The sequence below is a fragment of the Leptosomus discolor genome, chromosome 8, assembly GCF_034619465.1.
Source record: "Leptosomus discolor isolate bLepDis1 chromosome 8, bLepDis1.hap2, whole genome shotgun sequence".
Taxonomy (NCBI): Eukaryota; Metazoa; Chordata; class Aves; order Leptosomiformes; family Leptosomidae; genus Leptosomus; species Leptosomus discolor.
Window position 1 is genome coordinate 10,140,778 of NC_141398.1, and position 143,833 is coordinate 10,284,610.

A 143,833-nucleotide genomic window follows, 5' to 3' on the forward strand; every position below is an offset into this window, starting at 1 on the left:
CCTGATATTTTGCTGAAGTTTCTTCCAGACTTTCAGAGGAGCATAACCATGCATAACAATATGAAAAAAGAAATTATAGTTGTAACCAGAGGACGGCAAACCAAACCCAAAAAAGGAGCCACTTTGGCGAACATGGGGAATGAAAGGTCATTCCTTTGTTCCTCCATCAACCCGTAGATACCACGGCACGGCGAGAGTGCAAACCTATTCTTAACACCCAGCTGCAAGTCCAGCATCAGTTCTAGGAGCCCAAGAAAAGTTTGGGGGCACAAGCTGGGCTTGCTTTCAGTTCTGCCAGGTTTTCGGTATACTTGTTTCGCTGCAGTTATGTCACACGCAACAGAAAGCAAGAACACGCAACCAGATAGCGAACGCTCAGCAGCGCTGGGTTTTACCTGAAACGAATGTTACGTCGCGCTGTGCCTTCAGTCCCATCTCAGAAGTCATTAGAAAGAAAGAAATAAGAGATATGTTCGCCCAGCAGTTACGGAGCAGGGTTTATCACGTCCTCTTGCAGCACATGCCGAGAGGTTTTGGTGAATCGAGGCCACGGGGGCGGCCTGGCTCTGCCCCCCGAGAGCTGTGCTCCGGCCTGCGGGAGAAGGTGTCCCAGCGGCGCGGTTGCTGCCGGCTGGGGCGGGCTGTGGGGTGCTCCCGGCGTGGGGCCGGGGCTGGCGAGCGGGGAAGAGCACCGTGCACCCCTTCGGCTGCGGTCCCAGCGGGAGGGCTCAGGGCTTGGCCCGGGACGGGGCTGGGGGCGACCCGCACCGCCCACGCACACGCCGCCCCTCCACCTTTTCCCCCAAACGCCCTCCCACACCGTCCCCCCACCCACCCCCGCAGTCCCTCCGGCACCGCCCGGCCCCGGGGCCGGCTCCCCCCTCGCCGCCTCCCCCGCTCCGCCGCCGGCGCAGGAGCCCGCGGGCGGTCGCGCAGGAGGCGCGCTCGGGCGCCGCCGCCGTCGCCTCCCCGCCCCGCCGCCGCCGCCATGGCGGTGCGGAGCCGCGGCGCTTGGCGGCGGCGGCTGCTGCTGCTGCTGCTCCTGGCCGGCTCCGCCGCCAGCCCGGCGGAGGAGGGCGGCGGGCGGCGGGAGGCGGGCGGCGGGGAGCACGGCGAGGAGCCTCACCACGAATCCTCGTACGGCACCTTCGCCAGCGAGTTCTACGACCTGCGCTACCTCTCCGAGGAGGGTGCGGCGGCCGGGGGGGCAGGCGGCGGGGCCAGGCGGGGCGCGGCGGGCGGCGGGGCGAGCCCGGCGCGGGGGCGGGAGGGTCGGGCCGGGCCGGGCCGGGCCGGGCGGCTGGTGGCGGCCCGGCGGCGGGCGGCGGCGTTCAGCACGAAGGCCAGCGCCCGCCGCCATCTTCCGCCCGCCCGCCGCCGCCGCCGCCCGGGCGGCCTCCAGCCCTGGCGCTCGGGGGCCGGGAGCGGGAGCGGAGGAGAGCCCCGGGTGCCCTGCCCGACGGCCGGGCCCTCCGCAGGGCTGGCGCCTCGCTCCCCGCCGGGCAGCGGCGCAGCGGCATCCCCGGGCCCGGGCGTCTCCCCCCAGGCCGGGGGCCGGGACAGCTCACGCCGGGCGGCAGAGCTGGGGGCGGCGGGGCCGCGGCAGGAGCCCGGGAGGGGACCGGGGCGGGGGGGAGTTCCCGTCCCGCTGAGCGGGGCCGGCTGGCGGTAGCTCGCCTGCCCAGGTGCAAACCCCCCGTGAAGAGCTTTCCGGGCTGCTAACTCGAAAAGGAGTCCTGGTTTTTGTGGTTTTTGAAATGCTGTGTGATGTCCTAAGGGGTAAGAAAAATAGCAGTCGTGGATTTGGGGGCGTTTTTTTGAATTTACGAATGGCAGAATGTTAAAACTCCGGTTTTGTGGCTAGGCTGCATTGAAAACCAGTTGTTCGATGCATTTGAAGAGGAAGAAGTGAGAAGCTAGGATGTCTGCAACCAGTCTTTCAGTCATGCTCCGCTGCAAGCTGCTGTGAAATTTTACCAACTTCATAGGTTTATGCTGGGTAATTTACCCAGGCCCCTGATACAGTTAACGGAGGCCGTAATTTGCAGTTTGCAGCATCCTTTCTCTCTCCGTTGGCATTGTCAGAAATCTGGAAAAGAGAATCGGGGCTCCCAAATGCCTAAAGTTGTGTAGGTTAAACATTTGTTGGCAGATGCTGTAACTAACTGCAGTGTTTATTTCCTATTCAATGAAGCACTTGCAGAGGACTTTCTAGTTTCACAACTAGCACTTTAGTTTTCAGTTGGCTAGGTTAAAATATCTCTGTTCATGCAACAGACACAAACATCTACAAGCCAAGACAGAAAAGGTCTGTTTGCAAATGTTTGCACTTTCTCTTTGGTGTGCTATCGTACAGCAGACAGGGGACTGCTTGGCGTCGTAACTGTTGTTGTCCGGCTCTTATGGGTCTTCCTTCACAAGTGATTGCAGGTCACAACTGCAGGCAGTTCCCTGTTTTGGGACTCTCTTACCTTTTATTGCAATGCATATTGTATTTTACTTCCTAATGGAGGATGTATTATAAGATCCTTTTGGTATCCATTCCTACAGCGCTGTATCTCATGCCCTTCGTTTATACTTCATACTGTCATTTATGGATAAGGAGTTAGATTTAGTTCGCTTACGGATTTTCTGAGGGGACTAAGGGTGCACAGAGATAGCTGAGTGGAGATCCCAAACTCTTAGTTGACGGCACTACTGCCTTATGTTCCTGCTGCCTTGTGTTAATATCTGCCCTTGGTAGCAAACCCATGCCCCGGCATCCTTCTTCCTTCTTGATGAATGTAGGAAACCTGAGAAAATTTTTGTTTTCAGTTATCAGTGTCACTTTGGTACCTGGATCCAGGACCACCTGAGCTACAGATTGTGTATGTGACAAAGTGGTCCCTCATCTGAACAGCTCAGTTAGCAGCAGACAAAGTAAATGCTATTGGGACCCTTTCTCTGTAGTATTACTGCTTTTTATTGCTTGTATTTCATTTAGTAACGATTTATTCTGATTATATAGGTTACCCTTTCCCTACTGCTCCTCCTGTGGATCCGTTTGCAAAAATCAAAGTGGATGACTGTGGAAAAACAAAGGGATGCTTCAGGTCAGTCTGAGATAAGAGTGCAGATACCTTTATGCTTGCAAATGCCGACTGATTGCATTGGAGACTTTGGTAAATGTTTCATATTCATTTTAATAAATGTTTATTATTTAAGAGTATACTTTGTAGTTATAGACTATATTATTTGAGGGAACTAGATTATTTAAGGATATACGTTTGAGTTACGGAGCTATAGTTATTTCATGTTTCTTGTATTTTCATGAAGCACTTAATAAAACCACGGCTAGGAAGGTCAACAGAGTAATATGTGTGTAATTAGTTGCTTGCCATACTATTTAAATACTATACATTCTTGCACTAAAAAAGTAATAATTGCAAACACTATTAATGGTACTTTGTATATAGCATAATATAGTATGTTTTACTGCCACTATACCAAATGCAGTCTTCAAGTTTTTTCTTGCAGAAACATAGTAAGTTCCATAGCAGGAAACTGCGAGGAAAAGTTACATCTATTTCCAATTCCACTTAGGTATGGTAAGCCTGGATGCAACGCAGAGACTTGTGACTACTTTCTAAGTTACCGTAGAATAGGAGCTGATGTTGAATTTGAGTTGAGTGCCGATACCGATGGCTGGGTGGCCGTGGGATTTTCCTCAGACAAGAAAATGGTAAGACACGTACAGTTCTTCATGTTGACAAGTGTGCACACTTTTATGTGCTAGGATATAAGTGATTTATATTTGAACTGTCAGAGCATATAAGGAAAAACTGACTTGCTGAAAACAAAGCACCATTTGGTAGCCACCTGGGGAGCAGAAGCCAAGCCTACTGCCTCCCAGAAAACTGCCTCGTCCTTCCTAACGTGTCCTTTCCCTTCTTCTCTGAGAATTACAACAGTATTTCGGTTCAGCTCTGAATATCTGAATGTTATTTGGTTTTTGCCTTTTTATTAGAAAAGCCCTCAGGGATAAGCCAATTCACGTGGAAATGTCCTGTTGCACTTGATGTCAGTGTTACTTGGACAAAAGGCACATCAGAAACTAAATAGCAAATAAATTTATTCTTCAGCAAATCATCTGACTTTCAGTGATATAAACATGGCTTTCACCCTTGGAATTCTTTTTGTTTCTTTCATACCTGTGTGTTGTTCCAGGGAAGCCACAAATGTGTGACAAAATGACTCCCCCTAATTTAAACATACATACTCTAGGAAGCAGGCTTGTTAAAATTTCTTCTCCCGTCTCTCCTGGATTTTATTTGGTTTGGTTTTATGCTTATTCCTGTACTTAGTTTTTTCATTCAAAAGCTTCACTTTTCATTGTGTTTCGATGGGCAAAACAGGAGCATGTGCTGTGCAAACTTAAAAAAAACCTGAGCCATAGACGACTTATGCAAAGACGTTTTGTCTGTGATCCTTGGTAAAATGTTTGGAAATATAATGCAGTTCATAATGTAGGTGTTTGTATACAGAAACACTCCTGAGTATATAAAACAGTTCTGAGCCCATGTCCTAAATCAGTCAGGGGACGGGGCTGTTTCTTGTACAGTTGTAAGCAGCAGCCTGAAAAAAAAACAGAAATTAGACCTCCTGGTCTAGGGCCCACCAAAGTGAATGGGAAGGAAAATAGAAAGAAAATGTGAGGGCAGGTGCTTTTCAGTCATTACTGTTTATGTTTTGATATGACACTGTAAGTAAACACAATAAAGGTAGAAGTATTTTGTGTCATAAAGAACAGTTCACATCACAAGGAACACTTTGTGGTTTTAATGTTGTGAGGAACGGTTTTACAGCCAAATTCTGGGAGGGGTTTAGATACCTGGAAATGCAAGTACTCAACAGGGTTTTCAAAGCAGCTCAGCACCTTTAAGTATTTGGCCCCAAGCTATCAGACAGCAGGTTACCAATTTGTAGCTCTGATAGACCTGCAGTGGGTGCCTGGGTCTCACTGCCTGCATCTCATCTGCCCCTCGGAAGGCAAGCATTACCTTTCGTCCCAGGCACACCAAGCAGCATGTTCAGTCTCAGCTTCTGGTAAGAAGAATAAATTTAGTCAGTATAAAGTAAAAGGTTTTGCTTCCAAATTTGCTGCATATGTGATCTGATGCCCATCAGTCCGCTGGACTAAACCAGCTAGCATCCATCTTCCTCTCTTGTTCCCCTGCTGCCTTCATCCTTTTCCATAACTTCCAGGAAGTTTTTGTGTCCTGGGACATGCAGGCTGTAATGGTGAAATGACTCTGGGTCAGAACAGCTTTGCTGTGAGAAGTGGACTGTGCTTTGGAGGCACTAATCGAAATGATGTGGCCTGCATAGCTACAGGAGTTCAGGGAAAAAAACCCTATTTTGTGTCCTCAATAGATTTTTTTAAAGTCCTGTGACCTATTTCTTTGTCTGAAATAACATTATGCTTTTCCACTTGCAGGCCAAGGCAGGATTTTGTAATGTCATTCTGTTAATTGATATTCAGAATGCTCTTTGCCTTTTTATTTTTTTCTTTATTTTTGCCTCCTTGTGCTTAAGAATGAGGGATTTGTGCTCAGATGTGTAAAAATTAAACTTGGAAAATAAGTTATGGCGAGCAAGGATAGGCTTGGAAAGGTTGCCTGCAGCAGCACCAAGGTGCAGAAACTGTTGAAGCGTGTGTTTTACCTAGTTGTCACCTTTTTCCCTCACATTTGGCACATCTTTTACAAATACTCATAGCAATATTCCCAGGGAGCTGAAATGCACCCTTTTTCTCTCCTTTCCCTGTGACAAAGAACTGAGATGATCACGCTAGCGAGCATCGTGTCTATCATCAGCACGACACATCAGAAAGATGAGTATTGGAGAAGCAGGACCTGTATTTCATATGGCACCGATACCTGTGGCACTGGTGTCCCGTAAAATGCCGTTCATCCAACTTGTCTTAATGGTTCTTGATGCTAAGGCCTCTATGAGATAGTACTCCTAAAATTAATGGTAATCCCTGAGCGATCCAGTGCTCTACCTCTTTGGCAGTGACCTCGAGGAACTGTTACAGCAACTGGCTTAACATTTCTACGAATGACCTCTACAAACAGTTGTCTCACACTTCCTTCTGTCCGTTGTTTCTTTGCTTGATTGTAGTGCCTGGTGGCTGTTTATGCTGTGTGAAGAAGCACATGTTGATTACTTTTTTCTTTTGTCTTATGGTGTTCTGTTACTACATGCTGAACATTTTTCATTTTAAGAGATATAACAAGTGATGTTCCCTTAATTGACTGTGAGAAGAGATTAGAAAAGACAGACTAATTTATGCTATTATTTTCCCATGTTTAGTAGATTCACCTCCTCTATTTTACTAAATTATGTCAGTTTTCTGTCCATGATCTGATGCAGTGGATTTTGTACACATCAAGGATTGAAGGCTGCCAGTTTTTATGAAGCAGGATGCCAGAACTTCACAAATTACGAAAGAAAACAGCCTTCCACTGATCAGTTACTTATGTGATGTCAGGGTGATATCATGTCTTACAAGTATGCTATTATATATGTTAGGTAAAATAACTCTCAGGAAGATCCAAAAGAGAATTCAGAGATAATAAGGGTAAGTAAATATTACTATCCATGTTGTGCTTTTCAGTCTGATTGAAGACACAAGGTTAGGGAAACAAATATTTGTGTATATGTAACTTAGAAAGAAGGAATGAGACCCCCAGGGCTTGATTGGTTTTTAATAATTAAAATCATATACGTAAATGAAGGAAATGCTTTGTGACACTTTTGTTTTCCTTCTACCAATATTTTTTTGCCGTGAAGGGAGGAGATGATGTCATGGCTTGTGTTCACGATGATAATGGAAGAGTCCGAATACAGCACTTCTATAATGTCGGTCAGTGGGCCAAAGAAATCCAGCGAAATCCTGCGAGAGATGAAGAAGGAGTTTTTGAAAACAATCGTGTAACGTGTCGATTCAAGCGTCCTGTGTATGTTCCCCGAGAGGAAACCATCGTAGATCTGCACTTGAGTTGGTACTATCTGTTTGCTTGGGGTCCAGCAATTCAGGGTAAGTGGATTTCTGTGTTGCTGACAGAAATGAGAAATGAGCCAAAATTGGTAAATGTCTTTCAATTACGTTATTCTTACTAGACACACCTTTTTTTTTTTTTTTTTTTTTAATGAACTAAAATTCTGGCAGAATGAGGCTTAAAAACAGATAAAAAGGAAGATAAACATGTTGTGTTTTCTTGGCTATATAGTCATTACCCCCACTGCCCAAAGCTAGATTTAGAAGAACTTCATAACTGGAAGTTCTGAATTCCTTTGAAGGATGCTTATAGTTTACCTAAATTTCATTTGTTTCATTCAGAAGTTTAATTTCAGAAAGCAAAGAAATGACCCCGCTCCCTGACAGTGTAATATGGCATGCTCCTGTAGATTGGAAAGTTACTGGGCTGTCTCCCTGTTTCTTAGGTGGAGTTATAGAAAGAATGCATCTGACCTTGTTTCTTTCTGCCCTTACCCGTTAAAGGTTCTATAACTCGTCATGATATAGACTCACCGCCCGTATCAGAGAGTGTTGTCAGTATTTACAAGTATGAAGATATTTTCATGCCATCAGCTGCCTATCAGACCTTCTCTTCTCCATTCTGCTTGCTCCTCATCGTTGCACTGACCTTCTATTTATTAATGGGAACCCCGTGACTGGTGGAAGACGGCAAGAATTTGTCAGTGGAAGTTTCTCAGGATGGACGGCTATACGGCTGGACGATGCATTTTTCTATTGGAATTTATATCACACCACCATCCTCATCTAGCTGCTTTTGAACATAGTTAGCTTCTCAGGAGAACGAAATAACCATCTCCTTTGAGTGGCAGAGTGGTGACAAATCATTTAAGAGTAATCAGTGAACACATACAAGAATATTTTCAGTGTTGTGACTACTTGCTTAAAGAAAAGGAGACTTTTGTAAAATCAATGTGTGTGTGTGTGTGTGTGTGTGTGTTTGGGAGGGGTGTCTGTATGTGTGCTTAGGTGAATTTAGTGATGGACATCTTATCAAATACAAAATTGCCTTCCAAATTGCTCCCAAAAAGCAGATTTGGGAAAACATTATAATGCTGTGTGGTACTTCTGGAGCAGACAGCACAACGCTTAGTGCAGTTTCTGAACTTAAGATCCAGATACCGACACAGCAATATAAGACTTGCCCTTCAGTAGTGGACAGTTCTCCCAATTATTTTTTTTTGTGTATTTATCAAGGTTTACTTGCTCTGACACTTTCCAAAACTAAACTTGTATAATCAAGCATTAACATGATTTTTTTCAATGGAAAAGAGGTGATAAATGTCTTTATTATAAGTGTTTCGACAGCCTTCTTGAAAGAAATGGTTACTTCTTTTATGAGTGAGATATAGTTATTCAAACAAGGGGAAAGGAGACCACAGTAAAGTAAATTCTCCATACACAGGAAAAACAGGTGTAAAGCATACGGAATACAGAAGTTCCCAACAAGCCATAGGACATCTTCCCAACAGATTAAATGAATTTTTCTCTTTTTATGAAAAAAACAGTAATTTTGCTGACATGTAAATACGTTTTTAAGCAGTTGTGTAGTAGTATGAAGTAATCTGGTTTTCTGTGTTTTATGCCTGTATATCCTATTCATGTTAAAGATGAATATGGGCAGCTGGTGTTAACGTACAAAGAAATGGAAATATAATTGAGCTTGTTTGTAAGGAAAGAGGGATTAATAAGAAGAGCAGTCTTTAGTTTCATCAAACCATTGCTAAAATGTAGTCACTGTGGAAAAAGATGAGCTAAAGAGGAAATATATTGGATTTTTTTATCACCAGTAAGTATTACAAAGATGAATGCTAAATATTACAGAAATGGAAAGTGTCATAATGTATTTATGAGCCGCAGAATATTATGAAAAACTTTGATTTCTGGTGAAGAATTTATGTTCTTCACATAATAGGAAGAATATGACAGATGTCTACATGTAGCAGTCACATGTGTGTAGATAAGGTTGCTTATTCACTTCACAACTTGCATTAAAATTCTATTTAAATAGAATTCGAATCTAAATGGTGCCGAAGTTCTATCTGATGTGGTACACTTGAGGACTCTGTAACATAAGATCTGGTAAAGTATGTGATGGATTTCCTTTCTGTTCTCATTGCTGCATGGAGTTGGAAAAGATTAACTAGCTTTGCTGGGTTTGCATCGTTATTCACAGACTGAAGTTTGTAGACTAATTTATTTTAGGCTCAGCGTTCTTCAAACCTGTGCTTAAAGTATATGAATTAGATTGAAAATGAGTTTATCTCCATCACAAACACTTTATCCCTATTTCAGAAGAAAGATTGCTTAATAATATACATTTTCATTGATGTTTTTAAGGATTTGTTCACTTAAAGTTACTGGACTAGAGTTCAGGAGGGGGAAGAGAAGCTCAGAGCTTTAAAAGTGCATGTAGTAGCTTAATTTATTATAAATTACTTCTCTCAAGTTGGATAACCTACTCATCACCTGATGAAACAGATAGCGGAGACCACCTAATAAGGAAGGTCTGCTTTGATCCACAGTGGCTGTAAAATTTAGCCTTAAGATTGGCTGAAGCAGATAGCTGAAGCCTGGGTAATGCGTTTTATATTCAGCAGCCAGGTGAAGTGAAGAAATCATTACGGCAAATTCTTTCTCGGTTGTGCTAATCCGTAGGCAGCTGAGATCGTGCGGCTCCTTCTCAGAGATCCCAGCTGTTTCAAGTAGCCTCAGGGTTGCTTTAGTTTATGGCCTTGTATTTACTATGTTAGTTGCAGGCTTTTACCTGATTACCAACTAAAGGACTAATCTAATAATTGAAGGTGCTGAAGTAGGATAGAAACCCATTTTGGCTCCTCTTTTCTTCTTTAATACAGTGCTGGATTTAGGATAGCCTGGCTGGACCCGAGCACAGAGGTATGTTCAAGATGACCATGATAATACCAAAGTAAACGTGCAGCACCCGTAGAGCTGCTTTCCACTTAGACGGAGTCAGGCGTGTTTAAAGTGCAGGCTCTAAAGCAACAGCAAATCCAGAGCAGAGGCAGAGCTGCTTAAGGATACGTCTGCTGCCAGTTACAAACTGCTTCAGTCTTCAGCTGTGCCCATGTTCTCAGTTAGGGTAAAAATCACTTCCCCCTCCCCTTTTTCAGTTTCCTTGTCAGTGTGCTGTCTGGTGTTTCTGTCTGTTTCTTATTTTTCCCTTGTTGAAGTACTAGCAGAAATGTGCATTTCTAGAAAAACTTTCATCTGAGCTTCAAAGTACTTAATCAGTGCTAATTAAGTATTTCTAATCAAATGGGAGGAAATAAGAGGCCACAAAAAGCAGCAAAGCAATCTATTCTTTGTCATTTCAACTGATGGTTGAGGTTAGCACTGAGTTTGTCTGAGAGTTGCTCTTCAGAGCGGGAAAAGCAGGAATATGAGATTCACAATGATAGTCAAAGAATGTACAAGTTTTGGGAAGAAATGAGAAGAAAACAGCCATAAGAAAAATCAAAAGGCTTTAACAGTGGTATTTAACTTTATGTGTTACTTGGTAAGTCTTAACTTTTGAGTGGGCATAGTAACTTATAATGGAAGGTATTTTAGTTTTCATGTGTTTTGTGGTTTTTTTCTTTTTCCTTTTTAATACTGAAAGGCAGGATTGATCCCTGTTAACAAAGTTACTACAAAGTAACTTTCTTCAAAGTATTTTTTATGTGATTATAGCATTTCAAACAGGTTTTTGGATTTTTCTGATTAACAGGTACCAGCACAAACTAGAGGAAAAGGTCTCCTTTGGAAAAGGAGGCAGATATTTTCTTCTCCAAATCAAATTTTAGTTTCTTTATGGTGACTACTAGCAAGCAGCTGTTAAAGTTTCCAAAGTGCTTTTATTTTGAGAATTATTGCTGCAGGGTGACCTAATGCAGAGACATAGAGCTTAGAAAGTGCATGTTTAGGGTGCGGTGTCCTTTGGAAATTTAACTCAGATTATTAATTAGAAAGATAGGACTGTCAAAGACCATAAGACATTCATTAACGTATTTGAGTATGTTCTTTCCATGCAGAACAAAATCCGGTTGTGACCATTGCTTGTTACACTAACCATATTATCACCCTCTGCTCATTCTGTCCATCTTGCCTGGAATGCTTTATATGTAAAGTTTGTGAGTTAGTTTGAAGAGAAATCAGCTGCTTTTGTTTGGAACAGTGCCTACTGCAAAGGGATCTTGTTTTTTGACTGGTGTGTCTGGTACCCTGCTACAAATAATAAGCTAGGCCTGAAATGACATTAATAATTAGTAGGACAGGAAAGAGAGAAAAGTAAGTGCAGAGGACAGACTTCTAGAAAGTTGTTTTTTTTTTTTTTCATTGCTGGAATCCTATAACTATGTATATTTTTATGTGTAGGTGAGAGAGTCCTAGATGTTTGATTCCACCCCCCTCTGAAACAGACTAGCTGATTTGACAGCGTCACTGGATACAGCGTGATGCTTTCTTCAAAAATCTATTGTAAGGGAAATACTCTGGGTTTGAAAGAGAACATATTAATGGGAAGAGTTTGAAATCCCTCTGTGGTCTTCATGTCCTTCTTGGTTGGTTTTGCAATACTTCGATAGCAAGAAATAAACACTTGTGGTGTCCCTGATCTGAGGAAACCTCCAGATTGGGTTAAAAGCTGTCAAAGCTGTGTTTGGCACTGACTTTTCCAGTCTTCAACGCAGGGATTAGAGAATGACTGGAGCATGGTGTACATCAGCAAGCCACACAGGCAGTGGTCTTGAAGGTGGCTTGGGGCACCATATCCTGGGTCTGAACCGAGAAGAGCGCTGCAACTGCCTCCCTGTACTCAATGGCTACTGCAAAGTGGAAATAACAGTATGACCTGTCCTACGCCAGATCTCTTAAATATGTGTATCTTCTTTCACCAAACTGCAGATGGTGTTCTTGCTGTGAGTGTTCGTGTCTAGTCTTCCTCAGAGAAATACCGTGCTCCTTGTCACTAGCCTACGTCCTGGCCCCACTTCCACAGATGCCTTATGCTATTTAGCAAGGTCATCCTTAGAGATCTTAGCCTAGCTGTGAAGAGGAGCCAGTGGGTGAGGAGGACTGACAGACAGCTGTCTTCATGATCATCCAGGTCACAATTAGAAATCTGTGTCGTTGATGATACTCCAGTTGTCTGTAAGTAAATGACTGCTGTAAGTAAATGACTGCTGAAAGTTTAAGGGAAGATGCAGGTCTCCCTATTTTTTGTCCGTCTTCTGCTTACTTCCCCATCCTGCCAATGCATCAGACATTTACAAAGAAGCAAATTATTCTCCTTTTAGAGAACAGACCCTCTGTCTGGTTGATCTGATCTCTTCTGGGTCCGCTGGAAGTTTGCACCATGCCGTACACTAAAGGCAGAGTTAAAGCTTCTATGCAAACTTCATAACTTTTATTAGCATTTAAACTGCATTTTGTTACTCTGTGGTTTCATTGGTTTGCCATGCTGATGGGTAGCAAGTGTACTTCTCCACACTTTTTTTTTTTTTTTTTAAATGTCTGCAAATAGTTTCCCCAAAGAAAAGTGTTGGGTAATAGCTTTAGGAGAAGGAAACATGTATTTCACAGAATTACAAAAGGTCTAATACAACTTATTTTCAGAGACAACTACTGTGAGAGTGCTAATATTTTATACAAAGTATAACTTTGTATAGAGCCTTAGATGTATGACAGAAGTGGAAACACATTTAAATATGAGTTGTTTCAGTACTTCACGGAGCTGTGTATGTGCATAACCTGCATGAATTGGCACCCTCCATTTCAACCCTGACCCCACAGTGTGTAACGAACGAGTGAAGAAGTCCGCTTGACTGCGTTGACAGCGTTAGTGACCTCAAATAGTTTGGGGTAGAAGAGTGGAGAGACTGGTAGTAAGGCTGAATGACAAGGAGGGTCTAATGGATTTGGCATAATTTTGCATGAGTTCACGTGGCAGAGCACGTCTGGCACTCATAATAACAAGCAAATATTGCTTCATGTGAATAGAATAGAGTCTGACTTCAATGAGAATATAGCCGTTATGCAGGCCCTAGCTGTGCAAGGGCTGATGTGGGCACAAGGTCAGACTATGCCGCAAGGTGTGTCCTCCCGTCAGACTCCGAGGGAAGAGCTAGAGGCTTGATCTTGCCTTCGGAGGTACAAAAACCTGTCAAGACCCTGTCGGCAGCAGTGGCAGTCGGCTGCTGCAGGAAGTACCTGCTCACTGGCTGGTTTACAAACTACTTGCGGCCCTTTGAGTATCAAAAGATGGGGGCTCTAAATCTTTTCTTAGCAGCTTTGATTGTACATTATGTGTTCCCTCTAATTCAAGTTTCATTATCAGTATTTCTGTAGCAGTGTGTTAGTGCCTAATGCAGCTCTCCCATAACCTTCCCAGCACAGATATGGATCTAACTGGAAGGTTTTAAAGAAAATCTCCATTTCCCAAGTACAAAAATTAATTAAAAGAAAATAATTTTTTTACCGTATGTCAACTTTTCACTTTTTAAAAATCTGATTATTTTTGTGCAATTTGTATGTTGAGGTATCTGATTTTTACAGATACAGAGTAAGATCTAGATAAACCTTCCTTTTCTAAACCTGTTTTATTAGCATGAAAAATAATCACTTTGGTAACTTCCTTTTTTTTTTTTTTTTTTTTACAGAGGGTTTGGTAAAATTATATGTGCTTGAACTTGGTTATTTAACTTGTCTAATTTGGGCTCAGATAGTGAGGGAAAAAACAGTGTAATTTCGAAATGTCAAGGAGGAGTGTGCAGCTTGTGGAGTTGGTAGGTGTGAAAAAGCAGACTTTAAGACATTACTTGCTTTGGAAAAAAAAAAATCTGTGATTTGACTTGGCAATAGCAATGAATCTGCTGTAAGGAAAGGGGCACTTTTTTTTTTTTTTTCCCTTGGATTGTTAAGTGGTTTGAATTGCACTCATAGAGTATCTCCAGTTGGAAGAGACCCGTAAGGATCATAAGTCCACCTCCCTGCTCCGTGCAGGACTACCTAAAACTAAACCAGGTGACTAAGAGCGTCGCCCAGACGCTCCTTGAACTCTGGCAGGCTTGGTGCCCTGACCACTTCCCTGGGTGACTGACCACCCTCTTGGTGAAGAACCTTTTCCTAATGTCCCGTCTGAACTTCCCCGATGCAGTTCCATAGTCATTCACAATTTGCTTTTACCCTACTTCTGTGTTTCTTCTCGAAGTAGGAATGCTCTTTCAAACTGATGTGAGGTTGGAATACATGCAGGCCTTCACAGGCCATATTTTGGAACAGCTGCTGCTCCCTTTAGGCTCGTTTTGATCTGCAAACAGAGGCTGTTTAGGAATGTCCTTACAAGGTGAACTTTTATGTGGTGCTCTTAAACTTCCTGTAAAGGTGATGTGCTCTTTGTGGACTAGAGCATTACAGAATTACCTGGTAGCAGTACTTTTCTGAGCCGTTTCTAAATGATACTTGCTCAAATTCATGTTTACATTTTTAAAGAAATAATTGGATTTTTCAAAGTGCTGAGCAGCTGCAAATCCTTTATGGCTCCAATGCCTACTCAGGGCAGTGAACGTTTTATGGCAACTAGTGATTGTAACATATTGCCTAATTTAGTTTCCCATCTCTCTCTCAAGCTTGACGTCATTCAGTTCAATTTCATAAGATGGTATTAGAGAAGACTAAGTAAAGGAACAGTTCACTTGGGTTGTGTGCCAAGGAATAAAAATATTCTTGCTGATTTTTCACAACAGCATTCTGCAAAGTTTAGATAAATAAAAAAATATTCTTCCCAGAATTAATATTTAGGCAATGTAATTTTGTTGAAGGTATTTGTGTGTGCATAAGTCTGAGAATTATACAAAAGCCTAGACTCTGCTTTGGAGACAAAAGACGACAAAACACAGAATCCTACAACTTCCCTGACTCCTAGCTGATTTTGGGGAGGCAGAATGATCCATGAGAATATATAGAAACCTGAGACATTACCTGCTAAGGTATTACGTTTGCAGTTTTTATATACTAACCCGTCAACTTCTTCAGTATAAAAATTAGCCTCACGTTAGTCTTTTTACGGTATTATTTTTATTTTTTTCCAAACAAGATGAAACAATAAGTTCAAAAATCAAGAAAATACTGTCATATAGAGTATTAGGATAATAGGAAAGGAAGCACGGATGCTAATTTTAAACCCAGGGGGAAAATATCTTATTATTTAAGCTCAAATATGATACCTGCTTCTGAAATACTGGACTGCTTCCACATAAAGCAATGATTTCTTTTTCGGTTTTTCACTGTTGGTGATAGGAAACCAGTGATAAACATTGAAATAGAAAAAAAAAAACACCAACCTACAACAGATTTTCTTTAAAGCTGGAAGTATCATTCAAGTCTTGATACGGAGAGTCAAAGATGAAATTCCAAACCTATTAACTCATTCGAAAAATGAAATGGTGGGACCCTGATACTTCTGTGTGATGTTCCCAGGTTTTATTTAGGCGGATATATTTTGTTAACATATTTGAAGCATCATGCATTGTGTTTAGGTTAAAAGAGGTGCCTGGTATGCCTTGGTACTTCTGTTTAATACATCCTGAGGTCTGGTTTGCTTTAGCCTCTTTGCAAGAAAGCGGGCTGTCGTAACTCTGTTAAATCTTGCCACTTGTTTTGTATTACGTGAAGTGCAATGGTTGAACCTGAAATGTCATCTCTACCTTTTGACTTTGTTCAGCATTCTCAAGACTAATACGTAGATAAAATGTACAGATAAGCAACTTGTAACTATAGCGTTGAGTCGCGTTCCGCATTCTTTATGCTAGGCTCTGTTCTGTATGCCGACAGCCAGCATCCGTGTGAAGCCAATGGGCGTTTGCTTGGGTAGGAGCGCAGAACCGGGGTTTTGTAGTCCAGAAGTAATCATCAAACTTCTTTGTATTTATGCACTAGACTTTTCAGAAACATAACGCTGAATGAATGCGTAATGAGATTATGGTGACCTACGGGATTACTTTACAATCAGTGCATGCCCTAAAATATTGCTTTGTAACATCTGTTTTGTACTAAACGTTGATGTTCAAGTGAGCCTTGTTAGCTGTTTGACAGTGACAGACAACAATATTTATAAACCTGTTATAATAAATGCCTTTTTAGTCTAATAAAATGTGTGATATACCATTTATAAAAGGGGAAAAAAAGTCTCTGTGAGGCTAAAGGGGTCTCTGCTGCTGCCCTGTGTCAACAATTCCTTCCTGTGCCATGGGTTTGCATTTATTACCCTGAGTAATTCCATTTATTAGAGTAATTCCATTTAAGTCAGTGAGGCTGCTCATGGTAGCCACAGATGTGAGGGATGACATTTTTTTCTTTCATCATCAGAATCACAGTGAAGCTGTAAATAAGTGCAATCATCTGTATTTTAACAAAGCATTAACCCAATTGTCACTTACTATAAGTAAGTAGAATGTAGAGGTTCCCGTGGTGACCCCTGTGCTGTGCTTTTGTAACCTATTTGATGTAACTATAATCAAGTTGCCAGTATTACAAATTTGGGTGCTCTTTATCTACTGCCATTGCTGCCCTATTGCTGCATCAGACAGAGCAGCTCCTGAAGCAGCCAGAACAGGCTTTTGCAGAAAAGAAGAAAATTAAATTATGTTAGAGGTTGGCAACAGAGAGGAGGAAGTTGCATGATACTCGGCAAGCAAAAGCAGAAGTCTCTCAGACAGGGATGCTTCAGTTTCTGAGATCTCTCATGTTTGAGCGGGTATTCTAGCTCCTTGCTGGTGGGCTGAGAAGAAGAGTTGGCTCAAGGCACCAAGAAATGTATTAATTTTACACTGTGCACTCTGTTGTGTCTGTAGTACTGCTACAGCTGCAGGCTGCGAGAAAGGATGGATCTCATGTCAGCTACTTGTGCACTCTCCTACTGATCGTGATCAATACAGGCCTTAAATATTCAACAGAGGGTCTTAATTATGTTCTGTTTGTCTTGTGGTATGTAAGATTTGACTGATTGGTAAGGCATTTTGTCACAAACCTGACCAGGCCAAAATGTTCTTCTGTTACTCGGATTTCTGTATATCCAGCTCTCGTTCCATGCATGCAGCTACTGTGTGGGCTAACCCTGCAAGATAGTGCTGTGGATTTTGTTCATCTCATTGGTGCTGTTTGGACTGTGCTGGTCCACTGAGTGAACTTCTTTGTGCTGGTGCTATTAACTGCTCTGCCTCACAACCATGCTTTTCATTCCCCTGGTTAACTGAGCAAGATTCGTAGTCTTCTACTTGGGTCATCAAAGCATAGCACTGCTGATAATACTATATGCTTTAACTGAGATACTGAACAAAGTTCTGCAATAAAGTCAGTCACTGCTATAATCACTGGGTACAACCAGAGCTGGTGTTCCCAAGAGCTGGTTTTCATTTTCTTTTTACAACTGTTTTGTAAATGACATTTAATTTGGAGTCATTTCAGCAGCTGAGCTGCATAAAAGAGTATTTTTTTTTTTTCCTTTGGTATGTGCTGCTGACCTGAAGATACAAAGTATATGTTTATGATGCACTTCAAAGTTTACATATTTTTTTTCCTTTGGTCCTTCTACTATTGAAACTATAGTAGTTTACATTGAGTATTTTTTTCTTTATTCTGAAGAGGATATTACTTTGTCATCAAACTGAGGTGAATTAAAGAAGTGAGATTAACTTCAGCTGAACATTCACAAATGTTCAGTAACACAGGTTAAACAAAAAGCCTCTCAAGCAGGGGTAGAGTTATTGTGTAAATACACGGGCCAGTGCTGACACCTTGTGGCTTCGCTATCGAGTTATTTCATAGTTTCGTGTGGTTGTTTCGGGTATAAATCATTATTAACTTGCTGTTAACGGTGTTGGTGTTCTCCTCTGCTCCATGGCCACCTCAGTGCCCAGTATTGTGGTATCACGTGCAAGACGTGTGTAAGCTTGTAACTTCGGGCTGTGTTGACTGCATATCAAGTGAGAAAGGGCTGGGGTGGTTGGATCTTTTAAGGGGTTCTTGGAAAGCTTCAGTTCAGTGCACAAAACCATGGGTGCTAGCGCAGCCGCAGACAGAAGTGACAAGCTTCTCTCTTACTGGTTAATTCCTCATTTTATATTTCCCTCTACACAGGAGAGCACCAAGGAATATCAATACTTACCACGTGTGTACTTTTAGGCACATATGTGTTTTCTACACTGACACAAAAGCATTAATTTTCTGCCCTCCTCACCCTTAAAAAACTACTAATAGCAGAAATACATCCAAAGGGACTGTTCAAGAATCTCTGGTCATATAGGACCCTGAGGTGCACTACTTACCTATGGCCAAAAAAATGCCTAAACCACAAAGTATCTGCGCAATTTATACCTAAATGGGCATCTAATCTAAAATCACCTAACATTTTGAGTCTTAAACAAAACCAGCTGTTGAGGCTGCAGTTGCTGTTTGAAATCTGTTGTGGAACTCAGTTTACAGAGCTTGAGGTATGATTTCATGAAGATCACACACCCTCCCTCAGCTGTTACCTCAGAGATTGTTTTCTGATGTTTATGGTCATGTCCCCATTCTTAAGTGTTAATGTTGTGGTAATGTATGAGTTAGAAATCTTTATTGTATTGTGGGCTGGTTGTTTGTTTAAAATTTCATTTCTAATATGTTTAGTTGTTTCTAATGAAGAGTGAAACACAGAGCTGGAAAGGTTTTCTACAGTAAGAGACCAAATCCTCAGCTTATGTAAATCAATATTTATAGCTACATGCAAGTCAAAGAGGTGATACTAATTTCTATTCCTGAAGAACATGACTGCCTGTTAAGAAGAAGAATCAAAGGAATAAGGATGAAGATTTGATCATTTGCTGGCATCTCTGTTTATCTAACAGAAGGATTTGTAGTCTCGACACACACCCCACCCCCCCACCCCCCACCCCCCCCCCCCCGTAAATCTTAATTGACGACACTTGCTAATTGAACTTTAATGTAACAAATGTGCTACAATGAGCCATTAGAGTCTCTTTTTGGCATGCTTCCCCAGCTCTGCAGGAGCTGAAAAGGTTCAGGTAGCGATGCATACTTGGTACCTATTTCAGCACCCTGCTAGGAAGCAGATCTGTCTCATCAAAGAGCGGTGAGTGACGGTATCGTTTTAAGGTGCAGTAAAAGCTTCTCATACGGACAACTGCTTGTAATGCCTCATCAGGATCAAACGAGGTACCTGTAGGTCTGCAAATGCCTCCACTGCACGGGATTAAAGCACTTTGTCAAACCTACACGTGATCTGTTGAGCAAAGGAAAACACGGAGCTGCAGGAGCCAAGAGGGACCTCTGTAAGCACCAGCGTGTAACTGGAAGGAAAGGCTCTGCGGTGTGGACACATCAGGCCTCCAGCGCAGCCGTCTAGGAAACGGGCTGGGCCCAGCCCCACCTACAGCTGCAGGATGCAACACGGCTACAGGCAGTGTGTGGAGAAACCTCTGCCTTTCCTCCTTGGGATGATGACAGGGACAGGTCCCAGCTATAGTCTGCTGCCTTTGTATTGCTCTGCCTTTGAAAGCTAGGCTATGAACAGTTGTATTCCTGTTTTACAAGTTAAACTCAATTGTGCTCAGGGTAATTTCAGCTTTTAGATAGCTGCATCATGCAAGAAACGTGCCACCAAAGTCCTGGTGGACATAGATCTATGCTGACGTTACATAATGCTGAACTTGCAGGTAAATCCTAAAAAGGAAAAAAAAAAAAAGGAAAAAAAAAATCAAGTTCCCATGTCTACACACTTTTAAATGTTTAAAAATACACAACCTCTGGAATAGGTTGTAGAGGATATGCTGCGTTACTCATTCAGGAGAAAGAAGATCCCTCTGGGGATTTTATGGTAGCATTACCAATAGCTTTAGTACCCGCTGAATGGTCCTGTTCAGCTGTGAAAGGAAAACTGTTCTGAGTAGTACAGTGACAGCAGTGAGCCAGCTCAAATGTTGTGGATTCCAGCCCTCACAAAACTTGCTCAGACCAAGCATGTTTATTGCAGAAGCATTTAGACCACCTGTAAAATGTTAGCTGTCACCTTCATGCACGGACACAGAGGTCTGGTGTATGCCAGATGCAGGAAATTAGCTCCTCCTTACATTATTTGCAGAAAACATTCGATGTAACATAACGTCACAAATGTCAGGTCTAAAAAACCAGACAGAACAACCACTTTTTCAATGGGCCTAATTCCTGGTAAAAGCGCAGATGCTTCCTTGCTCAATAATTCGATGTCAGAACATGATCAGACAAGACAAAATTCTCCATCTGGTCTAACCAGTGTTGCTCTCCACCTTGCAATGACGCTGCAAATTTCCAAATATGTTCCGCTTCCAGGGAGTAAAGCAGCAGCAGGAACGGGAGAGCCTGGAACGGAGCTGCACAGGGCAGCGCTGCCGGGATGGGGAGGAGGACGTGAAGCAACCTGCTGGGCTCTCCCAAGCTCCATCCCTTGGAGGACTTCTTCACCAAAAGTAACGACGGCGCCGGGCAGCCTCGGCCAGCGGTCGGCGGTAACCGAGGCGGGAAGGACGGGACAAGGCACCTCCGCGACACCCCCTCCCCGCTCCGGCGGGCCCTGCCGCGGGGCTGGGGCGGGGTAGCGCGGCCGCCGGCTCTCCCGGAGCAGAACTACATTTCCCAGCACCCTTTCCCGCCGGCAACTCCCCTTCCCCGCCGGGCTGGGCGCAGGCCCGTGGCCGGAGCCGTGGGGCGGCACTACAGCCCCCGGCAGCCCCGGCCGCTTCTCCGCGCCCTCGCCTGTGGCGGCGGCAGCTGCGCGTCCTCCCGCCCGGCAGTGGCGGCCGGAGCCGCGGCCGTGCCCGGCGCTGCGCGGGAAGGGGCGGGCGCCATGGCTGACAGCGGAGAGTCCCCGGCGGCTCCCGCCGCGGCGCCTCCGGGCTCGCCGGCGCAGAAGCGGCGGCCGGGCGGCTCCCCCAGCGCGGGTGCCGCCGGGGCGGAGGGGGCGGCGGCGGCCATGCCGCGGCTGCCGCTGGGCGGCCCGGGCGGGGCGGCGGGGATGTCGCTGCCGCGGCTGGAGAAGCCGATCAAGCAGGCCTTTTACAACACCGGGGCGCTGCTGTTCGCGGGGCTGTGCTGCGGCGCCGCCGTCCTGGTCTACTTCATCCTGGAGGCCTTCCTGCGGCCGCTGCTCTGGGCCGTGCTCTGCGGTACCTTCCTGCACCCCTTCAAGAGCTCCCTGACGGCGCTGGGCCGCCGCTGGCTCGGCCGCCTGCACCGCTCCCGCACGCCCGTCCTGCTGGCCGCCCTCCTCCTCCCCATCTGCTTCGCCAACTACGGGGTGGAGGCGCTGGGCGAGCAGGTGCTGCGGCGGCGGAGGCTCCTGCTGCTGCTGGGCGCCGGGGGGCCGCTGCTCTACGGGCTCTACTGCCTGGGCAGCTCCCTGGGCGTGCAGGTGCTGCTGGCCCAAGCCGCCCGCCTCATCTGCCAGGGGCTGGACTACTTCAGCAGCCAGTGGGTGAGTGCTCGCCTCGGGCGGGAAGGGGCTTCGGGGGTGGCCGGGTTCCCCTGCTCTCCCCCTCCCCGCCTCGGAGGAGAGCGGCCCACCGGGGAGGGGTGGGATGTGGCCCTCGCCCCCCCTCGCTCCCGCGGGCCCCGGTGCTCCCCCCGCTTGCCGGACGGCGGCCGTCGGGCTGCCCCGGGGGTCGGGCGGGCAGGGGCGCGGCGCCATCTCACTTGTTGCGCGGCGGCGGCGGGAGGGGGTTTGCGGAGGCAGGCGTTTAAAATCGTGAAGGTGCCCGCTGGAAGTCGCCGTAGCCTTTTTAGGTGGTAGGGTTTGAGGGTTTGTTTTTTTTTTTATTACGCTAAAGGACGCGGGAACTCTGCCCGCAGCGTGAGGGGGGGACTTTCGGGGGGCAGCAGCGGTGGGCGCCGGGGCGAACCGCCGGCTCTCACGGCGGGGCGGGGGTGTGGGGCAAACCCAGCCTTCGCTGTAAACCCGTGTGTGCAGTGGCTTTATGGAAGTCCCCGAGTTGCAGCCCGCGGCGCGGAGGGGTGTTTGCCCTGGAGCGGGAGCAGCAGCAGCAGCAGATGGGCTTTCTCGGTCGGTGTTCCGTGCCCCCGGTTTAGTCGTGCCCCAGTTTTGAGATGCTGTTGAGTCAAAGGTAATTCAAGTGAGGTCTTGAGCAAACATCGAGTCTGTTGAGCTGTAAAGTGTGTCTGCAGTGTTGTGAAATAGCAGTTCGGCTCTGCAAGTGACTTGGTGGGGGGGAGGCATCTTAAGCCTTGTTTCTCAGTGTAATGATTTTTTTTTTCCCCTTAAAGTATCACGTGGTGCAAACTCAGTTTGAACCTTAAGAAGTAAAGCTGTTTATTTAACTTATAAATTTTACTTATGATAATAAAGTTTCCTACTTTTTCATATCTTGTCTTCAATAGGTAGACTAGTTAAAAGCCTCTGGCAGAACTCTTTTTTTCACTTAGTTACAACTGAAAATGCAAAAAAACCTACATATTTGAAGTAAATGGTTATGTGAAAGCACAGAAGATCAGTAAGTTGTACTTTTATTAAATACTGATGTATGATTGGCATGCTTAGGTTGCTTAGCGTCAAAGACTTTTTAAGCTGCTCTATTTTTTAAAAACAAACACACCCCCCCCCCCCCATTGGATGGAAAGTGACATACACAGTTGGTTTAATGGGCATATACATGGAGCTAAAACTGAAGAACTACCTAAAACTGGTTGTCTTAGGTGGGCAAGAGAAACTGTCAAAGAAAAGAAAATAACAAGCTTGTCTAGGCTTCTGATTTTGAATTACACATGTTCTTTGAATACTAGTTTTATTCCTTTGGTGGAGCCAGTGCACGCTGGTATCTCAGACACAGCTCTGGAGGTGCATACCAGGAACAAAAAAGTAATAGTTCTCCTGAATGTACTGATGAAGGATGTTTTGAGCTGTTTCTAGTCTGGCTAGGATGGACTGGAGAATGTGTTTTGTCTCTTGAAGGTAAACATTGGAAGAAGAGATTTTCTTGGGTTTCTATTCTGAAGTGGTGTCATGTCCTGGAAAATGTCAGAGGCTTGTTTCTGGTCTGTTTTGTCCTCAGAGGCGTAACTAAGACTGAGTAGATAGGCAGAGGCTCTCTGTTGTTATAAGGAGGCAAGATATAACCATCTTTACCTTCAGCTGAGTGATGGAAGAATGTAAGTGTGGCTTGGTACTGATGGGAAGCTTTGATTAGTTGCCACACAATTTACTTGCTAAGCTTAAGGCTTTGTTTGCGTTGGCCTACCCGTGTTATTTTTAATGAATCAGCGATATTGCTATGCTAACTGACTTGGCTAAGTCCAGTCCTTTAGTGAAACTTGGTTCATTAAGCCTCATAACTATGATTTAACCTGATAACTATGGTTGTAATGTGCTGCTGGATGTCTGTGCATGCTGAGTGCAGTTTTGTTTAGTGCTGCCTGATACTTCTGTTTTGCATTAGTGTTTCTGATATGATACTTCTGTTCGTTGAAGTGCTGTAAGATTTTAACTGGGCAAAATATAGGAATCTCCCAGAACTCTTCTGACTTGGTTTCCATGGGATGATTTTGGGTTCATGTCAAAATAACTGACCATGGACTTCCTTAAGCAAACCAGTTGCCATAGCTTTCTAAGCAAGCTGCTCATGTCTTTTTCTGGGGCCCTGTATGAGGAAGAAACTGTGGGGTTTCTCTTTGTAAATAACTTCAACTCAGCCTGGTATCATCTATACACTTTATGGTGTTCTCCTGTTCCAGTTTCTTGAATTTTGCCATTATCTGATCTGTATTGTCTTAGAGGTGTAGCAGGGCAACTTAATTCATAGAATAGAATCATACAACAGTTTTGGTTGGAAGAGACCTCCAAGATCATGGAGTCCAACCTTTGTCCTAGCTCTACCAACACCACTAAACCATGTCCCTAAGCACCGCACCTACCCGTCTCTTAAACACCTTCAGGGATGGTGACTCCACCACCTCCCTGGGCAGGCTGTTCCAGTGCCTGACAACCCTTTCAGTAAAGAAATTCTTCCTAATGTCCAGCCTGAACCTCCCCTGATGCAGCTTAAGGCCATTCTGTCCATGCTGCTGAGGAGCTGTGAGCTGGATCAGTTAATAGTATCTGCTTTAACTTCACTTAAGCATTTTAAAGCCATGTAGTTGCCATGTTATATTGCAGGAGGCTGTTTGCACGTGCACAGTTTGCTTGTCAGCTGCACAGAAATTTTGGATATTACTGGTCAGTTTGCTTCGTTGTGCTGTTCTTCTCTGGGATCTGAATCCTGCATGGTTTTCTGTATGTTATCTTGCATGAAGACAACAACTATTTTTGTTAGTAGGTACTGTATGTGATAACAAAAAATAATGGTAATTTCACTTCTTGCACTGTTTCTTTTAGCAGCCCACTAAGCCAGTCCAGGTTTCTGTATTTTGAAATATTTTGATAGAGAATAATTTAATTAAGTAAAATTTCCGCTTAGACAGCAAGGAATTTTCTTGCCAAGAATATGATATATAGAAATCATTTATTAAAAGCATAAAGCAGACAAGCAGGGAGGGCTTGTTTGAAGTGTGAGACCAGTATCTGACCAGCATAGCACATTTGTTCATGGTACTTTTTGCAAACTATGAATGTCTGTGCTCCAGCCACCAACAATCCTGCCTTGGGCTGCAAAGCCATACAGTGTATTTATTCTTGCTTGGAGCTTTGCCCCCCCCGGATGGTGCTGCTGCTTACAGAGGGGAAGAACAGGCATGGTTGTCTTCTCCCTTTCTGATTCCCTCTGCTGCACTAGAGAAGTGAGAGGATGCTGGTCGTTACAATTTGACTGAGAACAATTATGGGTTTTTAGGATGCCAGTTTGGTGTTCTCTAACTAAAGGTATTTTTGTAGTATCTACTAGGCCATGATACAGAGAGAGAAGTTCTCTTTGGTTCCAGAAAAAAAATGTTCTCCCAATGCAGCAATTGCATGTGATAATGACATGGTAAACTGTATCTTGGCACCAGCATGTTACAGAGCTATGTTACGCTGTTGTCTTCAAATCTGGAAAAGCCGTTCGTGGTGCTGGTAAGTGAAGATTTGGAACTGGTTGTATTCCTGTCTGTAGCTCTTGAGTCACACCTGCAATTTAGGAATTCTAGATACCTCCATGACAGGACTGTTTGATAGGTGGTTGGAAAACGCTGCATTTGAAGAACAAATCCAAGATCTTGGGCTGGTCTACAAGCATCTTGTTCCTGCCGCCTCCTTTTCTTTGCTTCATGCTTCACAGTTCCTGTGTCATATTTAAGAAGTTTGCTCAAGAAATGTAGTAGGCTCCTGGGCCTTGAAGCCAGGAGCTGGTTATAAATTCTGGATGAGTTTCTTGTTCTGACTCCAGCCTTCTGTATGGGTTGTTGCAGAAGTCTTACATAGAGAATGTGCACTCTACATGAACTTCAGTTACATATAATCGGGAAGGGGAATGTTTTTCTGTATCCTCCTTGTTGAAAAGGAGGGGAGTTTGTCCCATAGCGGACTGAATATACCCTTAACATGTCTATATGCTGTGGCAGTTTCAGCGTGGTTACCCTTGCAGTTAGCATTCCTTCTGAAGACTAATCTAGGACTGCCTTGTCATCCTAGTTTTGTAGGAAGTATGCTTGTATCCAGCACCGTATCAAAGGTACGGGAAATTCTTCTGCTTCATGGCAAGAGTTCAAGCTACTTCAGCCTGACGTTTTACACTAGCAGTAATGCACAGGGAATGCCAGCTGTTGGCTGTATTTTTTTTTTTTCCAGCAGAGTTCATATGCTCATATTTGTATAGAAAATGATTTGTAGATCCCAGCAGATGAATTATATGGCTTCTCTACATTGTCTCTGAAGTTCATCTTAGTAAATTAAATCTGATATAATCATAATTGGCAGGATTCTCTGGAATGAACTTGGATACAGGGCTGTCAAAATCTTTCACTGATGGCCAGTTTTTCTTTGTTGGTTTGGCACGAGTTATTGGTCAGAGTCAGAACTGTGTAGTCATACGTGCCAGTGTATTTTTATATCTCTGACTGTACTAGGTACAACTCATGTTGTTCTAGTGGTTAGCATGCAGTTAGAGGACCTAATCAGTCCTTTCCTCACTGCAGTGCTGGGCAAATCTGGAAACACTGCTTGCCGTGACCACTACATAGGAATATTGTCAGAGTAGGTGTTGTCTGGTTTGGCCGGTCAACTGTTGCTCCCTGTCCGGGAAGCTATCAAAGACATCCAGCAGAGAAACCTCTGTGTTGGCACTAGATGTCAGCAGCCCCTAAAGTAACCCTTGGAGACTCTCAAAACATGCTTCTTGGCAAACGTTTTGGGTCCCAGGCTCCAAGGTGCTTGGCTTTCACAGTGCTACTGAGTATCACCTGTGGAGGCAAAAAAGCATCTGCATTTTGTCGAGTTCACCTGATGGGGCAATTTCTCTTCTAGCAAAGGAAGGGGTGAAGTTTGGCTGTAATGTGGGGATAATTACAAATGAGAAAAACACAGTTCTGATTTTTGAGGTGCATATAATTTCTATTTTTTGAGTGTTTGAGGTAAGCTTTTTGGTTTTCTTCCTTTTCTTCTTAGAGCAGGCTTGCAGGTTTCTAAAACTTGCCCAGCATAAAAAAAAAAAACAAAAAAAACCCCAAAACACGTGAAAAAGCCCTTAATTATAAACAGCCTGTCTGCTGTTTATAATAATCCTTTCATTATTTGGTGTCGTGGCCTATAAATCATTCAGCCAGGTACTGACTGTAAACACATCGTCTCAAAACCACAGTTTTCAGTTTGTTTTCATAACTCAGTAGAGATCAACTGTGTAGAGACCACATGTGGCCTATTTAAAAACAGGATGAGGAACGGCAGGGAAAGACTGAGATGTTGATAGCGTTTTCTTTTCCACCTTTGTTTTTCCCTTCCACATCCACCCTCGGTTTTGTGAGAACCTGCTGCGAGATACCTTTCTTGAAAAGACTTGTGAGCTTGTTTAGATTTATAAGCATGAACTGCAGCCCGAGGCACTAAGCTGATGCTAGCCTTCAGCCTGATGATGCGTACTACATAAAGTAAGGGTTTTTTTGGTATTTATATGTATTATTTGAACACGATGATATTTCTTTTTTCTGACATCTCTGAAAGAAAAGCTTGTTATAGAATTGTCCAGCAAAATTTTAACTGTAATCTCTGTAATAAACCAATAAAGTGAAGAAGTTTCATATGTTGAGGATCCATCTTCTGTGAAAGTGTCATCATGAAGCATGTCAGAGGAGTGGTGGCCTGTCTGCAGAGAGTTTGTTGTGCTCTGAAAAACCTCTTTTCAGAAGTGAATTTTGAAAATTTGATTCCTGAATAGCGTTTTTATTAACGGAGTTTCTCATAAATAACTTTTATATTAGGACAGGAGAAGTGAACTAGAGGAGGAGTGTTTTCAACCTCCATAGCTGCAGTCTTCTGGGTAACTTGGATGTAATGGATTTCCTTAAATTCACAGTATAGGAAATGTTGCAGAACACATTGAAAGTACTTTGAACCTGGCAGCAGTTCCCACCTGCCCCAGGATTCTAGTGAGAAGTTCATGCTTATGTCCCTTCAAAAAGGGCTGGTCTCACTAAACACCAGCTTTCTGTTCGACATGGTTTGGCAGTCTGTGCGTGTTAACGTATGCCAAACATACCTACATGGAGATATGTCACAGTTTGAGGTTCTAGAAGAGACAGAACTGGGTGCTGTTTGAGTCCTTTGGGTTTAGGACGAGGAACATTCCAGTCTGTCAGGTTTCTGCTTACTTGTGTTCACTTAGGGGGAAAAAAAATCAGGATGTTGTTTACCTGCTTAGGTAAGTGGCGGCTTCCTTAGTGAAGGGAAGATGTTGAGTTTGTTTTGAGATGGGTAGTAGTATTGTGTGTGTGATTAGTTGTTTGGGGGTAGGTTTTTTTGGTTTTGTATCTGTCTGACAAAGACTGTCTCCATGCCAAATGAAGGGCAGTTACAGTTTCTTCGTTCTGCCAAACTCTGCACGCTGTGGGAGATTTTCTCTTGTGTACTGTGGAATATGCAGTAAAGCCGCATGGAATTAATTTTGCTTCTGAAAACTGGGATCAAAATGACATTTTCATAATTCCTCACCTGCCTCCTTATTATCTTTTTATTGTTGAGAAAACCATTTTCAAATGGACAGATAACAAAACCCCACTGTGATGTTCCCGGGGGCAAATACAGTTTGGCTTTTAGTGATGCATTTAGTACCTTGTGTTGCTTGATTTTTCAAGTCCAACACAATTCTGCTCAGCTTTTGTGATAGGTTCTTTTTCCTTCACCAATCTGCATTGCCACTGAAGAGGAGGAGGTAGAAATAATGAACTGCTGTTAAAAGATCTCTTCTCCAACCAGCTTCACTCAGTGAAGCACTGTTTTAAAAGTTTGCAAAAGTGCCACGTGAATGGTTGGTCAGTGGGTTTAAGGATTTCCTTTTTTAAGAAAAACTAATGAAAGACTATTTCCAAGTGAAAATTTTATTTTTAAATATTGAAGGGAACTTGTGAGATAGTTAGGATTCCTTTTTTTTTGGTCATAACCCTGAAACAAACTGGAAAATAGGAAACTGTTTCAATTGGATCCATAGTTTCATCAAACAGGTTTAAGTATCTCTAAAAAACCCAAACCAAACCCTAAAAAAACTTTGCTATATGAATTGTGAGTGGGAACACTTTGAAATGGCAAAGGGTAAGGGTAGAGCTGCAACTAGAAAAATGAAAGAGTTGAAACGCACCATTTGGTAGCTCCTGACTTGTTAAAAACTGACAACCTCTGTAAGGTTGGCAGGGCACGTGTCAAAAGAAGTAACTGTTGGTTGCTCTACTCGGTCTTCGCTTGCCATGGGGTGGTTTACATGAAGCATGTAGGAAGTGTGTTCCCTGCTGGATGTGGAGTTGTTGGGGCAGCATTCCAAGGAAGGCTGAGCTGTTGGGACAGCTTTGCTGCCAGTGAGGAGCTGTTCCTGCGTCTCCCACTTCTGACACAGGCTTCAGTTGCCCTGATGTCGGTGCCTGGCTTGTCTCTGTGAGCCTGTTCAGCTGTAACTGCGTTAGATTATAAACTCTTGGGGTTTTTTCCAGATAGTTTTTTATCAGGTTAGAAAGCTTGAGCTGGCTGGCTGAAGGTTGAAGATGGTGTGCTGAAGAGGTGGGACTGCCTGACTGGAAGTGGAAGAGAATGAACTGGCACTTTCAGTAGCAGTGAGCTATTAAATGAGCTCATCTGTAAAACCTCTCTCTCTCTCCCCCTCTTGCTTAGAGATTAACTTGCTGATAGGAAAAAAAAGGGAGTGAACTGGGTAACTAAGTAATTTTACGCTTCAATATAAATCGGTAGAAATGTTGTCAAGATTTGAGTAGTAAGAAGGAGTCCGTTCTTAAAAAATTATGCCAAAGCCAAAAGACTGTCTCAGATTTTCAAATTCTGTCAACTTTAACTGGAACTGGAAACAGACTTTCAGTAACATTGGTGATACAGTCATGCTGATAAATACTAGACTTTCCAACACTGAAATTTGAAAGAAAAATCAAAACACTGAATCAGATGCTTGAGCTTAAAGTAAAAGCTGCATCTTTCTGTGGTGTAGTTTTGCCTCTTAATTGGCAATTTAAAGAGAAATGAAGCCCATCGGACTTGCCTAGACGTGTCTGAATCTGGCCTTTTAAATTTACCACTGTAAGCCAGAAGTGGGTGCTGAAATCCAAGGAGTTATGCTGCAGTCTTACAGCTATTTATTTAGGGAAGCAGGCAATTTTACTTTATATGTTTAAAGGCAAAACAACGTTTTGTTCAGTTTGTGAGGGGTGCTACAAAATGCAAAGGAGATGTGAGAAATGAGGTCTTTGCTCTCTGTTCAGACAACAAAGATAACTGAAGGAAGGAAGAAGAAGGAAACCTTACGAGATTAAACCATGCTAAAATTGTGATATATGGGAGTTGCGTGTGTCTCTAAATATTGTGATTGAATAGGCATTTAAAATGTCACAGTACATGGTGAAAGTCAGGCATCTGCAACTGACTTCAGCTTGATAAATAAATGGTAGCTAGTGCATTCTGCAATAGCTGAAGTGGATGTATTAGTTACCTGGTTAGCTGTATATGCTTATAAATCAAATTCATAGGCATTTTGGTTTAGCATGGAATTTGTATCCATTCTAGTTTCAGTGCAGTAATTACAGTAGCTTAATTTTAGTGAAAGTAGACAGTGTCTTTTAATTTTTATTGCCATTATGTCAGTTGTTGAGATGGACATGTAATAGTAAAGAAGCTATTCATTATCTCTTGCACTTGTAGTTAAAACCTTTGGGGAACATTCAGGAAAACAGTGGGAGAGGTTATATAACATGCACTTAAAGGGTTAAGGGGAAAAAAAATAAGTAGGCTGTTGCCAAGTTAGAAGAGGATGAAATCCTAGGCCATGTCAATTTAAGTTAATTTGCTTTGTCAGTTGCTTTCAGCTATGAATGGTTGGAAGTAGGCTACCCAAGTTAGAGAAGGAGGCTACCCAAGTTCCTGTGCAGTTTATTTCTTGCAGCATGGGGCAGTGCTTGGCCGTAACATTAAGGGGTAAAGAACTGATCACTCATGGGGTCACTGAAATGAAACCTCTTGCACTAGTTGGTTGGCTGCATAGGTTTTTCACAGGGCTTCAAGGATGTTACTGTTTGATCTCTGAAACAGGACGACTTGTTTATTTTAAAATAAACTATTTCTCTCTGTTCAGTAGAAATGAGAAATACTTTCACTGTTTGCTGAGCTTTTAGAAATGAGAATTGAAGAATCGTTATAACTTACAACAGACAAAATTATTGGATACCTAGACCCTGAAATGCTGGCTTTTAGTTCAGCTACATGCATGGCTAAAAGCAGTGCAAAGTGTTTTGCTTTGTTGGATGTTAACATAGGCTTATGCCCTGTTAGTATCCTACTTTTGGCATGTTTTTAATCAGAATGTTTAATTTATTGAACTTACTGATTCTACTGTTTGTAATTTCTCAATAAATTTAAAAGCTAAAGAGAAAAACTGGCTTGATGATGGAACACTGATCATACAAAGATGCTGTGTGGCTGATGTTAGGGGGTAGGATAAGCATCTTCATGCTGAGTTATCTCTTGCAATTACAATTGTGCTGTAAATATGCCTTGTGAGAGAATTTATGTTACAAACCTATGCTGTTAAAGGAGTGATGCCATGCATTTCAGATCAATTTTTTTTTCTTTATGACTTTAGTCTTACTGTCTAAGGGTTGTGTTAGTTTTAGACATTTGTTTTGAGTCCACATTTGGCCATAAGCGTTACGCGGCTCTGTTGGTGCGACACCAGAGATAGATAGCAGTGAAAAGTTGGACTGATCAGTTTTGATGAGAAAGATTAGTAGGAAAAGGGCGTACATTTGTTCACATTTCTTAAGCGATTTTAGATTACCTTGTGTGTATGAGTGTTCCTGCTGACGTTGACAGGGTCCATCACTGCTTGTCTGCTGAATTTGGTACAGTTAAGATTTCCACTAGGTACATGCGAGTAGTCACACAAACCTGCTTTTCACAGCGACTGTTGCCTCTTCAGTGTGAGTCATACTGTGCAGAGTAAAAAGTGAAAGCTCTTTTGGTGTGTTCTGCCTAATTGCTTGTTCTGTGTCTCTGCCAGTGCATTCTTACTTCTTACCGTAACGTCCCATTCAGCAGATGCTGTTAGTAGGAGTTCCGTTTAAAATTAGTTGAGATTTATGGATTTGTAAGTGCAAATGTGAAGGTGTCCGTAACTGGTTATGGATAGGGAATGTTTGTTCAACTTGGGAAAATATCTGTTGGTTTTTGTGTTTGTTTTTTTTTTTTTTTTTAATTTTTTGTTAAAGAATGCAACACTGAGTTTTTATTTTTACAAGTTTTCATAACTCTTGTATTTCATATCATCTGCCTGGTAGCAGCTTTTTACCTCCTGTTGCCTCTTGTGGTTTCTGCTTTCTTCCTTTTAGCGTTTTCAAGCTCAAATTCTTCATTTCAGGATTCTTAATTAGAATTCTGTGTTCTGATTTATCTGATGAGCAGAGTTGTAGAAGGCAGTTAGAAGCAGCAAAACCAAAATGACCACGTCTCCCTCCTGATATGTTGTCACAGACATTTGTCTGTCTCTCTAGTGTTTTTAGTTAAATATTTGACAAAATTACGTGTCACAAGTCATTTAAAGGCGTGGCTGTTTTGTGGACCAGCATTGCTGAGGAACAGTGGTTTTTGTGTTGCTTCCTAATGGCTCTCTTTGGCTTAAACCCCCCGTTGTCTCGTTGGACTGGAACCCAAGAGCTGGCAAGCTGCTCTGTACTGGAATGAGTGGTGCTTGGCTGGCGCTGTCTCCCTGTAGCCCCACTGCTGGCCCTGTTTCATTTAGTTCTCACCTTTCAATAGTAGTTCCAGAGCAATTGCTTGGCCTCAGGTGCAAAACCATCTTCCCTCAAGGGTTGTGTCCAGCAAGGCGTGTATACCCCCTCACATCCCAGCCATACCAAAGGCATGTCTGGCCTCCCCTTACGCTTCACACAATCTTTACATTTGTCTTACATTGAGCAAAAAACCTGTAATTAATGGACAGTTCCGAAATGGAAGCTTTTTAAAGAATGAGAGCTTGACTTTGGTTCTCTTGATAGGGCAGCTAGGGGTGGGTGCCTGCGTGTGTGTGTGTGTACACATGCATCAAAATACGGCTCTACTGTACTCGTGCTTGTATACATGCCTGTGTGTGTCTTTTTCTTAAAGATCTGGACGTTGGTAGTTGGTTACCTGCTGATGGTTTCATTCAAGTGGAATACAGGCACTGAACGTTACTTGAAAGCAATCTCTGTCCCTGTCTGGATTATGCTGCTCTTTCACTTAGGTGAGTAACAAGAAGTTGTTATTCTAATGCACCCACTGGGATTCTGCTGTCTTGCAAACAAAGCTACTTTGGGCTCTTCCCTAAATCTTTATGCTGGAGTCTTAGCTGAGAGGCAGGTGGTTTCCTCTGCTCAGTGATCCTGGCTGCATGTGGCCAGTGAAGAGCATTGGAGTAGAGGGTGGGAAGGCATCAAGATGCTGAGCAGCGTGTGTCTTCCACTCCTCCTGCCCAGTTTGTGCTTCCTATGGGTTTCTCTTGTTTGGCTCACAGACCTGGTGCTTATTCCCTGACAGTGAGGAAGGGCTGGGGTCACATGTGGGTGGATTTAGACTTCCAGTTGTGATGCTTTTTAATATTATTATTTTCTTGAGAGCCTGCTGTTAGCCAAGACTGAAGCTGTAAAATGCATTTAATAGTAGTAATAGAAGAGAAAAAAAATAAATCTGTTGGTAGTCAACAAGCATGTCGACATGATATCAACAATATCAGATAAATTTGCCAGTAATCCATATAATCTGTTAATACAAGATTATAGCAATAGTCTTAGATTTATTCTACATATTTAATAATATAGATTATCAGATTATATTATGGTGGGATGGTTTATAGTGGAAGTATCATGCAAATAATAAAAGACTATCATGATGGAAGGTTTCACAGCATACTTCATAATTTACTTTGCTTTAGCAGCAGGTTTCAAGGGTTGTTCTAACCATATGGGGACACTTCCCTGAGGTTTTGAGCTACATGTAACGGCTTTGCATTTGTTTACATTTCGACAGTCTTGTATTTGCTGGAAGTACTAGCTGAAAAGCCAAAACCCAGGAAGGCACTGCTTGATGCCACTCTGGGGAGATCTAACATAAATACAGATTTTTTGGGGAGGAACTTCATTTGCCTCTAATAGCTAAAATGTTTTTATTTTGTGTATATTTTAATGTAATTTTGCATGTTGTTTTTAAAATTGTTTTCTATGTCAGTGTAATTTAAAGTCACTGAAATTTGGAACAGTAACAACTTGGTTTATTAATTGAGAAACTTGTTCACCTGTGTTTTCTGGTATTCCTTTGCATGAAAGTAGAAAACTTCTTTGCTTTATGACACTTCTTAGTTTCTGCCCAGACTGTTCTTGGTTGATGTGGTGCCTTTCTTGGTTTTGCTAAATGTGGAGTTTATTAATGGCATAATTTTTCCTGTTTAAAAAAAAAAAAAAAGCCGAAACAAACAGCCCCTGTATCTTTCAGCTTCTGTGGCAGGTTCCTGGAGAATTCCTGTGTTTCTGGTTATAGTTGTTCTGATGACTGTAGGCATGTTGCACGAACAGCAGAATGGAAAGGAGTCTTCTGGTAAGGAATGCATCATTGTTTTATTGTTGGAGGCCAAAGTTCTGTAAAGTCAAGTGAAAGAATCTGGGCTGTATTAGTGTAAATTTGGTGTCATACAGATTGCAAGAATTTACTATAAGATTTTTAGTATGCTTGTTTCAACGTGGTTTACTCGTGCTGAAGTGAGTCTTTGATTCCTTACAGAAAATCATTGCAATGTACCGATGGTTCCTTTCCATGGCAAAGTAGTAACTCTCATTATCAAGCCCAATTGCTTATGTTTTACAGAGTCCTATATGTAACTTGAAGCGTAAAGAAAGCCCAGGAAATCCGAAATTGGAGGCTAATTTTGAAAGAAATGGTCAATATGGCTTTAGTAGCTCCTATGATATTGAGTATAAGAGAAACTGAGACAACCATCCAGCAGGTTTCTTACATCCGGTCATTTGTTTTTAAAATACCAGTTTCTTAAAGCTATGGTTTGTGTTTAGACTTGGAGAAAAATAGGGTTTGCCTGTTGTGAGTCAATTTTGCATAAAAGCAAATGTCAGGTGTTCCTTTTTGGTACTAGCTGTGTGATTACTTTGGTAAACCTTTTTCCTGTCTTGCTGGTTTAGTTTTCTTGAAAGTCATCATAATTTTGGTCAGTAAAACGGATTATCTGATGTAAAGATCTTTAGATTTATCAGACTGCCAGCAGCTGCGAATGACTTGGTTGGTAGCAGTTCATTAGCAAGGAAACTGCTAAGCAAGTAACTGGTTCTGTGTTTTGGCTCCAGGTGTATTGTAATACTAAAATTAACAGCCCTCATTCCTGTTTGATTGTCTTGACTTCATACAATACGTTTTAAAAACTAACAGTGTCTATCCATATAATTTCTGTTGCTTGACACCTTTGGTGGGTATCAAGCAACAAAGAAAACATTTTAAGACTTAAGCTTTTCTTTATTTACATCCACATGTATATTTTACAGGGGCAGAGCTTCCTGGTCAGATGATTTCCATTGCTGCTTCAACAATTGCCATGGCAATTTCAATGACAGAAGATGAGTCCAATAATGAACGTTCCTCACAACCCTCAGGTGACTGAATACTCTGTAAGAAACATTTGAATTTGCTCTAAAGGCATGAAATTGGAGGGAATTAAAAACAAGTTTCAAAATAGTCCCTGTCCTCTTCATCCTGTCCAAAATCGCACATTTATATTTATTTTGTGAAACAGACTTACCTGGTTTTAAAAATGTTGAGAAGACAAGAGTATAAAAGCTGTCTTGCAAATGATAGTTTGTATGGCTGGCTGGCTGTACATTTAGAAGGTCTGGCTAGGAGGATTTATTTATTTAGAATGAGGGCACGTTTTTTCCTATTCTTTATTATTAACTTCTTTTACTTTTCCCTAGCTGCCTTTTGATTTGTCGGCAGTTATGAGTTATAACTGGATTTCTGGATCCCAGGTACAGACAGGCTGGGATAACTTTTGTGTACATCACAGAGACAAAAACCCCTTTTTTCCCCTGTTTAACTATGGCATGCTTAAAGCCTTACCTGAGGTGAGTGTACTTGGTGGTGTAGCTTGAGTCATGGTACTTCCACTTGGAATAACGCAACTAGAAATCTGTAAGAAATGTCTTGAAAGAGTTGCAAAGAAGGTGTTCAGATGTCCATCGCTGGTTTTGAACCTTACCGTCATTTTTCTGGTGAGGCCTCTGATGGAAAGCAATACTAGAAAAATAAGCTATTTTGGAGATCTCTGGAAATTGAAATATTTCATCTGTTTCCTGCAAGCAGACAAAACAGGTGATTCAACTTGACAGAATGTGAACTTAACAGAACTTCAGTTTGAAATTGACTGTGCCTGAGAGGCATCTGCTTCAAGACAGTATGTTCTTAATATTGTCTGTAATGTGTAAATCGTGCTCCGGTGGAGGAAGCACAGTGATTGTGCAGGAGAGAATTCTTTGAGTGTGTGGCTTTAAAAGCGTCTGTCTAAAGGCTGCCATTTGTGATACTAAAAAGTTACTGCAGCCACCAGGTGAAATGGTATAGAACGAGGTCTTCAGAAATCTTTTGGTGAAATGTAAACTTCCTGGGTTTAAATATGTCAGTGTAAGCTGTACTTGAAAACACGCTTCATTTTTAAATATGAAAAGGGCAGCTTTAGGCAAGTTGTTTTTTCTTATCTTTGTCTCTACATTTTACATGACTATTATCGTGATAAATATGGAACCCTATGGACATGTGTCCTGAAATTTGGAATGGAGCATCATGGTGACAGTTTGCTTATATTGCTGCCTCTAATCTTTTAATTTTGGAAGTGAGATTATTTTTTTTTAAGCTGGATTTTGAACATCTGGTCAGGCAACACTGTGGCACCAGTATGCTACGTAAGTGGTTGTGTTCTTGTTTGTTGCTGCTTTTTTTTTTCTAACTTACCCACCAATTTTAATTTTTTTTTTCTTTAAGACAGCTTTTTTCTGTTTTCAAGGTGTAACCTCTCTTGGCCAAGAGAAAACAACAGTGGTTTTACAAAGTTGTCTTTTATAGTGAACGTTTTTTGAGTTATTTTCTTGAGACAGTTAGCCAGATGGTTTTTGTTTTGTAAATTCTATTGTTTTCCTTCACAGCAGGAAAAGAACAAATATGGAGTTTCCTGTTTACTTCTAACGATAGTTCAAATAATTTTCCAACAATCTGTTGGGAATTAGCATTCTATTCTGTGGTATGTGTTAAGCATCCTTTTGGTCATCTTTGGATCTTCTGTGTGAATGGTGATGAAACACAATTCTTGTACAGGAAAAGGTTTTATCTGCAGGGTTAGGAAACTGCAACTCTTGCTTTTCCTCTGCGGTGATTTTTGGATGTTTTGTTGTCTTGCTTTGGAACTTGTAATGTAATACACTGTGTTTTATCAGAAGCATGAGACTTTGGAAGTTTTCACATCTTCAGCCAGCTGGAGAGCAGACTTCAGGAGGAAATCTTCCTTATATCTATTTTAAGTATGTCAGTGCTTGTCAAGGTTGATTAATTATCAGTAGCAATAACAGTGCTTAATACTGTATTAAATTAGAACAATTATTAATACTGTATTAAAACAGAACAATTAACGCTTCATGTTTTTGCGATTCTCCTTATACTTAAATTTGTTCATCAGAAAAACAGGGAGGGAAATAAGCTGCATTGATTTTTATAGTTTTTTCCGAACACTCATGTTTTTCCTTATTTTATTGTTGAATATTGGTATTTAGTGTTGGGGGCGAGGAATTTAATGATACCAGTGCAAGCAGTCTAACTTGTCCTTCCTGGTGTCCCAAGAATTTCCAGAGCATACAGCAAATGAGAAGTCCGTAGCTTAAGAAGCAGATACCGCTGTGGTATTTTGATAGCTGCCTTATAGGCAAGAGTCTGTTGTCTTGTTGGCTTTGAATATGATAGATACTGAAATCTGTATATGTAGTCATGACTCTTACTCTCCCCCCCCCCCCCCCCCCTTCTTCTAAAAAAAAATTTAAAAATATTTTTCTCTTGAAATTACAGAAAGATGTGGTTATTCATGAAGGGGTACCTTCATCCTGGTGTTCTGAAAGACTTTTTCATTCCTAATAATAAAAACAGCTCTTTCATCTAACTGAAGATTTTATTCTGATACCCTGCTCCATGGAGATACACGCACTTGCCTTCCTGTTTATGCTGCCATTCCTTTTCCTTTTATTTAAGGAAGGGAAGGAGAATAATTCAAAATGCTATGCCACTGAGGAGTTGACTTGACAGAGAACATACTGTGTAAAGAAAAGAGTGTCTTAAGAGAGCCTGGAAAATTGACTTTTTTGTTGGTTTTATTGTATTCAAATAAATACCATACGTTCTGGTTTTGCTAGAATTCTTTACTGAGTATTATGTTAGCCATTTGGGAAAGACTGTCATACTTTCATTAGTTGGAAGACAGAAAGGTGTTTTTTCAGGTTTCGTCTCTAAAAATACCATGAAGCACACTAAATGGGGTTTTACAGAGCCTGAAGTTAGTCTAAATCAGTATTCTGGTAGTTCTTTTTTTCCTATTTGTGTTGACCAGGCACTCATGCCTTGATTTGCAGAGCATATATTGCCAACAAAATGTGACCTTTTTCGTTTGCAGAGTTTGGTGGGTTTTTTGGGTGGATCAGCTTTGTGAACTGACTTAAGATACGGTCATCTGAATGGCAGTTCTGATGCTCAGGAGTCTGGGTTTGTCACAGGGAGAATACTGGGTCGTTGGCAGTGCCAGCTTAGTTTTGCTTAAAGTGCTGCAGAAGTGCATTCTGAAAAAGCTTGCTTGTCTTGGGATCCCCTGGGAGGTGTTAGTAGGGTTTTTTTTCCTTTTTTAACTTTTTTTTTTTCCCCCCATCAGCTCTTTCCCATCTGTGTTTTGCATTCTGTGTACACTCTGCGTAAGTTAGTAGGGAAACTGTAAGAGAATGAGGCTGTTTAATTGGTACTGCTCTTGACATTACTGTTGCTGTTATTTAATTAAGGTTTTCTTCATTGCAAAAATATGTTGATCAGATTTTTCATTATCAAAAGAGGGAATATTCTTTTTACTTTCATAAAAGTGACTGTACTAAGGGCTTTGGGGGCAAAAAGTGATGGAGAACTTTAATCTTGAGGCATAGACTTCAGCATACTAAGTTCCTTTGTTTTTTCTATTTTGGCTCTTAGCACTTCCTTCCCTTTGATAAATATTTGAGTTTCTGCTTGTTGTCATGTTACTACTTAGGTTTGTTGCATTAATTTTGGAGCAAAAACTTAAGAAGAAAAATGTTGAGTAAGTTGACTTGATAGGGGAGAATTCTCAATTATGGGTATACTGCTTTCAAATTCGTGTTACTTCAGTGCACTGTAAGCTGGATCCATTTGTTTCTTTTAGAACCCTTGTGCTTCATTAAAAATAGACTGAGAAGTAGAGGGGAACGATAAACCCTCTATTTCTTATGACAAAAACACTTTGTCTTTTTAGGAAAACTTCTCTTTACAGGTAATTTTCTCTCCCCTTATGAAAAATTAACTCATGTCTTTTCCTCTGAAGTGTAGTTTGTGTGATAGGGCTGGCCTTCATCCCTTTGAGGCATGAACTGATTTGCCAAGAAGCACTCCACCTGAAGCTTCTGCTGTGTTTAGCTGCTTGCAGGGTTCCTTCTTTCAGGTTGCATGCCGTTAATTCCTTTGGGAATATTCTGAATGTCCAGCAAATATGTTAGCAGCAACCATCTGACGTTTCTGTCATCCATCGCAGTGTCTATCAATTAGGTGAACCAAAAGATCTGCATTACTGTATTAGTGTGGTGGGGAAGTGTTTATAAGCTCTAAAAATGGTTCCCCTTACTTGTAGAACACCTGTGCAGATTCCTACAGCAAAAGAGTGTTCATCCAGTATGTGAGGCTGCAGAATTTGTCACTTACCACTACTGTACATGTATGACAAATCTGTCTTGTCTTTTTGTCCATTCTAGCTGTCATGCTTTAGGCTAGGAATGGCTGGAGTGACACATTGCAGCTAAAACCTCATGTGTGGAAGACGAGTTGTTTGACTGATATGCATGGAGTATGTCGTAATAGTTTTTACAGCAGTTTTTCTTGGTGGGAGGAAAGTGGTTCGTGTTGACGTGACACGAGTCCAGCGAAAGAGTTTTCTTCAGCATAGAGGAACTTTTCGGGTTTTCCTGTGCGTGTGTTCTTCCAACGTGGCTGCAGATTTTTCTCAAGTAATGGTGTGTGGAAGCGTGTGCATTTCGCCACCAGCGTGGGGCCTCAGTACAAGTTAATGCTGGTGTTCTCAGGGAGAGGTTCTGCGTACAGCGACTGAAGGGGGATTTGGTGGCGCCCGCAGTAGGCAGATGTACCAACTAAAAAGTTAAATAAATAGATAAGGTACTGTGTTCTCTAGACAAGAATTTTATTTTGGATGTAATATTTTTGCCTGAATGACTATTTACTGTTTATTTGTGAGTTTAACACACCAGATCACACTTTTAAATTTCATGTTTACTAACTTATGAGAGAATGACAACATTTGTTGCCCACAGATTTATGCTTGCCATTGTTACTAAAATACGTTACACAAGCAAGTAGTTTAGGATCGCAGTGCGAGTGCTGTGTTTGTAATGTGCGTTCAAGAAAAGGAAAAGCATAGTAAGAAATTGGTAAGATGCAAGCTTTCTCTTCAGTGTATGCTTTATTTCTTTGTTTTGTTTAAAGGAGCTTTGAGCAAATCTTAAGATTTCTTTTTGAGTACTTGAAGTAAAGAGGGATCAAAGATTTCTTTTAAGGCTTTAGATTTCTTTTAGAAGTGAATTACGTTTCATGTTTTTCAGGGTTTTATGGTTCTTTGGTAAAATATATTTGGCTTGTAATTTACCTGCAGTGACAGGTGGAGGTCTCTTAGAGGCTGTAGCACCCTTTCTTCTCTCTTCCTCCCAGCACTACTTGACATGGTGTTGCATGATGTAGGAGAGCTTACACAGCCTTGTTCTAGCTTTTCAAAGTTCAGATCAGTGCCAAGGCTGTCTCTGGTTTTCAGAGAAATTACAAAAAAAACCCAACCAACCCATCCAAAATGAAATGTTAATTGGGGGCTAGGGAGCATATTCTGTTGTTGTGAACATTAATGTGATAATTTCCACTTTGTTTGCATTTGTTTGTTTTAGGAGCAACAGAAGGTGATCAGCCTCCACATGCTTCATCGTCTTTCTCCTCCTCTTCATCCTCTTCTGGGAGCAGGCAAAGAGCTGAGATTGGATCTTTCCTTAGAAGAAAGAAAACTAGTGATATTTACTTCGTTACACTTGTGTGGGCCATTGTCATTGTCCAGATCTGGCTGAATTTCTGGATTGTGCAGCTATTGCCGGTGCCTTTTGCAGGTAATAATCCCATTATTAGAAATGTGTGTTAAATGATGACATTGGATAGCCTTAGGCTTTGTGTTAAATAAGATAGATGGAAAGGCTTGTAGGCTTGTGTGAGTTTTAATTCAAAGCTTTTTCAAGACACTTTGTTAAGATGAATTGTAGCTTCAAATAGGAAGATTGATGTGCACTGTTTGTTACCATGTGGTGGACAGCTCTGTAAAATCGCTTTGTCTGTTGACTGTTGTAGTTACTTGGAATAATTCAGTGCCGTACCTTACATTGTAAGAATACGTCGGTTTGAGAGTACTTTCTTTTTCTTCCACTTGATGTCATGTCTTTCATGTTTTTGCACCTACAGATAAAGAATATTTTACCTGTTATTTGGTAGTGAAGTACAGCTCATGTTAACTTGTAATTTCCATTAAAAATGAGTTGCTAGGCTTTATGGACAAGTCACGAGAGAAATTAGATTCTAATTCTAGCTCTGAGGTTAATTAGCTTTGTTGCTTCATATCTACATGCATCTATTCTCTTACATATTGAGCAAGAATGGAGTAGTTATGATCGCTATCTAAAGAGGTTATTTTAAAAATGAGTGCCACTTTTTCTAATACTCTTTTGGGGGGTGAATAGGGAGGATGGGAACTCTGGAAATACACGTGAGCTGCAATGAATCTGAAGGCATTTCCTCCCATCCCCCTACTGTAAACAAAGTGAGTTTCCTAATTTGCTTTGGTTTTTCTCTCAACTTCAATTAAAATGCTAATTTCCAGCATTTTAAAAATGCATTTAACACTTAAATGTAGCTGCTTTTACCAAAGGTGGGTTGGCCCCAGCTAGCAGCCAAGTACCTACAGAGCAAATCACTCTTTTCCTGTCTTCTCACCCATGAGCTACAGTCCCTTTGGGGAGGTACCACCCTGGGTGTCTCCTCATCCCTAGTCCCTTCAAGAGGCATACCTGCGTCGGCATGGGTCCTCCGTAGGACCCGGTCCCTCTGAGAGGTGTGCCTGCTCCACCATGGAGCACTTCTACTGCCCTGGCCTTTTTATTCCCCCTGTTCATCCCTCTGTCTCTTCTTTGCTGGTTCTCTCTGTGTTCCCTCCTCTTCTCCATCTCTCGTGTTTTCTGCCCTTTCTTAAATACATTTTCCCAGGGACACCACACCTATGCCTCATGGCCTCCACTTTGGCCTGTGGTGGGTCCATTGTGGAGCCACCTGGAACTGACCTTGTCTGGCACAAGGAAGCTCCTGGTCTTTCCCCACAGAGGCCACCCCAGTGGCCACCCTGCTACCAAAACGTTGCTATTTATACCCAATACACAAAACCATTATAAACTGTTGTGCATCTGGAAATCATGACTGTGGGGCTATGCCTGTAGGTTCGAGGGGCTGTGAGCTCTGAGCGGCATGGTGGAAAGAACAGCTGCATGTTTGGCTGTGGCAGTGTAGCAGCAGCTAAAGGGTAATGGGATGGTTAGGCATATAAATAGCTGAATACAGGGTAAGAGGAGAGAGAGATTTGATCTCTGTTTCATTCCAGTGTGGTTGCGACAAGAAACTGCCCAGTTTTGGTGTCTGGGCGTCATGGGAAATGGCGATGGCAGGTTGGATGTAGCTCACAAATAAATCATTAAAATGATTTTAGACTCACTGGAAGCAGAGCTTACATGGCTTAATTTATTGAAGAGAAAAGTCAAGGAGTGACTTAAGCACTGTTTAGAAATACTTGGGTGGGAGGAAAAATGGATGCAATAGTTTTGCAGTTAGGCAGACAACAATGAATGGTTTTAAGCTTGAGCCAGACAAATTTTGATTAAAATGTACATCTATAGCTGAAATGGATGAATAGTGCTGCTACCAGTCATTAGGTCTAAAGTAGCTAGCTGAACAATAAACTCATGCCAAAACAGAAATAAATTTTGAGAATATTTGTGCCTTTGTTGCCTTAGCGGTGACACTGGGCTTTTTCTTGGCGTGTAGCTGAATATAACTACATCACCACAAAAAATACAAAAAAGCAGTATAATGATGAACAGAGCCAAATTTAGAACAGTGGATCACATTAAGTGTCAGAAAGTGAATGATGATAACCTGGGTTGTTAAAAGAGAGGTGGTATTAAAAATATTTAGTAGTGGAAAATAGGAAGACTTATAAAGCCAGTTTCCTTGCAACTGTTCAAGTTTAAAGAGGCTAAGAACTTTAAGCCCTTCTGAGACTTTAAGGAGAATGCTTCTAGTATATAAAAAATGAAAATAAAATAACCCCCCAAATCTGTACATGGAAAGGTGTTAATTTCACCAGAGTTCTTTATATTGGTAGGCAGGACTTGCATGAAGTAGCATTTAGATTTCTAGAAATAGCTTGGTACTGTTAACGTTTTTCCTTGAATGCGTTTGTACTTAGGTAGAACAAGATGCTCTTTTAAAATTGCTTGATGTAGAGGGTGGAAAAATTATACTGTAATTATACCACGAAATGAAAAGGTGAAAAACGACTTTTGAATTCAAAAGCTCAGTAATAAACCAGGTTGTGGAACACTTGTAGCATTGTGTTCAGTGATGTGAGCCTGAGATTCCTGGTATTCTCATTTTAAGATCTTTCATTTACTTCCTTGCTTCTTCTGTTGCATCACTTTTTTAATTGTATTTTTGTCTTCAGGTCATTTTCTGCTTCCTGGAGGTGTTTGGAATTTCTTACTATTCAGCCTTTCTCTTCTTTTGCTTACAACTTTCTTAATAATAGTCCTCCTTTAGCTTTTTCTCTCTTGCCTCTTTTTGACCTAATATAGTTACAGCTGTGTGCTTGACTGTAGCACCTCCTGACATCACCTTTGCAACGAATGTACACTCAGTTATTTTAGAAGATACTATTTAAACACTTATTTTTAAATAACAGCAGAAGGTTAGAATGCCATTTCAGGTATGTTGCTCACCTTGTAAAATGCAAGCTTGCCCTGTTTTGCTGGGCAGCGGTTTGTGTACTTACCATGAGTTCAAAACTCATACAAAACTTCAACCTGTAAGTTAGATGCTGGCACTCGTACTGTATTTTCTCTCTTTTTTTTTTTTTTTTTTTTTCACATGTTTGTCATACGATCTTTAGTAGAAAGACTTTTAGACTAGTCTTTACTTCTTCAAGAGACTAAGTCCCGTATTTGCCACATGGTGGTGCCAGAGGGTAAGTAAACCAAATGTCAGCAAATTGTTGAAAGCTGTCCATGGACGAGAACCTAAACTATTACTCAGGTGGTTTACAGGTAATAGGCTCTTGTGGAACTTTGCTAAATGCCCTGTGGATATTAAAAGTTAAGGTTTTCGGCTATGTATGTCATTTTACGCATCTCCAAATGGAAGCATGATGGGAATTTTTGAGGATGAGGGAATTACTGTAGTGTTGATGAATGGCAGTAAGTGATGAACCTAGTTTGGAGAATAGTCTTACATAATTAAAAAAGCTTTATTAAAAGTACGCTTGAATGTAACGATGGGGAGTTCAGTATGAAACGTTGCTGTAGTAGGATATAGTTGGAGGAGTACTGCTAGCGCTTTCACAGGAAATTATTTTACTGTGTAAAATTTTTAACATTGACTGTAATTTTTGATCTACATGTGATGTTCACTGTTAATAAATTCTACTTTTAAAACAGTTAAGGAGAAATTAGGGGAATTACATGATTCTGTTGCTAATAGTTTTACTTTGTTTTCCTTTAGACCCGTAGTTTTTAATATTTGGGGATGCAGCATAATTTTTTTTAGTTTGTGTATCAGTAGTTTGGGGCAGGACTGGGTTGTGAGATCTTCCAGTCTATTAATGCTACATATAATAATTATAATTCTTTAAGTTGATGTATTTTGTAATGGTGGTTTTGTGACTGGTATGTTTGCATCAAAACTCCAGTAGAATCAGTTGCAATGCAGATCTTAGTTTGTAATGTGAATTAATCAGCTCCTCTGTTCTGCTGTTAAATTTTCTGGTGGCTTTGGGAGATTACTTGCTTTTCTTCTTTTCAGTGACAAGAAGGTAGATAAATTGAGTGGTGTAACATTTTGTGGGAAAAAAAAAAAAAAGATTATGGCAAATATTTAATGATTATTAAAGGTCAATTAGCTTCCAAAGAAAGTTTCATATGTATCATGCTTTTTTTGCTTTTACATTCCTGATTGTGATGGTTCACAAAATCTGCACATATACTCGGTAAGCGAGGGAGAGCAGTGCCATCGCAGAATTGGGACCATAGGCCTTATGCAAAAGTCTCTGGGCTTTATTTCATGGCGAGTAAACAGACGTGAGCTTTTATTTCCTTAACTGTAATGCTCGCCATTTCTAGTGTTGTTGAGAAGCTCTTTATTTTACAGTGGGTATATGTTAGGAGTGTTGGAGGAAGGCTGTTTGTGATAGCAAAATGCTTGGGTTTTGGGGGAAAACAGGTTGTAAGTATTTTTTCTGTGGGCTGGTTTTGAGGAGCAGTCTGGATTTTTCTAAGCTTAGTGTGGTCGTCCTCAAGCCAAGATAAGAAAACTGATCTCAAAATAATGTTTTTGAAGTTTAAAAGCAAAATTAATCGGTAGTTGTATTCCAGTTGAAAGTTTAAATGAACACTTCTTTACTGTGAAATTTCACGTGACCTGCTGTCAGTTCTTAAAGGAAAGATACAGCTTTAACAGTATAGAAGACCCAAAAACCTAAAAGAAAATTTCGAGCCCTAATTCTTATGTGTAACATACTGTTAAATTCTGAATGTGATGTTTTATGTGTAGTGTGGCAGGGAGTATGTGTGAAGATGTGATAAATCCACTGTACCGGAATCACGGAACGGCACCGGCTTATCCCAGGCCTTGCTCAGGACTGTTAGGTGCCTGCACACTACCCGATTGTGCAGCTTTCTTCTATTGCCATCTAAATTCCATGTGGATAAGCGTGGCTGTAAAGCAAGTGAGGAGATTAGTACTAAAACCATTTGAAAATTCTGGAAGTGGTTTCTAATGGGAAATAAAACTCAAGAATCTTTTCCTTTCTTTTTCATAGGTCTTCCAGAACGGAACAGATGTGTAGTCTTGTGGTGCTCCTCTGAAATATCTAACACTTAATTTTCTTCTTGTGGTTACAGTTTGGGCACTTAAAAAACTCGTGGTTCACTTTGGAGTTTTGAACTTCATGGCAAACCACTGCAAAAGTTGGTGGCAACTTGTGGAAAATTTTGTGAAGGAACGTCAGGAAGCTCTTGCTCCACGGCCCATCAGAGGGCTCGGAAGAGTCATGCTAAAGCTTGACAGTAAGGTATTTCTACTTATTTCCTTAAGCAACCTGAAAGTTTGTTTTATTCTCTGTTCACTGTATGCTGAGACGCTTTAATTCTAAAATAAATGTCTGTCACTAATGGACGTGTCTCATGTAAAAATATATCTGTTTTATGGTGTATTTTAAATCATGTCTCTTCTGTCACTATTCACACTTAAATATACATTTAAACTTTGTTAAATGACTACATGCAAAGCTTGACAGAAGTCATGTTTTAACTGTTGAGTTACCTTTAGAAGATTCTTTACCTGAGTAAGGCAAACTTCTCATGGTTCAGTCACCTTACATGATTATAAAGATTTTGAATTTAAACTTAATGAGCTTTAATCTGAATGGTGAGATGTTCCTACTTCTGTTGTGAAAACTTAACTTAAAAAGCAACCCATTTTATTCTGTAAGTAGGGCCTGAGCTAGTTTGAACGCTCTTACTTATACTATCTGTATAATTACAAGTACAGTTGTTGAACACAGCGGCACAGTGGTACAGAAGGGAGGCTTCCCTCTGTAAGAGAAGAAATATATGGGATGAGGTATTTGGGAAGTGCCATAGAATAAGGCTTCTGTGCTTCCCTCCCTTCTCCCCGACTCAAAATGCACCCACGTTTGCATTGGAAATTGCAGAGTTGGAAAGCTCCGTAAAGTTTGTGAAGGCTTCTTCATTCAGAATTGTCAGTTTTGACGTAACCTGGTAGATTATTTTGTTTGTAATGGCTATGCTAGTGTGTAAGAATGTGCTTTTTGTAACTGTGTTGTTGAAGTATTCTCTGCTTTAGAAAAAGCCATTACCTCGGTTTCTATAACTGAAGAGCTGAACCCTGTAAGTACCTTTGTCAGAGCATCTGTACCTCGGCACATTTATCTGCGGTTTATAGCTCTGAATTCCTATAGGAAAAGGAAGAGCTTAAGCTCAGATCTAATGGGTAAATCGATGTCAAAAGGTCAACGAAAGCATTAAAATGACTGTAGGAAATAAGTAACCATTTCACAGAGTTCATTGAGGAAGAATTTGAAAAAGGAAAAACCTTTCAGAATGCAGCTATGAACAATTTAAAGGGGGTTTCTGAAAGAATTAGAAACTATTAACATGTTACACAAAGCTTTTCATTAAGAGCTTTTGTTTTTTTAAGTAAGAAGACTCTAGACGCAATATTGTACGTGTTGTATTCATGAGTTGTCAAGTTTAGTATCCTTTTATTGCATAACTGTGTGATATAGTACCCTTCCTAATTCCGCTAAGTCTTTTCTCCTTAAAGAAGGTAGGGCTTTTGTCGTAATGTGCAGCAGAACTTCCCACTCTTCGGCTTAAATGTATTTAAGGTCAGTTTATATTCATGTTGTTCTTGTCTAAGCAAAAGGACAGTGTTGGCATAACGCATTTCTCCATCTCCCCTCTTCCTCCCATTTTTTAGATGACGGTCATATTCTTTCTGAGTCTGTGCTGTGTGTATTAAAGCAATTCAAGCTCTTCTGGCTGTTATAAGAAGGACACTTGATATTCTGCATGATTCTGTTGTCCTCGTTTGTGTCTTTTCTAATTACAGTTCACCTGGATATGCTTATTCTGTGCATTGTAGGATCATGGATGCATCTTGCCTCTGAGAATGTGGGAAGCAGTGCTACAGGCACAGAATTGGCAATTCTGATTTTGGGAGGGGGGTTGGGAGAGGAGAGGAATGAAAATGACATCCTTGCAAGTTTTTTAGAAAGGATGGATGAGCTGTATTTAAGTTGGATTACCAAACATTCTGGCTTCAATAGGCACTCTTGAAGAGGAAGTAAAAGTACACAAACATCGAATAGAAATTCACAGAGTAAATTGTTACAGCTTACCTTTTGTGTGTGTGTGTGAGAAACCAAGATTGAACGATCGTTTCCTTTGCAATTAGGTGTTTAACTTCTTAATGTTTTGTTTATACTTTCTTTTCCTGGGAACTGAATCTGCTTAGTAATTCTTTTTGCTTGTGGGGTTGTTTTTTTGTTCGTTTTTTTTGTTTTTGCACACTGAGTTAATTGGGAGGCTGAATCTCAGTATCAGGATGTATTTGGAGTCTTAGCTGAGTATAACAAGCCATTGACAAGATCTGTTTCACACAAGTATCTAGTGGTACTACTTGATCTTTCTAAAGTGATACGCCCGATTAGGAAATAGTTCCAGTTTTGAGTAAAACGTAGTGAGGACATGGAAGACATCTTCGAGTGGCGTGTCATCTTCTCCCAAACAACGTTTAGGAGGCTAGTGTAGATGGTCTGGAAAGTAACCCATTATGAGAAATTATGTGAGAGTACTGCTCATGCATGCAAGTCTTTGAGCTTTCCTGATTATGTCTGTTTCTTAAATAAAAGCAGTAAGAAAAGAACGGCTTATCTTCTTTTCCCACTGCTCATCAACCTCTGGTTATCTTGGAAATGCAGACAAACATGAACTGAAGTGAAGTTCTGATCAAGAGGAAAGAAAGTAGGGCATCGCTTTTCATTTTCTTCATAAACAGTAGGTCAGGCTGTGCCTGTATGTGCAGGTCTGCTTTAAATATGGAAATAGGCTGTTCTTAACCGTGTTCTTTAGACCCTGGTTGTGCGTTTGCCCCCCGGAGCCAGCAGATGCAACGGTTCAGATAGGAGAGACTTCCTGCAGGAAAGAGTAGGGAGGTTTCTGTTGTCTCCATTAAGTCATCTTAAAACTTAGTAGCTATGGTATTGTGCATGTTCTTATCAGCAGTCAAGAACTAATAATTTGCTTCACTGATAATTTTTTTTTTTTCCCAAGGAAAAGGAAGACTTACCTTTTAATGTGGTGACTGCAGTTTTATTTTGATTAGAGTTTGCAACCGAGTTCAGCAGCATAGGCAGTTGCTCAACTGCATGCACTGGACTTTTGTTAATTAGAATGTGCTGGTATCTTGCATGCATGCTTCCTGATAGAATTCAGTGAATCATGTAGTTAACATGCTTTCTGTAGGTATAGCGTTCTAGAATTTTATATATGGAGGACTGTAACAGATTGCTTTGGACTTTACCCAAAGTCAAGGTTTGATTCTTCTGGTACCAAGTTTGGCATGTAGATATAGCAACCACAGAAAATGGGCAAAACCTCTACCAGTGCATATATTATTCTAGGAAATAATTCCATAGACATGTAAAATCTTATATAATAGTTTTCCAATAAAATACTGGAAAAGTGGCTGTAGCCTTATTAATTTTGGATGACTTGAAGATTAGGATTAAGCTGTAGCCTGTTTTTAAATGTAGATAGATTGCCTTTGTAGAACTACTTAAATATCAGTATTGGTGAGATAGTAGGCAGGTGGAGCCTCTATACTCATTGTGAGCTAATACAATTTCTGGCAGCTGGTGAAAACACTAGATTTGTTGAGCATTGAATGATCTTGTTTTCAGGAACAAACTTCACTTACTTGATCTTAACCTCTTACACAGATGAGCAATAATGTTAAAGCTTTTCACTGTGGTGATAATGCTGCTAACTGATTACTAACAGCTAGAATTAAGAGTATAATCCTGCATAAACTAGGTCCTAAAATGAGTGTGCTTGAGCAGTATGGATGAGAATTAGTAAGGAAACAACTGTAGTACAAAAGGAGAAACTCACTGTTGAGAAATGCAAAGAGCCCTCTGCACAACCAATAAAATTATATGAAATCCATACATTTACTTGATCTACAATTTGCTGTGGTGTGTGTATCGGATTTAATTACATATTTGATGTTGTGACGTTGAATGTGGATGTTGTAGTATGAACGTGGTACTAAAAAAAAGTATAAAATTTGTTTAACAGTAGTTGACATAATAGTGTTTTGAAATACATAGGAATCTGCCTGAATGGGAGTATTAATGCAATAAACAAGTATCTCACATTAAGTTTTGGTGTTTCAGTAAAGTGCCCTTCTCAGGATACTCTTACAATTCCTGCTCTGAAATCTGAACTGTTAGCTGCCAGTATAGTTAAACCAGAATTGCCTGGATTATGCTGATAGCTATGTTAATAATATTAAAGTTGTTTGTATTTGTTATATCCCTCTTTGTTTCAAAAAGTGCATGTTAATAGTAAAATCTAGATTCTTGCATTAGACGTTGTTATGATCTTCCTATTGCAATTTACCTTTGTGTCTGAAACAATTTCATTTTCATTCTGTGGATGACTTTGCCTGCCTCTCATTGCTTTTTTTCCCTCTCTATTACTGCATTTTTCAATAATTTTCCACTGTGTTCTTGTCTTTTTTCCCCTTTTCTTCCATCTCCCCCTGCCACTGACAAGCTGTGGCACTGGCTTAATAAGAAGGTAAATAAACAGAAAAATTGTGATTCCAACTAATGGATTCTGTGGTTTTGGGAAGGTGTCTTTTTGGTTTCTTTTTTTTGCAGCATGATCACTCCTTAACATGCCTTGCTTCCTAGTTTTTTCTCCCAAATGTTTCTTTTCCAGCTCTTGATATAAGCTACTGAAGGTCATATAATGCTACCTGATCTCTGTGCATTCATTTTAGTACAAGACAATAGTTAAATGTTTTGTACAGCAGAATTAACCTTTCAAGTGGTAGTTTGATTTAGTGGCACTTCTATTTAAGAACTCCACCTGATCCCCACTTGTGTGCATAACAAAACCAGTTTTCTCCCGGAGTGGGGAGCTGTTCTCTGCTCACAGAAGGCATCAGTTAACTGAATTAAGGTGGGAGTGGTGAGGGTGAAGCACAGGTGTGAAGCTGTGGATATAAGTGCTTGCAAATAGCGCATTGACTGGCTTCGATCAGGGCTGTCAGTCTCTTACTTCTGAAGTGTCAAACTCGCCTGTGTAGTCAGTGGTGTTCAGTGTAGCAGGAGTGAAGTGTGAATACTTATGGTCTCAGAACTGAGTCTTAAGAGAAATAAGGGCTGGTAAAAAAAAAATAATTAAAAATACAGTTAAAGCAGTTGGTATAGCTGAAATATTTTTTTCTTCTGTATGGCTTTTAAGTATGCGGTGTGTTTTATAGGAAACGCACTCTTCAGTTCCCATGGTTCACCTTAGTCAACTAGGGTTAACTGTTGTTCTTTGGGGAAGTGTCATCCCAAGAGAAGGCAAAACTGATCCAGTCCGTGTTTGGCCTCATGTGACTGAAATCTGGGCAACTCCTCAGTGCAGTGATACCTCTGTGTCATTGCTTCAGACAAGCATGGAGCTGGAGAGGGAAGCCTCTAGCATGTGTATCTGCAGGACCTCAGAGTTTTAAAGGTGAAAATCTAGTACGTGGTAAAATACATGAAAACCAAGTAGTAAAGGGAAAGAGCAAATATCACACACTGTATCTGGAAATGGGTTATGATTCCTGCAGCGACTTTTATCCTCACTTACCACTTCAGTATTAGTGGGACAGTCAGAATGGTTACTGTGGTTTTATAAACCACAACCCATCCTTTCCCTTCAGTAGCTGCTAAAATAGAAACCATAGATCTGGCTTGCATCTTGTGAGACACCTGAAGTACTGTCATCCGGAATGCTGTGGCCATGGGGACACTGGCACAACTCTCTGGAAGGTTCTTATAAACAGTGAAATGGGGCTGCACAGATGGTATCTGCTGTGGGTGGCAGGTGGGGAATGACGCTGTGTGTAGTGTCCTGGCTGAGCAGCTAGAATGAATTTAGAAAGTTTGATCTTCAGTATCAAATCAGGGAACTCATGGTTATGTGATGGGGGGCTTTCTGTGTTGCTGAACAAGAGGGTAGAGTTGCTTGCTGTGTGATATAGTTATAAATGTCCACTAAGGGGGCTTTTTTGAATGTTCTTTTGCCCTTGAATATAGTTTGGTTGTCTTAAAATTACGTTTTTATTTCCTGACTTTGAAATGCTTGTGTTTTGTGAGTGACTTACAGTTAGTCTATATGTGCGATCAAAACCCTGCATAAAAGTTTTTTGGATTTGGTCTTGGTTTGTTAGCACAGTTTAGGTGAAGAGCTGAGTTCCCTGAGCTACAGGTGAAAGATTAGTCTTCAACTACTTTTTTTTTTTTCTGACTCTTGAGTTTGTCATTTGCTGGTTTGAAAATTCATGTACGTAGATCAATTTTTTCCTTAATATTGATAATTGCAAAAATAATTTCACTGTAATTGTTTTGAACTCTGGAACGTCTGGATTTTATTTTTAGTTTAGAGATTTGCCTTATTAGGCAAAACCCCGTGGATTTAGTTTGTTAACAGAGGGGTTTTTTTAGTTCCTAGGAGCTGTTTTTGAAACCTACTGTTTCACTTTACAGTTTCGTGGAAGAGATCCTGAAAGTCTTATAGTCTTACATGCAGTGCTGACTCCTGTGCATGAGCAAGAAGTAATAATATTATAATCAAGATTGGAAAAAAAGAGGCAAAAAAATACTGTGGAAGCTGTATCAGGTTCTTGTGGGTTTGTTTTGTTGGGTTGGTTTCTTTGGTGTTTTTTGGGGGTTTTGTTTGTTTGTTTTTTGTTTTTGTTTTGTTTGTAATAATTACATTTAAAAAAAAAAAATCATACTCTGCCAGAGACAAAGAAAGTAGCAGGTTTATCATACAGAACACTGGATGCAGTTAAACGGTTCATTCCTTTGCACCTTTCTTGTTTTTGCCTGTCCCTGAAGGCAAGTACTTGTGAGAACACCAAGATAAATTTCTGATAATGCACCAGGAAGCACCACCTAGAGATGGCAGAGTTTGAAGTGATGGTTGATTATGGCTGCTCGTGATAAATCTTTTTTTTTTTCATCCTGTTTAAGAGTTTCTGTCAAAGAGCTGCTTGAAACTTTTTTTTTTGATAAACAAGAACGGTGTGTAATCACATAGTTTAACATGGTGTATGTAGCCCAAAATCTAGAATAAGTTCAATTGGGTTAACGATTTGTTCTTTATAATGTTGTCTATGGCAAGAGTCTTTAGAAAGAATTGCTAAATTCTGTAGTTGCTGTTGGAGGGACACTGGTGTAAGCAGACTTGAAACCTCATCTGGACTGTTCTTTATGTTTTCTACCTTAACTGCTCATCTGAGTCATTTCAACATAAACCTCAGATGTGTCCTGATTACAGGCGTCCCCTTGTTCTCATCAGATTATATTAATAAAACGATAGCCACGTGTATTAACTGAACTAAAGGGGAATGTCAACAAGTCTAAGAAGTGTCTTGGAAAAAATCCTGATAGATAGTGAAGCTGTTTAAAGAAAAAAAAAATGTACTTTTTGGTAATTTTATGTAGATTTAATTGAAAATGAAATAAATGTCCAGGTATGCTTCAGTGTGTGGGTAATGCAGTAAATAAAACATAACAGGAAAACTAGTGTTCTGATGGCTATGCAGTGTGAAACATCAAAATATGGTTTGTAGATGATGTATCGTACTGCATAACAGGAGAACCTGTCTAGATAGTAGGATTCCTGACTGTTACACGTGAACTTTAGTTCTGTTACAGCTCAGTGTAGTATGGTTTGTATTATCGCCCGAAAGTGGAAAGCAGGGAGTACTTGCAAACTATTGAGAAGCCCTTTAACAGAATGCAGCTCATCTTAAAAACATTTTTACAGTGAGCTAAAAAAGATATTAATTAAAAAGTTGGTACCTTTCCCGTCAAAACTGTGACAATTAAGGATAGTTTTTTGTGGACAGTCTATCACAGATCAGTAACATTTCAGTTTGGTTTTACAAGTGTGACCTTCTGTAGCTTAGGAGCCTGGCTCTCCTGTACCTTTGCATAATTTTGGATGTTGTGGCAGCATCAGCTTCCTGCTGTTGACTAACCTTTAGATTAGAAGCTTGGAACTGAATTTAAAACTTTACGATCTCTGGCTGATGACTAGTGTTTAGTCAGTGTATGTTTGTCTTTGTGTGCATGCCCGTGGTTTACAGGAAGGATGAAAGGGAGGTCTGACAGGGTTGGGGTAAGAACGAAGTCTGGACCTGACGCAGTGGTAAGTACAAGCACACAGGGCTGTACCAGTCTAGCTTACCTGCAGTAACATAGCACCTCGGCATTACCTGGCACAAGCGTGCAAAGGTGAGTGCTTCCTAAGGAGGTATTGTGGGTAAATGTAGAGGAAGGAAGGGAGGGAGGTCGAATAGCAAGCAAGTTGAACGAGAAGGAGTAAATACAGCCCTAAATGAACGTTATGCATCTGCTTTTACTTCTACGATACCCAGTCCAGTTCAGTCTTCTCCTGTGATGTGTCTGTACCAGTTGTATAATTCGGATCTTTGTAAGACTGTGGTGAGAGATGTGATTGCTGTACCTTTAGGCATGCCAGAGCTGGCTTTCATCGGGCTGCCTGCCCAAGTGAATAAACACAAGGTGAGCCTGCGTGGCTGAGGCTGCTGCCTGTACTGGTACATCGGTGCTGCCATTACTGTACTAACTAGGTTAGAGGGCATTCGGCTTTGTGTGTGCTGCAGCTGCACCTCGATGGCAGTGTAGGTGTACTCCAGCCCACAGTAAGGAGAGTCAAGAAAAGCTCCCTGTTCATCATGTTCCAGTTCAGAGAGAGTCCTCATCCTGGTCTTCTGGAGCTTGATCTTCCAGTAGTTGCCACCGTGGTAAAACATCTGAAGCATCCAGCTTCAGCTGCACTGAGGCTTCCTGTACCGAGTACCACTCACACAGGCACGGAGGCATTTTTGGAAATCTCTGACAGTACCTCCAGTTTCTTGGATTCGGTGTGTCTGATCAAGGTGCTAGCTCGTGGATTTCTTTTATCTCTAACTTAGAAAGTAAATAGCAATTAGTTTAAACTCTGTTAACTAAGAAATAACAAGGGCAGCTTTAATTTTTATCAACTTCATTTTGAAGGCCATGCTATAAAATTTTCATCCCCTGGCTGTCCAGTGTTTTTCAGTGATATTTTTGATTTCTGACCTTTAAACCAGGGACTTTATCTCTTACTTCTCTTGCATAATTCTTAGATGTATGTGAGGCTTGGAAGGGCACAGCAAATCTTATTTTCAGCCTTATTTCCAAAGAGGTAACAGCCCCATGTAGAGGCTACTCGGAGCTTTTCAGAAAGCTGCAGTACTGCTGCAGGCAGGTAACCTCCCTCTAGCACTGGCAAGGCATTTCTGATGGCTGAAACATTTCAGCAATGCTGGAAAACGTTACAAATGTGTAAGACAAAAGATTTTGCAGATTCCTTCAGGTTCTCTGAATTCCTTTCTGCAGGTCATGATACAGTGCAGATTTTGTTACAAAAAGTTGCTTGCTCAACACCTTGCTTCTTTTAAAGGGTTTTTACTTTCTTTGCTTTTTCTTTATCATTTTGAACAGCAGTTCTAAAATGCTGAATATAATCCTTATATTAATGTAGGTCAAACGAGCTGGTTGTAAAAGAACTTGATTAAAAATAATTGCTTAATGTACATTAACTGCTCAGATGCTACAGGATGAGCACCAAAAAAAAAATCCTTACTTTTTTTTTTTTCAAATAGGAGCTATAACTTCAGTGTTAATCAATTTGATCGTCACACAGCCGTCTGTAGAAGTTAAGTTGCTCCAGGGTCAATTTCCTGTGTAGGGATGGGATAAATAATGAAGAAAGAACTAATGTAAACCATCAGCAAGCGTATTAGTAGTTTTCTAAGATCTCTAACTAAAAAGTTATCAGCCTAATCGCTGAATATGTAACTTGTTCTCACTTGGAAATGCTTTCATCTGCTGCACATTGGCTTTGACCTCTTAAAGCACAAATTTTACAGCTGTCCTGCTGCTGCTGCGTTTTCCTGTGGTGTTGTCAGATGGGGTAGAAATAGCCTTGATATCTGAGCAACAGAAGCTAGAAAAATGTATTTGGTCATACTTGCATGGGCTGTCACAGCTTTTTATGTAAACAGTTGATTTGTGTATGAGACGGAGCTCAGCTTGCACTATTGTAGAGCACTCTGCATAGTCGCGTGGCTGAGCAGTTTTATTGTTTTGAATGACACTGTCAGAATTTCTCTACTCAAGTGATATCACTGTTTGTGGACACGTATAGAATGGGCCTTTCCATAGACCGACAGAACAACATACATGCCTGTTTCCTGTGGCAGTAGGTTCAGCTGATGCATGTTTAATGCTGAGCATCCTTTTGAGATTGCAAGTGGATTGAAATAGTCAGTGCTGAATAATTGGCCTGGTGTTCAATAATGTAGAAAATCTCCAGCCCCATTTCAATTCAGAAGGTGATGAGCAGCTTTAAAAATTCGGTTACTTGCAGAAATACCTCATTTGTTGTTTAGATGGCTGTTAGCTGTTCCAATTTGAAAGTCGTGGTTGTACTCTACAGTATACCCTGATAGCTTCCAAGTCCTGTGCCGATAGGATCTTGAAGTTTCCAAGTTGCTGAAGGACAAGAAACAAAGACAAATTTCGGGGTTCACAGCTGACATGAATGCTAGCTTCTTTAGGTCTAGAAAGTAAATGTTGAATTATTGCTTGCTTTGCAGAGAGCTTGCTGTGTCTTGTGGTAATGTGTAAATGTCGTTTGCAAAATCACATGTCATACCATGACCTTAATCATGCTAACATCGCTTGTTAATTGTTCATTTCCAAGCTTGGGCATAAATGCTGTTCGATTAGAGCCTGATTTTGCACTGTGATTGTAAATAAAGATAACAATACTGTCATATAGCACATAGCATTGCTTTCAGTAAAGATTGATTTATATGGTATGATTTGTTTTTTCTTTTTTTTTTTCTGCACAGATCATCGTGTGGTTGGAGAAAATGCTAGATAAAATAATCAGCATTTTCATAATATTTTTGCTAGTGATAGGAACCCTTCTGCTAGCCCTGCTCCTTACTGCAAAGGTACAGTGCGCTAAGGAATGTAATCACAGAGCTCATTTTAAATGCTGAATGAAAGTTACTGACGTTTATTGAAAATTGTATAGCTTGAAGAATTTTTTGAAAAGAATAGCAACTAAATGCTCTGGAGTTGATGAACTTGTTACCATTCCAAGACTACTTATATAAATACATAGATTTTCATATGTTTATTTGTATGTATATGTTTATTTACATACATGACAAAACTAATACATAGGCATTTGGAAATACAAAATTTATTCTAGTGAAAGAATTACTAGCTTATATATTACAGGAACAGATTTGTTTTGCATCCTGTTTCACTTTTCTTGTCAACAGAACCACTTAGAATATTTTCTTTTTAATTTACCTTACATCAGAAACATATTTACAAATTGCTTAAGATAATTCCCTGTAATGACCTCATGGTATCCTGTTCTGAGTATAGATGTGCTGAGATTCACGTTCAAAAGTTTTCTGAAAGTGATTTGTGGTTCAGGTTTTTTTTGTTCACCAGAAGAGGTCACTCATGTACTTCCCCCCCCCCCCCCCCCCCCCTTTTTTTTTTTTGTGGGTTTTGTTTGTGTTTTTTAAATGGAGCTGTGTTCTTACTTGAAACAGTCAATGGAGATTGAATGTTTGACTTGAATACAGTTACGGGACAAAAATCAATGGGTTCTGATGTCAGTCTCCTTTTTCCAAAATATTGAGTACTTGAAATTGAAAGCTTTGAAAGTTGTGTAAATGTTCCTGCCTAACTATTCCTTATATTCATAAAGGGAACATGAAGATATTTATAAAAGGTGACTTTTATCATTTTATTGAAGAATTAATTTGATAAGGCACTTCATAGCATGGCTGGTCGTGTTAGAGCTCAGCATTCATTAATTTTTACAATTCTTTGATCCATGGCTTAAAAAGGTATATCTGAAACTGTGCTTTGTATTTTAGTACTTCCCTTGACAGCACGGCTATATTGTGAACTTTTTTCTCAGTGATGAAATAAGATTTAAATTTCCATTTGCTATTACTAGTCACACAGTGTGCCACCAAAATTGTCAGAACAGACTGATGATTATTGTATTGACTGCTTTTTTGGGTTAATGGTGCTTCATTCTTCATAGTGAGTTGTCTGTGTTGGAAGAATTATTCTTTAAAGAAAAAAAAAAAGCCTCTCTGAATGTGAGAAGAGTTCTAGTTTGCATTACATAACATTTCTCCTCTCTGTATTTAATTTAGGTACATCAAGAGAGTGTTCACATGATTCAAGTCACAAGCAGCTTGATCAATGAGACAGTAGCCAGTCATCCAGAATGGGCAAAGTAAGAATGCTGAAGTTAAGCGAATAGTATAGGTTGGATGAACAAGCTTCCAGGTGCTCTTATGCATAGTTTTTAATTTAAAAAAATCCCCTAGGTGAACAGAAATGAGAGTGACTGTTGCAGCAGGTGTGAAAGCTAAACTCTCAGGCACCAGTAGTGTTCATGCATTACTCTGGAGGACTGTCAGTGCAGTGTCTCATTTGAGGACTGTTTGGACTTTGGTGGAGAAGGACAACTGTATGAACTTCTCTAGTTACAGTTTTGGAGGAGAAACTTGCATAGTGCAGAGAATAAAAGGTCAATATTCTTTTCTCTTTTACCTGCAAAAGAAAAATAATGGCAAAGAATGCTCTGTGTAGAAGGTTGCAAGATGAGCTGAATTATTTTTTCAGTGTGGAGAGCTGACTGCAGAATGCCTTTGAGGGAATAGAGGTGGAAGAAAATGTTTTTGGAGTGAACTGAAGAAGAGTTCGAGGGTGGAAAGAATGGTGGATAGGGAGAGTTAGGTATAAATGAGTTGGGAAGGGCTGTTACAGTTAAAAGTAGATGTGTATAGCATACACAGTGGGAAGTTTGTAAGATAGTCTACGTAAAGATTAAAGCAAACACCAAGGCAAATATTAAAAGGAGAGGGGTTTTGAGAGAGATACATGTAGGAAAAAACAGGGCACACTGGTGAGCAAAGAAGTGATTGCATGAACAGCAGAGGGGGAATAGGTAAGACTGAAGAGTGTGATTTTGAGGGGGCGTGGTCTGATTTGCTTTCATTCTGCTTCAGCTAAACAGACATTGAGTAAAGGTGAGTGCAGGCACTTACCAGGAAAAAAGAATTGTTTCCTGGACAAGAATGGGTGACTTTTTTAAGGGCACTTTACAAACAAAAGCGATGATGGTTTAATAGAATTGAAAGAACGTACATGCTGTATTATGAGAACAAGAGAACTTTTCAAAAATAGGACTGATGAAAATGGAAGTTTGACTGTCAGAAGCTTATTCATATAATGAAAATACTGGAGTGCTAGTTGAGTAATTAGCAGAATTTTAGCTAAAATTTTTACTTCTAGTCTTTACATCCAAATTTGAAGCATCCAGAACACTCTATTCTAATTCATTAGGAGTAAGTGTACCAAATCCATCAAGCTTTACCAACTTTCAGAGCTTGATGCTCACATTATGTTTAGAGGTGAGTGACTGAAACGTCTTGGAATTCCAATGCAGAACATTTCTGAAGGATTTACAGACAGAAAATCTTCCATGTTGATCTTGAGTCAGGTGAACAAATACAGCAGTTTTATTTGCTGAATGCTTTCTTGTTTGGAAGGGCTCCAATGTGTGCCATTGAATCAAGATTTAGAAAAAAAGTCAAAGCAGAGAATGTGTGCCCTGTATTCACAAGTGCTGAAATTCTGGCACCTCAGTAGGTCCATTGCTTGAAAGTGATGTGAATCCCTGAAGAAATTAATGAGCAAATAGTTTGACAGGGACTTAGAAATAACTGGTGCCCAAACCTGTTGGTTTGTCTGGTCACTTTTTCAGGGAAACTACATTAACAATTTACATTCAGCTCATAAATCAGAAGGTTTTCTAGCAGCTAGACAAGACTGCTTCATGTAATAGTTTCAGAAAACCAGAATACTAAGAAAATTTATAAGAATGTAGTGTGAATAGCACGCACATAGATTGAAGAGCATATCTCTCTTGAAAAAGTTGACATACCAGTTTAACTAAGGTTTCAAGAACTTTGGAGAATTCCAAGTACAATGATGTGTCCTAGATTTAATTGTGCTTGGCTTATGAGAAAGTCAGTTACTTGATACGTAGAAGGAATATTCTGGTTGTAGTAAGTTTGTGTGTATTTAACCTTAATTGTTTGTTGTTGTTTCAAAATGTTAATTTATAATGTGTTTTGGATGTAATGAAATGGATAAAATATGTAGTAGTTAACTTTGTTTTCCTTCTTTAAAAAAAAAAAACTAGCTGGCTTCCAGAAGCCCAGGTTATTCAGAAGGCACTCAATTCAGCAGCTAATAACGTATACCAGTATGGCCGAGAATGGATTACACATAAGGTAAGAATGAGCTCCCTCACCTTTTAAAATGTTTTTATTTCTTACATTTCGTAAAAGTAAAAAGAAATAAAAAGATTATTGTCAGTGATTCTTTTCTTGTTTTGTTGACAGATCTATTCCTTCCACTCTCTAGCTTGTGAGTTGAAGAAAGGGTGGGAGTGATTTCAGTAGTCTCTTCTGCTCAGGGGAGTGTTTATTTTTAAGAGCTGAAAAGTCTGTCATCATTTTAATAAGATTGCCAGGGAAAATGCATCAAATAAAGATGAGTAATTTTTTTCATCTGGCTTTAGCTGTCCAATTGTAGACACTGTAGACTTCCCCTGCCCCCAAGCAGTATTCTAGTTTTGTGTGGCTGGGTGTGGTAGATTGGATTTTTTTTTTTTAAATTATGATTTATTTATTTAAGTTAACTTTCTTCAGGAGAGTTTGCTAAGATTCCTATTTATACATTGTGATATCTAGCACACATCTCAAATTATTTGAAGTATTTACTCTAAAGATGATCCAGGATTTCTAGTTAAATATTTTAGAGATAACATTGGGGTTTTGTTGCAGAAAGAAGTCCGCAGCTTAGTGCAGCAGAATGTTGTTTTTACAGACAAAATTTTCGTGTTGTGAACCATGTTGTCTGAAGTGTCTATTCCATACTGACACTCAGCTTTTCTAATGATTTGGGTTTGAGCCATGCCTTTACTGACAGTCTTGTGTGATTCATCCAGCTTGGAGTTTGTCAGTAGATGCCAGCTTCATTGTGACCTATTTATTAAAAGATCTCTGTATGTTTTAGCTCCATAAGATTTTAGGAGAAAAAGTGAATAACACTGCTGTGATTGAAAAACAAGTGCTAGAGCTCTGGGACAGGCTTTATCACTCTTGGTTTGTGAAGGTGAGTAACTTATTTAAATGGTATTAATATAAACTATCACTTAGTGCTTTGAGATAATTATGTTAAGTGTGCATCTCTAAGGGAGAGATTAGCAAAACGTTGGTATGCTGAGTAAAGGTTATAATAATAAAAAGTTGGTAAAAATTTCAATTGTATAAGATCATTCTATAGTCGTTTGAGCACAGGCAGAGCGATGTCCTTCGCTTAAGTAGTTACATGTGGTTTTATGTATGCCATTTAATTTACCCTGTCCTCACCTTTATATTTAGTGTTTCATAGTTTAGTCCTTTCTGTTGGATTTTCATTATCTTGAGGGGTTAGGGAAAGGAGACTGGTATTCTGAATGATTTGTGTAACTTTAATTTGAAATTTTGAGTGAATTTGTCCTTTCACTAAGTTTCTTAAAATGCATTTTTGCCAGTTGTGCTAGCTTTCCTGTAATGAGTTCTGCACGCAGTCTTGAAAAGTTTGTAAGCGTCAAATCATTTTCATGCTGCCAATGCTGTTTGCCTTTTAAAGGAAAAAGCAATTCATTAACCATGGTGCGATGGAAATATCAAAATCCAAAAGTCGTATCCCTGAAATACTTCTGTATATTTAAATAAGTGCAATTATAGTATATTAACACTTTTCTTCAGAGGTACTTTAAAAATTACTCTATAAAGTTCCAAGAAGATGTCTGTGGTAAAAAAAGTAAGAGTTTCAGTATAGTAGTCAAAATAGAAGGGGAAAGAATCATTTCTTTTTTTTTTCTGACAAGATAATACTGTAGAGGATCCTGTGGAGGGAGAACGTGATGATGTTGAGGAATATGGGACCACTGAGGAGAAATTAAAGCTGTATCTGCAATAGATTTTGCTGGCCTTAAGCACTTGGGAGTATTCAGTGTTGACCAAGAAGAGCACCTACTTTTGATAGTTACATTGATAAACCTGTTGATTTACTAATACAACCCATGTGTCAGCTGGTTCGTAGCGCTGTATCGCCCCGTAGGGCTGTGTGCCACTGCGTGTGCTGGGGGAGTGCTGCTGCTGCTGCAGTGTGCAGCACAGATTGTGTCCGTGTTCCTTGCGTTACGTGATTTCTTTACTGCGGCTGTTACTTGAGGGAATACTATGAGGCATCTTTCTTGTAGATGCTCTTCTAGTAGGGTAGGAAAGATACAGCTTTCCCAGCAGTTGAAATGGCAGAAAGAGCTTCAGGGCCGCACTGGTGCTCACTGTCTACAGTCCTGAAGTCTGTTCCCCTGGCTGCTGTTTGCATTTTACACACCCTGTGTTACCATTGGCGTGCTGGGCTCCAGCCGATTATCTGTGGGCTGCAGGTAGCTCTTCCAGAATCTATTTCTGATCTTGCCCCTTCTGTTGCGCTCCATATCCACGTAAATGTCCCACCTCAGTGCGTTCCACCTGGCTATTTTCTTCTGTAATATTACTACAGCCTTGCGTGGTCCTTCTGTGTATCTGAAAACTGGTAAACCAGCTGATAGTGCTGTGTGAAGGACATCTGTACCATCTCTGATTCTCTCAGTACAACTTTCAAGCTCCCCACTATTTCAGTTGTACGAGCATAATAATTACACTTCATTTTGAGGCCTGCGTAGTATTGCTCTAGTCTCTAGGTGACTGAAGAACCCACACTCAGGTGATATTCTTCCGTTCCTGTAGAATTGAGGAAGAATTGCTGATGAAATGTGGATTCAACCATTAACTGCTGCTTTCTGAGAAGAAAATGGTGTATATTTTAAAAGGTTCTAGGAATGTTGCGATAGATCAGTTACCATTGCGTCTGTGTACCCAATGAACTAAAACAGTAACAGAATCATAAAACAGTTGGAAGGTGATGGCATAACTCTGCAATCAAGGTGTCTCTTTCAAGGACAAGAATCTCTTCTTCCTAGTCCATTCAGGTGTGGGGTTTGGTTTTGTTTTCAAGAGCCAGTGAATTTGTCGAAGAGGAACCAGTTGACAATGTCTTCAGTTCCCTTATTTATCAACACCTGAGGCCTTAAGTGCTATGACAGTACAGGTGCTGAATAACAATGAACTTGAAATGGATATGATTAACAATGTTACAAACTTTGCAAATGATCCCAAATTCTGATAGTTAACGGGGAGATCTATCTTTGAAAATAGAACTAGATGAACAGAACGTAGGGTCTTGATACAAATGCAAAGGAGACAAAAGTTTGCAAATACAGAAGGCCTATTGGAGGGAGATTTTTGACTACTCATAAGTTTCTGCTCTAAATAAACTGCCAGGTCAGAAGAAAGATCTGTCTTGCTGTGGATTGTTGAAGAACATGGCTAATTGTGCATCATGAAGTGTAACAATGCATCTAGGGAGACTTGGTAATAAGCAGAAAATGTACTGCTCTTGGATAAATCAGTGCAGGGGTTTCACTTGGAATGCAACTTGCCATGTATGCCAAAAAGGAATTGGCTGTTGCGGTTATGGCCATGTCCTGTTGTGTTCTAGTTACAAAGCTGTGTCGTCAGAAATCCTCCACGCTTTCAGTTTAGCTTTTAGCTTTTGCATGACTGAACATTGCCAGTGGAGAAGTAGACACTAATTGTGAGAAAACCACTTGTTCTGGCTTCTGCTTGTATTTTCTTTTGTGAGTTGTACTGGGAAAAGTTGTGTGTTACAAACAGTAAATTATGTAGGCAGTAACTGAAATCATTACTTCTTTCTTCTGTGCTTTCAGAAAGAGCAAGACAGATACCATTATCAGTCAGGCAGTAAAGCTAATGTTTAACTGAGGTGAATCAGTACAATAAGAGAGCTGTAATTATAAGGGATAATTAACTATGGTTTTCTTTGGATTTTTAATTTTTCCAGTGTACAGAGTACTTCCAGGTATTTCTGAGGATGCCAATTAAAGCTGCTCTAAGTATTTAGATGCATGTTGGATCTGTTCCTCATTAAGAAAACATTAGTCTTGGGCTTTCTCGTATCTGTACGTTATTCAAATGTATGTTTTCTTTACGTCTTTGTCTCTCTTTAAGAATGTAACGCATTCTGGAAGACACAAAGGACACAAATGGCACATAAACCGTCAAAACAGCTGGCTTGGTGATATTCTGGACTGGCAAGATGTTGCATCATTTGTTCATGATAACATTGAAACATTTCTTTCGGTATGTATTTTTTGCCCTTATTAACAAGTTGGTCTCATTTTTAACTGATAACAATTCCTCCTTGAACTATCACTGAGGTTATGGATTCAAGTACATGGAAAGTTATGGAAACACTGTTACTTACAATTACCTAAACAATTATTGTAAGCCTACTGAGGGTACAACCATACTACAAACAGAACTGGTTGTGATGAAGAAGCCCTCCTGATTTCAGCATCTTCATTAACACTAGTTTCCCAGACTTCTTCCTGAGAGATTGTTGATGTAGGATTACCTGTGTCAGCTGCAAGCTGTTTTTAAATGCTTTATATTATGTAGTCTTTTCTTTTTAAGAAAAAAAGACCTATTTGTCTAGGTTATTGTTGAGGAAACTATTGACCAAGAAGTAGTAAAAACAAACTATTTTTTTTAGTAGTCTTACTTTTTTTTTCCTCTCAAATTATTATTCATTGAGTTGAAAGCAGCTTATTTCTCTCTTCTTTTATGAAAAGTTCTGTGGAGAATGGAATTAATATTTTACACTGTGTGAGTTCCTGAATTAATGCACTGGACCTTTCACCTCCTGAGGAGTAAAAGAAAAAGCTTTGAAAGCGATCAAAACTGAAGCAACTACAGTTCTCTAAAAAAATGTTGAGTCTGAGTCAATCCCTGATGCCATTCATCTTTGACTTGAGCTGTTGTCATAAACTACAAGTATCTTCAGGTTATTATTTATCCATTTTGGAAGAATATTATTTGTACCTAACTCACAACATAGTGTATCTGTGGATGTAATTAAAGCTGATATTTGCCTCGAGGCAGTTCTTGGTTTAGACGGGCATGCGTGCTTTTTCTGTCCTGCCTCAACTGCTGCTTAAGTGGTTATAGTTTATATCATAGAAGAAGATATGAGTCAAGAAAAAGTTGAAAGAAACTTTTTATTGCAGTGAACCTTTTTTCAGTTAATTGTGCAATTTGCTTAATACTTTCTCAAAGTTGACAATGCATGCTTGAGGCAGAGTTACAAAAATGCACAGCACATCATCATGTAAAATCAATACGGAGTTTCCTTCTACGCAAGAGGGAGAGAAGGAGGAGAAACTACATGATAGGTGCTAGCCGTGTCATTTACAGCATTGTTGCACAGTGCTCAGAAACCATGGTGATGAGTGTGCTTCAGTAATCGAAGTAGGCTAGACTAATGCAGGAAATAGTGTAAAGAAAACGAATATTTAAGACTGAAATACATTAATATTAAAATTTTGATCTAGCAAGCATGCTTCACTTCTAAAAACTTGTTTAGAAGTTCAGGAAAAAAAGTGCCAGCAGTTGACTTGCTTTCCTGTTTATTTCCATGAACTCATTACTCATCAACTGGGGGAAACACCTGTCCTTTTCCTCTGTGCACTCGTGTCCTTAACAACAGACTGTAAAGAGTCAGCCCAGTATATAGCTCTATATCCTGATTTCACATCCTTACTGGGCAGCATCTGCTTTGCTAGCTTGTGCATCCACAATGCATTGCATAAATGTGACTCACGCTCATAGTTCAAATTTAAATTGATGAAAATCTGATTTCTGTAATTGCTTAGGTCACTGAAACTTGGAGATGATGAAAATAAGAGTAATTTTGATTTAAGCCTGGTGTTTCTAAGCAAATTGCTTCCCTACTCTAGGATGCAATGGAAGCTTACTGTATTTGGGATTTCTGTTTTTATCAGAGTATGAAAATCTTTCTCTTGGTACTTTGAAGAGGAACAATGAGTTATTAGAGTGGCATGCTAAGTTGGGAAGGATCAATCTTTTAAGTTACGTAGTTGCCTTTGAGGGGGGTTGTTTTGGGGGTTTCTTTTGTCTTTTGGGTGGATTTTGTTTGTGTTTGGTTTGGGGGGTTTTAGGCTTTTTTGTTTGCTCTTTTGTGTTTTGGGGAACTTTGGGTAGGATTTTTTTTTTTTTTTCGTTGAGTGTGTTGTGTATGGTGGGGATTGGGCGGGGGGGGTTGTTGGTGGAGGGGTTTAAATAGGTTAGCTGTAATTCAAACTGTAGGATGTTTCTGCATTTGGACGCTTGAAATCAATGCTAAGCTGCAATTCTTAAGAATATAGCAAGACACAGTACAGTCCTAAAACTGTTTTGGCAGGTTTTATAAGACACAAACCATTTAAAGACAATGAGGTAACTGTCAAGAAGTGTGTGTGGATATGCAGCTATAGTGAGATTTCCTCTGCCTTTGGAAAAGAATAAACCAAGATTGCACTACTTGCATAGATTGAGGCTAGAGTTTACCATATAGTAACTGTCTTGCTAGCCCCTTGGCTTTCTGAAATGTTTTGAAATAGTACAGATGACTCTGTATTCTCTGAAAATACAGATATTTGACAGTGTCCTTTTGCAATCACAAGCAGATAAGCTGTTTTCCATTGATGGAAATTATAGGGAGTGTTCATCCTTTGTAGTAAGAGAAGGAGCATTTGCTGTAAGGAAAATGTTAAAAGAAGACAGATGCAAGTGTTTCACTTCAGGCTTTTCCTGTAGTGGAAGAAACTTTCATATTAGAGTTGAAAGCATATAATTAAATCACTGGTATAGCTGTGCTGGGGAATTACTGGCATTCACTTAATTTGTAACAATATGCATTGATTCAGTACTTTAATTATGAGTGTCAGATAAAGCACGGAAGACTTCTGTACCCCCGTCAGAATGTGCTGTTCATTATAGCAGTTATACTTAGCTCTAGTTTGATGTAGACAGACCTTAATTATTTTGAAGTAATTCACTATATAAACATGTAAATTGCTTGAAGATTTAATATGAAGATAAGCTTTTCCAAATCATCAGTTTGCTTTTCTCTAAAAGCTTTGATGTTAGCAGCAGTGCTGCCTTTCAGCTTCAGATTTTTTCAGTACTCTTTAGAAGCAGTAGTGTTATAAACCAGTTTATCCAGTGATGTGTTTCTCAAGAGGGGTTTATTTCATCTTATTCTTAGTTTGGGGAGAGAACTAGAGTGGATCCTCACTTACACCTTGAGTTTTGCACCCATGCTCTATTCTAAGGTAGTTTTTCAGGTGAATGAAATATGCAATACGTAGCTGGACTGTTAAGATTTAATATCTGAAAAATAAAAAAACCTCATTGCTTCCCCACTCACCTGCTTTTCCATTCATACCCCTCCATTTCTTGAAGGCTTGAAACCTTGAAAAAGTAAATAGCTGCTTGCCAAATCTATGAATGATCACTCAGAACTCCCTTGATTGTATATGAGACGTTGCTAATGTCTCCTTAAATTCATCTTTTTGCTTCTTTCACAAGAATATTCATGATTCCATCAGTAGCCGGTATCTCATTCAGAGATTTCCCAGACAGGAAGATGGAAGACCTTTCATTAAGAAGTACACAGTGAGCCTCAGCTCAGTTAGGTTTCTCTATCTTTGCCTTTGGCATGACTGATCTGTGTGTTCTCAAATAGTTCACTGAGTTACCACATTTCGTAATGTTTTCTCTGGCCCTGAGAATTTCTTCAAGTACTCTACAGAGTTTATAGCTAATACAGTCCATTCTTCAGTAATAATTCAACTACCATGCCTTTTTTTTTTCTAGTAAGGCAAACGCTCAGAGGTTTGGTATATTCTTCTCCATAACCTGTTTTGGATTTTTTTTTCAGGGTAGGTGAAATTCAGCCTGGTGCATATTTTTAGAGGAGTTGTTGATTTCTTTACAATAGGAAAGTCAGACATGATGCTGGAGGATAGTCCTTTTTCTGTTTCTGTTCTGTCTCTGTTTCATGTAAAGGTCAAGCAAAGATGTTTTTTCAAAAACAAGCTGTTGAGCCCTGAGGGGTTGTCCCAGAACTCTGCGGGTAAACATTGATTTGGAAATCGGCTTTTAATTGGAGCAGGCAGCCTTTGATCTTGTGCATTCTTCACAAAGTCCATTGCTTGTCCTTTACCTTAAAGGCTTGCTGACTTGTTCTGCTGCCGTCATTTTTGAGTTGTCAGGATGATACATTTTTCTGAACAGAAAAAAAAAAAATATGCAGAAGGGCAAGGTTTTTTTGGTAGTACCTCTTTGTGTCCGCTTTTATTCCCTTTGCAAATCTGTTAGTGATCTCTACAGTCAAATCAGGTACTTGAACTTACATGGCTTCCAGAAGTTTGTTGACTTGAAGTTCTCAGCAAATAACTTGGTTTTGGTCAAGTGCCTTTTAAACCTTGCTTTCAGGTACTGGCCAGGTCAAGTGGCCAATAGCACACCTTAGATGGCTAAGAACATTAAGTGCAATTTTGATTCTTGCCTGTTACAGACTGGAAAGGCACAGCAACTGATGCTGACGGTGACATATCACAGTGTGATGTATAAGGGGGTCTTGAATTCTATACAACTTCGTAGCTCTTTTAGACACTGATCTCTTAAGGCTACTTACAAAGCAGTGTTTTGGGGAAAGAGGTGTGTTTTTCACTTAATAACAGTAGTATTAAAAGTAGAATTATGCATAAATAGATAAATAGGCATATTATTATTTATATAAATATATAAAAACATGTGTATTTATATAAAGCTGCATAAGTATAAAGACCTGGGCAGGCTGGAGAGCTGGACAGAGAGGAGCCTAATGAGGTTGAAGTGTAGGGTCCTGCACCTGGGCAGGAATAACCCCATGCACCAGTACAGGCTGGGGGTCGACCTGCTGGTAGACAACAAGTGAACCATGAGCCAGCAATATGCCCTTGTGGCCAAGAAGGCCAGTGGTATCCTGGGATCATCAAGAAGAGTGTGGCTAGCCCTGATGAGGCCACATCTGGAGTGCTGTGTCCAGTTCTGGGCTCCCCAGTTCAAGAAGGACAGGGAACTACTGGAAAGAGTCCAGCAGAGGGCTACGAAGATGTTGAGGGGACTGGAGCATCTCTCCTACGACAAAAGGCTGAGAGATCTGGGGCTCTCTAGCCTGGAGAAGAGAAGGCTGAGAGGGGACCTCATCAACACTTACCAATATCTAAAGGGCGGGTGTTAAGAGGATGGGGCCAGGCTCTTTTCAGTGGTGCCCAGCGACAGGACAAGGGACAATGGGCACAAACTGGAACATGGGAAGTTCCACCTGAATGTGAGGAAAAACTTCTTTACTCTGGGGGTGACAGAGCCCTGGAACAGGCTGCCCAGGGAGGTTGTGGAGTCTCCTTCTCTGGAGATATTCAAAACCTACTTGGATGCAGTCCTGTGTGACCTGCTGTAGGTGACCCTGCTTTAGCAGGGGTGTTGGACTACATGATCTGCTGAGGTCCCTTCCAACCCCCACCATTCTGTGATTCACAGTTAGTTGTGTTTTGAAGAACTGATCTCAGCTGGCAAGGTGTTAGAAATTGTTTGTGCATAGTAACTGAACTCTGAGAGCAGCAGTATGCTCTGGGAATCAAAGGGCGTTATGGACTCTTAGGTGCAGGTGCAAGTATTTTGAGTTTGTGACTGTTAGTGAGGTGTTTGAGCCCTTTCTCATACTATACTCAGTAATGGTTAATGTCTACTATGTCAGTTTTCTCATCCTAGGGTTGACAAGCGTCTGTCTTGAAATATTAATGGTACGTATGCAGAAATAGGAACTTACTCTATAGCTGGAGATGACTCCTAAAAGATGCACCTGCTTTCCTGAGACATACTGAAGCTGAATGAAAGGAACTGTTCACACTTAACTCTAACGCAAATGCTAGTGATAACTAATTCAGCACTTCCGATCAATGGCTCTACCCAACAAGGATGTTCTTCTAGGAGAACCATTCCCGATGTTGATTGAACCACCCAATAACTGCATTCAAGCTAACTGTAGTTGTATCTCCTGGTTATCAGCTCCTTAGGCTAAAGCTTCTAGAGAAAGTGTTAAACAAATAACAGCCTATACTGGAGGAACACCCTATGTTGAAGGAAACTTTCCCAGCCCCCACCAGATGTATGCTCTCTTGTAGCAGGTGGAACAAGCCCCTCTCCTTGTGAATCAGTATCAGCTCAGCTGATGTGTTGCAAGTGATGGTGGAAGAGGGAGGGAATTAATGATTGTTGTGATTAGTACTTAGAAGACTGATAAATCAGGCTAGTTTTAATCTTTAAAACAAAACTTTACTAGACCAGCTTTCGTTAACAACATGCTTCATGCTAATGACTTGTTTTACAGTCTACTAATTGTTATTGTTATATATACAAAGTGGTCAGTCCTTATAACAGTCATACCCTACATGAGCTGTGAGGATAAAGTACCGTTGTGGTGGTGCTATGTAGTTGGCACCAACAGCCACTCTCCGTCATGGTGTGAGTCACAAAAGTCAAAGTGAACAGGCTCAAGAGCTCTTAAATACAGAAAGCTGCAACTGAAATGGACATCATCTTCCCTCAGATGAAGGAGTTTGTCCTTTTATGAAGTGTTTTTGTTTCTGGATGGCTCCCACCCCTTGACCTCTGCCCTGGACTATGTGCTGTGTGGTACTTGGAGAGGCATTACTTTTCCAGGTCCTGGCAGGTGCCTGCTTGTTTCTTTTTTTTCCCTTACTTAGTTGATACTGCATTTTCTTAAAGCAAAAGCAGTCTTTTCCCAGCTCTTAAGGTTGTGTGTCTTCCCGAGTGCAACTACTTGTGTTTCAGGGGCCTTTGTTTTCAACCTGTGTCCCTATTTTCAAGGCCTTTGCTGCTGTTCTATGATTAAACTCCACATCAGAACAGGAGACCTGGGCACCAAGCTCCTGTTCACACGCCAGGTTCTAGTAACAAGCTTAAACATCTGGGGCTGGAGCCTTACACAGTTAGTGTACAACTTATGGCCTGTTATTAGCAATGGCAGTACTATTTTTATTTAATACCAACTGAAAAGCCTCTGCTTTAGCTACAAAATGTTCCCTCAAAAATCACTGTCCTCTGTGTTTACAGGCCTCATAGTGTAACGTACACTTAATAAAGTTACCTGGTGACTGCATGAATCTGTGCCGCTGCTGCACCCCCAGAATGAATTCTTAATCCATGTGTCAGGGTTTAAGCCCACCCAGCCAACAACAAAGCACCGTGCAGCCGCTCGCTCACCCCTCATCCCAGGGCCCTCCGCGGGTGCAGGGCGACCTCTGGGCCACCACTGGGCTGCAGGGGCTCAGCCGCCACCCCACTGCGGGCTGCGGGGGAACCTCTGCTCCGGCACAGCTCCCCCGCTCCTGCCTCGCTGACCCGGGGGGCCGCAGGGCTGGCTCTCTCACATCCCCCTCCTCTCCTCGGCTCGCAGACAAAGACTCACAAACAAAGAACTTGCCCAGTGGCTTTTTCCACTCTTAAACAGGGTTATTTGCAGAGGCGCTGGTTGGCCTGGCCTTGGTCAGAGGCGGGTCCGAATTTGAGCTGGGGAAGCTTCTCGAAGCCTCTTACAGGAGCCGCCTGTGTAGCCCCCTTGCCTGCTACCAAAACCCCGCCAGACACCAACCCAACACACCACAGAAGAAGGAAGGGGACAGGTACCAATGGGAGAACATATTTCAGCAGAATGTCCTCTTTACTTCTAACCTCGCTTGAATTCTCAAGAGAGACTTAATAAAATCTGCTCGAAAGATGATCCTTAAAATTCATAATTCCCTTTAAATAGTAAGCATGAACCTCATAGATCTTTCTAGTTTTACTATGTGTTGAAATTCTTTGTTGCTTCCCCCAGCACTTCCTCCCTCCCAAGTTTATGCTTAATAAATTATCTTCTGTGTGTTTCACTGTTCTAAAGGAGAGGCAGTCGCATTGCCAACGCTCCTTTGCTCTACCAGTGCCAGCTACTGGGTTTTTTTGTTTGGTTGGGTTTTGTTTTGTTTTGTTTTAATTCTGTCAATAAACCAAGAGTAACCATTGCTAGTTTTGAAGTCTTCACTTACAGATTTGAACTTGGAGAAGGGCTTTTGTAAAAAAGATTTTACAGTTTTTCCAGTTATATTAGTTAGTCTGAAAGAAGGTACGGCTTTTTGTAACCTTGTTTCTTTGTATGTTGGAATCACTTTGGCTAATACATTCTTACTGTATTCCTTCTGAATTAAATATTTGTTACGAAACTACTGTGCATTACATTTAGGATGACTCCACGTGCCATGCCTTTATGTTGTTAATGTCTCGTGAAGTTGCTGCCCTATTCAGATTGATGTATCTACATCCATACGTAAACTAATTTGGCTGTGGTGGGTATTCTGTGTTTAAAGGCATGTCACAAAACTACTCTTCACTGTCTGTAACTAATAAGCAATCAGTTCCCCAAGCCAGTACAAAATTTAATAGATTGTCTAGCGTTGTTTCCATAATTGCTTGACTAACTGATGCATCCCTACTCAGAATCACAACTTGCGTAGCTGTCTGCAGACATTGTGAAAATTATGCGTCTAATTACCATAAACCATTTTAAAACCAATTTTAATAAAGTAGTAATTCTATGATTTGATTTGAAGCTGTCTTCAGATTTATTTTTATGTAGTGATGTTACTCCTCGTTCGTGTTTTAGCATTTCTGCTTTAGAAAAGATGAGTTTTCTCTCCCAAGACAAAATGTGCTTTCAGTTGATGGTGATGTTTATTGCAGTAAACAAGTGTCACACATGTAGATTTTTTGCAGTTTTGCATAACAAAATAATTTCGAGCATTGGGAGAAAAATTCTAAAACCTTGTAACCGTCTGCTTAGAAACTTGTCTTTGGTAAAGTAGATGTTTTCACTTGATAAACCTGCTGTAATTTAGGAGTGAGGGAAGATGATTTTTTGAAAAAAGTCTTCTTTCTATAGCTTGACGGAGATGAATCACTCTCTGTCCTAGCTAATACTGCCTAGTGCCTGACTTCGTCTTTGCTTCCCCCTCCTTTTCCAGATCCTGGAGTCTCTGTGGATAGTGATGAGTCGCAATGTGAGCCTCTTGTTTACTACAGTTACAACATTGGTGACAATCCTCTTCCACAGCGGGACAGCTCTTCTCAATTTTGTGCTTTCAGTGGTAAGTAGTATGTCGTCGGTTTACATGGTCTGTTTTACTGAAGGAACCTCATTGTACATGTTGTAACAATGTAGAATGAAACCTAAAGCATTGAAAACATCGTAGAATCACAGAATGTATTGGGTTGGAAGGGACCTCTAAAGGTCATCTAGTCCAACCCCCTACAGTAAGCAGGGACATCTCTAACTAGGTCAGGTTGCTCAGAGCCCCATCAAGCCTGACCTTGAATGCCTCCAGGGATGGGGCTTCCACTGCCTCTCTGGGCAACCTGTTCCAGTGATCCACCACCCTCATACTGAAGAACTTCTTCCTAATGTCCAACCTAAATCTAGCACTTTCTAGCTTGAAGCCATTACCCCTCGTCCAATCCTCTAACCTTATGTAATACAAAAATTCTGGTAAGATTTTGTAACTTTCAGATCTGTTCTTTGGGTGGCATTCTAGGCAAAAGGAAAGATTTGTGTAACTTCCACATTGAGGAGCTGGCAGTCTTCCTATCATTCTGTTTATGAAATTTTTTTTTCTGGTGTTGAAGATACTGAGCAGTCACTTGTGATATCCTACATAACTACTGAAATCTTACGGCATGTCCTCATAAACGTATCCTTAAACAAGCCAATGCCTTCAGAAGAGGGGAAAAATTGTTACAGGGAAAGGTCAGCAAAAGTATTTATTTCACAAGGATTACCTTATATTCCCTTTTTAAATGAAATGTCTTCAGCATAAAAAATCTATGTGAGGGGGTTGTGTTGTTTCTATTTAACCTCTGTGGGCTCTTAATTGCAGAATGCTTCCTACACAGAGTAAATTCTTACTAGTGTTATTGCCCGCACTGAGTAGTAGTCTCTGAAACCTTTTTATTAAAGGTGTTTTCTTCAAAGGATGTATTACTTTTTCCTGTATTATCTGAGCTAGGTGTTTATGGTTTCTTCTGTTTCTAAACGCCAAGCTGTGTGGGGTAACTTGTAATGGTTGAGGTACCTTCTTTCTTCTCATTTGCTTTGCTGTGACAGCTGTTACTTAAAAGTAAAACCTCCTAAAATACTGACCTGGGACTTTTTCCTCTCTTAACTGACAAATAGTGATTGTGGAAGCTCGACTGAAATCCATGTCCTGGTTTTTAGTTCAGCAATCATAAACATTTGTTAGAAAACAAAGTGTTTTGCTAGTTTAACTTCATTGATGCTTGCTCAGGAGGGAGGTCTTTGTAGACAAGCTGCAAAATTGAAATAATGTTTAACAGCACTTCAAGGCAGCTGTAGTTTAAGAAAGAACAGATCACAGTAAGACTTAATGGAATGGCTGTCTTGAACTGAAGAAAATCACTGCCACTTAATTTTGTTGTTCTCCAGTTACCTTTCAGTTAGTAAGGAAAAGATCACATGGGAATATTTCCTTTTTTTTTCCTTAGTCCACAACTTCACCCCTGATGACACATGGAAAATTATGTCTGAGAAGTTAGTATACTTAAAAATGACAAGTTTGGATAGTAATTGCAGATGATTAATGCACTCCTTGCTCAGACACAAAATTTAGCTGTAGATGCCTAATGGCTTGTACCAAGCTCATTACATCCTGTTGCTGTGATGCATGATCCTGCCTTTTTGTCTGTCAGCAGGGTCTTGCCACTTGCTGGGGCGCTGTGCAGTAGCTGGTTTAGCAGAGCTAGTTCGGATAATGCTGTGTTGGAATTCTTTTAAAGATTAGATGCCCTAAAGGCTACTCTGTTTCCTCCGCTTGTGTTGTAGGTTGAACATGTTACTTAAAAATGGTCATATAAAGCTTTCCTCACCAAAACACATCAGTCCTGCATTCATGATTTCTTGGGTTTGACCATGAGCTTCCATTTTGCACTCCTAGTTATCCTAGATATATAGGAAAGATTTGCTTTAATAAATGTGTCGGTTCTTTCTGTAGATTCTCAATAATGGTAGCCTTTGAAATACAAACAGTGGGACTGATAAATTAGAAATATCATGGTGCTATAACTTAGTCTTGTTTGCACCTTCCATTTCATAGGCCATTGTGTCTGTTCCGAGGCATGGTTTCTCATCTTTACGAAGGTCTTTTGCAAAGGTTCTTGCTACAAAAACTAAACAAATTTTTTTTAAAAACACAAGAGGTAAATTAATGGAACTTGTTTTAATAGTGTTTAGTGTGGGTTTGTTAACAGCTTATGACTGAAAGGGCTTAAATTTAGGATATTCAGTAAATAGCCTGCACTGAATAAAGATTAATACAGTCCATTACTTGGGGCCATAACTAAACAAAAATGCTAGTTGTGAGAATTTAGTTGAACCTTAATACCTTTTTAGGATAACAGAACTGTCGTGGAGTCCATGTAGAAATCATATAACTACTTCTTAGGTTTTTTTCTTGTGCCTTTTTTTTTCCTCTTTCCCTCTGCAACAGCTTAATGCAGTAAGCAGAGAAAATCCAGATGTGACCCTAGGATAAATCACTGCAGCTTTCTGAACTTTTGTGACGTGCATTGTACTGAATCCCGTTTGGTATTATGTCACTGTTAGATTTACCTGCTATTCATGTTCCTTCAGAGCTAAAGAAAAATAACCTCCAAGTGAGAAGATGACCAGAAATTACCTTAACAGTTCTTATTCCTCTGGGGTCTCAAGCCATACTTACATCTTACGTTGTAGTGAGATCTTTTTTTCCAGTAATTTCCTTTCCAGGGCTGGTTATATTTAATAATTTAGTTCTTATTTAAGCTGAGTTTTCTGCTGTCTTTGGGAAAGTCTTGAAATAAGAAGTTCATGGTTTCCTTGGAAAACCCTCACTATTCTCCAGTAAGGAGAAGGAGCTTTCATATAGAGTTCATTTTGAACTTGAAGACAAATGGTTTCAGAGGTTTTGATTGCTCTAGTTTCATTGCTGCATCTCTGACTGCTACCTGGCCCAATATCTTTTCCCCATCTCCCTTTTCTAAAATGCAGTTTTGGAATGGAATTTTTACATTTTGAATGGACTGAACCCTAAAGCTATTTTCTGCATATTTTGTGTGTTGCTGTGCTCCAGCCAGCAGTGTCAGCTGAAAAAGCTGTCTTGAAAATGCCATGTCTGTGTTTTGACAAAAGATATATTTAATAGGCTACTGAGGGAAGTTTTTTTTTCTAAAAATGAAACAGGAGGGATTCTTTTAAATTATGCCTAGGTAGAGCTGTGTTGAAAAGAAAGCACTACTCGACCTTTAACTGTACTTCTATGTTTTCATTTGGCAGATTCTTAGTTGCTGCAGAAGAGTTTTTGCTAGTTTGAAGTGGCACAAACGAGTGTAAATTTTCCAACAAGAAAATTCCTGAAGGGGTTAGCTTTTCAACTGATTGCACTTCAGTCCAGGTTTAGGCGTTTTGAATAAAAACTAAAATAGTGAATTTTATTGTGATAAATGGTTTTAAAATTGTGCTTTAAAACGTAAAAATGATGGACACTTTGTTCAGAACCTCCATTTTGAAAAAGACCTCTTCCATCAAAACATTCAGTAGGAAGTAAGTCTGTGTAGCATATCCATCCATGTATTCAGATCCTCAACAGACATTTGAAAACTGCTCATTAGTTACATGAGGGCCACTTCTGTTTCGCTTGTGGGTACAAGTTCCTATCCGCACACACAGCATTACAGAGGATGCTAAAATCTGATTCAAGTTTTAAGATTTACTCATTTGAAATTGTAACAAAACATAGCTGATGCTGCTACTGGCACTGGATTATTTCCCATTAAACCAAGGCCTAATTCAGTTGGGTGTTCTTGGGTTTTTTGTGGCGTTTTTATGATCTCAAGAGAAATGCTAACAGTGTGCTGTTTAAATGTGCTGATGTAATGACTTGTTTTAGCAGATAGATTAGTTTATCGCCCCAGGCAGAAGCTACACACCTGGCAAGGTGGAATACAGCCTAAACCTATATATGACAATTTGGAAAGAGATCACAGCAGTGTGACTTTCCAAGTTAAAGTCTGCAAGGATGGAGGGAAGTAGTAGTAACATTTTACTGAATTCCTTTCAAAAGATAAAGGAATTTGGAACAGAGACAAATGGATGGCATTCTTGAGACTGGTAATGGAATATTGTGTGTTGTGCTGTCTGCATATTTTTTTCTGAGTGTGTTCAGAGAGAATGCAGGAAAAGGGCACGAGGTGTCTGCAGGCTGGATAACATGCTTGAAAGTAAGAGACTTTCGGAGGTCAGGCTGTTTGGCTTCTCAGAAGATTAAGATGTGGTTTGTTCTAGGAAAAAAGTATATTGGAAATAAGGAAAGTGAAAGAATTCTTTTCAATCTTGGGAAGAGAGAAAAAAGATGAAGCAAATATAAGCCATAGTTCACCATCGGAGCGTATAGAATGGGTTTTCCTTGTTTGAGGTATTTTTTCAAGCTAGACACGTTTCTTTGATGTATGCTTAGCCCAAGAAGTTGCTGAGCCCACTAACAGGAAAATAAGGAGACTATAGTGGACTGCGACATACAGAAAGCTTATACAGTCTGATTGTGGTTTTTTGGTCTTTAAATGGAAACAGTGGAATTGCCATTACTTCTGCTGAGACTCATCTTCAAACTCCCAGGAGTATTCAGTCAGGATTGCCAGCCTAGTAAATATGCTAAATTTTATGTTTGTTTGGGCTTTTTTTAACAATGGATATTACTATTCAATGATTCCTTGATATGCTAAACATGCTGGGGAAAACCAAAACAAAAGAAAAAAACCACCAGAAAAACCCAACTAGAATGTTGATCTAGATGTGACTTTGGGAAGAGGCTGAACAGGGCTAAAAGTTTTATAATGTTTAGCTGTAACTGTTAAGTTCTTTGTGGAGCAGGGGAAGAAATTAGTCTTCTAGCTCTGTGTGTTTCTCTAAATCATAGCTTGTGGAATAGTATTTTGTGCTTTTCCAATGAAGTTCGGTATCTGAAGCATAGCTGCATGCTGTAGTTCTGGAAAGTATTAATTGCCTTTTAATTTAGAACTCCAATTTGTTTTGCAGGTGATTTTTTTGACCACGCTGTTCTACCTATTGAGTTCCAGTGATGAGTACTACAAGCCAGTAAAGTGGGTGATAAGCCTGACACCTTTGTCTCAGCCAGGTCCCTCCTCAAATATAGTTGGCCAATCTGTGGAGGAAGCAATAAGGTATGTTGTTGATTTCTTGCCCTTTCTGGAAAATTCTTTTGTAAATTTGATGTTCAACTACTTCAAATACTTAGCAATTGCAACAGCTTATGTTTCAAAGATGAGTTGCAAATCTCAAAGATGAGTTGCAAATCTCAAAAGATTTTCAAGAAACTAGCATTGATTCCCCCATGACTGTGAAAAGAGAGGTTTGACTGGACTTGCCTAAAAAAAATTTCAAGAGGTATGCGCTGTAGTACGTACGAATATTTTATAAAACTGATAACCCATGACATCCCTAACCCATCAGGAAGCAGTGTATTTGCAGCTACGTTGGCATCAATGACTAGTGCAGTTCAGTAGGAGCACATTCATACAGCAAAACAGCTGAAATGGAGGGCCTCACATCTGTACTGTACACATCTCAGAGTTACTTAGTTTGAACTATTTTTGGTCTAATCTTGGGGACTAAGTACCCATTCGCAGTTGGAGTGTGTTAGTTATGCTCCTGGAGTGCATTTTTGGAAAGTTCAGTTTCATCTGAGAGAAATCTAGTTCGTGATCTCTGTGAACCAAATTGCACCAAAGGGGAACAACAGGGGAGCGCTCTCCTTATCCTGCTTAACGCACTACTGTGCTGCACCCCCCGAGTGAGCCATAGTGTTTCATGCTTAGTTCCCATTCTTAGATTTTACCTCTAAACTACTATAGTAATTGAAGGAAGATTTTTTTTTTGTGTGTGTGTGTGTGTGTTTTTGAATACGGTTCACTGAGACTTCACAATAAAACAGTTTTTGGGGTGGTACAGTAATGTATTTCATTCATCTGTGATGAATGAAACTGTCAGCTTTTACTTGTTAGCAGCTTGAAACACTAACATGTTGGTAATATAATAAATAGATTTCTCAGAACATTGATGAACTGAGCAAAGTTAACAGACTCCGTGCTAAATTCTATACAAGCGAGCGCTGTTATCTGTTACTGGAATTAAGCTGTTTCTGGATACATTTTAACAATGAGAAGGTTGTATCATGCTGTGTAAGATCTGGAACAACAAAGATAATTGCTGTAGTTGTTTGATGAAGGGGCAATCTAGGTAGAAAGCAGCATATTTGGAATTTGACGAAAAGTTAATAGCACTTCTCTTGAGTGACTGTTGTTGAGTTTTCATTGATCACATGGTTAGTACCTCCATTGTATCTCTTCTGAAGAATGTGAGCAGATTTAGAAACTGAAGCTTGCCTCACAAATTGTTCTGTTTAGCCCTTGGTAGAGGGGAACAGTGTCAAAAAATAGGACATGGCTTCTCTGGGCAAGCGTACAATGCTCTGCAAGGAGGATGGTATTAAATGCAATTTTAAATTTATAGGTCTGTGACGCAGGTAACTATTTGTCAAAGTTTAGAATGGTGCAAAGAAAGAAAATAATGTTAGAGAAGCCACAGGAAAATGAGTAGAAAAGGGGCAGCATGCATCAGTGACTGCAAATACAGTGAGAAAAAGCCAGTGTGTGGAGAATGTGGAATGTGAAGCTGCTTGTCATCTGCAAGAGAACTCAATCTGTGTGTTCACTAAGGTAGCCTGAATCAGTCGTTCATATTTGTTTGTTTGGAGTAGCCTGTACTTGGTGCCTTATTTGAGTTCTTTGGAATGCTTCTTCTGGGACTTTTAGAAGTTTCTCTCTCTTGCTCAGTTGTACCTAAGGATTTATCATAATGCTTCTAGATTATCTTGCATTCCACTCAATACTTACTATGATCATCAGTATGTACATACGAAGAGTATGAAACAAATTCCCATGAATTTATGCATGCCAAATTTGTTACCATATGAAAAACAATTGCCACTGCAAGCCGTTTGTTTTCTCACTAAGTAGCAGCTATGCTATACTCGCTCATGCAAGTTGACCAGAAGTATAGAAACATCAGGTTATAAATCTAGGAAGTCATCAGCTGTGCTCCAGCTCCCATCACTTTTCAGGAGGACATAGCACATGCACAAAGCTAAGAGTGCACCTGAAGTAGTCCTGTCCAGAGGGCGGGGATCCTCCTGGAAAGAGATGCAGTTGCATCTCTATTGCTTATGGGCCAGATGACGTGAAAATCCTCTTCTTCCACATTGTCAGTCACTTCCATTGCTATTTTACTTAAAATGTGTTTGTGAAAAGCACTCAAACGTCGATAAAATCAAGGAAGTCTGATGCTTTGTGTCCTTTGCCCTTTATTTGCGAGAAGAGCAAGGGGGAAAGAAGAGGAGGGCAATCAGCAAATGGTTTCTATAGCTCAAGAAGTCCCTTCACTTGAAGCTGTTATCCAGCAAGCACCTCATCAAACCAAGACATTCTCCCATTCCGGTTTCTCTCGTCAGAGCTGTGTTATGGTGTTTATTGTCCAGACTGTACGTAGCTATAGCTTTTATAAATACTTCTCTAACTCCCTTGTTGATGGGTTTGCACAGACGGTGACAGTTCTCTGTTCACACGGAATGATTTGTGAGCTGTATTGGGTATGAACACCTTTCCAGTCTATTTTGAGCCAGGTGCTGAATCTGACTGTTTCTCTCACAATACCACAGATGTTAAATTTGCGTTTGAGTAGTGGGAGAAAAAGAGCTGCAACTGTGGTGACAGTGCAGGAGTTTTAAAAAAAGTTGAAGGGAATCCAAGAGTTACTTGCTGCAAGCCTGGTAATGAAATGGTAATGAAATGCGCTCCTGGCCTTAGACAGGAAATCTATTTGTCCAGGACAAAAGTAAAGCAAAATACCAGCAACAAATACCAGGTGGTGGGAACCAGCAGGGATTCACCAAGTGCAAGCCATGCTATGCCATGTCGGAACCAAGAGCTGGCTTGGCTAGGCTAGTGGTACAAGGGCAGAGCAGTGAATGACAGAGGATGACTTGGAGGCACACGAGGTACAAGGTGACCTCCCTCAACACCCAGCCCAGCTTCACCAAGAAGCAAGTTCTACCGGGCCCAACATGAGCCTAGCTTTGTGGAGGTGGCTGTCCTAGGGGGACGAGGGGAGAGCAGTGCCTGGCATGCCCTCTGACTTTCGCAAGGCCCATGACACAGCCGGTGAGGGCATCCAGCTGGATGAGACGTGGACAGAAGAAGGGGACTACACGGGGGGAGGACCACTGCCTTGGGCTCAGCAGGGCAAATGCCGCCCGTGTGGCAGCTGGTGGTGGTGTGCCTGAGGTGAATGGTGGGGCTGATGCTGGCGATCATCTGAAGGAAGGGCCTGGGTGGTAGTGGGACAGGCCACCTTCAGCAAGGTTGTGGGTGTGCCCTGCCGTGTGGGGAAGGCAGGAGAGCTGATGGGGATTTGCCTTGCCACGTGGAGAAGGCAGCAGCTTGATGGAAGCCAGGCCCTCCCCTCCCCTGCCCTCTCCCTCAGGGCTTGGTGCAGAAGAGATGGCAGCTCTTCACCACCCCTCATGAAGAGCGCCCCCAACCCTTGACAATCAACAGAAGTACTGTTTCTTGGTGGGAGATGTGGCAGGTGAGCCTGTGGGATGTGCATAGCGTTTGTGTTCAGGTAAACAGGACTCTGCCCTTGTGAACCTGTGTTCGCTAGGACCAACGAGTGCATTGTCTCAAGTTTTTGTTGTTTTTTTTTAGTAATTCCCAAAATGACCTCTGTAATTTTACCTGGCACTGAGGTGAGACTGATGATTTGCAAACAAGAAGTTCCTAGGGTTCAATGCCTTCTTTATGATCATTTTACTCTATTTAAAAAACCCTCCTTGTGTCAAGTTATCGATGTTATAGCCTAAAAACCCGAGAAGGTGAGACACCACCAAAGCACGAAGGTGGGCACGGAAAGGGAAAGTTTCCAAAAGGGGCCTCCTACTCCACGACAGAGCCAAGGAGTGCAGACGCAGTTGCCAAAGTGCCAAATAAGAGAGGCCAAAACCATTTTTATTCTTTTGTAATTGTTCAATATCCCATGGTGAAGGTGGAGAGGCTGGGCCGCTGGTAGGGAGCCATTTGGGTGCTCCTGCGACGCTGTTGGTGCCATTTGATGCAAAGGAGCCCGGATGGCTGGGGTACTGCCGGGTGATTGCTGTGGACCCGCTGCCATCGATGGTTCTTCTGGAGGACGGATCTTCTGAATGAATCTTCTGGATCCAGCTCCAGGGGCTCCAACGGTGTCCTAGAGTGAGCGGTCACGCCTGGGCCGTACACCGTAGCTCAGCAGGTAGACACGCCAGGGCCCCATGGTGTTCCCCTGCGTGCCCACCGCTGCGTGCTCGCCGACGTCGGTTCCGTGAGCATGGGCGAGGGCTCTCGTGGCACGAGGGGTGAGGTGGTTCTCTCTTCTCCTCCTCCTCCTCCTCCTTCTCCTTCTCCTCTGCTGGTTGCCCTTCTTCAGGCTCCTGAGAGGTGACCTCTTCTCTGGCCCTTGTGGCAACCGTCTGTGCGCTGGCTGACGCGAAGGTGGGCAGCCCCCCGCCTCGCCGCTCCGGCTGCTCCCTGGGAGGCCGGCCTGCCTGGGCTCCACAGCGTTCCCTGGTGGGCTTATGGACAGGCGCTGCATGGCCTCGACCAGGGAATCGATGTCTCTGTCGCTGACGGAGCGAGGGGTGATTTTGTTGTTCTTTGTCCTCCTTTGCCGCCTCCATTTCTTCCGCTGCGGTTGAGGGAGGCTGCTCTGTGGTGCCCCACGGCAGGGTGGGCAGCCGTCTGGCTCGCTGCTCCAGCTCCTCTTCCCCCCAGGCATGCTTGGTGTCCGAGGGCTGGAAGCTCTGCGAAGTGTGGGCCAGCTGCAGGGGCCCCTGTCTTTATAGGGCCCGGTAGAGAAGGTAGTGAGGTGGCCATTGTGACGTCAGTTGTGACGCTGGCTGCTACCATGGTGCTTGCCCGAGAGGAAGGCTTCTCCTTGGGCCCAGGGGCCACCCTCCACCTCCCCTCATGAGCCCTGGGCCCCAGCCCCCTCCTTGGCCATGCCTGGGGTCCTCTGGACGAAACGGTGGTGACAATGTTCCGGGAGGGTCGGGAGTCCTCAGTACCCGCCCCCCCCCCCCCCCCCCCCCCCCGCTGGTGCCCTGCAAGGGGCACAGTCCTTCAGCACTCGATAGTGGCTGTGAGGGGGCAAAGCATCCGAACATCCCGCCGACAGGAGGGGGCGCCCAGCCGGCCTGCGCAAGGCCTGCCAGCCCTCCGTAAAAGAATTGCTGGTTGGCAAGTGTTGTGTGGCCTCTTCTTGCCCGTCCCCTGGCCCTGGGGCGTGGAGAGGTGCCGTCTGTTCTGGACAGAGCCCCGAGGGAGAGAGGAGCAGAGGGGCTGGTGTCCTTTGGGCTGCAGTGCCAGCATGACGTGAGGCGCCTGTGGGAGGCCACCGAGGGACGGAGGTCCTTGGGGCGTGGAGGCAGCGGGGGGCTCAGCCTGAGGTGCACCCTTGCTCTGTTCGCTGCTATGGAGGACAGTAGTTCTCACTGCTTTTGCGGTCTCTTGCTTACCCGTTGCGAGAAAGATCTCTCCTGTTTTTTTGGAAGGATCAGGGGCAGCTCCTGAACTGGAGCCTCCTGGCAGGTTTCCAGGAGGAATCTCTTGCCCTTCTCGGGCATCTGCCAGAAGATGACTTGGTGACACGCAAAGGGCAAAGTGACCTCCCTCAACACCCAGCAGAGCTTCACCGAGAACAAGTCGTGCCGGGCCCAACACGAGCCTTGCTTTGTGGAGGTGGCTGTCCTAGGGGGACGAGGGGAGAACAGTGCCTGACATGTCCCCTTGACATTTGCAAGGCCCGTGACACAGCCGGTGAGGGCATCCAGCTGGGGGAGAAGGGGACTACACGGGGGGAGGACAACTGCCTTGGGCTCAGCAGGGCAAATGCCGCCTGTGTGGCAGCTGGTGGTGGTGGTGTGCCTGAGGTGAATGGTGGGGCTGATGCTGGCAATCATCTGAAGGAAGGGCCTGGGTGGTAGTGGGACAGGCCACCTTCAGCAAGGTTGTGGGTGTGCCCTGCCGTGGGGGGAAAGCAGGACAGCTCCTCCTGTTCAAGGAATCACAGAAGCAGAGAGGTTTGGAGAGATTCTTGGATGTCTCCAGTACAAACTCCTGCTCAGAGTAGCCCCAGTTGGATCCTGTTGCTCAGGACTTTAAGTCATGTTTGGATACCCTCAAGGACTGAGTCTCCAGCGCACCTCTGAGCCCCTGTGCCATGTTTAAGTAATTTCTTGGTGGCAATCTTTTCCTTTTACCTAGCTGGGATTTATCCCTGGCCTAATGCTGCACGTTTAGCTCAAGTCACCAGTTAGGTCCACCACTGAGCATTCTTTTCTTGATGCAGGCCAGAGGCAGCTCCCTCTTTCTGCCCTTTTGTGCCCCTCACTATTCAAAGCCTTTGGGCTGGTCCCACAACAAAATCTCTTTTGGACTGTGGAGACTAGGAGGGGACAGAGGAGTCTAGTTGAAGTTGCTGAAGTGCCAAATAAGAGAGGAAGCATTTTTAGTGTTTGTTTTTTTGTTTTGTTGTTGGTTTAGTTTCCTTGTTTGTTTGGTGGTTTTTTTTAATGGTTTATTTCCTAGTCTCTGAAAGAACTCCTAATGAAACAGCTAGAAGGGAGCTTAAGGCTGATGTCTAGCACTTCTTCCTGATGGAACTGTTGTCTTCTGCTTTCCCAAAGCAACAACTGTCCCCCTGTCATCCTTGCTTGATTTGTTCCTACTTTTTGTGAATTGCCAGTGTCTGGCTTTATAGAATCGTAGAATCGTTAGGTTGGAATAGACCTCTGAGATCATCAAGTCCAACCATTGACCTAATACCACCATGCCCACTAAACCATGTCCCTTAGACACCCAGAGGAGAGGGAGGGATGCAAGAAGCGCCTTTGCTCAGGGTAGAGCTTTTCAGCCTGGGAACGTAATTCAGTCTTTCTAGGCTTCTCCCAGGACAAGGATGCAAAGGGAAATGCAAGGGATGGCCTGCTGCTGGTTTGATCTTTCCCCATGTTGTAAATGCGATTCTGTTTGTAAGCTGGGCATTTGCCTTAGCCCCAGATACTTGCCTTTGATGGAATTGTCCCAGTTCTCACAGGTAAGTCCTGCTGATCTCCAAGCAATCTTCCTGAAGGGAACCAACAGCATTTGCAGTATAGAACAAATACGGTTTTGCAGACTGTTCATAAATTAGTTTTCCCAGTTTTGAGTAACTTCCATCATGAAAACGCTCCTATTATTTTAGAGTAAGCACTTACGTGTGCTTTATTGCCATATACTGCCTTTGCTCCTCCTGATTGGTTGCATCTTGGGGAAGGCAGCATCTTGGGGAAGAGGGAAGATCAATGTTTGCATGATATTGCATAAAAAGCAGCAAAAAGCCTGGGAGGAAGATCGCTACCGAAGACATATATGACTGCAGGGTTTTCTGACTGGTGTATGAAGTACTGGTGCTACCTCAAATAAAGCAGCTGTCCTGGGTTGGGCTGGGATACAATTAATTTTCACAGGAAGCCGGGAGCGGAGCATAGCCAGGACAGCCCAACCGAACTAGCCCGGGGGATGTTCAATACCATGTATGCTAAGCATGTAAGGTGGAGCTGGCCGGGGCGGGGAGAGCTCGAGGCTCAGGATGACGCGCAGGCATCAGGGTCTGGGTAGTGAGCAGTTGCATTGTGTGTCACTTGCTTTATATATTATTTCATTAGTATTATTGTTACTACTGTTGTTTATTCTCTCCTTGTGTTGTTTTGTTAAACTGTCCTTGTCTCACCTCACGAGGTTTTACCTTTTTCTTCCAATTCTGCTCCCCATCCCACTGCAGGAGAGGGGAGGAGTGAGCAAGGGGCTGCGTGGTGCTTTTATTGCTGACTGGAGTTAAACCACCACCGTCCTTTTTGGTGCCCAGTGTGGGGCCCGAAGGGTTGAGATAACGGCTGATCTGACCAGATCGTGTTATAAAAAGACTTTTGTTAGATGCATTTTTTACATTAGTTAAATAGTTGTTGATCACAGCGTTGGTTCATTTATTCACATGGTGGTGGTATGTAAATCCTTATATGCACTGCGTGCTTCCTTCTGGGAGAGGGAGAGGGATCAGAACTATCATTTTGCTGCACTGGGTAATGTCGACTTATGATACGATTGTGTCACTTGTCATGAGGTTAAGCTGGAATTTGTATGCAGCTTTGTTGTCATGCCTGTACCTCAGGTGCCTTCTCTCAGAATTTCTTAGTAGTCACACCCAATCCATGGGGAAGACAGGGAGGGATACTTTTCCTGCTCTTTCACCTTCCCCTTTCTCCTTCAGGCTCAGGCTAATTACAACAGATTTTGAGAATTTTGAATATCCCTGGGGTGTCCAAGCCAGCATGCTCTTACTGCTATGTCTCCTGAATATGTCCCAGGTCTTCTTTAGGGTTAAAAATTTTTTTGTGTAAGAATACCCCCCAGAGATTTGCCCTGAGCCTGGATAGTTACAAGTGCCGGGGTGTGTGGGAGATTATTGGCAAGTGCCTGGGTCATTGGTCACCTTCAACATTTTGCAGTTTCACCCCTGAACAAGTGCAGAATCCTGAAAAACTAGTAAAATATTTGGAAAAAGTATGCTGTCAACCTGGCAATTCCAGAGAGACACAAATCACTGCAATGTGCTGGGGCCTGGCCTATACCTACCAAGCCCTTTTCAACACTATTCAGTGCTCTCAAGGGGAAGAGGAGGTCTCTGGACCTAAAAACAGACAGGCGTGAAGGAAAGATATCCCTTCAAGGAAGATATTAAATGTCACCCAGGCAAGTAGACCACCATGGAGAGAGGTATCCAGTGCCTGAGGGAGTTAGCTGTGCTGGAGGTGATTTATACTGATCTGGGTAACAGGCGGGCACCGACAGAAACAGACTAAGTCCGATGCACACAGCCCATGTGGCAGAAGTTTCTACGAAGTGCACCACTGTTGTATGCCAGCTCATGGGCAGTACTGTCCTGGAGAGAAGGTGAGGGGCAAACAGTGGATGAATTGGCTGGCCAACTCCGGCAATACAAAGGAAGCCTCTCTTCCTCCCTGCGGGCCTGCGTCTCACAGCTGCGGAGGAGCTGTCCCGGGAGTTCCAGCAATTCAAAGAGCGTGTGTCCTACTCCCCACCTGGATGGGCCTGTATCTCAGCTATTAGGAGTAGGCGCTCCTGTGCTCGAGAGAGAATACGAAAGGTACACACTACAGGTTGCCCTGTGGTTTTACCTACGTGACTACAGAGAGGACATGAGAAAGTGGAAACTTCCAAACATGGAAAACCTGCTTCAATCCTAGATGTGTGGGCACATGAGTTGCGAGGGAAAACAAGACAAGAGGGGGATTCTTCCAAGAAAAATCCCGCTCCAGTTTCCAGTGAGAAATTCCCCAGGCAAAGTAGAAGAGCTGTTCTGATTTCAGATCCTCTTGAAGGGACTTCTAAGTCATTTTCACAAGAAGTGAGGACTCTGGGATTAGAGGGGCCGTGCCTCTAGCCAGGTGGAGAAAGGGACAGCTGGGTTTATTGGGCTGTGTGGATTCAATGGCCTGGCACGTCAGACCCACAGCAGCATAAGGCTCTAGTAGACCCCAGTGCACAATGTACCCTAATGCCTTCCAACTGTAAAGGGGCAGAACCTGTGTATTTCTGGGGTGACAGGGAGATCCCAACAGCTAACTGTATTGGAAGCTGAAGGGAGTCTAACCGGGAACGAGTGACATAAACACCCTGTTGTGACTATCCCAGAGGCTCCATTCATCCTTGGCATAGATCACCTCAGGACTCAAGAGGGTACTGGTGGGCCTTTGGTATAGATGCCCTGGAGATGGAGGAAATCAAACAATTGTCCAGCTGCCCAGTCTCTCGGAGGACCCTTCTGTGGTGGTGTTGCTGAGGGTTGAAGAACAACGGGTGCAATTGCTATCACAGCAACACATCAGCGGCAGTATCGCACCAACCGAGTGTCCGCGCTTAGCCTGTATCCAGGGCTAAACTAGAACAGTTACTCTATCACCTGACAACCCCTTACCAGCCACGTGCCCCTATGGTTTTGGAGTTGGGGATACAGAGGATCCGAGACCTGCTATACTCCAATTGAAAAAGAGATACTGGTAGCATCTGAAGGGGTTCAAGCTGCCTTGGAAGTAGTTAGTGCCGAATCACAGCTCTTCTTAGCACCCCGACTGCCAGTGCTGGTCTGGGAGTAATCACAAACTGGCCAGAAGGCAAATATTTCAGAATGTTGCCAGAGGAGGAGGTGACACGTGCTGAAGAGGCCCTGCCATATGATAAACTACCAGGCAATGAGAAGCGATATGCCCTGTTTACTGATGGGTCTTGTCACATTGTGGGGAGACATGGGCGGTGGAAGGCTGCTGTGTGGAGTCCGCGTGACGAGTTGCCAAAGCTGCTGAAGGAAACGGTGAATCGAGTCAGTTTGCAGAGGTGAAAGCCATCCAAGTGGCTTTAGATACTGTTGGGCGAGAAAGGTGGCCAGTGTTTTATCTCTGTACTGACTCATGGATAGTGGCAAATGCTCAGTAGGGGTGGTTATAGCAACAGAAGCAGACCAGCTGGCAGTGCGGAGCTAAACCTATTTGGACTGCTGAATTCTGGCAAGATATTGCTGCTTGGGTAGAGAATCTGGTCATGAAAGTATGTCATGTGGATGCGCACGTACCCAGGTGCCAGGCCAATGAAGAACATCAGAACAACCAACAGGTAATCAAGCTGCTAAGACTGAAGTGGCTCAGGTGGATTTGGACTGGCAACGTAAGGGTGGGCCCATGACATCTCAGGCCATCAAGGAAGGGATGCAACATACAGATGGGCTCGTGATCAAGGGGTGGACTTAAGCATGGATACTATTGCACAGGTTATCCATGAGTGTGAAACGTGCTGCGATCCAGCAAGCCAAGCGGTTGAAGCCCCTGGGGTGTGGAGGGTGATGGCTGAAGTACAAGTATGGGGAAGCCAGGCAGATGGATTATATCACGCTCCTTGGCAAACCCGCCAAGGCAAGTGCCATGTGCTTATAATGGTGGAAGCAACCACTGGATGGCTGGAAACAGAGACCATGCCCCATGCCACTGTCCGGAACACTGTCCTGGGCCTTGCAAAGCAAGTCCTGTGGCAACACGGCACCCCAGAAAGAGCTAAGTCAGGCAATGGGACTCATTTCCGAAACAACCTCATAGACACCTGGGCCAAAGAGCATGGCACGGAGTGGGTATATCACATCCCCTGTCATGCACCAGCCTTTTGGGAAGATTGAGCGATACAACAGACTGCTAAAAACTACACTGAGAGCAACGCGGGGTGGAACCTTCAAACATTGGGATACACATTTAGCAAGAACCACCTCGTTAGTTAGCACTAGAGGATCTACCAGTCGAGCTGGCCCTGCCCAATCAAAGCTCCTACGTAGTGCAGAAGGGGATGGAGTCCCCGTAGTGCACCTGAAGAATGCGTTAGGGAAAGCAGTCTGGGTTAGTCCCACCTCGGGCAAAAGCAAACCCATCCGCAGGATTGCTTTTGCTCAAGGACCTGGGTGCACTTAGTGGGTGATGCAGAAGGATGGGGAAGTTCAGTGTGTACCTCAAGGGGATTTAATTGTGGATGAGAAGAGGCCGTGAATTAAATTGTATGATGTTAATTGCTGAATAACCCTGCCACAGTATGTTACCACTGCTGCAGTTGCTGTGTGTCATATCAATGGTATTACAGTAAGAATCACTCAAATCAGTGAAGGATGGACTTCCATGAAACTGAGCGAGAGGCAGTGGTGACAGAACTTGAACTGCTTTCAGCAACTGGCACCCAGCAACTTCCTTGGGATCAACGTCTTCAACCTGCAGCACCATCCAGCACCATCTTTGCTGCCCCGAAACGCTGTTAGGACAGATGGAGCCTCAAAGTCATGGATTCACTGAACTCGGTGCACATGTTAGAGGGATGGCCTGTAGACTAAGGGGATGATAGCTGTGTATATGTATATATATCAAGGATAGGAAAGGGAGTGGTAAATAATTGAAAAGCGTAGGATCTGTGCGTGACATAGATGATATAGAGTAAAGGGTGGATAATGTCATGGGTTCAGCTAGGATAGGGTTAATTTTCACAAGAAGTTGGGAGGGGGGCACAGCCAGGACAACCCAGGGGATATTCCATACCATAAGGTGTATAAGGGGGGAGCTGGCTGGAGGAGTGCAAGGCTCGAGAAGGCACGGGGGGTGTCAGGGTCTGGGTGGTGAGCAGTTGTGTTGTGCATCACTTGCTTTATGTGTTATTTCATTAGTAGTGTTGTTATTGTTCCTTCCCTCCTTGTGTTGTTCTATTGAAGTGTCCTTAGCTCAACCCACAAGGTTTTTGCATTTTTTTTTTTTCCGATTTTCCCTCCCATCCCACTGGGGCAGGGGGAGAGTGAGCAAGCGCCCGCACGGTGCTTTGCTGCTGGCTGGGCCTAAACCGTGACAGCAACTAGCTGGAATTTCGTGTGCCATTGCCTGTAAATGAGGTGGTAAATAGAAATTTAGGAAAATGTTAATAGTCCTGAATGCTGCTAATGCCTCAGTAGCAAAATAGCTTCTGTTCTCTAATAGTTTTGGTCGTTAATGCACAGTTGGTTTAGCTGCTTCTTGTTTTTTCTTTGGGTTGCAGTCTGTCTTGGGTCTTTCTGACTCCCAATTTTAACTTTGTTGGTGTGGTACTATTTCTTCTTCTTGATAAATGCTTTGTTTGCCCTTTGCCTTTCGTCACTCCTGCCATTCTGTCCTTTTTTTCTTTTTTCTTTTTTTTTTTTCCCTGTTTTCTGTATTACATAAGTGAGTATCAGCACAAAAAGGTGATGAATTGTGAGGGCATTGTTGCACCTTTATCATATGCAAGAGTCTCCCTTGACTGGCAGTGGTGTTCAGTAGCCTGTGAATATAGTAAATAGATGATTTTCTTTCACTGAAACTACTAAAAGTCAGCTACAAGCACCAGCAGAGAAAGGGGAATAGGGAGGGGACTCGCGACTGTGACAGAAGGGTTATGCCAGAGTAGGCTGAGCTGCAGGAATTCTTTTGGCAGCATTCTCAGTTACCGTTAGGAAGATGACTTGCTTTAGAAATGTGAGAACCACTTGGACCGGTTTACTATATTTAGATAATTTCAATTCTCAGTAGTTAGTGAAATTTTTTGTTGTAATTATGATTATATTAGTAATGTAGTATTTTGAGGGTCAGAGGGAAATTGGTATCTGCGTATGTCAGTGTGAGATTCACTTGTTCAGAAAGATTCTGTAAAATCAAGTTAGTTCATAAGTCACCTACCTCACTGCTTAAGTAGGAAGATTATGTCCTTTACCCCTAAATAGGAAGGTGATGCTTTTGTCTGGGTGTCCCCCCCCCACCCCCGAATGGATGAAGCATAATTCTCCAATTCACAGGTCTCCAAAGTAGTAGCATGCACACCTTTGCCTGAACCATTTTCCTTTCCCTGAGCAGCATGTCGTTCTCTTCCTGAATGCACCATACCCTTCTTCCCTGAAGCTTCCATTCTGCTTGCTCTGGTGGAGATATTGCACATTACTAAGTTGCATGTTGTCACGGCCTCAGTGCAATTTAGTGTGTGCGATACTTTCACATGAGTGCATGCACACGGGTATGGCTGTGGCTTAAAGCTACTGCAGCTTTCGATTTTGGTGGGGCCTAATCACCTTGTGGAACGGTCTTAAACCCAGTTTAGTGTTTGAATGATGCCTTGAAACACGTGTTAGCGGAAGTTTGTTCTGGAGTGCCAGGAAGATGAGCACTGTTTGTTTTCCATTTGAGAAGGGTTATCATTATTTGCTTCATTTTCTTCATTTGCCATGTACACCTCAAATTCGATCAGATTTTTCATTGGTTGTATAAAAATTGCTTAAAATGTTAGGTATTTCTAAAGAGGAATTAGTAATCAAGTCATTAACTGAAATTTGAAAAAAAGAGATTTGATATGAAGAAAATCTATAGTGCCTTGATGGCTGGCATAGGTTCTTAGTGGTTTTTCAACTTTTATTTATTAACATTTAAAGACATCTAAAATGAGCAAACAAACAAATAAACAAAAAAAATCCCAGCTGTTTAAGCGTCTCTCTGGTTAGCTGTGGCATCCTGGCAGTAATGATGGAGAAAATGAGATGGTGATACAATTCCCACAGAAAACAATAATCTTCCAGCATGTTAAGCTAATGCTTGGAAAAAGCAAAATGTGTGATCTTGTTTATTTTACTGCAACATTAATAATGTCTTTCAGATTAATTTTTCAAAGACAACTGTTAACTGATTATGTTTTGACTGAATTTTTGCATGCAATGTACTTTAGTAGCAGGAGTATCTCTTGCAGAAATCTCTTTTGTCACAGGAATACGTTTGACAGGACTTTACTGAAATTTTGTAAGCTCTACTTGCGGCATATGTACGAGATGGGAATACAATTGAAAATGATTCTGTCTTGATGAGATAATTTCCTAGTCTAAAACTGGGAATAACAGGTTTTGTTTTTGGTTTTTTTTTTTAAATTACATGGAGAAAAGGAAAGCTTCAGTTGAGTTACTGAAAAAAAAAGTGGGATGTAGTCTGTAAGTCTAGGAGAGATGCTGCAATGTTTCAGTATGTTTGCAAAACCAGACTGACAGTAACTAACCTGATTATCCTAGTGGGATGGATAGTAGTATTTATTGGCTGATTGCTTTAGTAGCAATAACCACATGACTTGCTCGTACCACTATTTTAGTCCTAAGTATTCTCATCTATACAAGGAACAAAAAAATAAATAATTTCTCTTACCTGTATTTTCTTTTTTTCTTTTATATTGAAAATGTTTGCTTTTATTAAACAGAGCTGTCTATATTGCTTTATGTCCACGTGATTTAAAAGAAGTTATTCAAAGAATAACAGATATTTAAAGAAAATTTAAAAAAATAATTTATTTGCTCATGCTTAATTTTTATTCTTTTTCCAAATTTACCTGGAACTATGAAAAAAAAATGTTCATTATTGTACGCACATCATTTGGGTCAAGCATGTCCCAAAGTCTGTAGGAATTCCACCTGAACATGAGGAAAAACTTCTTTACCCTGAGGGTGGCAGAGCCCTGGAACAGGCTGCCCAGGGAGGCTGTGGAGTCTCCTTCTCTGGAGATACTCAGAACTTGCCTGGACTCATTCCTGTGTGACCTGCTGTAGGTGAACTTGCTTTAGCAGGGGGTTGGACTAGATCTCCAGAGGTCCCTTCCAACCCCCACCGTTCTATGATTCTGTGATAAGCAGATTTACACACAATCTTTAAGAATAACATAACTACATTGTATCTTAGATATTAGTCCTTTAATTAAGTATTGCACTTAGGCAGTTATGTGTATACACTGCTTTTTCTACAGCACCAACTGTTTTAAACAGTTATATGTCAGAACTTAGAACCTTTATTTGAATGGAAGTTTAGTTGGTATGTGACAGAGAGTATCAGTAAAAACAGTAACACTTGCATCTGGAATTCAGCTCTTCCTGTTAGGTTTCCTCGGCTTCTAAGGCAGGCGTAGTAGCTAATTGGGAGGGACAAATAGACAATGGTTGCTGAAAAAATTATTAAATATATAGGGACGAGTTTTTCTATCAGGCATTTCCAAGAATAAAGGGATACTATCAGAATTATTTTTAGTATAACGTATTGCAGGATTCTGTGCTTGCATAACTAATAATGCTTTTATTTAAGGTTGTGGTATATATTATTATAACCTTGGTTAGATTTCTGCTATTTAAAATATAGATTTATTGTAATGTAAGAAGATAATGTCAAGGCTGATATAAAACTTCATGATTTCATGACATTTCAAAGATTTAATATCACAGCTTTAGCTTTTTGCTTTTTTGTCATATTAGGTTAAATTATAAATTCAATCTATTATTTATTCATGCCACCAGCATAAGCAATCAAAATAGTCTTTTCTCTATGGTTGTGATTCATAATTTTATGATAGTGATAATCTGAACAGACTGCGAGTTTCTTAATAAAGGCTGCAGTGGATCTCGGGCCTTACTGAGTCCAGCTGGCTGTTGCTCTCATTCATGAACTTTTCAAGCCAAAACAGGGATCTAAAATAATTGCATCCTCACAAGAGTGTGGAGCTTAGTAAGTGTTCACTATACAGTGCCAGTGTGTGCTAACAGCTAAGAAAAGCCTGAAAAAAAAAGCCTAAAGGGAAGGCTGACTGCATAGCTGAAGAGCAAAGTAACAAAGGCCAAAGAAGTGAGAAACCATGCTTTAAAAAGCTGAAGTTTTAGCTAAGTGAAGAAAACAAAAGGATCATAAACTTTAGCAGATAGAAATAGGCCTAAGGGGGGGAGGGCAGGGGTTAATTCGTTTGCTCAAAGCTCCACAAAATGGTATTAAATCAAAATACCATTCTTCGTATGGAGCAGGAGCCAAGATGCTCTCGGGGGGCTGAGGGGTGACGAGGAGTACTCAGCAACAACAAGGCTGCTGCGGGGGGCGGGTAAATTGATGCTGTGTTGTTCATTGCTGTGAAGGTAAGTGGAGGGAGTCACATTGTAAAACCTTTCTTATGGGTGAGCTGCAGCAGAATCTGTCAGAAATCACAATGACTGTAGAAGAGGTCATAGAAGAAACGGACAAAATGAGCAATAGCAAATTGCAAAGAAAACTCAAGGAAAAAATTTAAAAAACCCCAAAATGTTCCAGGGAACCCAGGAAGTACAGACACGTTAGCTGGATGTCAGTCCTGCAGCTTAATAAGAACTAAAGTTAAGGATGTACCAGCACCTGATGAATACAATTTAGTTGCAAAGAATCGAAGGAGTTTTCAGAGAGAGAAGTTCTGCCTTACTCTTCGTGATTTTTGAAGTGTTCAGCAAGCAAGACCATTAATAAATTGATCTGGCTGCTATGTTCTACTGAAGTTTCATAAAGGGTTTTTACAGCATCCCTTTCCAAAGGCTTTTGAAGAAATGAAGTAGTGATGAGATAACGGAGAAGGTTCCTGCATGGATAAATGATCAGTTAAAAAGATAAGAAACAGGGGCCAGGAGTAAATGATGGTGTTGAGGTAGGGATCTTTACTGTCCCATCTGTTCGTAATCGTCCTGGTGAAGAAGCAGAGAGGGACACCTCACTGATGCTGCAAAACTGTATGAGCTGGTAAGGATGAGGACTGCTGTGGAATTGTAGACAGCTCGGTTAGATCTGGCAGCAGTGTCTGGGGAATAAAATGACTGATGAAATGTAGTGTAAAGTGGTGCATGTGGGTGAAAACCAGTCTGAACTTCACACAGAAACTGATGGCCTCTGTGCTGACTGTTGCTCCTGGGGAGCTGTGTTTTCAGGTAGGCATGCTAGCTCGGTGCTTGGTAATACTTAAAGACATCTGCCGGGCATATCAAGCATTAAGATTTGTTCCAACAGAAATGCAGAATTATGACTCCCATGACATGAATCTATGGTGTGCCTATACCCTGAATTACTGTGTGCCGTTTGGGATCCTGCATCTCAGAAAGCCAGGAGGGCAACAAGACTGATGAGAGGAGTGAGGGCACGCATCAGTTTCTGTATGAGGAGAGATTGAGCTGGTTAGGACTCTTCGGCCTGCGAAAAGGGTGTTACACAATTGAGGTTTACAAAATCGGAAGCAGTGTGAAAAGGATGACTGGTGTTGGACTGCTCATGGTCTCTTCCAGCATAAAATCTTGGGATCATCAAAAAGCAAGCAGGCAGTTTCAAAAAATAAGAAGGGTGTGTTGGTTCGTGTGACAGGCAGTAGACATGGAGAAGGTCTTGCCAAAGAATGTTGGAGTTGCAGCAACTTGCAGGATTGGACAGGGCTAAGAATAGGCATTAATTGAGGATTACTAAAGAGACAGCCTGCACCGGGTTCGTTAGGTGGAAATAGAGGCTGGAAAAATGTTCAGGGGGATTGTTAAATTTGTTTGTCTTATTTCTTTTTTTCCCTTAGTGTTTGCTTCTGGTCTCTTCTGGAGATGGGATGCTGGCTAGACAGACCTTTGGTCTGAAGTAGTTTGGCTTTTTATGTTACATTCCAAGATCCATTTTAAGAATAGTTAGGTGTTGCCCTTAGTAAGCATCGTGGTCTGCTCATGATAAAAATCTGGAAATGTTAGAAACAGTTGATTCAGAAATAACTAATGCTTTCAGAGGTGCTTCTCGGAAGAATAATTGTGAGTTTGTGGTATATGTCACTAGAACAGGCCAAAAGAATCATTAAAAAATAATTACAAATATTACAAATACGAAAGTGTTGTGAAGAAATAATCAGATGTAGAATTTTTTACAGGTTGGATTACGTGTTAATTGTTCTTTTTCAGAGGATGTGGATGTTTCTCTGTTAGAGAAGAAAGTGATTGCTGCTGTGTCCTTTGGACTAGTTGCCAGTGTTTAAAAGTCTGAAGTTTTGATACAATCACCAGAGCCCTGTCCTGCCTTGAGAGACGTAATATTTGCATCAGTTCCACCATCTCAAGGCCCTGTGCCTGTATCGTTTTGCTGATTAGCCTCCGTATGTTGGAGTTGTTACCTCTCTTTGTTCAGTTGCATTATTCCTAAAGAGGAATTTTCAACAGCAAAACTGTTGAAATCTTGTCAATGAGTCATCTCTGAAAATCATTTGTGTGTTTATGTTGCTCCGGAGATGGTCTTACTCTGTCAAGAAACACTTGCTTCCTCTTCTGCTTTATTCGTAGCTGGGATATGTTTTAGTGCTTTTTGCTTATTTTCATGTGTAATTTGAAACTGAAAAATAATGAGAATCTTTTTTATTCCTAAAAGAACAGAACCCTTAAAGAGAGTCAAAGAACAGCTTAAGAGTTTTTTTGGTGAAAGGACTTCTTTGAGTTGTTTTATTCTTCAGGGCTGTTCGCCTGGTGCTGACTTGAAATTTGGGGTGCCCTTGTAGAAGGAAAATGCTTCAGTCCTTTTTAAGATAATAGCTGTCCTGTGATTGTCACTGGTAGCTTGTCTTTTGCAATGGACCTTGGTGGTGCCTGAAGGAAGAAAGTGAGTTATTTGGTTCTGAAGTTCTGGTGCCAGCAGCTGTTGGTTTCGGCTGGGGTGAGGCAGGCCTGTTGTGCAAGGAAGAGCTCCTGCCCTCCCGCTGCGAGTGTGCTGGCTGCTTTCCTGGCGGGAACACAGCTATTGGTGCCACTGCTGTGTGACCTGGATGAGGAGTAGAGAGCTGAGCTAGTTAGTTAAAACTAACCCAGCAAAAAATAATAATTAGCTGAATTCCTTGAAAAAACTGTCATGGCACATAAAAGAGACTGTGCTAGCAGGTAGGCAGGGGAAGCGTGGTCTGGGGCAGAAGTGGATGCTTGAGAAGAGGGGAATGAGAGGCTCTTCCCTTGTCGCAGTTCTGAGGTAACCCGATTTGAAATAAATTGGGAAACTGTGCTGTGAAGTTTGGAATGCATTGCATTTGCTTTTATACTTCGAAACCCTCTACTTTTAAGATGTTGTATTCTCAAGAGAAATTGAGTAGCTGGAGTTTCTTAAAGCATCATTTTGAATTAGGCAGCTCTGTGTACAGGAAGATTTTGCAACAAAGATACAGCACAATCCTTGTAATGTCTGCTTTGAGAATACGGGAACATACCATCAGTGGTGTAAAGAAGATGATGAAAGAGTGAAGTTGTCTTTTTCCAATAGTATTTTCAGCTTAGGGTGTTCCTGTTAACAAACTTATATTTTAATTGGATTGTATGGCTTGTGAAGTGTTTTGTAATGTGTTTAGGGAAATTCTAGTTCTTGCAAACGTTTCCAAAGACAAGTACCACTTTTGTCTAGTTTTTACTCTTATGCCCGTTCAGCAGCCAGGGTCCATATAAATTTGGTATAGTAACCAGTAAATCTCTCTTCTGAACTTGCTATGTGCTTACTCTAATCTTTCTAGAAACTCCAGTTCTTGTAGTTTCAGCCCATATGCTCTTCTTTCCTGTAGTGGTCTGGGAACAGAGAGCAGGAAATCAAATCAACTCTGAGGTCAAAAAAATGAGTGCTCTGAATTGAAGCTTGGGGGTATGTTCTGCATCCCAGGAGTCTTCACTTTTCTGCCTCTTTCCTTTCAGCTGGGGTTGTTGCAGCATTAGGTTGAAATTTTGAAATGTCACCGTGTCGCTAATGGTGAACAGACCTTACCTGCAGGCTCTGTGAAGTGAACCTGAATTAGGTGGGCATACATTTAAAGTAAGCTTCAGTAGAAGCAAAGGGGAAGCTGTAGAATTTCTGTGGCAAATTAGTAAAAGGAAAAAAAAGATCCACTAAACCCCACAAAACCCATAAAATGAAAAGGCTGCACTTTCCCTTGTGAAATCTACAAGCAAATTCCCTGGCTTTTCGGTGACGTAGAAAGAACTTTAACAAAAATTATTTAGGCCTGCTGTGCAGAAACATTTGACAATTTGACAGAAGTTTCTTTGGTTTTAATCCAAATAATGTGAAGTATGACCCATGTCCTCTGATTATTTTTTTTTTTTTAAATCTTACATGCTTTTCAAAGCTCAGTAAAATGGAATATGTATGTCTAAGTATGCCTTACACCAAATTGCCTTGGAAGTGCTCATAAATTACACATTTGCAGATGACAGCTCTTGCAGGTGAAGTGCCAAAGGGAGACGTGAGCAGCAATTGGATTTTCTGATTTCTGAAACATACAATTACTCTTGTATATAAAAGGAAGCCGTGTGTGTGCCAATACCGTATTAAGAGATGGAAATTAACTTACTGTCTTAATTTCACCAGGAAGGTCTGCATTTTGCAGATGGTAATGAATTCATTCTGTGTTTGCACTGACATACCACATCATCTTTAAGATCTGATATCACAGCTGCAGCGTAGCTGAAGCACACTATTGCTGAAGATTCTGGTTCTTGTTCTCAGCATTATGTTTCTTAGTTGCCTTAACCATGAAGTCAAATGGATATGAATTTCTGGAGACTTTAAGATACGATTCTTGGTTTTCCTGACAGAAGTAGCAATCAGTCTTCAGAGACTTTGTAGTTCTCCTGGGCCATGCTTGCCACAGAGTAGGATCCCCCGTGCTTTTTTCTGAATAGTTGAGGCAGACACAGAGAAAGGTGAAGGAGAGGAGGAGAATGAAATTACGTATAGCCGCCTCTCACTTGCTACTTGACCACTAGCACCTCACAGCTTCTCAGCGCGTGTGATGCCTTCTCCTTTCAGCTTACTCGTTGTGTGTGCTGGATGCAAGGAGCTAGAGAGATGCTGTGCTGCTCTACAGTCTCTTAGAAGTATATGCTATTTTGCTATTGAAATGCATTACATATCAACTGGCAGAATGACATCAGATCAGGACATACCTGTTGGTCCATGGTTAACTTTTCCGTTATTCACCTAGTGCATCTGTAATGAGTAATGGACTTAATGGTATAAAAATTTCTAATAAGCTGCATGACTACATCAGCAAAAGACATGGCAGAACATGCATTGAAATTTGAATAAAATTAATCTGAGGGAAAAACTATGCTTGTCTGAACTGAAATGTGAAAACTGCGTGAATTAGAGTGGCAGGTTTGGGTGCTTTCTTACGAATGAAAAACAGATTTGCAGTTACACCCTAACACAGTTAAATTCACAGCAATTAGTTCTGTCTGCTGGAATAATTTTTCTGGATTGTTGTCTGTCTTCTGGTTACGATAGTAAGTCTGTCTTCCCTTCTTCTGTAGTCTCTGTGGGAAAATCTAAAATGATTGCTTGTTTAAAAAGGCTTTCTTGTAGTTGTAAGTAGATGTTTTAATTTCAGGTGAAGCTGATACTTCAGATACCTACCTCAAGCCAGAGGCATGCCTCGCCTCCTGTGTGGTGAAATGTAGTTTTAGGGCATACTTACAGAAGTTGTTAAGACCTTGTTAATTTTACTACAATACAGAAAACACCTTTATGGGAAAAATGAGGAGATACTTCAAGGACAGTTTTAAAATACTGACAGCTGAGATGTATTTGTGCCACAGTTCCTGTTTGATTGATAGGAAAAAGATTTACTTGAAGATTTAGTTATAGATATAGTTATATATATCGATAAGATCTGCGTTCTCATAGACGCTATTAAATATTTAGATTCAATGCTTCCTTCTAACCAATTGTTCTGGATATGTTGGGGTATTTTTCTTTTTGGTTTGGTTTTGGAAGGACCTGGCAAATTGCATTTAAAAAAAGTTGAAAACTTTATGTCACCGATGAAGAGCTTCAGAAATTGTGCGATACCTTCCCTGTAGTGCAAAGGGATTTCTGTGGGACAGGTCTGAGATTTAAGAGACCAACAAGGCTGAGGGAGTTGGCTTGACAAAAGCATAAGGGTTTAGTGAGGACAAACATATCTTTAGTGGAACCAGGAGAAGTGATGGAGGTTTTTGTTGTACCCTTGTGATCATTGCAGTCTCCAGCTGCCTGGAGGCTTCTGTTGCCAAAGACCCTGTTGTAATTGTTCATCTTCTAAATTCTTAAAAGCCAACCACAGATAACTTGCACATATGGATTGAAGTGGTATTTAGCCCTCTGTTTTTGTAAGGTATCCTTAAATAAAATGTTGATAGATTGGTTATTCCCCCCCTTTTTATATGATGTTTATATCTGATGGTTGACAGAATCAGTTTCAATTAATAAACAGGCTCTTGTTACAAAAATATTATGCTATTATAATATGATATCCTCAGAGCAGACATGAATTAGAAGATACAGAAAATGCAGATGAAGAAGACTTTTGAGTAGCTAAAGGGTGAAAACATCTTAAGTTTTTAATGCAAACTCATATTTAGCATTCTTCTTGTGGCTTTGGTTTTTGGGGTCTTCTCTCCTCCTTGCCAATTTTTTTTATACCAAAAGCTTACTTTCCTTATAATTAAAATACAGGTCAGTATTTCAGTCTTCAAAATCTGGAGATTCTGTATATTTTGGTCTGTGATTTACCATTTTAATATTAAAGAAATTTATCTAAACTGTGAAGGATTCAGGCTCTTTTCACTGAGGCCACCACATATTTGTAAATAGTCCTTCCCCTTCTTCATGCACCACATAATTGTCTGTCAGAGGCTGGATTCGTTATTTCAGGTCATCCTTTAAAGCTTGCTTTTTTCCATATTTTCCCTTTCCCTCTCTTCTGGGGCGAAATGTCTGACAACAGCTGTTCCTAGTTAATCTGTTAAGAGAATCTTACATTTTGAACAACAGTGTTTATGTGTGAGGCTTATTATGCACTCATAACTTCCAGTGGGTGAATTTTGAATAAGATAATTTTGATTCAGCAGTCATTTGGGATTCTATGCATGCTTTTAGGTGGGAAAGGAGGGCAAAAATATGCAAAGTGCCCATGGAAATAATAATGAGGATAGTGCCCAAAGAAGCAAAAACTGGGAGTCTTGGAATTCTTGCTGGTAGTTCAGCAGAGAAGATTCTATGTAGTAGTTTAATAGCAGAGAATATTTCTTTTCTAGAAGGCTTTATCGACTCAACAGAGGAAAGAAACGGTGCTCTTAGAGGCTTTGGTTCCAGAAAAGGCCATTTTCTGTGCTGGCTGTTACTCTTCGAAGTGCAATGAAAACCTTTCCACTAATCATCTGGCTCCATGATTTCATGTCTTCCTGTCCTCTCTGCCCTCCTGCCAGAGTTCCCAAACCTGCAGAGACACAAGCAGCGTAACTGAAAGCATAAACGTAAAATGGGAAGTTAACAGCAGCAAACGTGGCGTTTATCTTTGCTAAGAGGGTGTGTGTGCCACCACCTCCGCAATGCTGTAACTGTTAGGACTGTTCTGAGAGTCAGGGATAGTTTGATTACTTAGATCCAATCTAAAATAGTGGTTTCAGGAAACTTCATGGCTTTCTCAAATAAGGGTGAAAACCTGGCATAATGCAATAATGCAGTGGTGAGATACACCAGTTTCAGAGTGTAATATTTGTGACCGTAGTCCTAAAGCCCAGGTTTTCAGTTCAGTTCTGGGAAACTTCACACGTGCAAGTGCGCTAGTGTTGTAAAGGCGATACAGCACTTAGCTACCTGGTTGCTGTCTCATGTAGCTGTGGTCACACTTGAGAGAGGAGAACTGTGTTTTGTGGCCAGTTTGTTGGATGTCGATTCCGCAGGATTTAATTAGATTACCAGACTTTTTGTTTGGTTTTTAGTAGTGTAATCTAGTAAGCAACCTAAAAGATAGGAATATGAAGGTATGGAGGCTAAAATCCAGTAACGAATATGAGGTGCTCAGATGGTTTCATTTGGAAAGCCACTTAAGTATGTAGGAAATTAAGAGTTTAAGTAGCCTATTTCTCTTCACAGACAAGGGGTTTTCATCTGATGAGAATGAGCAGGTACAGAAATGTAAGCAGATAAAGAAAATGAATGAACAGGTAGAAGTGGAAAAGGGCAAAGAAAAAGTAGTTTGTACCTAGAATGGTACTGCTTCCCGTAGATAAAAGGTTATTTTTGATAGAGGATGTGCTCTGATGCTTGAGCAGTTTCTTTCAAGGAGTTTGTCCCTGGAACCCATTGTCCAGTAATGAACAGTCTGGGGTGTTTGTGTCTAAATGCCTTAAGTGACGGATGTGGTGGATGCTTACACTTTTCATAGGGAACAAATGCATAAAGGGTTCAGTGTTAAATTTTGAGTTGTGTTATTTGTGGCACTAATGGCTTTGCAGTTTTTCGAAGCAGCTTATGTGTATCTTTATAGTTGCCAGAATCCTATTGCCAATAAAATATTAACAGAGTTTCTCTGATTGTTTTAGAGGTGTCTTTGATGCTTCCCTCAAAATGGCTGGGTTCTATGGACTCTACACTTGGCTGACTCACACTATATTTGGGATTAACATAGTCTTCATACCATCTGGTAAGAATCTGAACAATTATAGTTATTTATAGAGAATATTACATAATTATTTATTGTAGGAGATCAGTAGGATGTTATGTTGCTGGTAAGTTTAGTCTTGAAGTTATTTTTAGAGAATGGCCATGGGTAGAGTGGAGAGAAGTCCCTGGTTGCTATCTTACCTCTAAGCCCTGCCTTCTTTGGTTTTCACAGCTATTTTACTTCTGTCTGTTTCTTTTGCTGGATGTACTTCTTTCTCCCTTCTGTTCAGTCCAACTCTTTCCAGGTTTTAGCTTCATTCTGCCTGCCTTGGCTTTTGCTTCTTCTGTAGTTGAAAGGTGCTGATTTTTCAAGGTGCCTAAATGCAGGAAGATGTGGTATCATAAAAATGCACGATAGAGGTGTGCTGCTTATTCTCAGTACTGTTGCCTGACAGTATTACCAGCCTCTGGTTTTCTGTTAGTCTTTAATCTTAGCTTTGGAAATGGCTGAACAGTTTCCACTGAAAAATCTTCTCCCCTGTTCCTCTTTTGCCTCTCTTCCCCTAATAATAATAATAATAATAGTAATTTTAAAAATGTTGTACCTTCATGTATGGGGGAACAAAAGGGGAAGCTGTAAAGCAACCAATATATTGGGGGAAAATCCCTCAATATTAGGAAATGGCTGTATTATAAAGTGCTGCTACCTTAAAGGCACTGGTTGTTGTTAGATCTACACAGAAGATAATTGTTCTTTTTCTTTCAGCTACCTGCAGAATCTTAAAAGGTTTTTTGCTTTCTGGTTAAAGAGACCAAAAACAAGAAAAAAAAAAGAATTATTTTTTGTATTATGTTCCTGTTGCATTAAATTAGAATGACAGCAGTACTGCCTCACTTTAGATTAAAACAGGTGTTTGTAAAATCAGAAGGGTGTAAGCCTGTGTGTACCTGTGTGCATACAGAAATACCTAAGAGATGGGGTTTATATTTGCCTGGTTTCTGACGGCACTACCTACATTATTATGGTTGACTGCAGGAGATTCGTATGTTACAATGAGGCTTCTGTGTGTATACTTTCTTGCACACGGTTGCCAATTTGTAGTTATGTAAAAGTTTGAAATGTGCGTGATTGGAATAACTCTAAATTTTTCTGAAGCAACTCCTTATGACTGATGGTGAGACTTTTCTGTATGGGCAATAGTGTAGTTTTCTTTTTTTCCTGAATAACGGCTGTAAAGCACCAAGAGCCTTATGTGGCGCTTCTTCAGTTCTTATTTACGGCAGTTGAGAGAAGTGCAGCGAAAGTGTCAGAATTTAACTGTAAATACATTTGTGAAATACGTTTCTCTGATCTTTTTCTCACCTCTGCTTCTGTGTGCTCTAGCATTAGCAGCAATCCTGGGAGCAGTGCCGTTTTTGGGGACGTACTGGGCAGCCGTCCCTGCAGTCCTAGATTTATGGCTCGTGCAAGGACAGGGATGCAAAGCCATTTTGCTCTTGGTTTTTCACCTCTTGCCAACCTATTTTGTAGATACAGCAATTTATTCAGATATATCAGGGTAAGTACATTGAAAACTTTTTAAAGTTAGTATTGTAAAAGTGCTTAACGATCATCGATGCCTTTAATTAAACTTACTTTTCTGAAGCATGCACGACAGTATCTTCAAGCTTAGAAATGTGTAGCGACGTCACCTCGTAGTAAGAAGTCTTGCTGACCTAACTGCCTTTACTTTCCCCGGCCTCTTTTCTGTGAACTTTGTCACTCCGGAGGTCTTGAACTTCTTCTTAAAGTCAGCAAAATCAACTGTTTCAGTTGGCAAAGTGATTCTAAGAATACCTTTACTATTTATCTAATCTTTTGACTAAAGATGAGTAGCATTTTCCTTTACATCACCTAATGCCAGATGATGCAGAAGAATAAAAGAGAAATCCATGAGCTAGTTAGGGACCTGAAAAAAACACATTAATTTTTCAGAATGGATTGTGAGAATTTTGAGGCTTTTTTTGAATCCAGCCTTTGTGTTGTGTCACCATACCCCAGTGTAAAAATCTATCGATTATGGATTAATTTTTAAATGTGTCGAGACATCAACTTGCAAAACTGGAGGTAGACTTCTGCTGAGACAGCAGCCAGTGCTGTTTTCTTGTTGTGGGAGGTAGGCACAGATCTCTTCAAAAAGCTCACTAGGTGTTTGGCTGCCTCTGTTGACTTGAAATGTCTCGTGGTTTCAGCTTTGAGTTTGTACACAGAGAAACTCCTCCAAACCAAAGTCAACTTTGGCAGTGTATCTGGAGCGCAACTGAAATGTCCACTGACGTTTTCTGCTGCTGAAATATCTATGAATATTGATGTATATGAATCCCTTCGTGCAGTTCAGACTGGAAGATAAAGCAGCACTGTTTAACAGAGCTGGCAAAGATACAAACTGTCAAGCTTCATATGTGCAAGACATGTTCACAGCCGTGTACAATATAGGTATAAAGTTGTACTCCTCTAGTTACTGCTTCAGTCTTGATCATCAGAAACAATCCTAGTAAACTGTTTGAATTGAGGACTTCGTGGTCCAGACTTAGTTACATGCTGGTACTAGTCCCTCATTTGTGCTGATTTATAGTAGAGTTAATGTAGAATAAGGACATTAAGTGTTTCAGTTCTGTGTTAAGTTAGAAATTAATATTTTTGTTCACCAAATGTAATTACACTGAGCAGAGAGAACCTAATGATAATATGCACAGTATTTGTAATAATTTCCATAGACTGTGGCACTAGTGATTTCGCATGAAGTAAAGCTAACAGGTGAAGTATAATCAAATTAGGATTTTCTTCCAACAGTAAATTGTGGATAAATTTAAGGCTGGTAGCTGTTTAACCAGCCATTAACTCTTTTACTTATTAGAATACATTTTTTGACTGTAGGGGGTGCAGGCTCTGTTTACTCTCAAGAAGATACATGTGGCAGGAATGGATTTTCTGACAGTGGAGCAAAATTGTATTCTTCTCATTAAATAGAACAGTAAGCATCATGCTGTCTTGCAGACTAGATTACATCTATTTGAAATAGCTATAATTAAGTTATGCAGGGTTTTCCAAATGCATTAAAGTTATACTGTAGTCCTATTTCATCAGGTGATCTGTTGTTTAATTTAGCAAAGTAGCCAGAAGAACGTTTCAACAGATGCAAATTCTGGAAAAAAAAAAAATACTTGAAGTTTTTAAAGGTTTAGAAATCAATCATGTGTCTACTATTGGAGAAACATTAAATTTTAAGGTCAAGTCTGTCTCCTCAGAAAAGCAATCTGGCCCTACCAGTAGGTTAACTTTGATCTAGGTAAGACATGACTGAGGTGTGTAAGATGTCATAGGTCTCATGGTTCACAGACTCATTCCGCACACAGTTGTGATGAAGGCAGAGACTGCCAGTGTGAGAGCTGGGTAGAAGTCAGAACCGTAGTGGAAACCTGGAGAAACTGCCAGAGCTCTGAAGTGACTAGCTGGTATTTTCACTCCATTACACTCAGAATTTAGAGCAACTTCCTGAAAATTGGGTGCTAAGTTTCAAGTGTAGCTTTTCTTATATAATTCCATGTTACCATCATTATTTTAGCTATAAAGATTAAGCGTGATGAGCAGGCTTTGTGTAAATGCTGGTGATAAGATCCATGTTGTGCACCCGGACTGAAACATGGAAAAGAACAACGACGTGGCTTACTTGCTGCCGTGATAGCTCTTATCGAAAGCTCTGCTGGCCCCAACTTTCCAGTAAATATTAATATGTTCATAGAAATCAGGTTTTGTTTTTCATCTGAAAACATGAAAAGCTAATGATAACAAACACTCAACCTGAGAGGTTGTTTTGTAACAAAACGAGAAGACATGGCTGGTTATTTAGGGAATATATGCTAACTGTTCTTCGAAAGGTGCAATGCAAGGTGCTGTCACTGTGTAAATGAATGTCTTTACTCAGGGGGGCTTATAGTACATGTTGATAGCTGTCTCAAAATTTAACAATTCTTGACCCTAAAGCAGGAGCAGCCTTTGTAATCAATCATCTTTCTGTTTTCAAAATGGAGATGGTTTTGCCTTTAACTCCTTCAGACGTTCTTCAGCAGATGTCTGTAGAGTAGCTGCTCCACCGTGTTATATGCCACAATATGCTGTTTGATCTGTTGTGCAAAGCTAGCGCAGAATACAGCGTGCAATATTTGTGCAGTCCTTCAAACAGCACTTATGGTGTGAATGTGGGTATCTATAGCTAGCCATGTCATTGTCTAAGCTTAATAAAACTTATGATTAACTCACGTTTCATAATCAATAATAGTGTTGTTTGTTGTTCTTAGTTTAATTCTGTTCTGCTTGTGCCATGATTCCAGAGGTGGCCATCCTTACCTGACAGGTCTTGCGGTAGCTGGTGGAGCATATTACCTGGGACTGGAAGGAGCCATCATAGGACCAATTCTACTTTGTATACTTGTGGTTGCTTCCAACATATATAGTGCCATGTTGGTGAGTCCAACAAATTCAGTGCCCACTCCATCACAAGCAGCGTGGCCATTACAGATTTACCGGTAAGTTATGAAAGGCTTACATGTGTACGTTATGTTTCTCCGTGGATCAGTGTATGTACGCGTGGGTATAGAGGTCATGTGCCTGAGTTTTGTATGTGAGTGTGCCTACACATCTGCATGCCTAGTGAAGTGTTTGGAGAGGATTCAGCTAGCCTATATTATAGAAATAAAAATTATGGTAAAGTAAAATACTCATTAGAACTTGTAAACTTGAAATGCTTGTTTAATGTCACTCAGCTTCTTTTAAAAGAAGGCTCTTTTAGAAAATTCACTGATGATACCTTTGTTTCCTATAATTCATGTGTTGCCGTTGTGCTAGGAGATGGTTGAACATGCTTTTTTCTGTGTAAAACTATTACTCATGGATATCTAATAGTCAGTGTTCATCGTCCTTAATAAGAGGCATTTTTATGTGGTACTGTACAATACTGCAAAATACAAACACACTTGCATTTAAAAATTATATGCTGTTATTCCATTAAGAGTGTGATCTTGATTAGTCTCTTTATTGAAGTTACTGAATGTGGAATATGGAAATGTATCTTTAAATTGTACAGTTAAGGAATGGGATGAATAAACTCTTAGTTGAATACTTAATTAGAGTTGGAAGTCGTATTGTGAAGTTATTAACGACAGTAGCCATTTTAGTGTCTCTACTGTCTTGTTCAATTACATAGGTTAGCTCATTATACATGCATCTTAAAGAGGATTCTGGGCTTGTCAGAAATAATCCTTTGCTTCATTCACGTGAATAATGTTATCATCTTTCATATGGGTAACTTAGGAGAAAAAACACTGATTGGACCTGTCCGTAGTCTCTGACTTATAGAAGTTACCTTCCAAGACTTTCCTTATACGCCGTAGATGGAGCTTCCCACTATGCACAAAAATCTGCACGTGTGTTTGTTGCCTGTTTGATTTGTAGGAAACTAGGTGTTCGTAATCACTCAACAGATTTGAGTCTTACCTTTTTTTTGCGCCCCCCCCAGGTCATCTAGAGAGAGTCCTGAGGAGATGAAAATGGCTGCAGAGTGATAAAGGTGCTGTGCTGCACCTACTCAACGTGAGAGAATCGCTGTCTTCTGTCCTGAGCTCACAACAGCGATGGCCTTCTGTCCCTGTCCAGCTGTGCCTAGGGGCAGCTCACAGGGAAGCATAGCTTGGGTTTTAGGAGAAACCACTTCTTGAACATCTGCTGGCCTTACGTCATTGTGCTCTTTGCCTCTTCAAGAAGAATGTCTACTTCCCACGGCTTCGCATACTAACACACAGTTCAACTGCCTTGTTGAAGACCTTGAAGACCTTCTGTCCTCATGAAAAGAATAGTTAAGAGGACTAGTATATCCACTGGAGTCGTCATCTGCTGAAATTACTAATTTGGCTTTTATTTATTGGGTTATTTGTGTTACTAAATTGTAGTAGCTTTAAAGAAAGTTAATCCCAAAATACCTATTCTCAGTAATCTGGTGGCAAAAAAGGTGTAAACCACTCATTGTTAAATAAAAATAGAATATAATTATTTGCTGCTCCTCAAAGCATTTCTTTAGAGGCTTTGAGCATCATCTGTAACTCATAATAAGATTTAAATATTATCCTCGTATATGCACTGAATTTAATGTTGTTGGAGACAGATATTTCTACTATCTTCCTGAAATTAGCAGACACGCAAATTGTTAAACGTGGTTTTTCCTCGTATTGAAATAAGAGGACTTGTTTAAATAGTTTAAATCTTGCCCTCATTTGCAGTGAAATCTGATAGTATTTTTGCTGTTTACCCGTCATCCCAGTGGAATCATCTTGTCAACTAAATTTAATCAAATACCTTAAGTGTTTTTCAGGCAGAGGTAATGTACGATTGTCACGTCTGCTTCCAGTAATAGGAAGAAGTTGAACCGGGATTGTTTAATGTTGTTTTCAAATGCTGTGGCTGAGTTCAATTAACTTTTCAAACAGATTGAAGTTTATTTCCAAAAAGGAAGGGGAGAGAGCGTGGATTTTCATTTAATTTAGTTTGTTGTTTTTTTCCCCTCTTGCCAAATATCTTAATAAGATATATCTTACCTATTAAGATATAGCTTAATAATAAACAGAGTTCTTAAATTCCTGGAATGGTGTGTTGCCGAGGTCACAGCATCATACTCGTCTAGTGCTTTTCTTCCATATGTAATTTTGCTTAAATTGCATTTTTGGTGACATTTAAGGCCTTTTGTATTGATTGTTGGAGTATTTTGACACAACGGATCTTTATAAATGGATCCTTTTTATAAATAGGAAGTGGGGGTTTTGGTAGAAATTTCATACTTGAGCAGCTTTTCCACAAGTACAGTGAGGCCCTGGGTACAAAGTAGCAGATGCACATGCTGAACCAAAGAACCACCTTGCAGTTTCTAGTAACTTCTCTTTAATTTAGTGCAGAGTTTGATTGATAATGAATTATACAAAATACAGGCATGCCTGGCATTTACTGTTGACAGTAATGCAACTGTTGGATTAGGGATAAAGGATGTCTTAAGATTTGTGTACAAATCTCTTGGTAACGTAGATGTTTGTTTTACTGGAGTTGCAGAAGTGCTGATAAATTTGGAAGGCTCTTAATTTCATGATATCGCATGTATTTTTACATTGTTTCTGAAAATAGACTACCATAGAAAGGGATTGGAAGGCACTCTGATACTAAGCAAGAAAGTCCTGCTCTAGGTTTGCGATAAACAGGCTGCCTGTTAGGACACAAATAGCCACTCTGGGCTCTCAGAGTGAGCTGCTGCAGTTCTACAGGTGAAGTGTTGTACTTAAGGGGGGGGGGTTTGACTCCGCTGGTTTTACACTTGCAAACTTGCAGGTATGTGTTTGGAGCACAGACTCATAATGTAGTGGTTTGACTCAAGTTCGTTGATAGATGGAAACACCCCATTTAATATTTTAAATTCTGAAAGATCTACACATCGGTTCCAACAACTGAGTAGGAAGGACACATTGCTTGAATTAAGTGACTGTCCTGTGGTTTTATTTCCTTGCTTTTGTGGCTCATGTAAAATCTTTAATGAAACACGTTTTTATAATTGTTGCTGGCTGGGGCGGAGGATGACAAAGAACCCGAGGCTGTCCCTAGGTATTCCTGCAGCGTTCTAACCAGCTTGAATGAGACCACTGTGACACTTGGGGAAGTTCTCTATTATTTTTTTTGTTTCACAGTTTTGCACTGAAATGTTGTGTTCTCCTTATAGCTTCTTGTAGGCAGCACCTGAAGAAGATTGCTAACAGGAAATAGGCATCTTTGCATTTCCAGTTTTCCATTGCTCCTGTTCGCTCACTGGTCAAGACATTTCTGCTGTCCACATTTGCTATCCCAGTTGTTTCTGAGACAGTCTTTCAGATTCCTGTGATACTCAACACAGTCTTAAAGAGTCGATATAAAGCATTCTTTTATTTGTTTTTAAGTCTTCCTCCTCTTCTTCCCCTTTCACCCGACTTCCTTAGATGAGAGAAGGGTCTGCTGCGAAGATTAAAATGTGTTTCAGACACAGTTATCTTCAGTACTGGCAAATCAGTAGAATCAGCTGAGAAGATATGTTGCTATTTTGACACGTTCTTTTCCCAACATGAAGAGAAATCATTTTGTATAGAGAATTCATATCTGATGTGGTCTTGTTAGTTTGCCTTCCTCTGAAATGAGGCTTCGTATCGATGCTGCCTGTTCCAAATTCAGCTAAGACTTGTGGTGAAGAACTATCCGTAGAACAGTCTTTCCCAGTAAATGCAGCTTAAAGGAGCTCATGCTGTGTGCCATGCCTGGCTGAGGAACCTGTTGTGTCCTTCAGTGGTGGTACAGTAACGCCACACTGCCAAAAAGAAAAGAAAAAGAAGAAACAAAACCTCCAAGAATACCTTCTTAGAAGATGAAATATTCACTGAATTTTGACATGTTTAAAAAAAACCACCACAAAACACCACCTTATGAAAAAGCATACCTTGATGATTTAGGGGTTGTCTTTGTTAAGTGTCTGATTACCTGTAGAAACAGAAGATCTTCTCCTTGCATATTTAACAATCTATATTCGTTTCTGAAAAGGCTCAGCCTTTTTAGGAAGTTTAGATCAGTCTCACATTAATGTGAAAATAATCAAACTGGTCACATACCCTTTTCTGTAGTGCCATTAGTTTTCTTAGGAGAGACCATCTTTTTCATAATCACAGAATCACAGAATGGTTTGGCTTGGAAGGGACCTTGAAGATCATCTGCCGTGGGGGGTTGGACTAGATGCTCATATGCATAATGCCGATAGGCAAGAAGTTGATGGCCTTTAGCTTTACTGCAAGCGGTCGTTGCAGGAGCAGGTATTCACTGGTGTTTAGTACGTGTAGTATTCAATTAGAACAAAACCAATTTGGAATTCAGAAGGGAACGCTTGTAGTAAGCCAAGACATGGTATTGTAAAGTATGACTGTGCTGGTTTTTATCGTTCTCTTTGAGCAGATCGGGCTTGTGGCCAGTGGGAGGGGCGCCAGAGGGCTGCCGGTAACTTGTTTCTCGCAGCGAGCCTGTCAGCCCTTCCTCCCCTGCCTGTACCTTAGCTGAACGTCCCTGTGCTGTAGCAGAGCTAGCAGAAGTGAATGCCTGCCACTCCTCAGCCCAGCACGGTAACTTCAGGTCGCTGGAAGTACTGGCTGAATTTGGATACGTGAAGCAACAAACTGCAGCGGGCGAGGATCTGGCACACGTTCGTTTTGCCAGCCTTCCTGCGATGTGGTGACTTTCAGCACAGGTGCACCGTGACCAGTGGGGAGCAGTGATGACTTATGTCGAAGACTGCCTTTTTTTTTTTTAAATAGAAGTTTAACGTTCTAGTCCCACGTACAATATACTTTGTTCAGAAATTGATACCCGTGTATCTGATAATGCAGACAGCAGTCAGGTGTTGCTGTGCGCAGCGGTATGTATTTGCAGCTCACCCAGGGTACATTTAGGCTCATCTGATTTCAAGGACTGTGTGGCTTCTCTTCAAGACTTTGGGGAGGAAGGTGTGCGTATTTTGTCAGTGATTATTGGATTAGGAAATCCACAATCTGTTTAATTAAACAAAATAAGAAAAAAAAGCATCCTGTAGGGGAAGTTGGATGCTGTCTCAAGTATTATACATTGTGGGTATCAGTGTAGCTTCTGAAATAGGTGTATGACTGCAGTGTTAAACATTGTTTTTCAGAGAGCCTGAAAATACAAAACTGGATAAAATTGTTCCCCAGTAAAAGCGGCAGCAGAATTGCTATGCTGCTAGTCCCTGGTACTGGGATACTGCAGAGTGCTGCCTTTCCTACACACTCATAGACCAAGGGTGGGAAAATACCATCATTCTCCTGAGACTCGATAGCTTCGCATCAGCATTAGAAGACGCTCCTACAGTTTCCTTTACTCAAACATGGTGTTTGTAAGATATTGGCTGAAGTTTGCCACTGCAGATAGTGCCACCTTTATGGATACTACCATTAGAGCTGGCTACAGCTTCCTTCCGGAGGTGCTGAAAGCTGTTGGGGTTGGAGTTACTATTCATTGTGTTTAATAATGGAGGTAGCATTCTTCTTCTAGAGAGGCAGTTGTTGTTGCCTTGAAGTTTGTATTTTACAAGAGAAAATTGATTTCCCAATTAAATAACCTGTAGTGAGTGACAGCTGGCAATTCTTACATCCATGGATGCATCATCTTTATGAACTATCTTGGCTTGTGTTTCAAAGGGTTTCTTCTTATTTCTTACACTTTTTGGCGGAGCATCCTTTGGCAATTCCCTTCTTATTTCTATTTCTACAAAACTAGAATTGCCTAAAACTCTTCACAAACGTTAGGGAGGCTTGATCTTTAACCTGATACTGTTTTCTGTCACTTTTAGTAAAATACCTTAGTGCTTTATGGTAAAGCTCTCCAAAATTACTTTTAAGTGATAACATTGGAAATTAAAAGAAAACAACAGTGCAATGTGGGAAATGAACTTGGTATTTTGAAACCAGAAACAATGCTAGAAGTGATGGGCCTATTCAGGGATTCTGCATTGGGTTTGTATGTATCGGTATGCAGCGTCGTATAAATACAAGCAATGTCTGTCCTATTCAGACTCAACTGAAATTTTGTCCTTTTTTTTTTTTTTTTAAGATATCTGAGAACGAAATAGTGCCTGTATATAGTGAAAATGAGCAACGTTTTCTAGAATTATGTTTACTTGATAAAGGTTAGGGAAGAGCCAAGCAAATACTGGTCGGGTGACTGGAAGTGTTTTGTTGTAGTTCATATAATGTTGGGAAAAGCTGTTCTTCCATCTAGTCATCCATTGCTAAGAGGTTACTGTTCCTGGAAGTGTTTGCAGACATCTACTAAAGAGCTGCCAGAATTAATAGGTCATGAAATATGTCTTCAGTTCCCCGGTTTCTTAACCTCTTCCACACTTCCTCTGGTATCTTGTTTTGAATCTGGTTTAGTACATGAGAGTATTGCTTCATCCTCTTCTGGGATTGATTCCAAGACCTGAAGGGCATGCTTTGAATGTCCATACTGAAACAGCATGTCCAATTCAGGAAGGAATTACTAATTGGCAAGTAAATGCAGCCTTGATGTGCTCTGCATATGGATGGACTTGGACAAACATAATTTGTGTTGCATTGCATTAGAGATTACTCTTTGGAGGTAGCACTGTGTGGCGATACCAGAGCTAGGTTTGAGTTAGCAGCAGGGGCGTATTTGCTTGCCGCAGGATGCTTGTGCAAGCTCATAAAGGCAGAGCGAGCGCTCTAGATGTACACATCTGAAGAATTTTCAGCATGATGGTTTTAAAGAAAAAATGTTGATTTCTTTCCCTAGCCTCACTTCCTGCCACTTGACTATTGTATGCCATGATCCAGTGAGGACTTGAAGTAACTTTTCATGGTACTGGTGTAAATTCAAGGTGAGAGGTATCACAAAGCTAAAAATAGCCACAGAACAAAAGTTCATTAAGCTTAAGAACTGACATCCAGGCCATAAGGTTGGAAAAACAAAATCCAAATTTTTGGCCTCCTTTCTGCCAGTCTCAGCTCAAAACTGAACCTTTTTCAAGAAATATCACTAAAAAATACTTTTGTGTTGTTTATAACTTATTGGCTGTGAAGATCGATGTTTTCAGTTTCCAGTGTCATCTCTGGTACCTTCTGCAAGCATACGGTTTGCTCAGATTGTTGCCTTTAAAAATAAATTTTCTATGCTTCAGTGATGGTTGGAAACCAACTTTTCATACTAGTAGTTAGGTGTTTACCTGTGTGTGTATATATATATATATATATGTTAACTAGCGTTTGATGTTTTGGTTGGAAGACTAGGGAAGGTTTATTTTTTTTCCCTTTGGTACACTTCACCAAACCAAGTCCAAAGACACTATTGACATCGGGTCCTAAGACTGGCCAGACCCTACTCGAACCTAAGGCGTTACAGAGCGCGAGTTGTTCCAAAGCGTGCATTCCTACCCTGTGGGGGGATCTGGAGCAATAACTTCTGTTGTCTGTTGATACAAACTTTGTCTGTAAATGTACTTGTGATGCATCTTCAGAATGGCACTATGTTCAAAACTAATGTTACAGTAATTGGTTTTGGTGAGGTACCTGGTTTTGCATGTATAATATTGAAAATATAACTCCTGTGTCCACCTGTGGCAGAACAAAACGTGTGAGTTAAGATTGAGAAGTACTCGTGTAGACTGCAGAGGTGTTTAAATAACTTTGATGGTGTGCACCAGTCCTCTTCCTCATAATAAAGTTTTTTGTAGCAGGTTTAAGAGGCTTTTAACTTAATATTGTATTCACACTGCAGTCCTTTGTAAGCACAGAATGGTTAATATATTTTGAAATAAAATGCGGTTAATGTAAAGAAAACTGAGTTTGATTTGAATGGTGGGATCTTCGGAACGAGCCACAAAGGCAGCAGTTAATCCGGTGAAATAACAGGTCTGCTGGAGACGCTGTACAAACACGGCAGTGGATCTGCAGTCCCCGAGAGTGACTTCATCTCACAGAGAAGCTGTACTTCTGTGCCTTCCTTCACGTTTGCTGCGGGGTACGGAAGGACCTGTGCCTCAGCAGTGCTTACGTTCAGCTGACACCTGGCAACTTGCTACACTGCCCCCGGTAACACAACCACGCGTCCGGGCCCTACAAAACCTTACAGCAGCTGTAGGTAGTTCAAGTGACTTCCATTATGGCTCGCTCTGTCAAATGGAAATGGTTGTTCAGTGTCTAAGCGTAATTTTAGCTCATTCTATTGACTATAAAGCAAAAGTGCTGAAAACCTCCCTGCGTGACTGCTCGCACCTTTTAAAAAGAGAGATGGCTGATGTTCTGCTTTCCATCCCTCTCGGCGTTCTGTGACCAGACTCATCGCCTTGAAGTAATTTGTATCGCACAGGCGGTGTAGCTAATAGCTCTTCAGCTCTCCGAGGGGATCAGACCCTGTTTAGGTCAGGGTGTACAATTTGGGGGGTTTAACAAGCGGTGCTAGTAACAGAATGATTTTTTTTTTTTAATTGGGGCAAGTCTTCCAAAGTGCTCAGAATTCCTTTTAAGTTGGAACCAAGACAAATGTGTCTGTAATCAGGCAGCCCAAAGCACATGCCCTTCTGTGAGAACTCCTTAGCTCTCATTGGGGTTTTTTAGTGATTTTAACGTGCACATACAGGGTTTGTTTTTATTAAGAGAAAAAAAGTGGTTCTATTCAGCACCCATAGCAGGCAAAGCTTTGTGATGTCGCACCGGTGAAGCAGCCTGTTTGCTCAGTCTCGACTGTTCCTTCCACATAGTGCAGGAGGTACCTGTCCAATAGAGTTGGTTAATATTTTGGGGGTGGGAGGGTACAGAGTATGAAAGAGTTATTGGGCAGATACATAGGCAAAAAATGTGCAGAAAGAAATATGTTGCTGATGTTTTCTGAGCTTGACCAGATATATAATTTAAAAGATAATTGTTTCACTGTAAGAAGTGATCATCACTTCCAAACTACAGATTTATTCTTTGGAGGATTCAGTTGGCTTGCTAATTTAAGCAAAGATTTTCTGGTACAGGAATTTATACTATAGTAGGTTTCCTTGGAGATTAATTTTTCCCTCCTACTGATGGCCTTTTTTAAAAAAAAATAAATAAAAAACCTGTCTTTGAACCTGAGGACAGAGTCAGCTTTGCCTATGGGGACCACAGTGTTTGTTACAACGCCTCTGTCGCTTTCGAGGAGGACGTGCACTGAATACACGCAAGCCTCTGAAGGCCTTACCCCATCCCCGTTCCCTCCTCAGTTCTGCTTGTTGCAGTTTGGTTAGTGTTAAAAAAATGGCTGGAGTGGTAAAAGCCCCTCCATCTGATGGCTTCAGCTATTGGCATTTAATTAAAATGTGAGAAGAAATCTGTGGCAAGTAGCTGGTGGCTACTTGGAAGATAAATCTGTCAGGTTTTTGGGACTGGTGAGAGCTCAAGCTGGATGAATAGCCTTTACTGTAGTTGCATTATTTCATCCATTGTAAAATAATTATTGTTGTATGTGTTACAAATAGGAACAAAATTTTTCCTTAGGTTGGTTTCTAATCTATTTTTCAAGATGAGCAGCGACACATGGACTTCCTCTCCCTGTTCAGTGCGGCCAAAGCAAACGACTGCTGTACTAAACGCCACATCTGCCTACATCAAAATGTGCTCTCTGGTATGTCTGTGGGTGTTTATCTGTATGTACGCTCAAAGCATGTGATTTGGGGGCTGCAGTGGAGTGCAAAGTCTCCTGTAGGGCTGGAAATATCTGTTTGAGGTCCTCCGGAGCTCTGTCTTGTAGTGCGTTGCATGGGTTTCTGCTGCCTTGGAGCAGAGAAGAGCAGAGAAAAGGATAGGATGGGAGCCGGGAAGCAAAGGAATATAATTTTTTGTTTGTTTCCCAAACTCCCTTATTGGTCTCTTAGGCCTCTTATTTTATGCTCTTAATTTATGGCATGTTCCCCAGTGCCAGACTGAAGTAAGCTTGAGCATAGGTGTGTAGGACAGGAGCACAGTCCCGAAGGGCAGTGGGAAGCTGAGAATATGTGTGAGTAGCACCGAGACCAGGCTGTGTGTCCGGAACTGCCTGGAACCAGCGATGATTCTCAAAAGCCGCTTATGGGGACACTGCCCTCCCTGTCACCCCACCCAAAGCGGTGTTCGTGACCACCTGCAGCGGAGCCGCCGGGCTGCGTGGCAGCCGCACCGCATCAGTCCCCTGCGCAATGCGCGACCGCAGCGAAGCACGCCAGGGCCTTCCGCTGTTCCTACGCCGTTCTTTGTGTGGCAGCGATAGCTGCAAAATTCTCCACCCATTCCCGCAGCTAGGTCCTCCTCCCTTCAGTATAACTCCGTTTCAGACACTGAAGGGATCTGCAACGCATGCAGGTGAAAGCTGGGGTCCACGTATGTGCCAACAGCCGCAGGGGGTGGGGCTTGGGGGGTTGGTTTGGTTTTTCTGTAGACCCAGAACAGCGCACTCACTTGCATTCTTGGTTGATGGGTGGAATAAAATCCTAATGCCTTAGATAACTAAAACAGGCTCTTTGATTTTGCCTTTGTTGCCAGGTTCTAATCTTTTTCATTAACAAAACCAAAATTATCTTGGGCAAGCATCTGCCTTTGTTTACTTAAGATGAACAGCAGAGAAAAGATCATTGTGATAAAACTTTTAAGAACCTTTCATAGTTTGTTGAAGAGTACCTTTCAGCTGAAGTTGTCTGACAAGTGTTTTAGCAGTATGATGCTCCAAGAGGACTATGTGGAATTGGTTTTCTGTTACAAGATTCTGCTTAAATGTGATGCATTTAAAAAACCAACAACCACTCTGTATAATTCAGAAATGGAATCTAGGTCTGATTTTTATTAAAGGATATAGTTGCTTAGATCCCTGACAAAGAAAGGTCCTAAAAAAATCATCTTTCCCTGAGGTGTTCCGGAACTTTTTTCTTGGTCAAGACAGTTCAGTTCTACTCACTTCAATTCAACCAGGTAAAAATCACAGCTTCCTGTTCAGCTGAGTAACAGCCTATGACCAGTATATATCCCCACCAGGAGGCAGCAATGTCAGATTTTCTTTAGATACTTTTTTTTTTTTTTAATAATTACAGGTTTTTCCAAAGAAGTTTCTTCTGTGAAGAGCAAGGCTCTGGCTTTCATCGAGTACTGTTTTTTGCTGTAGACTTTCAAGAACTGAGACAGCAGCAGGGGAATTTGAAAGCTTACGCACTGGGAATGTCAAATATTTTCCCGTATGCTTCTCAGTGGTCTGTAGCTGACATGTAATAAGTTATTTCTTTGCTCCATGAAATCCAGTTGGTGGATAGTTGTAGCTAGACTGTCCTTGCTGTCCTATTCCAACTGTTCTAGCGGTGGTCCGTCTACTCCCATTTTTCGACACATCCTGACAAACCAACAGCTGCCTGTACACTGTGAAGCCAATTTCTTTGTGGAGATTTAAACTAAAGATTTTTTTGTCTCAAGGATGAAACTAATTTGATTTTCTCTTTGCAGTATTGCCAGTTACTGCAAATTGATGTAGTCTTATGTGTTTTCCTAGCCATATTTATCTGAGAAAGTGTCACCCTTATGCCTATGTGTTCCTAATAAAACCACAGAGATGGCAATTAATTTGAACTCTCTGTTTGCCGTCACCACTGGTTTACAAGCATTAAAAAGCTCACCTTCAAAGCACTTCTGCTCTTTTATGAGAGCAAATGAATGTCCTCTGGTGACAGAAAACTACCAATATATTCGTTTTTGTGGTCAGAATGAACTACCTTGTACTGATAGCTATTAAACAGCTAAACAGAAGTTTCTCAGTCCCTCTGTGAGAACATCAGATCTGTGCACTTTCCAATGTCATTACTCTCTTTATCTCTCAGAAATAAATATTTGAAGAAAATGATTCTGAGGTTAGGTTCTCCCAGCTGGGAAAAATCCACCATATCCATGGCCATAGAGCAAAGACACTCACTTCCTCCTAGATACAGCACCTTATTTCAACAGTTATGTTCTATCTTTCAAAGTAGAAGTGCTCGAATGTTCATATGAATTAAATAAAATACGAAAAATAATTCTTTGGCTAAACGGAGATGATCCTTTGATAAAGGGGATTCCTGTCTCCTGGGCAGCCATGCACACGGCAGGTCTTGCCTAAGGAAATGCTTCCATTTTGATTGACTGTGAAGAATTTTGTTGAGCTGGCAGACTCCTGTGAGAGCTGACAAACACCATGTCAAAATAACATCAAGATTAAAAAATTGGTAACACACATGAAAACTAGATGGATTATAAACTAGTCAAGTGACTGTAGAAAGCATAATTGAGAATACTTGTTCTAGAAAGCATTGCAGTAGGTTCCTGGGAAAAACTGTTCTTGGTCCCATCACACTATTGTTGTTGTATATCAAAACAGGAAGAAAAAACTGTAGTTATTTGAAGGTTAAATGCAGTAACTGTCAGCATTTGCAATGACAGGTAGAAATTCCTTCAGAAAAATCCTGGTTACTTGTCAAACTGGTCTCATTTCAACAATGTATACGTTAATAGAGCCAAATGCACAGAATTTATAATTCAGAATTATACATCTGTTATGAGGACTGTATTTTGGAAGCTAATGCCTCCTTACAGTGTTTATGGTTCAGCTTAGGTGTCTAACAGGTTGAAAATTCCTGGTGTTGGATGATGGTTAAATGTATAAAAGGTAGCACTGGGTATAGTTCTATGACATTAACAGGAGAACTGGAAAAATAATTGGGCTAGTCCTGAGGCTGATATATTTAAAAGGATGTTGGATAGTAGAGAAAGCTCTGAAACAAGAGAAAAGGGTGATTCAGCCCTGACAAATTTCCCTTCTAATGAGAGATTAAAGACATTCCATCTTTGGAGTTTAGCCAAGAAAAGGGTTATTGACGGTCGATTGATCAAACTCTAAGGAAAGGCAAATTTACAACTCAAAAGGATCCTCCTTTCAAGTAGGAGAGAATGTCAATATCAGATGGCTGGAAGTTGATTCTAAACAACTAGAGTGGAGGCACATGTTTTAACACTGATTAACCAATGGAAAAATCTCACTGATGAAGGTATTAATCATCCTTGAGGATTTAAAGTAATTCATTACACTGTCTGGGACAACTGAATTTGTGAATGAAAAAATGCTATGGCCTCTGTTTCATAGGATAGAAAACACAGACTAGAACAATCCCTTTGTCATGAAATTCTGTGAATGTTTAAATAGGGAATATTTCATTCAGTTAAACCTCCTCATGTACTTAAAGCATCTGTAGCTGTCTGCAAAGATAAGCGAGGCCTGCTGTCTTGGCAGCTGCAAGATCAGAACCCAAAATTTCATGATAGTTCGTTGCATTCTACTGATCGTTGTCCTTTAATGTGTCTTGTTATTATAACACAAAAATGGTGATTGCAAAAAGGCATTTTACAGGGGATTTAAGAGTGGAAATGGTTTCATAGTGCTGAAGCCACATAAATTTTTCAGCTCTGTGTGGTTTACTTTGATGTTAGCTTGTCAACTTTCATGTTTTCCAAATAAGTATCTGTGATGTAAAGTGAAAAAACATTCTGCTTTTTTTTATCTTGTTTCTAAAAAAATGATGCCTTGCCTTGATCTCTCTTAATGGTGACATTTGTTGCTTGTGGTGCTGGAAAATGCTGTCAAGTTTTCTGGCTTGCTTAGGTGCTTCTTCCTTTTCTTCCAGAGTCAGTACATTTTCTGGAATGACATAGTGTCAACCTATCCTCCAAGTATTAATTGCTTGTTAGTGAACGGCTGCCCTGGTTCGACTGGGAGAGAATCCCAGCCCAGCCATGCCAGGCAGCCCGTTAGCAGTTGTGAGTCAGCCAGGGCAGCTGACCTGAGTGAGCTACAGGGGTAGCCCATCCCATCATGTCATGGTCATTATAAAGGGGGAAGGAGTGATGAGGAGAGGGAGCTCCTGTGGAGTTCCTGCAGGTGTTCTTCCTGTTCCTCCTTTGGCTTCTCCTGAGGACTGCTCTCTGTTTGTGGTAATGGATATTTGTTTGGCTGAGTATAACTCTGTGTATCTCTGTTGGTGTTGGTGGTGTTTCATTGAATCTGTTTTGCTTCCACCTGTGGGTCTGCTTTCCTTTTTCCTGAATCCCCTCCCAGGCTGGTGAGGGGTCATGGGGTGATAGAGCGACTGTTACAGTTTAGCCCCAGGTGTAGGCTAAATGTAGGCAAGGAGCAATCTAATCCGTAATGCTCTAGGTGCACAAGAATGACCTTGTAGCTTTGCTGAGTTGATAAAATTATGGGAAAGTCCCACTGGCACCAACTGTTTTTTTTTGTTGGCTTGCTTTTTTTCATCCTAAGAAATCCAGTTCAGAAGAGGAGCTGAGTAAACTGTTGCTGGCTGCAGCCTCCGTATCACAGTTAAGTGATATTGAGATATTGGTGCTGTTTTTGTAAAGAGACTGACACTTTTCATGTACTGTTTACTCATGACTAATTTTATCTTTAAAACAATTTCCTCCTCTAATCCAAGTATTTTATGAAAAAAAAAAAGATAGTGGAACATTTTTGCTGATGCATGGAGTCCATAATGAAAAAAGATGGATGTTCCTACTGCCAGACAATTCTCTTACTTCTTTCCAGATGAGGATGTTTGGGTAACTTGTTAACAGTAGGTCTCAGCCTACTGCGAAGTGGGAGACTATTGATGGTTGTTTATTCTTCACAGATGAAATGAGGTAGTAGGAAATTCTGGGTGGGATAAATAGCATTGATATAACTACAAACAGCAAGGGTTTAATCAGGTGCTTCAGTGGCATCAGAGCCAAACCAATGTACTAAGTGATTTTGAAAAACCGCACCCTGTGTGGTTTGCTTTGAAGATGGAGGAAGCCAGTGGCGCAGTGGTGGAAGGGAGCAGGGATTTTGGTTTCCGATATGCTCCACCGGGATACAGCGTACATCCATGCGTACCACCGAGGCTGCTCGGCCCGAGACAGGCTGTGGGATTGTGTGAGGATGAAGCAGAGTGATTTGGGTAGAGGGGGGACGGAGCCCTGTAGGCGTCCCTCGATGAAGCCTCCCGTCTCACGCCCAGCCACCTCTGAGCCCCCACACGCCGTTTGCCGTCTCTCCGAGCCGTGGGCAAGCAGACACACTTCTCCTCCCCGCCCTGTCCCCCTGGGGCGGTGGCGGTGTCGGCCGCCCTCCCTGAGGCGGGCCGAGCCCACGGCCTCACCGGCTGGGCCTGCCAGTGCGGGGCGTGGGGGCGGCGGGAAGGCGGTGAGGGGGTGCGGGGGGTGCGGCTGCGTGTGGGCCGAGGGCTCGGGGCTGCCTCGGCTCTGGCTGCCTCTTTCCCTGTGGTGCTCTGGGAAGTGAGCATCGTCCTCCTGGGTCTGGCTTGGATTTGTCTTTCGGCACAACGGGCACCCTCGTAACCTCCTGTGGGCTTGTTTAGCGTTCATGGCGGTGGTAAACTATGGAATGCCCTTTGTTGCCTGCTGCAGATTGCATTTACAGCTGTCTTTTCCCCCCCCTGAAATGCTCAAAGGTCATCGCAGCTCTGCTGGTGGTTCTGGCAGTGCTCCTGCACCAGGGTATCGTCGGACTCCACCGGTTCTGGGCGCTTGTTCTGACCACTGATGGTGTTAATTACCTTTTTGGGGGTGTTCCGCTTTTCAATTCCAGGCAACCCTTTGCTTTTGTGTGTCAACAAGTATAAGACTGGCAAGCAGGGGAAGCTGTTATTGGTGTGCTGGTGTGCACTCATGGAGAGAAGCAAAATGGAGGCAGGGGCTAAAGGTCGGATCTGGAAAGGGAACTGGGATTTACGTGCCCAGTATCAGAGCTGCTATGGTGAACTAATGAGTTCACTTTAATCCCCAAGGCAGGTAAAGTCTGTAGGATTAGCTTTTGTTACTGCGTTCCCCAAAGTCTGCTCTTGGATGAACCCCGAAGCCCGCTGGCTTGGCAGAGCTGAGCAGCTCGGTAACAGGCGTGCACCTGAGCTCTCCCAAACCTGTAACTGCCTGTTGCTCTGCTGCTGCGAAGTGCACTCTCAGTACACCTGCTCTGAGTTTGGACTGTTGGCCTGACAGAGAAGCGACTGCCAAAATCAGCATTATACATAGGATACTTTTTCCCCTTGTAAATTAGCCTGGTGGCTTAAATATTTATCGGGGATGCAAGTTCAGCTTACTCTTCTTCCTGAGAGCAGCCTGTGTGGAAGAGGATCCTCATTCCTTGCTACCAGAACAGCAGCAACTTCATATGAAGTAAGTAACTTATTTTTATACCTAGGCTAGAAGCTGCTGCTCACTCTGATTTAATTGCTGTTTAAATATTCAGTGTGCAACAGAGCAGCTTCAGCTGACTGCCTTCCCAGCTCTGGATGGAGCAGTGAGTAAGACAGAGTGATGTTTAGTCTCTTTAGGCAGAAAAAGTGTTGAACCCTCTCAGGCAGGTGTTCAGACACTTGTCAGTTGGGTAAAAAGGGGCTGGACGCCTTGTCATTTTGGCTGCTTTATGAGAACAGAGTTATTCCCTGCTGGTGTCCATCAGAAACGTGCTTTTATTCCTAAGCTGAAGAGTGTTGTTCCAATGATGCCAAGCAAGGTTGCTTAAGCAACAGGGAAAACGGATGTAAAACACATCTTTGCCATAAATGTCCAGTAGGTATTGCTCAGAGTGTCTGTCTGTGTTGGAAGAGCATGGGAAAAAACCAAACAAACAAACAAAAAAACAAACCCAAGGGTATGATTCTGAATTCTGTAGGAGTGGTCCATTTAACTTGCCATTTCCAGAACACCTGCTTAGGAGGTTCCTGAAAGGGGTTAGAACTTCATGAAAAGCAGATGCTGCTCTTCAAATAATACCCGTTTCTCCAAAAAACAATGGCATCATAGCATTGGCTGTGTGGCGTACCCCATGTTCAGCAGCACATCTGTTTTTATGGAAGAGTAAACCATCTTACAGTGGCATGAGACTGCACAGTTAAAAGTTAAATTCCTAATGAGGAACTACTTGGCAGTTTACGTAATGGAAACTTGTCAAGGCTTTCATGTTTATCAGGTTCTGATGTTGTTTGCAGCTGTTCTGATGACTATGCTCTTTCTGAGAGCTTAGGAAAGATGATCATCTTGCAAAGAATTTTGGTGTTTCAAAATGAAGTTTTAATTAAAACAGGAAATAAAACCATAGGCAAACAGCTCAAAATGAAATGGCAAACTAAAAATGTGGGTTTACTGAAAACTAAATTTAGGGTTGCTTTTGTCTGTCATTGATGAAGTTTCAGACTTATTTTTTTTTCCAAACTGAATATTGAAGCAATATTTGTGCTGAACCCGTAATTACCACTTGAATATTCCTTACCAGTTACCTGAAATGTTTGCTGGGAATTGTCACATTCCTGGGGGGGGTGGTGGTGGTGTAATATCAGTGAAGAAGCTTCTCAGAGGAGGATTACCTATGCAAAATTTTTGGTTGTCCAAGTTCAGAGGATACGGGAGAATAACCAGAGAAGTCCAGCAGAGAAAAATGTACTGCTGGCATGTTGTGGGGCACACCAGATTAAAAAATAAATTTTGTCTTACCTTCAACAACAGACAAAAGAGGTGGAAAAATTTTTCGTAGTGGGCTTCTTGTTTCATGAAGCAGAAAGTCAAAACTCTCATCGATTCTGCTTTGAAAAGTCCTTTCTGATAAGGAAGTCCTAGGGATTGATCTTCAGGGTACTTTGTGCACCCTTATGATGACTCCGTTAGGGGAGTGTTCCTGTAGGCCCAGGGAACAGCTCCAGTGCCATCCCTCGGCAGTTTTACTGTGTGTTGCTGTAGTGGCTGTGGACCATGGGAGAGATGCTCTGCATACAGGTTCATACTTAAATGACAGTTTAAAGCAGACTTTGATGAAAGAAGCAGACTCTGAAGAAAGAAGGAGACTCTACGCTTGCTTTATTCCACCTTGATAACTTTGACCCAGACTAACACTGTGTGGTCAAGTGAAGTTAAAATGTGCTAGTCTAGAATGTAGTGGGTGGTAAGGAGGAATACCTACCTGTTATGAACCAACAAATTAAGACTACCTTCCTTTTCAGACCAGTCTGGAACAGTAGCTAAAATAAGTATTTAGGCAAACTGTTAAAAAAAAAAATTATAATTGGAAGTTAAATATGAATAGTCTTGTGTGTTATGTGGAGTTACTTGTAAGTAAAGGTTGCAGGCACAGGCATATGGTTAGTGCAATGGTTGATGTAAACCACTGTAATATGATTGATTATAGAAATGTGTATTTGAGAAATATGCACCAATTTCAGTAAATAAAAACAAACACAAGTGATGTTGTAAGAATTCTCTGAAGGCTTGTGTTTACCATGCACAATTCCTACTGTTGGTCACTATTACCTCTTTCTGATAACGGTAGTCAAAGGCTACCTTAGTTTGCTGTTGCAGTATATTTTTCTCCTTTACAAAGCAGTGCTGCTGGGGAAACAAACGTTATCTTGGAAGCAAAAAGTACTATATCAGCAGAGCAACAAATAGTCTTTGAACTTTGTAAATGAAGTGTTTCTGCATAAAGGCATTGCTACCGATCCTATCCTTAGCTTACAAGTGGGTTATTCGAAAAAAACATGGATTTGAATGTTCTGTTTGTTGCAGGTGTTTACCAAGCTAGGAATTTCAAAATCTACTATATGTTTAATAGACTTCTTTAATCCAAAATATTTTGTAACATAGGGAGTCAGCAGTGACCTTAGAAAATAAAGGCAGTTGCTTTGGCTCGGGAGAAGTGTGATTTGTGAAACTGGTCTCTCTGCATTGTTAGAACAAACAGTTACTCCCAAGGAAAGAATCCTAATTGGAAATGAGTTTATCTGATTACTTATTGTGGTGTGATAAACTGTATTGTCTTTTAATGTGTACTGTAAATACCTTGGGAGATGTGTGTTGTATTTGCATATATTACAGTTTTATCTCATTGACACTTGATAAATAATAATAATCTCATGATCTTCAGTGGCAACAAAGAGTTTTATCCTGGGAAGAGCTGAGTATCCTGTACTTATCAGGTGCAATTACTGGTTAACTCTTATTCCAACAGTATTGGAGAAACCGCTACTTCAGTGGATTATTTCAGAATTTAGTATGCAGTTCTGTCAACAGATTTACAGGTTGTAAAGTAAGGCTGTTATTTCTTGGGGAAAGTCTTTATATTGATTTGCTTTGTCTTAGTGGGAACTTGGGAAGGCTATGTTGTCTGAAGCATAATTAACATCTAAAAGTAAAGGTCACTTGAAAGCTTTGGCATTTAACAGATAAAGGATACATTTGTGTATTTTTTTCTTTCTATTTTTTCTATGTTTTAAATTAAACTATGGCTTTCACGTACATAATGGAGCTGGCAGCTGTTCAGTCTACTCTTACACAACTCTTCATATAGATGCACTTATTCCCTTGGCAGCTGAACATTTCTACCCCAAGTTGTACATTTGTCATAGAAAATGTGACTCTGCTGCCAGTTTCATTCTTAAGTCTGTCAAAGAAAGGGTACTTAACTGTGTTAAAGTTTTCAATGGATTTTCAGGTGTTCCTGTAACTTTTTACTGCTCTGTTTTATACTGTCTGTCTTTGACCAGAAGAAAGGAAGAGACACAAAGGAGAGAAGACGTGAACTGCTTGGTAGATGTTTCTGAAACGGTATAGGGATGTTTAATTTTGAGTAATGCACCATCCAGTTACTTTTGGAGAGCTTAGCTGCATCCCGAGGAAGACAAGTTAGGAATCCAGAGGCTATAGAAGGCTCTGTGAGGAAAATAAGTCCGAGCAAGATTGTAAATGTCTAAATGTGATGTAATTGGGTTTATCACAGGGAAATATAAAAGACAACATTGACTGCATGTTTGCATGCATCCTTGAAGACAAGTCCACTGGAGACCAGGAAGAGTGCTGTTCAACTGGTACTTATCCTAACCCTGAGCAGAGTCCTAGGCTGTGCTTGAGCCCAGCAGCAGGGGAGAGGTTCTTGTGCAGGTAGGTGGTGTGGTGCTTCTCAGCTTTAGAGGCAGGCTACAGGTTTCTGCTTTTGTTTCCTAAGAATTAATTTAAGCAGCAGAGAAATACTGTAGCTAGAGAGACCCCAGCCTGTTTGAGGACTGGGTTTTAGGTGGAGGGCAGGGATGGAGATAGCTGCCTTTTTCCTCAGCCTGACTCCAGTCAACATGGAGCTGACGCATAGCCACGCTGCCAAGGCCAAGCGTTCAGGCTTGGGACTGAGTTGTGGCGTTTCCTCGTGTCTCCGTGTGTGCTCTTAGCCCAGGGCAAATGCAAGGGAATTGATTTATTAAAGGGCATTTCAGCAGATTTGCCTTACCTTGCCTTTCCCCTGGTATTAGAGTGTGCCCATCAGCTATTTTTAGTGCTCACAGGACCCGTGGTAACTTGGCTGCATGTCTGAGCCCTAAGGTGTCACCCCTGGAAAATATAGGGGGAAAATATATTTTGCATGTATAGTGAAGTACAGAAATCTAAATTTTTTGTGCTGTAACTTTGCACTATAATTTCTGTGGTAACAGGAATGAAGGGGAAAAGTTTTTTTAAAAAAAGCTGGATTTACTTTGTAATAGTTAGATTTTAGAAGTGTGAATGTTTTAAAGTTCTGACTTTTCTAAATGCAATGTTACATAGAAACTGTGTGGTATGCTCTGTGAGAGTTGACTTGGAGCTGCTAACATATATCCTTTGTGTGTGATAATCTTGAGATCTCAGTAATGCTTTGAGAAAAGACAGAGTTCAGCCTGTACCTCAGCAAAGGGGTGTTCTGAGATGCAGGAAAACGGGGAACCCAACTGAATTACATGTTGTTTTGTCTTTTGTTTCCTCTTGCCTTGTTATGCTAATAAGACATCTAAGGGCAACAGGGATCAGATTATTGTTTTGTGCTCTTTACAGTGAAATAAATAAGAAAACGTTTTTAAATATCAAGCATGTTTATCTAAAATAATAAAGTAATTTTTTTTATATTGGATAAACAAACAGCTGGAGGGCAGGCTCCAAGGAATGTCATAGCTATTGTGTATTTGTGCCTGCATTGCAGAGAGAGTAAAGAATTTCTTCGGCTTTAGCTGAAAAATCTGAAGTGGTAATTACATCTGTGTGTTTATCAAACATCTGCAAATTTTTCTGTGTCGGTGAATGCAGCTACTGCATACAACTGGTTATTTGTAATCATCCCTCTGAATCAGTGTAATGAAGAGCTTAGATTTTTAGAGTAAGAGAATGCAGTTTGCTATTGCGGAACCAACAGAGTTACGTGCTGCCTGATGAAATGTCAACCACAGGGTACTTCAGTCCTCCTGGTTCTCATCCCACAATCACTCAAGATTTTTTTTTTTTTCTCCTTCCTGAGGAGCTTCACTTTTAGTATAAGAAACTGTTTTTGCAATCGGGATATTTGTTATTTTGTCTTAACCTATTTACTGGATAGCCTGACTCTTCATTTAAAACAGGTTTTGAAGTGAGGAAGTAGGTCAGTGCATTTGAAGAATGATTTGTTCCTAATTTTAAGTTATTGAAGTTGCATCGTGTTAATGAAATTTGTGTTGGGAGTTTTCTATGTAAAGATTTTAGCTTTGAGAAAACTTTATGGGACAAATATCTCTTTCACTGGAGTTTATATTATGGAACTGATAAAAAAAGGAAAAATGGTAGCGATTCCCCTATTTTTTTATTTTTTTTTTTTGGTGGGTGTTTTTCCCCAATTCTGCTGCAAATTTTCAAAATTTTTATGACAAGAATACCTCTTAAATGTCTTTTCTCTTCCTCAGCTGATTTGATTGCCATTAGTGTAAGCTTTTGGGTCCAAAGCTGCCTGTCATCTGGCTGTGGTACAAGTGATCCTTTCACAGTAATTTACCAGCATTCTGTTGGAACAGAACTTTAAAATTCCTTTCCCTCTAAAATGAGGGTCAGCAGCTTTCAGTTTTAAGGAGAGGGAGGAATCCAAGGTGCAATCAATGAATTAAGGGAGTTTTTGGTTAGTGATGACAATAGTAATTATTGTATAATGCAAAGAGCTTTGGTGCTGGTTAGCTGCTGTGTAAACGCTGCCTGCAGCGTGCTCTGGTCAAAGGCTTGCGGAGCATGAGAGGTGAAGCTGGTTTGGATTTCTTAAGATGAACCCCGCTCACAAAGGAAATAAAGCCAGTAAACCATGGTTCTGCATCCATGAAGTGCAGTAAATCATCGGGCTTGCAAATGGACTTCCTCTGGCTTCCCTCGTGCTCTGCAAAATAGTGCAAAAGCACTACCGTAGCAAAAAAAGTATCCTGAAACTTCATGTTACACTTCTGTGAATGGATTGAATGGATTTTTTTACAAGGTGCTGTGGAAGAAAACCAAATCACCGTTCACTATGTCTTTCATGAAGCATTAAACTTTCTTTAGAAACTGTTTCTTATACAAGTGCAAAGTATAGTTGAGGCTATGTAGCTACACTAGATCTATTGTCTTATTTAAATAATTTTTCTCGTAGTGTAAGAGACATTGGTACATTTTGCCTGATTCTATACAATGCAATTACTGTTTCATATTTGATTTTAAAATGGCCAGTAAAATTTAAATAAGGAAATATGCAAGAAGAATTTGAAAGATTTAGGTAACTTAAGTGATAATATGGAGAAAAAAAAAAGTCCCCAAAACCCAAACAAACAAAAAGCCACCAAAAACCCCACCATAAAACATAAGGTAAATTCTGCGAATTTTAGCCGAGTTAGAAACTGTTGTGGCAACATCAGTGATACATGGTGAACACATTCCGCGGCTGGAATGTTTCATATGGAACAGATTATCAGATTCCTTAATTTTAAAACCTCAGTTTCTTGTGTATGAGTACTTGTCAGACAGGAATTTCTATAAAGATTGAAGTAAATAATTAATCTACCATTTAGGAACAACTTAGCAAGTTTTAAAAGATTAAAACCGCATAAGAACCCATCAATTTAAATATGTTCAGATTGATAGACAACAACTTCGGTTTCCCAGAATAGATAGGCAAAGTGAGGTTAATTTCACTTACTCTTTAAGCCTTGCTTTTCGATACGTTTTGAGGGAGGAGGCATATATGAGGGTGGGAATAGATTTGATTTTTATAAGATTTTCTTTGGAATCAATTAAAGCTGATAGGTTTAAGAAATAGAGAGAGAAACACCTCAAGCCTCTGCACTTCTGAGAGTCTGTAAGTGTAAGTGAAGTCCTTCATGTGTGTGTAACACTCTGGAGCTGACGGATGGTCAAGAGGAACAGGCTTTCCATTTTTTGCATAGTTAGCCACTTTTTCCCCTCAGACTTGAGTACATAACAGCTGAGATGGGCTCTCCTCCTGGTCACGTGAGCCTTAAGAACCAAAATTTTAAAAAGTCCTCAGAAGAACCGAACTCCAGTGACCATCTATTTCTAGTCTTGAATTCGGCTGGGTTGTGCCTTGAGTCAGTCACGAGCTGCTTTCTGCAGAAACATCTTGGCCTGGGGTACGTGGTGCCGAGGGCTGCGAGCTAAACATGACATGGTGGCCCTTGTGTAACCAGCGGGCTGCCCTGCCGTCCAGCCTGCTTTTTGCCTTTCGCTGTAGGAGAAAGGGTGCAGTAAAGTCACAAGAAAAGGAAAAACTCTTGATGTATACTTTTAGTTTTGGTAGTAGTAGGTATGTATTCATTTGTATAGTTTAGTACCGTTTTCCCAGCTATAGAGTGGCCTCAGTGTGTGCTTGCCCATATGTGGCTGGTCTTCGATGCCTCGCCCCACGTGCATTTGGTTTGTTAAAACCCTTTATACATCTGTAGATCTCAGCTCTGTGAAATGTTGAGCACTTGCAATTGCGGGCGTTCAGCAGGAGAGTTTGGCATTCAGGAGGCCGAGCGCTCTGTGGCTGGGTCTTTGCACTGGTGAAGAAAGGTGCTTGAAGATGTGAACACAGCGTGTGTATGATGGGAAGCTATTTGAGTTAGGTATTAGTCATATTATGTGTTATTAACATAAGTATGCATAGTTAATAGACATACTAATTTTGGGAGCAGAGGCACTGTTAACTTCTTGTTAAAACCTTGTTTAGTTTTTGAGAAAGCATAGGCACAAGTCCAGTTTGTCAGGAAAACAGAAGCTTACAAGGAAAATAAGTGTACATTTTCATGAATCTCCGAGGTATTTCTTCATTTGAAAATGTGATGTTTACATTATGTAAAGTGTTTGTGACTTTTTTTCTCTGTTCCAAATGTTTCATGATAATCCAATAAGCAGTGTGGATGATTTGCTTGTGCCAATGTCTTAAAAGTAGATAGGAGTCTTGGGGTGGTAGTATAAGATAGGTGGAAGAGGCCTAATGCTTTCAGGCAAACACTCATTCCTAATGAAACAATTCTCTTCCACAGTGCCAATCCAGTGATGCCTTCTAGAAGATGGTACAGAATATTCTGATGGAAAAGAAATTCACTAGCCAGGACACACGCTCTTGCAAACGAATCAGCACTGAAAGCATGTGTGTTTAACAGAGTAGCTATCCAAGCTGATGTTAATAGCAAACATCAAGGCCTTTAAAATTCTTAAATCCACTTCGGTGAATATTGATTTGGGTAATAAGAAATACTTCCTTAGGGAAACACTTGGAAAAAGAGCTTAAGGCAAGGGGAAGTGATTTTGCAGTGCTGTGAATGTAAAGAAAGAGAATATTTAAGCAAACAGCAATCTCTCTGACCAGTTGTGTTTCTGATTATTTTTTTTTTAAATTTTATTTTTTTTTTAATGCTGCAGCATCTGAAGTGTTCGAGTACCTCCCCCGGAGTCTGCAAGCTCTGCTGTCATCAGGGTGATCCTGCCCTTGACAGCAGAAAAGCTGCTGCTGTTCCTGTGTGGTTGCAAACTCAGCTTTGAGAGCTCAGTGGGGAGAAATAGGGCAGGGCACGTTAGCCGGTGTACAAATGCCAGGCTGTAGGGTCTGTTTTTTCAGAAGGGGTTTGTGAGCAGGGCTGCGAGGGCACTGAGTCAGCATGTGGCTCTGCAAGAGTAACATGCCCGACGGCAGGAGCTGCGTGCCAGGTTCTTCCAGCACCCCAAGACCTTCAAGTCCGAAGACCCAGTCTGTTGCTGATCTGAAGGTGTGTGGCAAAAAATAGGAATCACTGGGGACAGACCTTGCCTCAAGTTCAGACTGCCTTTTTCAGCAGCCCAGCTTCTGCCACACCAGCCATTGGGATTAGGTTCTTTGCATGCTGCATTTGTGATGGGATACGGGGATGCAAAGCATGTTTGAAATATGTGCTGAGGAGAGAGGCATTAGGAAGTGGAGGAGAAGACAAGCGTTCAGTGCCAGGTTTTCTTACAAAGAACAGTGACTTCTCAGTTTATCGTGCATGTGTATGTGGCCTTGTGTGTTAATTTGGTCTTGAGATACTTAAATTAGAGCTACATAAACCCACATCCTTTTCTGTCATCTCGCCTTATATTGTAGACTAGATCTGCTTGACGTTTTTCAGATGCAAGATGAGCACTGCCCCTGAGGCCTTTTCAGTCTGGTTTGTGCGGTTGGAACAAGGCAGCGATGTATTTGTGGAGGGTGAGGATGGTGTCACTGAAAGCGGAGATAGAGGTAAAATCGGGAGGAAGCGTTTCTGTAGTTCACCCCCTTTCATTGTTGCCCATTGGCTGTTACTCAGCAGCCTGAACATGGATTGTTTTGTTTCTTTTCTCCCCGCCTTTGCTTTGCATTCCAAACCTATTGATCTGCCAGGTGTTGTGATGGCCCCTAGTCAGATCAAGAATTAAAAGAGTCTGAGGGAAGGTGAACTGAAACTTGGTGGGAGTGCTGCCCAAGGACGCAGCAGGGGTGACTTTGGAGTTGTGACTGAAAGGGGGGGGAGTAAAATGTGAATTCAGTGGAGTGTACGAAGATTTCAGGAGGATGAGTTTTGGTATGCTTCTGGTCTAACTGGAGAGCCTTGGATGTATAGTTAAGGCTGGGCATGTTGCAAAAGCACTTTGATGAGGGAGTTCAAGGGATAAAGTGATGTGGCAGGGGACAGTGTGTGATTATTTTCAGCACATCAGCCAGATGAGAGGCAAGCAGACCAGGTGTGGAGATTGGAAAGGAGGAGGCAGATACAGAGCAAGAGACAAATAAAGAATTTTGAAGTGGAAAAATGGAAAAGAGGTGGATTTTGTAATAGCAGACCATTTTTGTGTTATCCTTAGAACTGAAGAACAGAGGCAGTTTGTGGGATATTTTATATCCTTCATAATAAAATGTTTAATTTTAAGATACATGTGATATGCAGATATTTTTTTGAGTAAAGGGAAATCCAGGTTTTGTATATAGCAAATTTTAGTGTGGTGGATCTCTAAACTTCCAGCTTCCTGAGTTTTTCGGGGGGAGGGAGGAGGAAAAGGCAAGATTGACCCTATGTTTAGAATCAGTTAAATACTCTGATATGTTTTAAAGCGGAAGAGAAAGAAGAAGTGTCAACAAGCCTCAAAAAAGAGATAAGCATGAAGAGTTAACAGGATGTGTCTAGGATAGTATATGCCAGTCTTACTAGGGGAGCAGCTGCCTCATATCTCTGGCAATAGCATAAACTGACCATTACCTAGAAAGCACTTTGCTAAAGAGAACTTGCCTTCTGCAATTATCTGTTTTATGTGGTAGGGGCTAGAGAAGTTAGGACTGTCAGGAATGCTTGGCTGTATTGCGTTTTCTAGAACTAATTGAGCCCTAAGCAGAAATTGTCATAAACTGTGGTATCTTTTTGTGTTGTAGCACCAAATACAGTATTTAAGGCATTTCGGTAAGTATAGAGGGCTGGATGCAGCTGTTGCTGCTGGGAACAGGAGGGGAGGGAAGGTGGCATAGATCCATGTAACCCCTACTGTATCCTGTGACTTGGAATGTGTAAGAGGTGCTGATGGGAGAAGGAGGCTTGAGTTTGGGTTAGTCCTTGCCTGCAGGGTTGTATCTGCAACAGGGTGATCTGTGCCTCATTCTTCCACTTCTGCACAGGAGGAAGGTTTGGGTACCTCGAGGAATGCTATGAGGTGACCTTTGATACCCCTTTTCGAAGGCAGCAGTAGCTTGGGATGGGTGAGGCCTTGGAGGGTTTGTGAACCGGTTCTTTGATGTCACCAAAGCAGATTGAGTTTGTGACCTTAAAATAAAAAAACCCTGGTAGGTACAAAATCTCTCTAATAAAGTTGACAAATAGAGATAGTCATGGAAGTAGAATGTAACAGATTCAAGGTAAAGAAAAAAGGTCAATAAGGAAAATTCCAGCCCAAGCGATTGCATTTCTTCCATCCATTATTACCCATTCTTGTGATTGTTACGGCATAGTAGTTGTTGGTTTTTTTTATTTTTTGTGTTTGTTCTAAAAATCATCAGCTGAAAACAAACAAAAAAAAGGTGTGAAAGTGATCCAGAGGACCTAGATAATGGCAGTTCTAAACTGAATTCAGCTTTGTGGGGTAAGGAAAACCATTCTACATTAGCTTAATGATGATTTAAAGCGTTTGAAGTTCGCAGCGTGGCATACAGCTTTGTGTCCACTGTGTTGGTTCACTAAGATTCCTCCAACTTGAATTTAATTTCCATTTCTGCCATTGCCTTGCTAGGTGACACTGGTGAAACAATTTCATGTGCAGGGTTTGTTTTGTTTGTTTGTTTTTCTCCATTGGCAAAATGGCAGTAATGGTACTTACCTTGGTTTGGAGTGGTTAATGGCCTGCTGATGAAAACGAGTGTAGGTGTAAGTGGGGAAAATGGAATCAATATTGGTTGTAATTTTTCCACAAGTGTAGAAGCCGCCTGACTTGTATCCCTGTTGGTATTGAAAACTCCCTCTGGTTTTGGTAGAACACTGTGTAAATGCCCTGTACCTTTGTAACAGTGACTAGAGGGATCTGGATAATTTAGGCACCTGTGTTAGGTGATGAGCTTCCTCTCTGGATCTTTGCAATCTACCTTTGCTTTCGTTTTTGACCTATAGCTAGGGGGAATATACATAACAATGGCTGTTTCCAGCTGAATACAAAGAGCATCTTCAAGCACAGTTCTGTGTGTCTTCCTTTCTCAGGCAGTGATGATAATGAGGATTTACAAGCCACATTACAATTAATAAAATACAGGAATTATAGTGAGCAGTCTTTAAATTAATCAGTGTGTTTCAATCTGTATATGGCTCATGCTTTCCAATGTGACTTTCCTGCCACAACAACAACATAACTTCTCTTTGTTTACAAGTTCACAAGATCTGGCTGTTGCCTGTTTGAGACCTTTTTGAGTCTTGGGGCCCTTTGTTTCATCTTGGTTTGTCACCGTATCCTCCAGAGAAGTATCTCTTTTTTTTTTTTTTTTTTTTTTTTTATGACAGCTCTGCAGGGTACTGTAGTTGCTTGGCTTGTGGCTTGTTTTGGTAACTGCTGCTTCCTCTGCAAGTTGTGCTCAGTGTTACTTACCTGACTTGGTAGCAGCTCATGGGACTCCAAATTAGTGACTTATGTTTCTCTTTCTTGTCTCTTTTGTCTTGAATGTTTGTATAGCCATCTTTTTTTTGTTTGTTTGTTTGTTTTTTTTGTTTCCTACAAACAAAATGCCAGCAGCTCCCAATGCAAGCATCATTCCTCCTGTTCAGACCTGTACTGTGCTCAGTCAAGGCTTCTTTTTCTGCTGACAGACTTCCTCAGACTTCTTTTCCATGTTTATTCATTGCTGCTCTGCTGTGGGTACCATCTAGGTATGAACATGTTATAATCCAGTAAGTCTAGAAGTGTTAAACTTTTGCTCTTTACTCACGTGTTTTATCTCTCTCTTCTAGTGAGGGTTAGCTCGCTATTACAAACCCTATGAGCATGTTTTGTGACATCACTTTCATTGCTCATGTCATCATTTCTGGTGCTGTGCTGATTGTGCACTTGTCCAACTCAAGCATCCCTGTTGCTTTCAGGCTAAGGTTGTGTTCATCTGCTGCTGCAAAGCTGTCCCCAGTTCTCACTGAAATCTTCTCGCTGATCTATCACTGCTATCACAGTCATGTCTTGAAGACTGTCAGAAAATTCCAAGTGCATTAAAATGTTTGAGAAGAGTGCTTGTTCTTTGCTAGTGCTCCTCTTACTATAAAAGTATAAAAAAGCAATTTTTCTGCCACTTTGCTGCTCAGTTAATATAATGTGCTTTTTTCCAAAGTGTCTTACAGTATTTAACCACTAGAAAACATTGATGTCATCCCAAGTGTAATTTGGTGTTCTTTGTGATTCGCTAGTAAGTGTATGAAGTACCTCTTGTCTCTGCAACCATCCTGGTGTGCCTTGTTGTTGATTTTGCTGAACTTTAAGAAGCTGGCTGTTTGTCTGTTTGGTTTCTGTTACTCTCCTGCTTTTGTCCCATACTGTGAGCTGATGAGCAGAGGCTTGACTGACTTTCCCAAATAAAGCTTCTGTGAGGATCATTATCAAAAGCTTTCAGAAATTAATTCTTCTCTGTCACCTTCAGAAATATCACTCTTGTATATTTTGTTGCATGGATGGTAACTTGGAAACTGTTTATTCAGTTCTTCACACTTTATTTGGATTAGGGAAGTTTAGACAAAAATTTTGGCTTTGTTAGGGAGGATTTTGTTTTGACTTTCTTAGAGAAGGTCAACTTAAATGTTCTGGATTTTTTCCTTTTAAAAAAAAAGAAAAAAATTGCTCAACAAGGAAGTTGCTTACACACGTTTATGTAAGGCTTAATTACTTTAAAAACAATGCTCTATGACACTACTGGCTTCATCCCAAGGTCAGCATGAGGGACACAAATTACTGTCATATATGTTTAAAGATGTGTGCAAAAGTATTTATTTCTGAGACTTGGCAAATTTTGCAGGTGAGGCATCAATTTTCAGAAACGCTCTCTAGATATTTTTGTACTATTTCTAAAGCTATTTGTGACACTTCTGGAGAGGACTGACAGGTTGATGAGATAACTATGTGGCTGTTAAAAAATGTATGCACAAGTGCTGTACCTCGTTGTGATGGAAATACCTGTTCTGCATGCCCACCTTTTTCTATAATATGCTTTGGGTTTACAGTCTTATTTTGCCACTATCATGATACAGTAATGATGGCAAAGGGATGTTTCAAGGCTAATTACATTAAATTGATTTGGTCAGATTGTTTCAAGTCTCACTTCTCTCTGTCCTTTGATGGAAAGAAGATACTGAGCTAAAATCAATATTGTTTACTTTCTCCATTAGCCTGTGTAAATTTGAGTTAAGTCTGAGCTCTTGCAATTTAACTATGACAGCCCTTAGTGAACTACTTGCCAGTCATCCACTGAGATACGCTAATTTTTCTCACATACTTTTAGTTGAAGGGAAGAGAGAGATGAACTTCATGTCTAAAACATCTCTACTTGAGAGCAGTTATGAATGTACTAGAAGTGTTGCGACATCTTTAAGCAATTTCTACCTGCAAGTAGAGATGTAACTTCTTTGTTTTTACATTCACCTTGCAGCTTAAAGGAGTGATTAAAAACTGAATACAAAACAACAACTATGTATTCCTGGAGGCTTTGGAATGTTTCAGGCTGAATAAAGATGAGTGATGGGATGGTGGGTAGTCCTAACTTATGATTAAGGACTATATAAATAAATTAGGTTCAAACGTGGCAGTCCTTAGAAATTTCTTTACAATCTGCAGTTTCTTTTTATTTTTTTTTTTTTTTAATTACGTCTAACTTTCTGGAGAGAAAAATGAATATATTTGCAATGCTGTGAGCTGTCTTTTGTTGGTCACGTGGAAGAAAGAAAGCCTGACATGGGTCGGGCTTTTTTTGTGGGCCAAACTTTATTTTTTGAAAAGCTGTCTGCAGTGATTTTACAGGTAGAGTGAACCTGTAGCACCAGCATATATCTTTATTAGGCAGTTGTATTTTCTGACTGTTGTATCCTCCTATGGCCTCTTTATTTTTTTTTTTTTTTTTTTTGGGGTTCTGGCTGATCAGATCTCATAGGAACTTCTCTGAAGCTGCTGGGGGGGACCTCTTTATTTAACTGCAAGCCCTGGAATATTACTTCCAGAGTAATTTGGCTGCCAGCTACTGTGCAGCTCTATGTGCAAGAGTATAAAAAAAAGTAGATAATACCCTTGTTGTACTAATGATAATTCTCTCACACACCACCACCCATTCCTTTTTATTTGACGGTGTGGACGTAATGCTGGTAAGAGATGTCCTCTTGATTGCACTGTGCAAGAAGATTAATTAGAAAAAATGACTGTCATACATAAATGTGCAAGCATGCCTTTTGGGAGGAGGAAGTTTAAGGAATTTTCTTAGGAATGGTAATTAGTTTAATCTCCGTGGTCTGTATAGGTCTGGTCTCTTGTGTTCAGTCTGCTATTTAGTGGAAAGTGCAATGATAAGCTAGTTTTGAGACAGAAAATACATTGCATCCACATGCCACCACCTGGCCTAAATGGAAATAGAATTTAATCCTGACCCACAGCTAAAACACAGACAGTTGGCTTTGAGGTGATTATTTGTGCCCTTGGGACAACACCAGTAACTTCAAAGAACATTGAAGTTGTGTAGTTGAACACTGAATGCAAGAGGAAGGATTAGTTGTGTAATCCTTATTCAAACATGGATCAACTCACATAGTCACAGCCCTTTAGTTTCAGGAGAACGTACCATGTTTCCCACATAGCTGTCCTAGGCTTCTATCACTTGAGCTAACGTAACTATGGTTAGCAGATCAGGGTTTCTGTCATGTGTGGGGCACCTGTAGAGGCTGTATCACTAAAATTTGGGTCTAAGTTTAGGGATTCTGGCAGCCAGAGTATCTTTGAACACTGTATCATGAACAGTAGCTTCACTTTCTGGCAAGGTGTAGGGTGGTGGCTGAAGCAGTGCTTACACGCAGACGTGCAGCATATGCAGGTCTGCAGGCCTGGCCTGTTCTGAAAGTAATATGGTAAGAGCTATTAGTCTCATATCTGTTTTTGGTATGCCTGAAGTGCCTTTGGGGAACCTCTCCACTTGTCTGAGTGGGAAAATCAGTGAGACACCATTGGAGAGGGAGATACCAGCCCTTGTTCATGTAAGTGACATGAGCTGTACAGAGGCCTTCATACAGGTCTGTAGTGTATGCTGGGTAAGAATGCATGGGTTCCCCCCGGGCCAGAGGCAGTTATTTGGGGGGATAATTTCAAACATTTCTGAAAAAGGTTGTGTTCTTCCATCAAGCATTATGACTGCTGAACCCTGTAAACAAGTACCAGTGAGTCCGAGAACGTGCAGGGTGTGGTCTTAAATGGGGGTCTTTCAACTAAAAGTGAGACTCTCCAGCATGTCATTATTGTCTTGATACTATCTGTTTAACTGGTTGTCTTCTGCTTCTCGGAGGCTGATTAGCACGTTGTGGTGACACATTCTTCTCTGTGCTTTATTTTCTTCTCTGAACCCCTGTAAGAAAGTCTTTCTTGCATATTGTTTGGCAGAAGGTTGAATTCCCATGGCTTGTCCTGCCTTACAAAGATGTGTATTACTGTCCTGGAGTACTGGTCCCATCGCTGGGTTGCAAGTAGTGAACTCCCCAGATTCTTTGCTATGACCCTGTGACTTCTAAAAGGAAGAGGAAACTAATGATTTTCTAAATGTCTTTCTACCACCTAGATGCACTTCCACAAAAAAATCCCCTACAGCCCATTTCATAACCTTTGCTAAATTGCAGGATTCAACCATGTTCTCTGTGTGCCAGAGAGATCCAGGCAGTTGGGAGGAAAGGTCAGAGTAGACATCTATGGCAGCAAAGATCCATTCTAGATTTTGCACAGCAATTACCATAGCTATGAGTAAAGAATCCAACAGGGTGGGCTGAAAGAAAATTGAATATCAACTCTCCGTGGAGTTGGGTGGTTTTTGAGCTGTAGGAGCAATTTCTGGACTATAGCCACAAATACCAATGCAGGCTGTGAGTGCCTGTAGCAAAAAGGTAGTGAGAATATTATGTACGTTCTTGTTTTGTTGGTTGCGGAATGGAAACTTGGCCAGGTAGTTTTGTTTGTGGCTTTTGTTGTTTGTTTGTTGTGGTTGTTGTTTGTTGTTTTTTTGGGTTTTTTTTGTTTTTTTTTTTTAAATAAACACCAAACAACCAGCCCAGTATTAGGACTGCTCATCTTGAGGAATTATACATTATAACTGGCAGGCACATGCTTAGCTGCCAACTAATTTCTGTTCACTGTGAGCGTTTCTGTTGTGAAGCTGGAGAGCAACAACGCTGTGGGTGGATGCACTGGCTCTTCCTGCACTGTTACCTTGTAATGTAATTTTTCTGCCGAAGGAAAGACATGGAAAATCAAGAGTGATTGCCCTAGGAATCTGGATTGCTGCATTTGTGACGCTCTGTAACCTTATGCAGGAACTGGGTGGTGTCCCTCAGCTGTGAGAGCTTCCTCTAGCAGCTCTCAGTCTCCTGTGGAAGCCAACTGATCCAAACAGAAACAGTAGGTGACTGTAACCAGACCCTGGGTGGTCATGTACAGGCAGTAAACAGGACTGGATACAGCCATCTATATGTGTGTGTAGTTTCCTTGTTACCTTTATCTTAATTACAGAACTGAGTTAAGTCTAATGACAGTCCATGAGGCATTTTGTGACTACCTCACTTTTATTTCTAATGGATGATTAGTTACACTGGAGTTTTCTCATTCACAATTTCCTCCCTCCTGCTTGGTATTTTTCTGATATTTGAATTTTAAGTAATTTAGTTGGTGTTTTGGTTGGGTGTTTTTTTAATTAGGAAAACTTCCTCTGTACTGTGTGTAAATCTAGATAAGGGTGAGATTTGAATGATTGCCATTTAAATCTCCATGAAAGTGGTCCCGTTGTATTTTGAGGTTGTCCCTTGATTATATATACATGACTGAATCTGGCGGGGCCCAGACATGAAGATGAATGTGACAGGGCGGTGTGTCTTGTGCTGCTTTGGGGAGCAAGAGGGTGAAGGTGCTGAGGATCGACTCTGCAGTGCACAAGACAGGGAAGGCTGGGGGCTAGCACCTGCTGGAGGTTGGAATGAGCTGTTGTTAAACACCTAGCTTAACCAGCCCAATGTACTTAATAGTAGGCACTTTTCTGTGGGGCAGCTTAGCAAGGAGTAGGGAAAGTAATTCACTCTCTAGTTACATGGTATCTTTGCTACTGTCTGTAATACAGACCCATCAAATGCTGGAAAGAATCACTGTACCAGATTGTGGTAGCTGCTGTAGTAGAGGCATGAGTTTTAGGCGTATATAAGGCATCAGAAATAGGTCTGTGAGAAGATTATTCTTGTACTTGTATCCTGATTCTAATATTTGCTCTTTGAAGAGTTGAGCCAATCCTGTTCAGTGCCTCAATTTTTTGTCCCTTTTAAAATAGGTGGGAGTTTATTGACATATGGAAAATTATAATGGCTTCATACTCAGATGATCGCTATGGCATGCTTGGTTCTCCTGTGTACGCTTCAAGAATAAGGTTGAAAAAGTGGAGAAAGGGTTGCAAAGCATGACTGGAAAACTGTGAGATACATCTTCCAGTGAAGGACTTCCAGTACTCCATTTGTTGAGCTTTATTGCACAGAGGGGTGACTAGATGAGTGAATTTCACAAGTGTGTTTAGGACAAGAAAATGCTGGGTTCTTAAAAGTCACTTTAATCTTGCAGAGAGAAGCATAACAAGAAGCAAAGGCTGGAAGTTAAAGCCAGCAAACTCTGTTTGAGAGAGAAACAGCTGAGTTGGGGAAACAGTGCACGAGTTTTTAACAGAGAGAGTGATTAACTACTGGGATAAACTGACAGGCTCTTGAAGTTCTCAAGAAAGAACATGATGCCTTGTTGCAAGATGTACCAAAGCAAAATATAAGTTGTCGGGTTGAAGCAGGCTTGGCAGGCTTTTATTGTATAGCAGATTGAAGCAGATGATCTAGTAGTCATTTCTGTTCTTAAAATAGAGCTCTAGGCACGTAACAGGTCCCTTCATCCATACATATGCATGCAGTAATTTTAAAATAGTAAATATTGAACTATACGAGTAGATTATACTTCCACAATAATTAACTTTTTTCCCAAATACATAGTACAGAGCAGACACATGCAATTTTTATTGATTTAATTTACATATGGAGTAGAAAGACTTTCTTTTGGATATAAAGGTGATTGTCAAAATAAAAACATGGTACTGCTCAAAACGCCTGTGTTTCCAGCATCTGTAGTTGCATTTCTTGATATTTTCCCATAATTTTTTTTTCTTGCAACTTAAGTTTCTCATGATAATGTAAAAACCCAAAACCAAGCAAAAAAAAAAAAAAATCACAGGTCAAATCATGTATTTGAATTCGAGTAAAGGACATCCTTCCAGGGACCATTCCGGTGTCTCAAGACAGACTCTGAAGGGCAGTGTGTTCATTTTTGGGTTAGGTGTGCTTTTTTCCTTTCGATATCGAGACATGATCTGAAAGAGTAACAAACAAAAGAATTAGTCACATGAGCCCTGGAGTTTTATGACTTTGAGGAAAATCTGCCTCTGATTCACTTGTGCTTTCAATTGACATGGCAGCTATTTTATTGTGTTGTCTTTTTTTTTAAAAAAAAAATTAAGGCTCAGGATGGAGCGCTCAGAGTTCATTTGCA

At 41.2% G+C, this 143,833-nt stretch overlaps 2 protein-coding genes across 3 annotated transcripts; both read left to right on the forward strand.

Annotated features, from left to right (window-relative positions):
* Positions 1 to 988: 988 nt before the first annotated feature.
* Positions 989 to 7,719, forward strand: FRRS1L (ferric chelate reductase 1 like). The gene is made up of 5 exons (XM_086469459.1): positions 989 to 1,190; positions 3,008 to 3,092; positions 3,583 to 3,721; positions 6,835 to 7,081; positions 7,547 to 7,719. Exons 1-5 carry the CDS (start codon positions 989 to 991, stop codon positions 7,717 to 7,719), a joined length of 846 nt encoding a protein of 281 aa, XP_086325585.1.
* Positions 7,720 to 20,960: 13,241 nt separating this feature from the next.
* On the forward strand, positions 20,961 to 109,180 carry TMEM245 (transmembrane protein 245). Of its 2 annotated transcripts, XM_086469218.1 has the most exons (18): positions 20,961 to 21,587; positions 32,898 to 33,015; positions 34,260 to 34,361; positions 35,315 to 35,422; positions 41,018 to 41,230; positions 46,331 to 46,500; positions 50,792 to 50,815; positions 57,195 to 57,299; positions 58,536 to 58,618; positions 60,596 to 60,686; positions 61,474 to 61,572; positions 64,581 to 64,712; positions 73,538 to 73,660; positions 78,655 to 78,800; positions 103,519 to 103,619; positions 104,964 to 105,138; positions 107,951 to 108,145; positions 109,135 to 109,180. In XM_086469218.1, exons 1-18 carry the CDS (start codon positions 20,961 to 20,963, stop codon positions 109,178 to 109,180), a joined length of 2,658 nt encoding a protein of 885 aa, XP_086325344.1. The 2 variants fall into 2 exon arrangements, with proteins under 2 accessions (XP_086325344.1, XP_086325345.1); XM_086469219.1 differs by lacking the exon at positions 50,792 to 50,815.
* The last annotated feature ends 34,653 nt before the right edge of the window (positions 109,181 to 143,833 follow it).

What these genes read in the sequence shown, in the direction of transcription:
- FRRS1L (XM_086469459.1), top strand. Translation starts at nt 989, where the DNA reads ATGGCGGTGCGGAGCCGCGGCGCTTGGCGGCGGCGGCTGCTGCTGCTG. An exon ending in AAAACAAAGGGATGCTTCAG is followed by an intron (nt 3,093 to 3,582) that starts GTCAGTCTGAGA and finishes AATTCCACTTAG; the next exon opens with GTATGGTAAGCCTGGATGCA. An exon ending in TTGGGGTCCAGCAATTCAGG is followed by an intron (nt 7,082 to 7,546) that starts GTAAGTGGATTT and finishes TACCCGTTAAAG; the next exon opens with GTTCTATAACTCGTCATGAT.
- TMEM245 (XM_086469218.1), top strand. Translation starts at nt 20,961, where the DNA reads ATGGCTGACAGCGGAGAGTCCCCGGCGGCTCCCGCCGCGGCGCCTCCG. An exon ending in GAGAATGGATTACACATAAG is followed by an intron (nt 60,687 to 61,473) that starts GTAAGAATGAGC and finishes TGTATGTTTTAG; the next exon opens with CTCCATAAGATTTTAGGAGA. An exon ending in TCAATTTTGTGCTTTCAGTG is followed by an intron (nt 73,661 to 78,654) that starts GTAAGTAGTATG and finishes TTTGTTTTGCAG; the next exon opens with GTGATTTTTTTGACCACGCT.